Source organism: Astyanax mexicanus, chromosome 13 (assembly GCF_023375975.1).
Source record: "Astyanax mexicanus isolate ESR-SI-001 chromosome 13, AstMex3_surface, whole genome shotgun sequence".
NCBI lineage: Eukaryota > Metazoa > Chordata > Actinopteri > Characiformes > Acestrorhamphidae > Astyanax > Astyanax mexicanus.
The window spans coordinates 46,074,264-46,207,643 of NC_064420.1; the positions used below are offsets into that span (position 1 = coordinate 46,074,264).

The 133,380-nt window shown below is 38.0% G+C and overlaps 1 protein-coding gene across 2 annotated transcripts; it reads right to left on the reverse strand.

The window, feature by feature from the left end:
* Window positions 1-4,608: 4,608 nt before the first annotated feature.
* LOC103035372 (protein kinase C and casein kinase substrate in neurons protein 1) lies at window positions 4,609-119,282 on the reverse strand. Of its 2 annotated transcripts, XM_022676806.2 has the most exons (11): window positions 119,180-119,282; window positions 97,755-97,858; window positions 37,989-38,115; window positions 31,054-31,210; window positions 29,476-29,711; window positions 28,516-28,671; window positions 21,625-21,800; window positions 19,748-19,868; window positions 18,574-18,689; window positions 16,719-16,912; window positions 4,609-13,077 (listed from the first exon to the last, which is right to left on the reverse strand). In XM_022676806.2, the coding sequence occupies exons 3-11, from the start codon at window positions 38,046-38,048 to the stop codon at window positions 12,968-12,970; spliced, it is 1,326 nt and encodes a 441-aa protein (XP_022532527.1). In that variant the 5' UTR covers window positions 38,049-38,115; window positions 97,755-97,858; window positions 119,180-119,282; the 3' UTR covers window positions 4,609-12,967. The 2 variants fall into 2 exon arrangements, with proteins under 2 accessions (XP_022532527.1, XP_022532528.1); XM_022676807.2 differs by lacking the exons at window positions 97,755-97,858; window positions 119,180-119,282 and adding an exon at window positions 60,198-60,574.
* Between the last annotated feature and the right edge of the window lie 14,098 nt (window positions 119,283-133,380).

Consider the following 133,380-nt stretch of genomic DNA (forward strand, 5'->3'; position numbering starts at 1 on the left):
TTTTTTCCACCTCTGCTTCAAACCTGAACCAAAGAGAGCCAAACTCTGACCAATTTTTGATGACACTTTTTTTAAACATAAGTAAATATTGTGAAATAACTATAACAGTAAGAAAACCAGTTGTTGCACTTGAATTTATCTCCTTCAATACAGTGTGTTGCAAAGCTATTCATACCCCCTGAACTTCTTTTGTATGTTTGCTCACATTACGAACACAAACTTAAATATATTTCATTGGAATTTAATGTGAAAGACCAACACGGAGTGGTACACGATTGTGAAGTGGAAAGAAAATTATGCATGATTCAAAACATTTTTTTACATATTAAAAAACTAAAAACTCAAAAACGTGGTGTGCAAAAGTATTCAACCCCCCTGAGTCAGTACTTTGTGAAACCAACTTTTGACCTTTTGCTGCGATTACAGCTGCAAGTCTGTCAGCTAACGCTCAGTCAGATTGACTGGGTTGACTGGGCCATTCTAACACATGATTATATATTTTTTATCTCTAGCCCTGGCTTTATGTTAAGGAGGGTCATTGTCCTGCTGGAAGGTGAACCTATGTCTCAGTCTTAAGTCTTTTGCAGACACACACAGTTTTTTTTTTTCCCCCAAGATTGTTCTGTATTCAGTGTAGCTCCATCCATCCTCCCATCGACTCCCATGACCAATTTCCCAACTCTGTCCCTGATGATGAAAAGCATCTCCACAGCATGATGCTGCCACCACCATGTTTCACAGTAGGGATGGTGTGCTCAGAGTGATGAGCTGTGTTCATTCTCGGGACGTTTTATGTTTTTCTTTTAACAATGACTTTCTTCTTTCCATTCTTCCATAAAGACCACATTTGTACAGTGCACAGCTTATAGTTGTCCTGTGGACAGATTCCCCCATCTGAGCTGTGGATCTCTGCATTTCGTCCAGAGTGACCATGGGCCTCACCATTGGCTGCATCTCTGATCAGTGCTCTCCTTGTTTAGCCTGTAAATTTAGATGGATGGCCTTGTCTTGGTAGGTTTATAGTTGTGCCATACTCTTTCCATTTCCGGAAAATGGATTGAACAGTGCTCAGTGAGATATTTTATACCCTAACCCTGCTTTAAACGTCTCCCCAACTTTATTCCTGACCTGTCCGGTGTGTTCTCTTTGGACTTAATGATGCTGTTTACTCTCCAATATTCTCTTAACCAACCTCTGAGGCTGAGATTAGATTACACACAGGTGGACTCATTTAGCAGTCATCAGGCAACTTCTGAATGTAATTGGTTGCACTCAGAGAAAAGGGGGCTAAATACTTTTGCACACCGTGCTTTGCAGTTTTTTATTAGTAAAAAATGTTTTGAAACATGCCTATTTTTTTTTCCACTTCACAATTGTGTACCACTTTGTGTTGGTCTTTCAAAATTAAATTCTAATAAAATATATTAGTTTGTGGTTGCAATGTGACAAAATACGGAAAAGTTCAAGGGGTATGAATACTTTTGCAAGCCTCTGTATTTAAAGTGGAACAGAAAAATCCAATTAGGAGCTAGCAAACACTAATTACATTGTAAATTCAGCTTTTAAGGTGGAATAGAAAAAAAAAATAAGCCAGCGTAGCTTGTTTTATTCTCCAGTGTTCTGTTCATCCTGTAGTAGAAATTTTAAATTTGAGAGACTGGATCACCATTGGCTAGATTTAAAATGATATAAGAGAACATGCCAATATAAACACATTTAACCATGCATATATAGAATTTAAAGAGGAAAAACTATAATGGTAAGAAACCAAGTTGGAGCACTTGAATTAATCTATTTCACAATTTAAGGTGGAACAGAAAAATCAAATAAGCAGCTAGCAAACATTAATTATATTGTAAATGCAGCTTTTAAGGTGGAATAGAAGAAAAAGAAGGCAGCATATTTGTTTATTCTCCAGCGTTCAGTCCCATGTGTGGTATCAATTCATTTTAGAGACTGGATAACCTGGATGACAGAATCAGACTTTTGGACTTGGTCTATTTTGAGCCCAAAAAAGATCTGAAATACTGATTCGTCTAACTACACTGATAAAGTTGACCGATAAAACATTAAATATATTGAATTTATTCTGTCTGCAATTAAACAAAAGTCTTTTGTTTTTTTTTGAGGAGGCATCCTGACCTCAATAATGCTTTTGTCTCTGTGTGCAATCACATCTTTCCACAAGAGGGCGCTCAAAGCATGATTCGTGTAAAAGTGAATTACACTCTTCAACTGTAGAGGGAGCCCAAGAGCAGTGCTTCTTCTGAGATCAGAGGAGTAACTGTCTCTACTGTCTAGGAAATATATTTTATTTATATTTTGGAGAATTGCTGTGGGCATTTGATTGTATTCAGTAACTAGAGCTAGAGTTAGTGAGGTCAGGATGGTGGATGACGATCAGCTCCCCACTCTACCTCATCCCCAACTTCCCACTTCATTCACAATTCCCTTACTTATCCCCAACTTATCCCCAACTTATCCTTAACTCCCCAACTCATCCCTAACTCCCTAACTTATTCCATCTCACCCCCAACTCCCTAATTTATTCCCAACTCCCTAACTTATTCCAACTCACTCCCAAATCCCTAATTTATCCCCAACTCCCCAATTCATTCTCAACACCCTTACTTCCTAACTCATCCCCAACTCCCCACTTCATTCACAATTCCCTAACTTATCCCCAACTTATCCTTAACTCCCCAACTCATCCCTAACTCCCTAACTTATTCCAACTCACTCCCAAATCCCTAATTTATCCCCAACTCCCCAATTCATTCTCAACACCCTTACTTCCTAACTCATCCCCAACTCCCCACTTCATTCACAATTCCCTAACTTATCCCCAACTTATCCTTAACTCCCCAACTCATCCCTAACTCCCTAACTTATTCCATCTCACCCCCAACTCCCTAATTTATTCCCAACTCCCTAACTTATTCCAACTCACTCCCAAATCCCTAATTTATCCCCAACTCCCCAATTCATTCTCAACACCCTTACTTCCTAACTCATCCCCAACTCCCCACTTCATTCACAATTCCCTAACTTATCCCCAACTTATCCTTAACTCCCCAACTCATCCCTAACTCCCTAACTTATTCCATCTCACCCCCAACTCCCTAATTTATTCCCAACTCCCTAACTTATTCCAACTCACTCCCAAATCCCTAATTTATCCCCAACTCCCCAATTCATTCTCAACACCCTTACTTCCTAACTCATCCCCAACTCCCCACTTCATTCACAATTCCCTAACTTATCCCCAACTTATCCTTAACTCCCCAACTCATCCCTAACTCCCTAACTTATTCCATCTCACCCCCAACTCCCTAATTTATTCCCAACTCCCCAATTCATTCTCAACACCCTTACTTCCTAACTCATCCCCAACTCATCCCTAACTCTCTAACTCATCCCCAATTTTTTTACTTATACCAACTCACCCCCAAATCCCTAATTTACCCCCAACTCATCCGCAACCCCCTAATTTATCCCCAACTCATCCCCAACTCCCTAATTTGATTGCATTCAATCAAACAAGAGCTAGAATTGGTAAGGTCAGGATGTTGGATGATAATGATCAGCTCGCCATCACATCCCATCACTAGTGATGCCTCAACACAAAGAGTGTGAAGACTAGCACAAGCCTCCTCCAATACATGTGAAGTCAGACTCCGCCCCTTTTTGAACTGTTGCTGATGCAGCATTGTAGCCGAGTAGCATCACAGCGCTAACGCTCGGAGGAAAGCGCAGCGACTCGGTTCTGATGCATCAGCTCACAGATGCAGCCTTGTGCTGATCGATCAACATCACCCTAGGAGTGATGAGGGGAAAGAGCGCCATCTTCTGTACCCACCCAGAGAGAGAGCAAGGACTATAGTTCTATCTCGGCGCTCTGGCAACTGATGGCAAGCTGCATCAGTGATTTCCTGGGATAATATACCGTCCACGAATAAATCTTATTGTAACTGGTAGGGGTGCGCCATATCGTGTTGTATTGAATATTGTGAATGATATTAGCCTATACCCTGATATATTGTGCCATATCACCCACCACTAATTACCACATCAAGGTACTACTTTTTAAATTTTTTGCGTTTTTAGCAAAAGAAAAATTCACATTGTTCTCATTTCCCATTATATATCTACTAGAGACAGATTATATCTGTCCAGTATAATTTATTTGACTTTATTCCTGGATATATGGAGATATTATTATATTTGGAGTTCATAGTTAGTATTATTAGTATCATGACATTCTGGATCATATCGTATGCAATACAATACACATTTAATTTTCATTTTGTTCCAGTAGAGTTTTCTTGATTTTTTTTAATTCAGTGTTTTGTCATAATATATTGACAAGACCACCAAATATCGTGATATTATTTTATGGCCATATCGCCCACCCCTAGTGACTGGACTACTTGTGGGTAAACCTGATGAAGTTTTTGGTCAAATTTGTTCAGAAATCTATAAAACTCAAAATATCATCACTGTAAACTCTGGAATCATCACAACCCTATGAATGAATAAATGCATATTTTATTAACCAGTGCAGAAATGACACATTGTGACCGCAACTTAAGAAGGGAAACACTGAAATGTCGGTTCTGCTCGGAGCAAATAAATTTTTTATTCAGATTCTGAGCCCTGATACTAACCAGCACATTTCTCATTGACCGCCCAAAAAAAGGACAGTAGGGCATTCATCTCTATTCACACTGCATCGCCAGTTAAAACGTCTCCGTTACTGACACATTAATCACAGTTAAGAACGTAACCTCCATCTCCATTAATGAACCAGAGCTCTTTATCTTTCTTTTTTCTCTCCACAAGCTTGTTTTCTTCTTCCCAACTAATAGACCACTGAAGTCACGTCGTCATTTTGTAGTCGGCACCATGCTGTTTTTTATATGCCCATATTTGGGTTTCCGTGTCTAAGCGGTTTAAGTGAATGGGGAATTTGAATGGGCTTTTCTAAAATTGCCTCGATCACATTCTGTGTTAAATAAATACGTTCAGAACCATGTACGCTTTATTCTGTGTACATTTACCTCCTAAATATCACTGAATCCTCTGAATTTCAAGATCGTTTAAGGGATCGTTTATTTAGAAAAATGCTAACTTTAAGCTAATGCTTAACTGACGTCATAGCACAGCAGCAGAGAATGACACCAGACTCGATTCTGCAGTACACCAGCGAACTCCGGTCAGATCGAGTTTTGCATTATTCTTCTTTTTCTTCTTCTTCACAGAGGATCATTATAGCATTTAAACAGGTGAAAACTCTTATCAGTCTGGTTATGTTGAGTGTTCAGTGTAGCCTCAGATAATAACAGAAAGTGAGCTTTAGCTGCTTATTTAGTTACAGTCATTAGTTTATACTAATTACAACACAGCTGATCCAAATAAACAACTAACCAATCAACTATGTCAACTACTAACTGTGATACATCAGGAAAACTAGCAGGACAGAGTTAACGTTACTCCAGAACCACAGAGCTAACCCAGCTGACTTAAGAGCCATAGAGTCTTAAACACTTAATAAAAAAGGATTAATATAGGTTTTTTCCCCACTGAAACATTTTACAACGAAAAACCTTAACGTAGCTTAACGTACTAAAACAACGAGCCAGAAACACCAAACATCTCTGATTTATTTCACTGCATAATAAAGACAGTAAATGGACAGTAAAATGTGTTCTGGGCTAACTCTGTGCTGCTTTAACAATCAGTTAATTCATTAGTTGCATCAGTTGTGTGTAATATGTTGCTGTAAGCTTACGGCCGGGATTTGCTGGTGTTGCGCCGAAAAGAGTCCCCTGCCGATCTCTGCAGCTGCGCTGGGAGTTCACTGAGTTCACTCCGCTGTAGCATTAGCTTAAAGCTAGCATTTTTCTCGTTACGACTCTTAAACGATCTCATAATTTAGAGGATCCAGTGATGTTTAGGAGGTAAATGTGTACAGAATAAAACGTACTGATAGAATTTTCATAGAATTTTCCAGGTAGAGTTTGCTGGTGTTGCGCAGAATCCAGTCCGGGGTCATTTCCAGCCGCTGTGCTGTAACGTCAGTTAAGCATTAGCTTAAAGCTAGCATTTTTCTCATTACGACTCTTAAACTGTATCGAAATTCAGAGGATCCAGTGGTATAACATAAGAATAAAACGTACAGGGGTCTAAACATATATTTATTTACCACTCAAATTTCCTTTTCCTTATAGGAAAAAAAAACGCTTAGACACAGAAGCCGTACTAGGACTACAAAATGACGCATCAGCGGTCTATATTTTGCAATATATAGACTTCAGCGGTCTATATTTTGCAATATATAGACTTCAGCGGTCTATATTTTGCAATATATAGACTTCAGCGGTCTGTTTTTTGCAATATATAGACTTCAGCGGTCTATATTTTGCAATATATAGACTTCAGCGGTCTATATTTTGCAATATATAGACTTCAGCGGTCTATATTTAGCAATATATAGACTTCAGCGGTCTGTTTTTTGCAATATATAGACTTCAGCGGTCTATGTTTTGCAAATTCTTTCAATCGTTCTCAGCACTATAAGCGCCCTCCCCCTGGTCCAGTCACAGAAGCCATACTAGGATTACAAAATGACGCATCAGCGGTCTATATTTTGCAATATATAGACTTCAGAGGTCTATATTTTGCAATATATAGACGTCAGCGGTCTATATTTTGCAATATATAGACTTAAGCGGTCTATATTTTGCAATTCCGTCAATCGTTCTCAGCACTATAAGCGCCCTCCCCCTGGTCCAGTCACAGAAGCCGTACTAGGACTACAAAATGACGCATCAGCGGTCTATATTTTGCAATATATAGACTTCAGCGGTCTATATTTTGCAATATATAGACTTCAGCGGTCTGTTTTTTGCAATATATAGACTTCAGCTGTCTATATTTTGCAATATATAGACTTCAGCTGTCTATATTTTGCAATATATAGACTTCAGCGGTCTATATTTTGCAATTCCGTCAATCGTTCTCAGCACTACAAGCGCCCTCCCCCTGGTCCGGTCCATCCTCGGCTTCTCGTCTTTATGCATATTTAAATGAACGTCGTGTTTATATTAAGATGAACAGGCACTACAACCAGTAAGGAGATCAAATTACATCACTAATTATTAACATACATACATCCTCTAGACTGCTAAAGTAGTTTTTTTTTTTTTTTCACAACAGAAGCCATCGTATCCCCTTGGTCATATGCATAAAGAGCAGGTCGACATTTAAAAAAAAAAAAAAAAAAGCATTTACATGTAGAACATGGTGTTCCGTCACTGTCTCAACTTTTTAGTTAGGTTTCGTCTCTACTCAACATAGTTGTACAGTTACAATAGAATATAATCTTCTTTTTTTTTTCTTTTTTAATTACATCATCATATACAAATAGGACGGCGTGGACCACACGCGTTTATACAGGTATGGTACATACACAGTTCCATTGCAATCCAAATGAAATCAAACAACGATATGGATTCCTATAGAGCGTAACATTTTTCAACGTCTAGGAAGTTTTTCTTAACGTTTCCTTGTTTTTGTCGCTTTTTTAACATTTTTAACAAGTATGACACTACGTATTTTGTCTTGGTGTTCGAAACACTTGCATTTTTCACTTTTTTTTTCGTAATTTTTTTTTTTCTCTATACATCAACACAACTCATACACACACTGGATATAATAAAGATGTCTGATATTATTCACCCGACACATCAATTTATTGATTAGCCCCCAGTATAACATGGTGCGCCTTTTTTTTTGTGTGTGTGTGTGTTCTTGTGTTCTAGTGACCGATTCTGGACTATTTCCACAGCGAGAGCCGTAGTAAAGCCTTATAATCATAAAGTCGTTGAGTGGTTGAGTGGTTAAGTCGTTTTTGCTAGGCTGGACAGCTTATATATCCATACAAATCATCATGTAAAAGCTGGTGGTGGGATTTCGCATTTCGCCTCCCGATCTATCCGGACTATATATATATATACTATATATATATATGTATATATACTGTACATATACTCCGGCTACGTGTCTTCACTAGTCTGTTAATGTTAGGCTAAATGCAGTGAACGCAACGTCTACGAACCTCCGTTTCTAAACTCTTGTGTAGCTTCCTCTGATAAATATAGACATGATCACCAACTGGACTCCCAAAAAACTGGATTTTCCCATAATAATGCAGTAGCTACTGTACTACTCTGAAATGAGATAAATGTGAACGTCTGATGATATAAGAAGTAAGTCTCCATTAAGATGATATATCAGAACTGATTTTGGCTTCAGGACTGGGTTTGATGGTGTGATGAAAGTTCTGGTATTATTAGATGACAGCACCATACACTGTTAGAATGGAAAGACAATGTTTAGAACCTTAAGGAACTTTTGGAGGTTCTTCGCTTTTGGAAACTGTGGAGGAAACTCTTTAAAATGCACTTTTATTAGCAAGTGAAATCCTCTTAAATGTAGTCTATATATCTATATCTACATATATATAATATTTTTCATTTTATGATTATTAAAGTAGTTTTATTAGAATAAAATTCTATTAAATACATTCTAAATTCTAAAATGCTAATTTTTGAACAAGCAGGTCATTTTTCTATGCTGATAAACGTTGGACATGTTCAAGTAGCTGCACTGTTAAAATAGCAATCCGCCAAAGTCACAAGAGCGCACCTGGCTCTAAAAGGGAATTAACTAAAAGTGACACACTAATTGGGTTATTTCAAGTTACACAAGGTGTACTTTTCCCGTCGTTACGCTAGCAAAGATACACTGACGCTAGCATTTAAAGACTCATTTTTATTCTCTTGTATGAATAAACATGGTTATTATGTGGACAGTTTTGTACATTGATTCGTCTGTGCTTTTATTATTTCTTCTATTTTTTATATATTTTAATTTTGTATTTTTTGTCTGAAAAGCACTTTTAAGTTAAGATAAGATAAAAAAAAACTTAAGTTAAGTTAAGATAAAGCTTGATAGGGCATTTAATCCACGTAAAGTGTCATATGTTGGTGTTAAGTGTCAAACCTGCTATATTTAAAAACATTTTAGTTTTTTTTAAGAAATAAGAATAGAATTAAAACCAGCAAAGTATCGAGCTACCAAAGTAATAAGACACTTCCAGTAGATAAAATTACCTTAAAATAAGGGAATTTCTGTTAGAAATTAGCTAATTATTTATAGAAAATTCTCACAACAATGCAAAAATTAGATGTCAGCTATTTAAACTAGATTTAAGAGGATTTAACTTGCTAAGATTTTAAAGAAAAGGTTCTTAGAGGAACCCAATCTTGATAGGATAAATAGGAAATAAGTCATGTTTCCATCCATTTAGATGATGTATGCCAGGGGTGACCAATCCTGCTCCTGGGGAGGAACTACCTTTCAGCAGACTTTAGCCCCACCCCCTAATCAATCCCCCAAAAAACTGATCCATCTACCTACTGCCTCCAGCAGTGATTGAGTGCTCAATCATTGTTAGATTTGAGATTGTGATAGTGATGGGGATGTAACCTGAAGGACAGTAGCTCTCCCGAAGCAGGGTTGGTGACCTTTGATCTAGGCTACCATGATTGGGCCTGGGAAGTGTTGGGCCTGTGGTTTACAGTGCAGGAACCAGGTTTTATACCAAAGAATCCCAAAAGTTCTTACATGATCCTCGGAGGGCATTTGTGAACGTTTTTTTTTTATGAAGTTCTTGGAGGAGCCTGTAGGTCCTCAAGAGTAACCTAGAGGTTCTTAATAAAGAGACTCTTCCACATTTATTTTATACAGTGTAGGGGTGGACAATATTCAACAACCTGGATGTTAAAGAGCCACTAAAGCATAAACTATATATTTTTCCATGAATAGCTGAAATGTGTTAATTTGCTAACCTTTATAAACTGCTTTTATTATGGTAATATTTGCCTCTGCAGCACCCTCTCAGGTTCAACTGTGCTATAGGCATGAATATGAGTCTCACTACCGCTATCAGAGGCACACTGCTGCTGCTGCAGCTCAGCCAATCAATAAGCTCTCCCTCCTGCCCCGCCACTAAACCCATACATCACCCAGTGCTCCTCCCAAACTACCCCTCAGATTTCTTGCTATTTTTCAACTTTGAGCAAAAATCAGTGGTTTTATTCCCCCTTTAAATCAGAATCTTGTTTTTTTTTTCTCTAGAATGAAGCATTTTACATCAAATCAATTTCACATTAATGCATGACTTGTTTTACTTTGTTTAAACTGATTAATTATGCCAGTTTTGTTCTCAAATTGGGTGGAGTTTCCCTTTAAAGAAGACTAATTAGTTGCTTGATTCAGCATAATACGTTAAATAATATTATTTTTCTGGATTATTTAGTGCACTGATGGTTTTGTGCCATTTTTGAAAGGTTTTTAGGGTCTGATTCTGAATCTGGTTCAGTTTTACCCTTGATGTGATTTGTTTGAGCAGGTGTGAACACAGTAAATGCACTCAGACGGGGCCAAAACTACCTTAACATATTCTGACATATTTTGGTGTATTATTTTGCTATTTTTTTTAACTGTGGCACACTTTGTTGCACTTTTGGATTCTTTTTTTTTTTTTTTACATATTTTACGTAAAAATATGTAAGTTTACAGAATCATTAACTGATTTAAGACCAGAGCAAACCATACTACATACAATAGGTGTGAAAAGACCCTTCGATTGTAGCTTTGATTCTACTTTATCTGCTCTAAATCTCCAAATACTGTGATTTGGAGATACTCTGCCTCAGTCCTGCAATATATTTGCTATATATTGGCCACACCCACACTGCCGCCAGCTCTTTCTGAAACCAGGTGACCATTAGACCATTAGACCAATAGGTGCTTCCTCTATAGACGGACGCCAAGCCACTGACCTCAACAGAAACCTCAGCAGGAACCTCAGCAGAAGGCTATCGATGCGTCTAACGAGTCTAAGCACTAAGCAGCAGGGCAATATCAGTACATATATATATATATATATATATATATATATACAGGGACGAAGCTGATATTTTAGCTAATTTTATACGTAATTTTATATCGTATTGCCAGGCGAATAGCTCTTTTAGGCGCACAGGAGACCAGAAACGAGGTAAAAGCCCACCCCCCCCCCCAAACCCTTAAACAAAACAGATATTAAACAAACAATCAAACAAACAAATCAACAGACAAGCAAACAAATAAAAGAAAGAACGAAAAAAAAAAAAACGAAAATTAACAGTGACTACATTCATGTCAACATTTTTTTTTTTTCTTTTTTTTTTTTTTTTCAATCAAGTCTGGACAAGTGAGCATGAATGACAGTCGGTCACGTACTGCAAAAGCTACCCAGGGTCCATTCGTTACTCTAGGTGCTGGGATACGAATGATCATAATGATGATCATGATGATGATGATGATGATGATACAGAGATGCAACAGTATCATAGAGCCTTCATCTGAGGTTCTGTGCATTCGTGGAATCATGCTATGGCTGCGAAAACAGTCTCTGAGCATGTTCACAGCGAGAAAATGCAGTAAATTAGTCAATGCAATGGACTAATCGAGAGTATCCGTGATAATGATGATGATAATGGTGATGAAGATGACACATGATGACACAACGACGCAACGGTTCAAAGCAAAGCAGAGATATCTTCCTCTAAAAGATATATAGTCCGATTTTTCTGGTTTCAACACGTCTCGGGTTCGAGGAAGATAAAGGAAGGTGTGCTCGAGGGGCTGAGATGTAGCGCCTGCACGCTAGCGCCCCCGGTGGCCACTGTGAGCATTGCATCCAGTTAATAAAAGATGAAAAGATGGCCTGAGGAAATCCTGGGACGGAGGGTTACATGCATAGCACACATGCTGCTATACATAAAAAACACACACACACCTCGACATCAAGAGGACAGCGAGAGAAGAACGATAGCTAACGTGTACAGCACACACACATACATATATATTCACACATATATACACACACATACATACATACTGGGTTAACGGAAGAAGAGGAAAAAGAGGAAGAAGAAGTAGGGAAGATGATGGAGGAGAGTAATGATGGTGTGTTGTTGTTGTTGTTGTCATTATATATATTTTATATGTATATTTTATATATATGTTTTCTCAGCAATTACCGTTGACTGTTGGACCAAGACAGTAAGACAGTAAGACGGTGAGACGGTGGACTGGACGCATATGCAGCAATGCACACACTGACTCTGCTACATAAAGACTATATGTATATATATATATATTTATATATATTTTTATATATTTTTTCGTACCTCAAATAAATGCAAACCAACGATGCATCTGAACGGCCTCGTCCTCAGGCCACATGCCTGTATACATATATAAATATATAGTAGTAGATGTATCAAGATGCACAGAATTCATATCCAGCACACCTCCACAACAACAGCAACGAGACGGCGACGACGACAACTAAAAAAAAAAGGAAAAAAATATAAATAAAAATAAAAACAATAATAAAAAGTCATGTCGAAATGTATCCCTGCACTTGCATATGGTTGGGTCGTTCATAGACATTAGTTCATATAGACACGAGTCTATATGTGTTTTTGTATGAACAAACGTGTATACTGTATATATTACAATAAATGTTTTTTTTCTCAATATATATATTATATATATATATATATATATATATATATATATATATATATATATATATATATATATATATATATCGTGTACGGTCTCCCCACCCTCAGACCCTCAGAGGCCTTAATATATATACTGTGTAAATATATTGTCGTTTAGATTACTAAGACGTTTATATTTTTTATTCTGGTTTTAGACGGCTTTTAGCGCATTGGTTTGGGCAAAGTAAATGTTGCTCTTAAAGTCTCTGGCTTCACGCCGGGCTATTTAGATCAGACAATCGGAGCTGCCTCCAATGGTGTGTCCTCCTCAGGTGATTGGATTAGATCTCCTCCACGTAATTGGCCGGGTACAAGCCCGTCCGGCCGCTGTCCAGCCGCCCCCTGCACCAGCCCTGGTCGTCCTCCTCCTCGATCTTCATCAGCTCGTCTCCTGTGGACAGAATTAACAAAGATACAAGGTTTTGTTCAGGACATTGACATTGTAGATACTAGTGCATCTCAAAAAATGTGAATATCATTAAAAAGTTAAATTAGAAAAAATTGAAACTCATATATTATATAGATGTATTAAACACAGAGTTATCTATTTTAAGCGTTTATTTATTTTACAGTTGCAAAAAAAAGTATGTGAACCCTTTAAAATTACTTGGATTTCTGCATAAATCAATCATTAAATGTGTTCTGATCTTCATCTAAGTCACAACAATAGAAAAACACAGTCTGCTTAAACTAATACCACACAAACAATTATATATGTTTGCATAGTTTAACCCTTGTGTGGTGTTCATATTTTTGTTACTCGTTTACTTTGTTACTTGTATTTAATTCAGCAAAATTAAGCAATTCTACATTAAAATGCTTTACACATGCTCGCTTCACCTAAATTGCAAGCAATATAAACAGCTTACATGGTTAATATTTGCCCTTTACCTTTCTTATGTTAAATTTCTTTTAAAAAGTGCTACTCTTTTTTTATTAGTTTTTTTAATAAAATGTAAAAGAAAATGAATTAAACTCAAGATATGAGTAGAAAATTTGTTTAGTTTCAAATTTACAAATGAAGCAATGTTTATTAGCCCTTGGCCAAACATACTGTATGTAATATAAATGTGGGTGGGGGTGGGGGGTGTACAGTATGTGTTTATCGAAAATGTGTTTTGATATATGTTTTTCACAAAAAATGAGCCAATGCCAATGAGTTTGAGTTAGAAAAAATATTTTTTTTAGTATCATTTGATGAAAAATGAAAACGGGTCCCACAGACCCGAACACCACACAAGGGTTAATTGAACACAGCATGTTAACATTCACAGTGAGGGCGGAAATAATATGTGAACCCCTAGGCTAATGACTTTTCTAAGAGCTAATTGGAGGCAGGATGTGATGAGATTGGACTTGTTGGTTAAAGCTGGCCTGCCCTATAAAACAACACACACATCAATTTTGAGTTTGCTGTTCTTAAGAAGCATTGCTTGAGTTGAGCTCTCAGAAGTCCTACAAGTTCAAGAATTGTTGACTTGCATGAAGCTGGAAAGTGTTACAAAAGTATCTCTAAAAGTCTTGATGTTCATGTGTCCATGGTAAGACAGACACATTAAGACAAATGGAGAAAGTTCAGCACTGTTGCTACTACTCTCTCTAGGCGTGGTAAAGTCCTGTAAAGATGACTGCAAGAGCACAGCGCAGAATGATCAATGAGGTGATTGGTTTGGGGCTGCTTTACCAAGACATTTTGCAGGAAAACTTAAGACCATCTGTTCACCAACTGAAGCTCAACAGAGGATGGATGATGCAACAGGACAATGACCCAAAACATAAAAGTAAATCAACGACCGAATGAACGGCTTTAACAGAAGAAAATAAACACAGTGCCTTCTGGAGTGTCCTGACCTCCTGAACCCAATTGAGATGTTGTGGCATCATGACTTCAAGAGAGCGATTTTACACAAGATATCCCATAATATTATAGCTGAACTGAAACAGTTTAGTGAAGAGGAATGATCCAAAATTCCTCCTGACCGTTGTGCAGGTCTGATCTGCAGCTACAGGAAATGTTTGGTTGAGGTTTTTGAGGTTTTTGCTGCCAAAAGAGGATCAACCAGTTATTAAATCCAAAACCACACAAAATACACATACTTTTCCACCCCTCACTGTGAATGTTAACATGTTAAAACCATGCAAACATAAAGTTATTTGTGTGGTATTAGTTTAAACAGACTGTGTTTGTCTATTGTTGTTATTTAAAAACATTAAATGACCAATTTATGCAGAAATCCAAGTAATCCCAAAGGGTTCACATACTTTTTCTTGAGGCTGTACCTATATAATATATGAGTTTCACATTTTAAACTGAATTACTGACATAAAGTAACTTTTCAATGATATTCTATTATATATTTTTTAAGATGCACTAGTATATTTACCATTTAAACAGGCTACAAATAAATAAAAATGGAGATATACTGTTAATAGACTATACAGGTGTTAGGGAATACTACTAATAATGACTGAAACTAACTGCTTCTCACTATCCTTCACTACCCTTCACTATCCTCACTAACTGCTGACCACATCTGTATCTGTGGCTGAAGTTCCCCGTTGGCAGCAGGTGTCCAGAGACCAATTACACCATCTGCTCCTTAACGTCCAACCATAACAATCTCAGCTTCCTGTGGTCGAGCTGCTCTTTGTTTTGGAGCACACCCTGTTATCACTGCAGCTAAATCCTCACAGAAACTGCTTATTACGCTGTACTCCGGCCAGAGTGTTGAGTCAGAAGGCCGTACAGCTGTTCCAGCTTCCAGAGGTTTGGGTAGATTAATAGTGGCTTCTTATATTTCACTATAAAATAAACATGTAAGTTTTTTAACCTAAAACATAAAGCACCATGAACTGTAGCCAGGGGTGATTTTAGGATATGAGATAAAGAAACTAAAAAAACAGGTTTTAGAGCACAATAATTGATTGTGGTGACGGACAGTTCTGGTGGAAACAGGAGAGTTGAGGTGTACATTGAATTCTGCCGTGATTTGATCAGCCGTGGTTTTATGTTTTTTTGGATACAATCCGGGTTAGCACCCGAACATCCCTTTCAGACAGCTTCCTCTTACAGCGTCCACAGTTAATCCTGTTGGATGTGGTTGGTCCTTCTTGATGGTGTCTCGCTGACATTACCATGGATACCGTGGCTCTTGATGCATCACAAAGACTTGCTGTCTTGGTCACAGATGCGCCAGCAAGACGTGCACCAACAATTTGTCCTCTTTTGAACTCTGGTATGACCCCCATAATGTTGAGTGCATTGCAATATTTAGAGCAGAACTGTGCTCTTACCCTGCTAATTGAACCTTCACACTCTTACAGCTCTTACTGGTGCAATAATGTGCAATTAATGAAGATTGACCACCAGGCTGCTCCAATTTAGCCATGAAACCTCCCACACTAAAATGACAGGTGTTTCAGTTTCATTGTCCAACCCCTGTATATAGAGGACAGGTGTGTTACTCCCACAGCTGCATTCTCCATTATCTGGTCTAATTTAAATAGCTAAAAGTGGAAAGTTACTCAAAACTCAGTATAGTATATAGTTTTTTTAGGGCATCTTCTCACCCTAATCTGGGCATTGCAATCACATACATTTCAGTGCATCTCATAAAATTAGAATATCATTGGAAAGTTACTTTATTTTAAATAAATGTGAAACATGTATATTATATAGATGTTTTACAAACTGATTGATTATGAGATGGAATGACAATATCCAAAAGTATTGGATGGAGCTCCATCATTCCGGAAAACACAGTTCTTCCGCTGTTTAACAGCTCAATACTGGGGGGATTTATACCCCTCTATAGCCTATATTCAATTTATGCACCTGGCTTTAGGAAATAGGTTCATGACTTTTCTATGACAAGACAATTATAAGATTTAAACAGGTATATTAATGCATTTAAATATGTGTCACCAATTGGTGTACCATTAAATAAGGTACTACATTAATCAGGAGGGGTGTCCACAAACATTTGGACATGTACTATAAACCATGGTGTAGCGTTAGCATGTGCGCTGTACCTGCTTTGAAGCTTAGCTCGTCCTGTTCCTGCCCGTCATAGTCATACAGCGCCCGCACTCGCACCCCACCACTCGGCTTGTCCTCCTCGAACGAGTTTCCACCGCCGTTGGTTTCGTTGCCCGAGTATCCGGCGGGCTGTTCATCATCTGACCATTCTGCAGAGTAGGCCTGGTTCTTATCGTAGCTGCTCACGCTGCGGGAAGGAGGAAGAAGAATGTGTAAAATTGGTTAATGGGTGATAAAATCATTGGGATCATTGGTAACCATTGGTAAAACCATATGTGTATAGTGACAAACTTGAAAACCCATTATCTTGCCCTGGCATTTCTATCCTTTTAGAGATTTATGAATGTATTTTTCTTTCTTGTCATATTTTTATAGTGTGCAGGCACGTGCAGATGCAGATAAAAATATACTTTAACTATAAAAGTATTAAGCAAAGGGATGATCAAACAGAAAAGGGTCAACAATGTCAAACAGCACTAACAAGGAGATATCAAACCAGAGAAGGCAAACAGTCCAGAGGTCATACACAGCGAGGCAAATTTATTCAAAATATATCAGAGGGCAGGCAAAAATCGAGGTCGGCAAATAAAACAAGGCCAAAAACGAGAGATAATCACAGGCAATAGGATAACGCGTTGACTGTACGAGGATAGAACCATCAATACTCAGCAATGACTAAGAGCAAATGAGACCCTTATATAGGGTTGAACCATGTGGCTAATACTCAGGTGATCTGCTTTCTGTAAGAGTTTTATGTGCTGTGTCATGTGATCAGGATTGTGTGTAATGTCAGTGTGTGTGGTGCATCCTGGGCAATGCAGTCCAGAGGCTGTGTTTTTTTGTTTGATTTTTGCTCTATTAGTCATATTTTCTTACCTATTTCTGAGATTATAAACATTGATTTTACACCCCGCCTACAGTATATTTTCACATCTTCCACTTGCGCTGTTTAAATATCACCAGTGCTATAAATACATCTACTGGAAATGAGGTGTGTTCAGGCCAATTTCTGGCGTATTGCTTAATACTCTTGGCAACGGAAAGTGAATTGTCAACCAAATGGAGGTAGCTGCGCCGTTAAAATAGCAATCCGCCAAAGTCGAATATATGGATGAGAATTAGTTCATGCCTTTTTAATTTGTTTTCCCGCTGTAACAATAGCAAAGACACACTGACGTGGATTCATCCATTGATATCCAATTACAAATGACAACAGCACAGCTTAAATTTAGTGTAGAGCAGGAGTGTCCAAACTACGGCCCGCGGGCCATTTGCGGCCTGTTTCCTTTTTTGGAGCGGCCCGTGAGGTATTTTAGAAATAGAATGAAAGTTGGCCCGCTGTTAAGCAGGTTTTTATAACGCTAGGTGTCAGAAACGGGCCAAAGAGTCTAAAAGCGGAGAGGGTGCGCATTTCTAGCGCAGAAAAACGGGCCAAAGAGTCTAAAAGCGGAAAGAGTGCGCATTTCTAGCGCAGAAAAACAGAGCAAAAGAGTCTAAAAGCGGAGAGGGTGCGCATTTCTAGAGAGTCTAAAAGTTGCCAGAATTAAGGAGTTTAATATTAAGAGACATCATGAAATTAAACATCAATCTGAAAAATATTAGTTTAGACAACACTGTCAAAGATAAAGATAGTAAGTAAATAAAGTAAGTCAAGTAAAATGGTGTGTAAATGAAGTAATCAGGAAAAAAGTATTATTTAAAGTGGTATATTTCATTATTTGTTTTATTACAGAGTCTGTGGCCCGTGACTTCAAATATATTTCTCCTTCTGGCTCCCAACAAAAAAAGTTTGGACACCCCTGATGTAGAGAAATATAAACTGTGATAAAAACAGCGCTTCAGTCTCACCTGCCGCGATCCCCAGGCTGTCCTCCATGTTCTGTACTGGGTGTAGCAGGAGCCACTCCATCCGGCTTCTTCTTCTCTCTCTTCGCCACAGCGTTAGTGGCATCAGGATTATACTCCTTTACAGATAAAAACACACACGATACAAACACATCACACACTCTGACATCATGCAGCATCACAGCTTGGGGAAATAAAAAGGCATAAGGCCCTATCGTACACTTTGAGCAAGGTGCGTTGTGATGCTTATTGCTGTCTTACACCCTGAAAACTGTGCTGTTAAAATAGCGTCAGAGTTTAGGGATAAATCTTCACTGATGGTTTGGTGTGGTGGTCTGGAAGTGAGGTGTTGTTCAGGTAAATTTCTGGCATGTTCCTATATATTTTGGTGGTGGAAAACACAGGGGCTCCACTGACTGATTAAAACCCTGACAACAGTCAACAGTCAGAGTCCATTCCTATAGGTCAGGGGTCGGCAATAGGCAGCATCTCGCCTGTGAGGTTGTTTGAACTATAATGATCGATAATAAAAAATATACAATAAAATGCAAAGCTTCTCTGGTGAGCTTCTGTTTATATCCCTCCCCTGTCTCTCTCTCTGTTGCGCTCGGTGTGACTTTAGTTTCTGCCCGTTCTCATTTTTCCACCCGTTCTTGGGTTCCCTATCTTCTTGTAGGGGCGTTTTTTTTTTACAGTCGTGTCCCAATTCACTAGCTGGGACAGGGATAGTGTAGTGTACCGCGGCTCTGAAGACACAAGTTCGATCCCACGTGATGAGCGGTGTCTTTATTTGTTTATTTATTTTTTTTCTTTCTTCTTGGGTTTACCTGCTTTGAGATTAACTGTTCTGCAATTGGGTTCAACAACCCTCTGGGCTGGAGAGCTACTAGTCTGTAGCACTCCATCCTATTACACTTCATTTTCCAAAACTTTTTTTTTTTTTTTTTGAGGCCCGCCACGTAATGGCTTGGAAAATATCCCTGATATAGGTGCTCCGAGCAGAGCACAAAACCCGACTTTTAACTCAACAATAAATAAAATAAAGAATAAAATTACATCTAAAAGGAACATCTGAACACAATTTGGTGAGACTTCATAGCTTAACTTTACTAAACGAGAAGTGGTGTGTAAACTACAATCCCATAGAGATATTTAGGATGTTATATAAACTGTGTACCTCGAATTGGGGCCAGTTCATATGCATGCCAGGGCCGTGGTTGTTGCTGAACCATTTCAGATCTTCCTGCGTGTTCGCAGCCAGAATAGTGCGTTCAAGCTCACGATACACTGAAGCATAGCTATAAATACACACAAAAACATGAAAAATGTGATAAGCAGATGAAGTTTATACACACAGGTCAGGAATAGAAGTTTAATCCAACATTAGACTGTATAATAGAGGCTTTTATTCAGTTACGAATGTATATTTACACAATATTTACACTTCTACTCCTTACATTTTCACACAAGTATCTGAACTTTCTATTCCTAACATTTTAATAAAAATAGCCTCGTTCCTCATTTCATTTCAGCTCGTTTTCATTCCGGCCTCTCATCGTTCAATAAAACCCCCATCCAGATAAATCTCTCCATCCAGATAGAGTGAATCTGGGTGTGATTGGATGTAGAGAAGTATAAACATATACCATTCCGAATCCCTATTGGTTTATACTGTGATCCATCACACCTTCACCATCACCCCCCCCCCCACCCCCCCTCCACACTCCAGCATTTAAGAACATAGCAGACGTATGTGGTCTAGTATGAAGATGATCCGTGCAGAGACTCAAGAGAACTCCAGACAAACTCCAGTCCAACTAAACTATAACTTTAATATATTTACATTCTACTAAATAAAATACATTCATTTACAAAACACTAGGGAACAGCCTAGTGCATCCCAAATTTATATTATCAACATTAACATTTTAATATTTTAACATTATAGTCATTATGGCTTTTAGAAAAATAATGGTGTTTTACATTACTTTTACTTTTATACTTTAAGTAGTTTTGAAACCAGTACTTTATTAAACCAGTACACTTTTTTACTTAAAGAGGTAAAAGCTTGAGTTGTGTGTCATGTTCTCATCCTGTTCTGGTTCTCTCCTGCCTGTGGCTGTGTTTTTGTGGCTCTCCTGTGTGTTCCTCCCTTGTCTCCGCCTTAATGTTTGTTCGTAGCTCCGCCCCCTTGTTACCTGTCCCAGGTGTTTTCTGTCCACTTCCGTCTATTTGTATTTCCGTGAATCTATGCCCGTTTCCTGAGCTGTTTTTTCAACTTTCCTGTCTGCTAAAGAGTTAGAGTGGCCAAGCCTTCTGACTCTCTTTCTCTAGTTCGTTGTCGAGCTTCCTCTTTTTCTTTTCTTTGTCTGAGAGTTTGAGTGGTGTTCCCTCTCTCTCTCACTACTCTTAGAAGCTTCCCAATTCCATGTTCGGAAGGGGATCACTCCCTAAGTTTCTTAAAAGCACCTGTAAACTTCATAGTTAGTTTGGGAAGGTTTTATTTACGTTTACGCCAGTTTATAAGGGGCAGCCAGTTCTCCCCTGGCGTTCTTTTGTTTATTATCCAATGTGCTTTCCCCACGCTCGGCGTGGTTTTTTTTTTGTTTGTCAACCCATTCTTAAAATCAACTCCTTTTGAGTTGCTTTTCTCAGCCACTTCCCTATTTGTGTTCAATTGTGTTTTATTCTTGAGTTTACCTGCTTTGAGGTCTCTTGTCCTGCACTTGGGTCTGTTTACTACCTGGTTCAGAGCCCTACAGATCTGCTTGTATTCTGTCCTAGTTTATTTCTTGTTTAATTTATGTTTATTTTGTCAGTTTTTATTTTTGTTTCTTGTTCATCAATAAAACTTGAACTTTCATGCCGTCCTCGCCTCCCAGCTGCAACCCTCACAAGTTGATACTTTTACAGAATCTTCTACAGAAGTATTTCAAACCCTAGTATCTATATTATAAGTTATTAAATGATAAGAATATAGATTAAAGTGAATAAATAATGGATAATAAGTAAAGTATCTGTGTGAGATTTTGCAGAGAGCAGCATCAGGCTGACCTTTGGTTCTCGGTCAGGTTGAGGTGGCGTTTGATGTCCAGCAGAACCTCTTTGAGGAAGGTCAGTCTCTTCACCTCGTGCTGTTGGCACTGGTCAAACACCTGCTCCATGCTCTCCATGTACTGCGGCTGGCACTTGCTTAACTCTTCTAGAGACTTCTCATACTTCTCCTTAGCCTGGGACACACACACACACACACACACACACACACACACACACAAAACAAAACAAATAAAAAAAAAAACAAGGTTTAACCCTCCTATTACCTTTGGGGTCAATCTGACTCCATTTAATGTTTAAATCCTCTGAAAAACGGGTTATTTGATGAAGACAGTAAGTAAAACATGAGATGTTTCAAATATATCCACTTCAATGTCTGTTTTATTAGGCTGTTTTATTGGCGTAAAACATAAGAAATCTCTATATTTTACACATATTTGTGTGGTAATAATGTTGAGCTCATTTTTACATTCAGTTTTTCTATCTTTCTCTAAACTTTCCTTCAGTTTAGGCCATGACTTAACAACACAATCCTTATAATACTTATAGAATAGTAATAAACCACTTATTATAACACAAGATCCACTAATCATGTGTCAAATAAACATAAAAAAAAATGGTAAGTAAACTTTGCTAACATGTTATCTAATTATCTGAAATTATAATCATTTATTGGAGGTTTAAATTGCTGAGATCATATTGACTCAGAGGATAAAGGGTGTTATTAAATTGGAGGATAGGAGGAGGGTTAAAGTGAATGCAACATGGTGAAAAAATCCAACTCAACACCGATACAGCACTTTTAGCTTTTAGTATTAGTTCTAGCAGTACTTCTAGAAGTACTATGGTGTAGGGGTGTGACGAGACACTAATATCACGAGACGAGACGAGACACGATATTGGGTTCACGAGAACGAGACGAGACGAGATTTAAAAATAAAATTTTAAAGAAAACGTCAAAAATGAAAAATGGCTTAAAACCTAATGTTTTTTTTTGACAAAATCATATAACGCAAACTTAACAGACTGGTTTCTCTCACACATTGATTCTATAAGAAATAGAAATAAGAATAAAAAATAAAAATAAAACTTTTCTAGGTCTTATATAGAGCAAACAATAAGTGCAAACTACAACCAGTCATATTAAGACTATGGTTTGTGTTTTTTTCTCTCCTAAATCTCTTGTAATTTAACTCTGCAGAACCATAACCAGTCATATTAAGACTATACTTGAAGTGCAAACAGAGACAGAACAAGTTTTTTAATACAGTACAGAGTTAAGGGATTAGTACCCCTGCCTATGAAACAGTCACGTGTAGGATTTACTTACAGTATTTATATATGGTTTGTGTCTTGTTGGTCACTCTGTTACCGTTTATTGTTTCCACTGGAGCCAAAATGCAGCCAGACATACAACTTAAAAGTAGCAGAAGCATCTTCTATACAAATACCTGAATTTTCCTCTTCTGCTGAGAGCTGCTCTCACTGCTCAGTCATCATACTCTATCGCTATCGCTACTAGGTTGCCAGATCCCTCTTAAAAAGTCCACGCTTAACTGTTTTTTTTGCCCCGCGAGACAGGTTTAAGCCTGACGAGAAAAATTGTCTGTTTTGATCTCGCGAGATCTCGTGCCACGAGATCTTGTCACACCCCTACTATGATGGTCTTAGAATGTTCAATAGACATCACATTAGAACCTTCATGAGGTAAAGTAAAGGATGGAGTGCTGTAAGGAACTTTACACAGGCTTTAACATGTATGTTACACATACAGCACTGTAGACATGGATTAATGTTCTTTTTTAACCCAAAGTTAAAAATATACAGCAAATATAATATACAGCTCTGGAAAAAAAAAATAAGATTCCACTTAAAAATGATGAGTTTCTTTGATTTTACCTAATTAAAAAACCTCTGAATGTAATCAAGAGGAAGATGGATGATCACAAGACATCAAGCCAACCTGAACTGCTTAAATTTTTGCACCAGGAGTAAAGCAGCATAAAGTTATCCAAAAGCAGTGTGTAAGACTGGTGGAGGAGAACATGATGCCAAGATGAATTAAAAAAAACTGTAATTAAAAATCAGGGTTATTCCACCAAATATTGATTTCTGAACTCTTAAAACACTTTATGAATATGAACTTGTTTTTTTTTTCTTTGTATTATTTAAGGTCTGAAATCTGCATCTTTTTTTTGTTACTTCAGCCATTTCTCTCTCATTTTCTGCAAATAAATGCTCTTAACGAGAATATTTTTATTTAGAATAAGGAAGAAATCTTGTCTGTAGTTTATAGAATAAAACAAAAATGTTCTTTTTACTCAAATATATACCTATAAATAGCAAAACTCAATGAAACTCCTTCCCATTTCTAGTCTCTCTGTACCTGCTGACTCTCTGTGTGATGTATCTCTCAGGCTCTGATCGATGCTTATTTAAAGAGCAGAAGGTCTGTGTGCTTATCCTCGCGCAGGATGTAATAGCCTTTTAATAATTCAGCAGAAAGTGTCCAATCTTTTCATCTCCAGTTTAAACATATTAACACTTTACATCATACAATTTCCTCGCCATCAGAATGATTCACGATCACCAGAGATACAAAGAAAGCACGGGAATCTGTGGGGGACTGTTTCAATAAGGGGACATATGGAGTGAATTTTGTGCCAAAAGTTTTACGTAAAAAAATAAAATCCACAATCAAAATTTTAAGAATCAAAAGTAAAACATGTATGTTGCAAATTCAAAAGAGAAAAAATATATATCAAATATATATATTTAAATATACTTGGTTATTTTATTATTCTTTGCACTTATTTGAAAATTATTTTAGTTTGGATTTTGCCAGTCTTTGCTTTCATTTTTGGATTTTTTTGGATTTTCTGTGGATTTTTGTGGATTTTGCTGCTAAAGACTTTTGCTTCTGGAATCTCTCCTTTGCTTCTGCTTCATTTTTTTGGTTCTGATTTTTGGCACACTTTTCACGGGTGGGCGGGGCTTAGAAGAAGGCGTTCCCCTTTAATCTCTATTGGTCACCTACCCTGAACCCTCGTCTGAGACAGACCACGCCCACCCCGCCAGCTTCAAGCGCTCTTCCAAACATGGCGGAGCGAACGGGGTTCAGCTCACAGCAGCACCAGCAGGTACTTTTCCAATTAAATTTCATACAGACGTTATGTTTAATGTTATATTTCTTTTTTAAGTAAGTGTTTAACTCTATTAAGATGCTCATGTTAGCGGGGTGTGCTAAATATCCATGCTTAAATTATACTAGTTAGTTAGTGAACACTAACCTACCTAGTCAGTGAGTTAGCTAGTTTACCTAGGTCATCTGGTCAGTGAGTTAGTGGGTTAGCTAAGCTAGTTAGGTTACCTAGTCAGTGAGTTAGCTAGTTAACCTAGGTTATCTGGTCAGCGAGTTAGCTAGCTACTTAACCTAGGTCATCTGGTCAGTGAGTTAGCTAGCTACTTAACCTAGGTCATCTGGTCAGTGAGTTAGTGGGTTAGCTAAGCTAGTTAGGTTACCTAGTCAGTGAGCTAGTGGGTTAGCTAAGCTAGTTATTATGCCCCAGGGTAAAGCCAAGTAAGTGCTGATTACGGTTAACTAGCTAACTCACTGACTAGGTAACCTAACTAGCTTAGCTAACCCACTAACTCACTGACCAGATGACCTAGGTTAAGTAGCTAGGTAACTCGCTGACCAGATAACCTAGGTTAACTAGCTAACTCACTGACTAGTTAACCTAACTAGCTTAGCTAACCCACTAACTCACTGACCAGATGACCTAGGTAAACTAGCTAACTCACTGACTAGGTAGGTTAGTGTTCACTAACTAACTAGTATAATTTAAGCATGGATATTTAGCACACCCCGCTAACATGAGCATCTTAATAGAGTTAAACACTTACTTAAAAAAGAAATATAACATTAAACATAACGTCTGTATGAAATTTAATTGGAAAAGTACCTGCTGGTGCTGCTGTGAGCTGAACCCCGTTCGCTCCGCCATGTTTGGAAGAGCGCTTGAAGCTGGCGGGGTGGGCGTGTTCTGTCTCAGACGAGGGTTCAGGGTAGGTGACCAATAGAGATTAAAGGGGAACGCCTTCTTCTAAGCCCCGCCCACCCGTGAAAAGTGTGCCAAAAATCAGAACCAAAAAAATGAAGCAGAAGCAAAGGAGAGATTCCAGAAGCAAAAGTCTTTAGCAGCAAAATCCACAAAAATCCACAGAAAATCCAAAAAAATCCAAAAATGAAAGCAAAGACTGGCAAAATCCAAACTAAAATAATTTTCAAATAAGTGCAAAGAATAATAAAATAACCAAATATATTTAAATATATATATTTGATATATATATTTTCTCTTTTGAATTTGCAACATACATGTTTTACTTTTGATTCTTAAAATTTTGATTGTGGATTTTATTTTTTTACGTAAAACTTTTGGCACAAAATTCACTCCATAGGGACAGAGAAGTGTTTGATGATTTTAATATATTATACAGATAGAAAAGTATATGATATTATATGTATATCCTCCTGAGACCCAGCTTTAGCTTGCATATAGTTACAAGAAATTAAGGGTGCCGGAACAGCACTTTATCTGAGGAGCTCCTGCTGCTGTTCCGCACTGTATGACCGTTTTTATCCAAGTAAAATAGAAAAACAACAGCAAACAGGTGGGAAGGGATGGATGTGGGTAAGGTGAACTGGAAGTGGTGGGTGGGATTTAAAAGAGGTAGGACCATGTTTGTAATGCACTATATTGTTACATCTATAAGCTATAAAACTTTCAATAAAAAACTTGGTGACAGATGACAGCAATTATTATTCACTCAGAAAAAAAAACGAGAAGAATGGAATTGCTCAATCGATCCACAGGGAAAAGTTCTGAGTACTGAATCATTTCATTCATTTATTCATAAAAATTTTACTTTGTCTTTGTACAGGAAGTCGTTTCTGCAAAAACGTCCTCAATACGTCCTCAAATGGGGACATATATTTTTATTTAGTTTATTTAAATTTTTTAAATTGAGTGTAATGTTGTCAATTGACCACTAGATGGTACGGGAAGTGTCTTCACATAAGGCCAAAGGGTCAGTGTTTTAAATGATTAAATAATGAAGCAGTAATGTCCCCGTATGAGGACGCAGGGTCTCAAGAGGATATATATATATATATATAGTTTTTCACATTTTATGTCCACATTTCAGGACCAAAAGAAATGCTCTTATATGGAAAATTAAAAATGAACGTTAAAAAGAGTCTGTATATATATATATTTTGGTACAAACAACAAAAAATGTCTGTATTTAAGTATGTATATACTTCACAGGTCCAAAGTTTAAGAACATCTAAGTACTATTGTGTAGTAGTGCAGTAGCAGTGCTGTATGGAGCAATCTGTGCTTTTTTTCTTTTTTCTTTTTATCAATTTTATGACTTTATTACTGCAGTTTTTCACCTGTCAGACTAACTCTAATTCTTCTCCTCACTGCTGAAACTGAGACGTAGTCCAATCATGTTAATCTGAGCTAAAGGTTTAAGCTGTTGTTTCCATGTGTGTCAGCCAGACATCTTCCTGTAGCAGTTTTCTCCAGTTTAAAGTACTTTTAAAGTTTAAAGTATTTTTAAAGCTGTAGGAAAAAACAGTACTCACCACTCTCTGGTTTTATCTAAAGCTAATAATCAATAATAATAATAAAAGAAAAGACTTCTACTTTTAACAGTTACAGAGTGTCTGTGTCTTTTTTGCAATACTACAATTTTGTACACTGGATTTTGCATCATTACTAGTTATTGACTGGACCTGAAGCAAAATTTTAGGAAAAATGGGGGTGTTCTAAAACTTTTGACCAGTAGTGTATGTAATGTATGTTTAAGTGAATTTGTAATGTTAAAGTATCAGTATTTAAGTATCAGTACACCAAAAAAAAAAACACTATGTGTAATGCTGTATATATTTCAATACTAAACTTTACATGATACGGGGAAGAAATTCCTATTGAAGCATTTATATGTTTATATACAATATTTTTATTGGTTCGACTTAATTGGAAAATTGGTAAAAATGTTTTTTTTTTTAGAAAACTTTTAAGGTATATATATATGTGTATATATACGTATATATATATATATATATATATATATTTACGTATATGTATATATATATATATATATATATATATATATATATATTTACGTATATGTATATATATATATATATATATATATATATATATATATATATATATATATATAAAGTCATATATTATTATATATAATGTATAATGAGTCTAACTGTAAAGTGTAGCCTCTTTGCTGCAGACGAACAGTAATCTGTTCCTCATCTGTCGTCTCTCCACAAATAGAGAAGACTCCCAATCCACCCAATGAGATTAACCACTCAACCACTCATAATCTGTCACCCAGACTGGTTTTAAATAGTAGTGAGTTCATTCTGTCTATTCCCACTCTGTTAGATTCGGAGGAAAGGGCAGTGACTCGGTTCATATACATCAGCTCACAGATGCAGCCTTGAGCTGATTAATCAACATCACCCTAGGAGTGATGAGGAGAAAGAGCGCCATCTACTGTACCCACTCAGAGAGAGAGCAAGGTCAATTGTGCTCTCTCAGGGCTCAGGGCAGCTGATGGCAAGCTGCATGAACGGGATTCGAACCAGCAACATCTTGGAGCCCTGTGAAAATACACTCTTGACTATTGTAGCTCTGGATCAAGCTAAATAATTAGTATGACCAAGCAGTTTAACCAGCAGGACTGACCACAGTTCACCAGCAAACCCTGCCAGCTGTCAGTGCAGACACTGCTGGTGTTAATGTAATGGTTAAATCTGTCACTCATTTCCTCCCTCTCTCTCTCTGAGCTTCCTCTCACCTTCTGGACGTCCTGTTTACACTTCTCCGTTTTCTCGTGGAGCTTCTTCTGCTGGTCAGGGGTGACGGACGCCTCGGCTTTGCTGTTAGCCTCTCGCGAAGCCGCCAGCTTCTCCTCCTTACAGGCCATGTGGTACGTCTTCTTCGCCGTCTCCATCTGGACACACCAACACAGACCATAATAATTCACATTCACATTCTTCTGTTTGCCCTGCTTTAATATACTTATTTTAAACCATTAATGACTTAGGAGCATCACATGTTCTGGGAGCAGCGAAAGCTCTGAAATGCACTGAACAGTGGACTCCAAGACAAGGACTGAAGATAAATGAAAGTTCTGTAATGTAATATCTGGTCTAAATATCATACACAGCTCTGGAAAAAAAACAAGTTCTTATTCATAAAGTTTTAAGAGTTCAGAAATCAATATTTGGTGGAATAACCCTGGTGGTTTTTAATCACAGTTTTCATGCATCTTGGCATCATGTTCTCCTCCACCAGTCTTACACACTGCTTTTGGATAACTTTATGCTGCTTTACTCCTGGTGCAAAAATTCAAGCAGTTCATTTTGGTGGTTTGATGGCTTGTGATCATCCATCTTCCTCTTGATTATATTCCAGAGGTTTTCAATTTGGTAAAATCAAAGAAACTCATCATTTTTAAGTGCTCTCTTATTTTTTCCAGAGCTATATTTAACTAAAAACAGTTATTTATAAAGGAAAATCATGGAAATCATCAGGGGTGCACAAATTTGTCATATCACTTTAAGAACTACAAAGTGTTCCTATATGATCAATGGAACTAAAAAGAAGGAAAAAGTATGAAAAACAAGGAAGTGTTTGTATTATTCTGACTGAACTTTACAAAACTCTGATTTTTTCTGATTTTCTGCTTTTATTCCATGTCTGTCAGTATTAGACATATCTTCTCATCCCCTGAAGAAACAAAGCCACAACATACCTCCTTTTGTTTCTTGGCCCAGGGCTTCTGAGCCTTCTTAAATCCTTCCTCTGCCTCTTTGGCCTCCTTGAAGCCGCCAATCATCTGTTTGTGGTAGGAGTCTTTCTGCCAGTTCTTCACCTTCTCCACGTCCTCGTTCAGCAGCCCGTTCTTCACCTCCTGATGCAGCTCGCTCACTTTATCTGCCTCCGTCATCACCGCCAGCCAGGCCCGCTCCACAGAACCGTACTGAGGGCCTGCATAAAAGGAATAAAATGATGTGTTTTTCAAAAACTATTACACCCAGAAGCAAAAAGAAATGATTAAAAACTCTTGGTCATGTTTTTTGAGCTACGCATACAGCACAGAAGTAAAATGTAAAGCATGTTTAACGCTGCATCATGCCAGACGTCTCAGCATGTGGAGAGTTGTAGAGGTTCCTAATGGAGTTCTGTGATACTCCATCAGATCCATGCAGCTCCAACATTCTCACACAGTTCCTGCAGATTTTGTGTTGGGATGTTGAGTGCTTTTAATTATTTACTGCATTTTTCGCACTATAAGGCGCATCAGATTATAAGGGGCACTTAAATCAATAAACGTCTATTTTCATACATAAGGCGCACTGGATTATAAGGCGCATTTTAAGAGATACTATAAGGCACTTCTAATTCAGCAGGTCTCACTGCTGGTTGGTGGTGGATGGGGGTTAGCTAACTAAGTTAAGTAAAGCTAAGCTAAGTAAACAAAACTTTTCATTTGGGGGAGTAAAGTGCTTCCCTTTATTTACAGTAAGCTTAGATTCCCGAATTTCTCCAGCACTAAGGCTGGAGCATTAGCATTAGCAGCTAATTGCTAGCGGTTTGTCCCATGTAGCTTGTTTTAACGCGGCAAACACGCAGACTACAATCCAGTATACTCACCTCTGAACAGCGAAAGAGCTGGTACTGCTAATGCTGCACCAGCAGTGCTAGCCAGAGTTAGCAGGAGGCTAGTTAGTTAGAGGTTTTAGGAGAATAAGTGCTCTTTGAAGAGCTCTGTATTCAGGAGTTTATTAAAGATAGTGAGAGATTCTCCTGATCTGGTAGTAGAAGGTAGTTTAGTTAGAGGTGTTAGGAGAGTAAGTGCTCGTTGAAGAGCTCTGTCTTCAGGAGTTTATTAAAGATAGTGAGAGACTCTCCTGATCTGGTAGTAGAAGGTAGTTAGTTAGAGGTGTTAGGAGAGTAAGTGCTCCTTGAAGAGCTCTGTCTTCAGGAGTTTATTAAAGATAGCGAGAGATTCTCCTGATCTGGTAGTAGAAGGTAGTTAGTGTGTTAGAGGTGTTAGGAGAGTAAGTGCTCCTTGAAGAGCTCTGTCTTCAGGAGTTTATTAAAGATAGTGAGAGATTCTCCTGATCTGGTAGTAGAAGGTAGTTTATTCCATCATTGGGGAATTCTGTATGAGAACAGTCTGGATGGCTTTGTGTGAATGTTTGTCAAAGCCAAGCAACGTTCACTAGATGAAATCAGATTATCCAGAAAATTCTGCCCAAGTTGAGCTGAAAACCAGACCTGAAGCTTCACACTAAGCTATTAATCTAGAGCCGTAAGAAGAACTGACCTTTCTCGATGAGGAGCCTCCATCTCTTGGACCACTCGTTGAGCTGCTGACTGTACGCCTTCTCGATCTTGGAACGCTCCGTAAGGCAGTTCATGAGATCATTGCAGAGTCGATGGCCGTCGTCAATTCTCTTGACGGCTCGCTTGTAATTCCCCACCTGCGGGAAATGGAAGAGATGCGCATCCTGACATCGCAGTAATGTGCCTTATTGATCAACAGGACTGTAGAGCCATCGCTCTTTTTTAGTAGTCATCATTCATAATAACTCACGCTCAGATCAATTTGGGTCAGTGTGGGGCTAGAGGGAGGTCAGAGAGGCCAGGAGGACTCAATTATACAATTATATAGGACTTACTGCAGAAGATACAGTGAAAATACTGTGGGAATTGGAAATATACAGTGTTTAATACGCATTGACCCGATAATTTCCACAACACTATGAACCAACTATATGTCTAAAGAAAGAACAAGAGTTTCCTTTGTTGCACAGCATAAGAATAGCAGAATAAATGAAGGAGTAATATATATAGATAGACTCCGCAAAGCCTTGTAGCAGGCTATGTGGAGTCTATGTATATATTTATGTCTGTCATTATCAGTACAGTAATGGCGACGCTCAGAGCTGAAGCTAGAGTTATAGGATGTAAACAGTGGTTTTTAATAATCTACTTCAGTACTTTTTAAGTTATTAATGCCTCGTTTTAAATGTCAGGGCTCTCCAGATTCTAGCAAGGAGGTGTGGAGCTACTTTGAGCTGGATAACGTTGGAAAAGGCAATTTATCAGGGTAAATTATGCCCAGTGTCACCCAGTCTGAAGGGTGTTTGAACAAACTGTTAAAATTTCTGGATCCCGGAACACTGTGTGAGAACAGAGGTGTGCTTTTTTATCAAAGGTACGTATTTTTATCATGTTTTACTACAACAAAAGTCCATTTTACACCAGAGTTCTCCGTTAAATAAATAAAATTGGATTTTTCAAACATTACTCATCTATGGTTTTACACTCAAACAGAAATCTTTAAGGCTGGTTATTCTGCTACTCTCATCCTGTGCAACAGAGAAAACTCTTTTTTTTTTCTTGGGGCAATCCTGATTAGAGCTAGTTTCATCATAATGTTTATTGATGGTCTTTGTGGATACTTTCATATTTTTAAGTTCTTGAAATGTTTCGGACTGACTGACCTTCATTTTTTCTTATTTTTTTTTTTTCTTTTCTTAGTTGAGTAGTTCGTGCTTCTCATAATCTGGATTAGAACATTACTCAAATATTCACTATTATTCACTGTATACCTGTAACTCTACCTCTTCACTACTTTACTTTAACTGATGCTCTCAAACACTTTATTAAGAGACAAGAAATTCAAGTAATTAACACTTGATGAGTTCAGCACAGCTGTTAACTGAAAGCCTGAATTCCAGGTGACGCTAACTCATAAAACTGAGGTTGTGATGTGCAAAACTGTCTAATCTAATCTAAAATATAAAACATACTCTTTTTTTTTAGCACTTTTTTCTTTACTTAATAATTCTGTATGTTTTTCTTCAAAGTTTGGGGGATAAGTTTAGTATTATTAAAATAATGAAACAAAAAACATTTTTGAATTTAAGGTGTGTCTAAACTTTTGACTGTTACTCTATAAGGTATTTCAGGGTCATTGTGAATGCTGTACGTAGGTGAGTACTGCAGTTTATATCACTGTCTGTAGGGGGCGACAGCAGGGGTTGCAGAGTGGGCGGAGAGACAGTGGAAGGGGGGGGTTTGGCTCGTGCCCGTGCATGTGGAGTTATGCAATGGCCGCTGCGGGTTTATATATATGTGTGTGTGTGTGTGTGTGTGTGTGTGTATCAGCTCTGGTTGCTTTAATCCTCTGCTTCACTGCACTCACGGTGACGCCATTACTCTCCACACACACACACACACACACACACAGAAAGAGAGAGGCAAATTCACAAGGCAGCTACATGCAGATTCACTGACAGTCTGCGGTGTAAACAGACAGGTCTAAGGAGATAACACACACAACCGCACACACACACACACACACACACACACACACTGGACAGATCAGGCAGACAATTAGATATTTGACCGATATTTTATGTACTGTTTATTTCCAAATTTTTTTACTTACATTAAAAATGTATATCTTTTTTATATATTCTGTTCCTATCTTGCTGTGTAGGCATCTTCTGGCACCTTCTCTGCTAATGCCAAACAGCTTATTCTGTTTTTGCTACTAACACCTGCTTTCCTGTCTAGACCTGTCGTGATAATTACGTTAGCGAATTATCATACGATAATTTTTTTAACTGCGATAATTTTTGCCGACGTCGATAACAGCTATTGGGTTTCCGTGTGAGTTTGTTTACATAAGAATGAACCGCAGCTAGATTTCAGCAACACAACGGAGACTGAGTTTGTGAGCTTGTGAACGTATTTAGATAGATAGATAGATAGATAGATAGATAGATAGATAGATAGATAGATAGATAGATAGATAGATAGATAGATAGATTTATAGGTTTATCCCGAAGGAAATTTAGGTATTTGAGGCTAATAGGACTTTCTCAAAACTAAATAGCTTTAGAGAAGGTTTAGAAGGTTTAGAGTAGTCCAGTCCGGATGGACGTTGTTTTAAAACTGCAATTCATGGCTCTGGTGTGGGAGTATTTTTTGGAGTATTTTTGGCTTTAAACCAAATGAGCGAGAAGAACCATTAACAGGAATGAGCTGGTATGTCGACTTTGTTTCAAAACCGTGGCAACAGAGCTGAGACCTCATTTAAAGCTCAATCATCCAGCCCAATTTTCCAAACTGAATATTGAATATGAATATTGTTACCCAAACTAGTTGCTCACTCTCTACTAATGATTGCATCCAAATTATCCAATTAGTTTGTGTAACAACAATTAGTTTATTAATGGTTACTAATTAAGTAAATGCCTTAAAAATCATCAATAATTAGTTATAACACATACGTAGAAAGGGCAACAATGACCTGTTGTTTGCCAAATAGTGAACCCACAGCCGTCTATATTGTTGCCCTTTCTACGTATGTGTTATAACTGATTATAAATGATTTTTAAGGCATTTACAACCTAATTAGTAACCATTAATAAACTAATTGTAAACCATTTATAAACCCTTTATAAAGGTAGTCTTATTTTAAAGTGGTACCATCTACTTTGCTATTGACAATAGAAATAACTAAAATAAAATGAAAGCATTACAGCAATAATTACAATAACAGTATAAACCAAAAAAATTATATGATATAACAACAAATATAGATATAGCAAGGACAATTTTGTTTGGTAGATTTAGTATTTCGTGGTCAGTCTTATATCACTGAAAAGCCTGTTTTTGTAATAGAGCCACACTTGTAAGGAATGGTAAATGGTTTAAATGGTAAACTCTTTATAAAGGTAGTCTTATTTTAAAGTGGTACCAAATAGACAAATAAAGAGAATAAAGAGAAAAAATTTTAGTATAAAAATAAGCTAATTTAACCCTTGTGTGGTGTTCGGGTCTGTGGGACCCGTTTTCATTTTTCATCAAATGATACAAAAAAAATGTTTTTTCTATCTATAACTCATTGGCATTGGCTCATTTTTTGTGAAAAACACATATCAAAACACATTTTCGATAAACACACACTGTACACCCCCCCCCCACACACACACACATTTATATTACATACAGTATGTTTGGCCAGGGGCTAATAAACATTGCTTCATTTGTAAATTTGAAACTAAACTAATTTTCTACTCATATCTTGAGTTTAATTCATTTTCTTTTACATTTTATTAAAAAAACTAATAAAAAAAGACTAGCACTTTTTAAAAGAAATGTAACATAAGAAAGGTAAAGGGCAAATATTAACCATGTAAGCTGTTTATATTGCTTGCAATTTAGGTGAAGCAAGCATGTGTAAAGCATTTTAATGTAGAATTGCTTAATTTTGCTGAATTAAATACAAGTAACAAAGTAAACGAGTAACAAAAATATGAACACCACAAAAGGGTTAAGTGATATATTTGATCATATATTACATTTTAGTGTGAAAACAGAACTGAAATTTGCATTTGTGGTCATAACTGAGGCTGTGGTCTGTACTATAATCATCAAATAAATCACTCAAGTCAAAAAAATGAAGAACCCAGTGAGCTACAGCTGCAGCATCCTGTGCACTGCATGCAGCAGCTCAGTGAGTGACAGTGAAATGTCCTAGATAACACAGAACCTTCACACAGCTGCTGGTGTTCCCCGTCATCTGACTCATATTCCACATCACTGCACATCACTCTCATATCTAAACACTGAAAAAACTGCAGCAGCTGAGACAAACCGAGCTTTCACTTTCATACATAACACACTCTCTCTCTCACACACACATACACTACACATAACACACACACACACACACTATAATCCAGCCCTTTATTGATGTTTTTTACTAAGATAAGAAATTAATTCAGGCTGCTACACTATAAACCCACAATTTGTTAGAACGCAAATAAATTAAATCTGTTTTAAATAAAATTGGATATTTCCAACATTAGATAGTGATAATAATAAACCGAGTTTAGTCAGTTGTTGTTACTCGCTTCTCTTCTATTGGTTTCTGGCCTCAACTAGAGCTGCACGATATTGGAAAAAAAATTACATTGCAAATGTTCTTTTTTCGCTGATATATATATAAATATGTATATATATACATATATCGCAATATTAAACAATGCAGGGGCCATGACATCACCAGCCCCGCCCCCACCCACGCGTTGTCTCGCGTCAGGACCAATCAAGAGCTGAGTCAGCGCTGAGCTCAACTCTAAACTCGAGAAAACAGCAAAACAACAGTAATCAGCCCTTTAATCAGACATTTAAATGACTTTTTAAAAGGTAAATAAGAGCGTAGTTTTCTGGGATTAAAAGCGTGAATTCAGCTGTAACTGGAAATATCTGCGCTGCAAAACTGTGCTGGACTCTGAGGTGCACAGCTTTCCACACGTGCTCACGTTTACAAGCACGTTCCCAACCATGTGGATGGAGTTGTGCTTCTCAGGCAGCAGCAGCCTGTCACTCACACAGACACAGAGACAGCGCTGTGTATCTACTTTTTCTTGTGTCAAAAATCAAAACATTGCAACATGACATGTTTGATTAAATTGCCTTAAGTGACCTCGCACGTCCTGCGCTGTGACTACTGTGCATGCGCACATCGCAATGACGATGCTTAAATGATATATCGTGCATCAACTATTTGCCAAACAGGCATGTCCCCCAGTTTCTGACTAACACTCACCATCAGTGTGTAGTCATTCCCCCAAGGCTACCTTAGGGGAACTTGTAAATCATATATTACGATTTACTGCTTGGCCTCTAGTGTGTTGTAGGCTGTAAGAGCAAGTTATCATTTTCTGGGCTGCTATAGTAACTCTGTGTTGGCTGTGTACGCTCTATACTGTTCACTCTATAGCATTGTCTTTCTCCATCTAATTCGCTATGAAATCTATAGTTTAGGTACATTAAAATAAGTCTAAAATAGAGTCTAAACAGTCTAAAGTGGAATTATTGTGCAGAGCAATTGATATAACAAAATTCAACATGTCACAGTGTGATGAAACATACAGCTCTGGAAAAAAATAAGAGACCACTTAAAAATGATGAGTTACGTGTATAAATCTATATATGACACATATTAATTTTATTTATGTATTCCCTAATGATCCCCCTTTTTTTACATGCTTATATTTGATATTTGTGTAAAGGGATTTTATTTACTTAGTTACTTGTTTTTTTTTTGTATGCAGGTCTGAAGGGAGGAGTGCTGTGGGGAGGGAGGGGGTAAAAACGGTACGGGAATGTTTGTGTCCTGTATGTGCCAAAATTCTTTAATATAACAGACTTTTAACAGTTACTTTTTTATTTTACCAAATTGAAAACCTCTGGAATATAATCAAGAGGAAGATGAATGATGATTACAAGCCATCAAACCAAACTGAACTGCTTGATTTTTTTTGTACCAGCAGTAAAGGCATAAAGTTATCCAAAAGCAGTGTGTAAGACTGGTGGAGGAGAACATGATGCCAAGATGCATGCAAACTGAAAACTGTCATTAAAAACCAGGGTTATTCCACCAAATATTGATTTTTGAACTCCTAAAAAGCTCTGCATCTTTTGTTAATTTGACCTTTTCTTAATTTCTTTAAATAAATGCTCTAAATGACAATATTATTATTTGGAATTTGGGAGAAATGTTGTCTGTAGTTTATAGAATAAAACAACAATGTTGATTTTACTCAAACATAAACCTATAAATATCAAAATCAGAGAAACTGATTCAGAAGAAACTCAAATAGTCTCTTATTTTTTTCCACAGAGCTGTATATATAACAGTATAGATGACCCTGCAGGTGTGAGACACAGCAGGTGCATGGATCCAAACTTAGCTCTTCAGCCTAAATGTATCCTAATGTTCCTACATCTTGAAGGCCGCAACTTTTAATGAAGCCTGGTTGGAGATACACAGACACAAAAGCCCAGTATCTCCAAACAAGCCTTTCATTAGCATGAATCCTCTTCTGTAGCGCGAGAGAAACTTTATTCAGCTTAAAATACGAGATCTGACACGACACCAGCGCAGATCCATCACTGGACCGCCTCCAGACTCTCCACAGAGAGAGGTTCTTGAAGGCGCTCAGCAGGTGGCAGAGTCCTATCAGAAGCCAGCCCAGTCTAAATAGGGTCTATTGTGGAAGTTCTGGCAGATTCTGGTATTAAGCACACACCACGGGTCTGTGCTGTAACTCTAATCAGATTCTCCACTGGCAGAAGCACAACAGCACTATTGAGGGGCAGTGAATGAAGCAGTGGTCTGGCCATTAGAGGAGAGCTGTTTGCTTTTAGCGTGTGGCGTTTCTGCTTTTGTACCTCCCAAAAACTGTCCATGGCCTCGTCAGCAGCGGCGGATTCATCGTAGGAGCCGGACATTGTTGTGGTCGGAGCGAAGCTGGCCAAAGGGCGAAAGCGGCGGCAGCAGAGTGGACTTCTTCAAGCACTGAGAGAGAGAGAGAGAGAGAGAGAGAGAGAGAGAGAGAGAGAGAGAGAAAAAGTTTATATCCAAGACATCAACTCAATTTCAATTTCTGTGCGACATTGACGGGAATTCAAATCAGCACATCATTTAACTACATAGATACAGTGGCATAAAAACAATAAAAGTGTATTTGCTCCCTTACTGATTTCTTTCTTTTTTTTTTTTTTTGTCATACTTAATTTTTTTCAGATTATCAAACTTATTATGTAACTTTACACTTTTTCCACATTGTATACACACAAAATGTGGAACTATGCACACAAATCCAAAAACATGAAGCTCATGCACTCTAAAAAATAGAGGTACGATATGAGTACTTTTTTGTACTCAAAGGTACAATATTGGTCTTTATGGGGTCAGATTTGTTCAAAGTACAAAGTAATTTCTAACAGCAATAAGTACAAATTTGTACCATTTAACCTGCAGACAAAGGGTACATTCAGTATTCTGTATCACTGTACTAATAAACAATATTTATATTTTAATTGCACATTTTTTTATTTAAAAGCCAGACAATTTTAGATCATCAAGTTCTTGACACATATTTAGTTGATGATAATGTTTATAATCTTTATAATCTTTACTGGCACAAAAATATGGGTACAAAAAAGGACTTTCACTGAAAGGTACTTTTTTGTACCTCAATATAAGGTACAGCCCCAGCGACAAGCTTTATATTCTTTTAAGTACAAATCTGTACTTACATTTCTTAGTGTGTGTGTCAACATTGTGACTCCAAACTGCTAAACTCTAAGCACAATTCCACATGTTCTCACTCAGATATCATTCTAAATCACAGCTTTACAAATCGCTAAACACAAACTGCATCATTTAGTACACCTTGGTCACCTAAGAATCACTGACCTTCAGATACCGTACATTACAGTTTTTTACTTTTTCAACAAACTACATACAGTAAAAACAGCTTACACTTGTCTCGCATATACATGTAGTACTGTAATGCTATATGGGGGAGGGGTCCTACACCAAATGAATACAAAGAACAGAAAGCCAACATATTTCCATGGACTTGTATGCATTTGAAAAATAAGTAAAAGAAGAGAAAAGTCCACAAAAAAGAAAAGTTTTTAAAAGAAGAAAAAGGCTCACAAGAAAAAGCAAAGAGATCTGAAAAGAAAGCCAAAAAAAAGATATACAGTTTTTTTTTACATTGTTTACAGTTTTTTTTTTTTACATTGTTTACACACAAAATATGGAATTATGCACACAAATCCAAAAAACATGAAGCTCATGTGTCACGGAATGACCCAGGCAGGGTGACGAGGAAAGCGGACACAAGTGCAGGTAAGGGCGATATAAATAAATAATTTATTAAATAAATAACAAAGAAACAAGGAAACGAGGAACAAGTAAACATGTAACAAAGAAACACAAATAACCAATAACAAACGAGCGATGATAATAATAAACAAATAAGGAATATATATACAAGGGAAATAAACTAGAAAATAAACAAGGCAATAAACTATAAACGTGAAAACAAGAAATAAACGAGAAACAAATGACTAAGGTTAAATACAGGGAACATAGAGCTAAACAAGAAACTAAACTAGACAAGGGGAACTAAACTAAGCAGGGCAAAGGAGAAAACAATGGAAATAAACAGGAAACCAGAAATATACACGAGATAAACAGAGGTAAACACAGAGCAAGGACTAGGGCTATGAAACGCGGTGAAACAACAGAGAGACAAAACAACAGGGGAAGGTGCAAAGACCGACGGAGGACAAGGTGGCAGAGGAGGGCTATTTATAGTAACATAAAACACACTAGAATTGGAAACACCTGGGGAAGGGGCGGAGCTACAAATGAGAAACACATGGTGGAAATCTACTGACAGGAGACACAGAGAGGCACAGGTCACGTGGGGAAGACACACAGAGACATGAGACAGGGCTAAGACGTGACATCATGTGTCAACATTGTATCTCCAAACTGCAGAACTCTGAACTCAATTCCACATGTTCTCACTTAAATATCATTCTAAATCACAGCTTTACAAATCACTAAACACAAATTGCATTATTTAGTTTACTTTGGTCACCTAAGAATCACTGACCTTCAAAATCTATAAATAATAATTACATTTTTGTTTCCTTTTTGCATGTGAACTGATTTTCCTCGTCATGTTTCTCATTGTTCTTACATATGTTAAAAAAATACAGTTTTGCAACCTTACAACATACAGAAAAAATGACTCACATTTGTGAGGCATATGCATATAGTACTGTAATGCTATATGATGGGGGGGGGGGGTCCTACACCACACCAAATATTTATAAAGAACAGAAAGCAAACATATTTCCATGGACTTGCATTGTATGCATTTGAATTTGTACAGCGGCCTCATGAAGTTAAAAACATAAACAAATACTTGTGATAAAAGTGCTCTGAATTGATCTTGTCAGTGTTTATTTGATGCTCTGTAGGAGATGAGCATATAAATAGCTGTGTGTGTTATTCTGGTGGAAGGAATCAGTTTTGATAGAGATTTGTGGAGTTTCAGAAAAAGCTGTTGATCATTTTGAGTTTGTGTTTAGAGTTCTGAGAAACTGAGCCTAGTTTCTAGAAATGCGTTTAAACATTTGGGAAAAACTGTAATATTCGACAAAGTTAACCTGAGTAAATATAAAAAGCACTTTTTAAATGATCCAAATCAATTTAGCCCTTAACCCTCCCGTTATTTCATTTGTCAGGAACAGCAATAGTGTTCCCGGGTCAGTTTGACCCAGTGCATGTTTGAATATCCAAAAGAACAACCAACAAAAACCTAAGAAGAGAAGAGAAGAGAAGAGAAGATAAAAGAAAGGAAAAGAAAGCCACAAAAAATAAAAGATCTCAAAAGAAGCAAAAGGCTCACAAGAAGAAGCAAAGAGATCTGAAAAGAAAGCCATAAAAATATATATAAAAGATCTCAAAAGAAGGCAAAAAGTAGAGGACTAAGCTGTGCTCAGTCTGTTTTGAGTTTAATTGTGTTTTAGTTTGATTTATTTAAAGCTAGAAGATGTCTTTTGTTTGTACATGCCGTTCTGTGGCATTTCCTTTGTTCATTTTCCCGCCTGTTTTTTGTGCACCTTTACAGGGTTTTGTTTCCCACCCATTTTCCAGTCTCCTTTGTGGAAAACCAAACTAAGTTCCACAAGCACACCCTTTTTAATACAAACACTACTAATTGTTAATTTATGTATAAATAACTCAAATAAACAAATGATTATGAACCCTTTAACCCCTTAACAGACCTTGGCATCTACAGAGATTGGACAATGAAACTGAAACACCTGGTTTTAGAGCACAATAATTTATTGTGGTGACGGACAGTTCTGGTGGAAACAGGAGAACATTGAATTCTGCGTGATTTGAGCAGCCGTGGTTTCATGTTTTTTAGATACAATCAGGGTTAGCACCCGAACATCCCTTTCAGACAGCTTCCTCTTACAGCATCCACAGTTAATCCTGTTGGATGTGGTTGGCCCTTCTTGGTGGTATCTCGCTGACATTACCCTGGATACTGTGGCTCTTGATGCATCACAAAGTCTTGCTGTCTTGGTCACAGATGCTCCAGCAAGACGTGCACCAACAATTTGTCCTCTTTTGAACTCTGGTATGTCACCCATAATGTTGTGTGCATTGCAATATTTTGAGCAGAACTGTGCTCTTACTCTGCTAATTGAACCTTCACACTCTGCTCTTACTGGTGCAATGTGCAATTAATGAAGATTGGCCACCAGGCTGCTCCAATTTAGCCATGAAACCTCCCACACTAAAATGACAGGTGCTGCAGCAACTTTACCCTAATGCTCCATTACTCTGGAACAGCATAAAGTGTTTAAAGCCTATAGCTTGAGCATTGCATTACATGTTGGACACTGTAAAGCACACGTTTTCTGTTAAAAAATAATGGTGAATGCTCAGAAACTCTAAAAAATGAAACTATCACACACAGAACTACAGACAGGAAGCTCGAATTGATTCCTCTCTATTTATATACATGTTCTTTCAGCATCTCAGAAACACCCTCAGCTCACAGAACCCTGTCCCTGACCCATATACTCAGATCAACAGCATTTCAACACAGCAGCTGCTTTACACTGTGTGCATATTCAGTTATGGATAGACCATTTTAACAATGCTTTTTCCGTTTATGTACAGTATCAGTCAAAAGTTTGGACACACCTTCTCATTCAGTGTTTTTGTGCCTTATTTCTATATTTAATGTCTGTTCTACATCGTAGATTAAAATGAACCCTTAGAACCCTACGTTCGGATTTTGCGTCCAAAATCGCACCTTGTGTTCTCAGCTTAATTACTCAGGAATCCCTTCACACATAAACATAATCCATATATGGTTAAAAAGGGCGGAACTTACTCTTTCTATAAATAGTGACAACATCCCAGTGCTGTAAAGCTAAATCTACAAGAAACCCATTGAGAGAAAAACACCTAAAAAAGTGAAATCTCCTTCCCCAACCAATATTATTCACCTTTAGTGCTTCAAACTTATTTATATGATGTTTCAAACCAAATAATATCAGTAAATAAAGACTCAAAAGTGTATCACTGAGATGAACAGAAGATACTACAGTCCAGTTGAACCAATGAGCTGCTACCAAATAGTCAACACACGCACCACTGACCATTAAAAGTAGATACAATATTGTTTTAAATGCTATTTGGAGTTGATCCAGGCCAGCACATAAATAGGTTGAGAATGCACTATAAAGAACTCGGTACAGAGTGTTGCATCTGTTAATATGACCAGCAGCAGCGCATTAACAGCACATGATCAATAATAGTATTATTGATTAATTAGCTCTAGATGCCTGACAACTCGATTACAACTCATCTATCTATCTATCTATCTATCTATCTATCTATCTATCTATCTATCTATCTATCTATCTATCTATCTATCTATCTATGTATATATATATAAAATCCAGACAGTCTGTTCCAGCCAAAACTTTCAATCACTTAATTTATAGCTCTGCCTTCTTGCACAGGGAAAACTAACTGCTAAAGAGATTTTTAAAAATGAGCGGGGCCAATTTGTTATTAATTCATATGGGCATGGGAGCTACATACATACTGCAACCAGTCAGCAAAGATGTCTAAAGTATTCCCATTCATTACATTAGTTAAATATATAGATACTATAAAAGTATAGGGGGCGCTCGCGCTGTGGTCCTCCAGCCACTAGAGGGAGACCACCTGCTGCCACTTGCAATAATCAGGCTGATTGATCACACCTGATTAGTGCCTTTATACAGACAGTGCAGAGTCTTCATTCTGTTCAGATCACACTAGTAGCTGAGAACCTCCTTAGTTTGCTACAAGAAAGAAAGAAAAAAGAAAGATATGAAAAGAAGGAAAGAAAGAGATACAGAAAGAATAAAAGAAAGAAAGAAAGAAAGAAAGAGGAAAATAAACAAAGAGATACGGAAAGAAGTAAAGACAGAAAGAGATACGGAAAGAAGGAAAGAAAGCAAGAAATTAAAAAAGAAAGAAAGGAAAGACAAAAATAAAGAGAGATACAAAAATAAGTAAAGAAACAAAGAGATATGGAAAGAAGGAAAGAAAGCAGGAAATTAGGAAAGAAAGAAGGAAAGTAGGAAGGAAAGGAAAGAAAGAAAGAAAGATGGACAGAAGTACAGAAAGAAAGAGATAAAGAAAGAAAGATATAAAAAGAAGCAAAGAAAGAAAGAGAGAAGGAAAGAAAGCAGGAAATTAAGAAAGAAAAAAAGGAAAGACAAAAATAAAGAGAGATACGAAAAGAAGTAAAGAAAGAAAGAGATATGGAAAAAAGGAAAGAAAGCAGAAAATTAAGAAAGAAAGAAGGAAAGAAGGAAGGAAGGAAGGAAGGAAGGAAGGAAAGACAAGAAAGAAAGGAAAGAAAGTAAAAAGCAAGGAAAGAAGAAAATAAAGAAAGCGATACTGAAAGAAGGAAAGAAAGCAGGAATGATGGAAAGAAAGAAGGATGGATCACAGTATAAACCAATATGGAGTCGGAATCACAACCCAATCACATCCAATCACAATCAGATTCACTCTATCTGGATGGAGAGATTTATCTGGATCGGGGTTTTATTGAACGATGAGAAGCCGGAATAAAAACAAGCTGAAATGAAATAGGAGTAACGAGGCTATTTTTAAAATGTGAGGAGTAGAAAGTTCAGATAATGGTCTGAAACTGTTTGGAGTACAGTCACTGGTTGATGGTTCATTTTGTTTCTTCATTTTTTTTCTTCTCTTTATAAACTCTTGCTCTCAACTAGATCCAGTGCAAACAGACACCGTACCCAAGAGTCTGGATTATAGTGTAGCAGGAAGCATCGCTGCTGCTCAGCCAGTCAACTGATTCAGCTAAAATCCAATTTGCTGAGTTCATTCAATTGGAAAATAACTGTCCAGATACACAAGCTGTTTTTACTTTATTAAATTGTGCAAACTGTACTAATACATGCAAACCACAGATGTATTTGAGTTAGGCCACTCTAGGAACCGTGGTTTACAGATGTTCACATTTAAAAAAAAATTGCACAGCTGTAAACACAGTAGAAATGTTAACAAATGTGAACATATTTTATAAATTATACAGAGCTTGATGACAAAATCACCTTAGTATTAAACACTGGAACTTTAAATGATGTGGTTTTATTCCTGACAAAATCTTAAGCACGTTTTGCTGTGTTTAACTGGTGGATCTTATATTTGTCACATGCTCTAATTGGTGGATTTGTCTATGTTTTCTGTGATACTAACCAATGGACACGGTCAACCATGCACTGTACGGCTTCATTTAGGGCGTGTCATTGTATCTTTCCTAAAAAAAAAAAGTACACCTTGCTCAGCTCGAAATGCGCAAAGGGCATGTTCTAATTCTCTTTAATTAATCGTGGGTGTGTTTTGGGCGTAATGTGAAATAAACCAATCAGCATGTCACTTGACATTCCCTTAAAGAGGCAGTCCCTTAAAGACTTTGGCAGATTGCTATTTTAAGGGTGCAGCTACCTGGACGTGTCTACAGGTCAGTGTGTCATTTTACAGTTGACAGCGTGTCTTATAATCCGGTGCACCTTATGTATGAATTCCACCAGTAAGGTATTAAGGAGCAGAAAAAACGCTCCACTAAAGTACAGCATTATAATGGTGAGTTTTTAATAAAGTTTCTCCAGCACTAAGGCTGGGTGCAGCAGCATTAGCATTAGCCGTTAACCGTAGTGCTAGCTATTTTGCCGTTCTGTAGTGTGCATGTTTGCTGTGTTAAAACAAGCTAAGTGGGAGGAACCGCTAGCTACAGTATCCCCCTGGCTTACCGAAACACTCAAGATATGAAAAGAAAAAAAGAGATACAGAAAGAAGAAAAGAAAGCTGTGGAAAGAAAGAAAGAAAGAAAGAAAGAAAGAAAGAAAGAAAGAAAGAAAGAAAGAAAGAAAGAAAGAAAGAGATATGGAAAGAAGTAAAGAAAGAAAGAAAGAAAGCAGGAAATTAAAAAAGAAAGGAAAGATAAAAATAAAAAGAAATACAGAAATAAGTGAAGAAACAAAGAGATATGGAAAGAAAGAAAGAAAGAAAGAAAGAAAGAAAGAAAGAAAGAAAGAAAGAAAGCAGGAAATTAAAAAAGAAAGAAAGGAAAGACAAAAATAAAGAGAGATACAGAAATAAGTAAAGAAACAAAGAGATATGGAAAGAAGGAAAGAAAGCAGGAAATTAGGAAAGAAAGAAAGAAGGAAAGTAGGAAGGAAGGAAAGAAAAGAAAGAAAGAAAGAAAGAAAGAAAGATGGACAGAAGTACAGAAAGAAAGAGATAAAGAAAGAAAGATATGAAAAGAAGCAAAGAAAGAAAGAGAGAAGGAAAGAAAGCAGGAAATTAAGAAAGAAAAAAAGGAAAGACGAAAAGAAGTAAAGAAAGAAAGAGATTTGTTTACTTAGGCTCTTCCCTCAGCTTCCATATGAAAAGGGAAACATGATGAAATTGCAGCCCCAGTAAATGCATGCATGCTGTCCGTCTCATTATTCCACAACTCCCTATGATGGCCCAACATTACAGATAAGGATTTGGGGATGATTCTAATAAAATAAACAATAAAGAACCATCCCCCCATTCCCCTCTTCATCAGTCTCTGTCATACACTGCAGCATCGCACCTCTCGGCATGGCACTGTGCCCACAGCAGTAAAAAAAACACCACCACCACAGTGCCCTCAGTACAGCAGCACCAGCTCATCCTCCCACAAAACACACTGCATATGTTCCTGTGTGTTTCCTATGACAATGATATGACACCTGACCACAGAGAACAGACAATGTCTAAACACACACACACACACACACACACATGTGCAGCGTCAGGATAACTCACTACACCAGAATCTCCTGAGATGACGCCTCGGCCACCGCGTGTCTGAAAATGTCATCGCGTGTCAACACTTCCTCAATGTGCCTCGACAGACTGCCACAGTTTATGCACAGAGATTTTACAATACTTTCCAATGTTCCATGTAAAGACATAGGAAAAAAGTGCGTCGCAAGGCTCATTGCTATCTTACACCCCACCAGCAGTCTATTTGCACACGTTTTCACCTGCATAGCTTAAATAGCAACAATGCTTCTAAAAAAATATCCATGTAGATGGGCGTGGTGGTCTGAAAGTGAGGTGTGTTCAGATACATTTCTTGAGTATCGCTATCTTGGTAAATAAATACACAGGTGCACCACTGGATAAAAACCATGTAGAACAGGGGTGTCCAAACTACGGGGTATTTTAGAAATAGAATGAAAGTTGGCCCGCTGTTAAGCAGGTTTTTATAATGTGAGATTCAAAGTTTGAACGCTAGGTGTCAGAAACGGGCCAAAGAGTCTAAAAGCGGAGAGGGTGCGCATTTCTAGCGCAGAAAAACGGACCAAAGAGTCTAAAAGCGGAGAGAGTGCGCATTTCTAGCACAGAAAAACGGACCAAAGAGTCTAAAAGCGGAGAGAGTGCGCATTTCTAGCACAGAAAAACGGACCAAAGAGTCTAAAAGCGGAGAGAGTGCGCATTTCTAGCGCAGAAAAATGGACCAAAGAGTCTAAAAGCGGGGAGAGTGCGCATTTCTAGCACAGAAAAACGGACCAAAGAGTCTAAAAGCGGAGAGGGTGCGCATTTCTAGCGCAGAAAAACGGACCAAAGAGTCTAAAAGCGGAGAGAGTGCACAGTTCTAGTGCAGAAAAACGGGCCGAAGAGTCTAAGAGCGGAGAGAGTGCGCATTTCTAGCGCAGAAAAACGGACCAAAGAGTCTAAAAGTTGCCGTAATTAAGGAGCTTAATATTAAGAGACATCATGAAATGAAACATCAATTTGAAAAATCTTAGTTTACACAACACTGTCAAAGACAGATATAGATAGTAAGTCAAGTAAAATGGTGTGTAAATGAAAGTAATCAGGAAAAAATATTATTTAAAGTGGTATATTTCGTTATTTCTTTTATTATAGAGTCTGTGGCCCGTGACTTCAAATATATTTCTCCTTCTGGCCCCCAACAAAAAAAGTTTGGACACCCCTGATGTAGAAAGACGCCAACAGTCACTAGACATTCATTGCTATCTTGGCAACACTGGCAAGGACAAGCAGTAGTGCACAAACCCAACTTTTTCATCAGCAATAAACAGAATACAGACTAAAATAACATTGGTGTCAATGTAAATGACCAGATCAGTTTCCTCTGATGAGAAGAGTTGAACACGTCCATGTAGCTGCACTGTTAAAATAGCAATCCACCAAAGTCAAAAGTTAAAGGGAATGGCAAATGACACACTGATTTATTTTTGGTTTATTTTTACATTAAACCCAAAAAACACATCCATCGTTAATTAAGAAAGCACATTTAGAGCCATGCAAGGTGTACTTTTCCTGTCGTTATGATAGCAAAGACGCCAAGAGAACTCGACAGATTAATCGTTCTAAGAACAAACTAATTTTGAACTGTACCATTCAGAAGACGTTTTTCTAACGTTAAAGGGAATGGCAAGTGACACGCTGATTGATTTATTTCATGTTATGCCCAAAATTATTAAAATTAGTAAAATAAGTACATGCCTTTTGCACATTTAGAGCCATGCATGGTGTACTTTTCCCGTTGTTATGATAGCAAAGACACCCAGAGAACTTGCCAGATTGAGCGTTCTAAGAATGTTAATTGTACCATTCTGAAAACGTTCTACTAACCAGAATTTTTTAGATTGCACACTTTTTACTGTAGGTGTTAACAGTAAAAGTCCCTCTCTGGACAGTAGAGACAGTTACTCCAACCTCCAAAAGCAGAAAATACCTTTTTTTATACTCTGATTGGTGGAAACTTCACACTAGACCTCGAGCAGTTTGGACTGTGTGTCTCTCCACTCTTCCTCCAGACTCTGCTCCCTTGATTTACAAATGAAATGTAAAATTTACTGATGATCAGTGATGGTTTGGAGAGACATGTCATCTGCTGGTGTTGATCCACTGTGTTTTATTATCAAGTCTAAAGTCAGTGCAGTTTTGTTTTCCCACAAAATCTTACAGCACTTCATGCTTCTTCCCTCTGCTCACAACATTTATGGAGATGCAGATTTCATTTTCCAGCAGGATTTGGCACACTGCCCACACTGCGTACCAAAAGTACCTATTGGTCTTAGTTATATAATATTCAAATTTTCAGATACAGATTTTTGGGTTTTTATTATTGGCTGTAAGCCATAATCATCAACAATAAAAGAACTAAAAATAAAAGCTTAAAATAGATCTCTCTCTGTGTTTAATACATCTATATAATATATGAGTTGTGAAATGTCAAATTAGCCAATTACTTCACTCATCACTCGGACATTCCCACAACAACTACATACACTACAGCGTCTGGCGCAAAGCCAGGATTTGAATAAGACAGTGTGCATCTTCCCCCTGATAGCCGGTCGATATTTTAACCGTTAAGCACACTGCGACGCTGGGAGGCCAGCTCTTCATCTGAATCGAGCTTTAAAATGAAATCTAATTTGTTTCACTGTTATGATTGATGCGCTTCCCCCCGAGGCCTTCATTAGCACTGCGCTCTGCCAGAGGAGATATCGACGTGCTTTCAGTGCTAAAACAACAGCGCTTCAGTGAACGAGCACCAACACTTCACTCTGCTCCTCTTTAAAACAATCATTCACACTGACTGCTGTCATTAATTTAAAGGAGACATATTACATCTTATTTTACACAAGATAAAATAGGTCTATAGGCTATACAAAACATGATTTTATGATGTTCTTTGGACAAAATTACTCTCACATAAAGAGTTTCAATCCCTTTTGGAATGAGCCATTTGAGGCCTCTGTCACTTTTATGCAAATGAGCTGTTGCTAACATCAACGTGTTTACCATACATTAGTGTTAGCTTGTGCTAAATGGTAAAAACATAAACATAAAAGCTAGATGGAAGCACAAAACTCATTATTTGAAAGTTTTTTCCATCTTCCTCATCTGCTGACTTGCAACAAACAGTAGGTACAGATCCCTCCCTCAGACAAAGTCTGCTTACTACTCCTGCTGTGTACTGTCTGAGGTTCTTAACCACAATGACTAAAAAGGCTTTAGTCTTTCAATTAAAAGATCTAGTTTGTGGGGCTCTGGTGTGGGTTGAGGGTAAGGGGTGGAGCCAGGGTGGTTTAATGACATCACAATTAAGGAGGAGCATCCAAACGGCACATAGAAGCTCATATGATTCCTGACACCAAACTGTTTCAGCTGATTCACACGTAAAGCGGACGGATGGATTTTTTTTGGTGTTTGGGGTGTTTATTATAGGGGCATGCAAAAAGTGAGTTTTTGCAAAAAAAGATCTTTCCCACATAAAGAGTTTCAATCCCTTTTGGAATGAGCCATCTAAGGGCTCTGTCACTTTTATGCAAATAAGCTGTTTCTGGCCACACAAGTGTTTACTACATTGTATGTATTGTGCTAAATGGCAAAACACAAACAAGCTAGTTCATGCTTATCAGCGATGGAAACACAAAATGTATTATTAGATAAGTTCTTTCATCTCCCTCATCTGCTAACTTGCCACAAACAGTAGGTATAGATCCGTCCCTCAGACGAAGTCTGCTGGCAAACCCTGCTGTGTAATGTCTGCGGTTCTTAACCACAATGACTAAAAAGGCTTTAGTCTTTCAATTAAAAGATCTAGTTTGTGGGGCTCTGGTGTGGGTTGAGGGTACGGGGTGGAGCCAGGGTGGTTTAATGACATCACAATTAAGGAGGAGCATCCAAACGGCACATAGAAGCTCATATGATTCCTGACACCAAACTGTTTCAGCTGATTCACATGAAAATGGATGGATTTTTTTTGGTGTTTGGGGTGTTTATTATAGGGGCATGCAAAAAGTGAGTTTTGCATAATAATATTTCCCTTTTAGACCCCTCCCACAAAATTGCTACAATAAGGGTTGGATATCACTACTGATTTAAAGAATCGATTTAATTCCAATTCCGATTTATATTCACAAGATCCCAATAATAGTTACACTGTTTTATTACATGGACTGTTAACGTGACACTAATTATAAAGTGGGACCAAAAGCATGATACAACTATATTATAATATATACCACTTGAAAATAAAGAGTTTATAAATAGTTAATAAAGGAGTTTATTAATGGTTTGTACATCTGTAAATTTGTTAACTTTAAATTAAATTTTATTATCTATCTATCTATGTCTGCCTGTCTGTCTGTCTGTCTGTTTATTAATCTATTTGTCTGTCTGTCTGCCTATAAAGTACAAATATGACTCCATTATAAAGTGTTGTAATAATACTGTATAAAGGATTTTATTAATGGTTATTAAACATGTTGTTAATACTTTATAACACATTAATAAGCAGTTACAACACATACATAGAAAGGTAACAGTGTTGTTTTGTCAAGTAGTGGTTCCACGTTGATTTATACTTTCTGGATGCTGATCTTTGTCTTTCAGTCAGGATTAACATATCTGTTAATAACTTGAATCATTTGATTATTTAGATTAATTATGTATCCAGCAATCCTAATGTGGTGCATACTAACATGAACTCAATGACTAAATTGACTTTCCATGTTATTATGTTATTAGATATGCTAATGCTGACTGATGGAAAGATCTGAGGTTGAACAGTGTAAATGAATGTGAAATCACAAGTAATGACTGTTCTATTAATGTTTTATAACTGTGTAATAACATGTTTGTAAACCCTTTACATAGGAATCTTCTTTTTAAAGTAATATTATATAATAATATAACTTATTTGTATTGATAAATCTACAAATAAGCATCTATTCTCTATCAGATCTGTCAGTCTGGCTCCTCTGCTGTTTAACTTCATATGAATCAGTGAACCTGGCTGTATTACATCAGCGGGCCCCCGCTACTTCCCACATGGTTCAGTCCAGAAATACAGGCCCTGGTACGTGGCCCTGGTGCTCTATGGGCTGTGCAAAAATCTGCTGAGCCAAACATATAAGCAGCTGAACGACCCACAGATACACTGTGTGCCGACTCTGTACTGATACAATACAGTATACATCAATCAAGCATTAGATTATAACCACCTGTACTTCCTGGTTTGGGTTATTTGCATGGTGGTTCATTTATTCTCAGCACTGCAAGTGATTAGCACTGATTAGCATAGTGGTGGTGTGGAACAGTGAGTGGATCAGATGCAGCAGTGCTCTTGGAGTTTTTAAACACTGTGTCTAATCATCATTCACTGTCCTTCACTCTATCTATGTAGGTCCAATCCCATTTAACCCCTTGCCCTTTATGCTTAGCTCTACCTCTCTGTTTCTAATGTCCACGTCTAGAAGTAGGGTGTCCCAATTATTGTTACATTACATTACATTACATTTGGCAGACGCTTTTGTCCAAAGCGACTTACAAAAGTCAAGTACAAAAGTAATAGGAATTAAGATAAACCATTTTAGATAGGGCTTAAAGGAGGTCAAAGGGAAATAAAGAGATAGAGGAGTGAAGGAGGGGAAGAAGGAAATGAGGTTAGAAGTAGTTATTGTGTTAGAGGTGTTAGGAGAGTTAGTGCTCTTTGAAGAGCTCTGTCTTCAGGAGTTTATTAAAGATAGCGAGAGATTCTCCTGATCTGGTAGTAGAAGGTAGTTAGTTAGAGATGTTAGGAGAGTAAGTGCTCTTTGAAGAGCTCTGTCTTCAGGAGTTTATTAAAGATAGCGAGAGATTCTCCTGATCTGGTAGTGGAAGGTAGTTTGTTCCACCATTGGGGAACTCTGTATGAGAACAGTCTGGATTGCTTTGTGTGAGTGTTTGTTTGGTAAAGCGAGGTGACGTTCATTGGAGGAGTGCAGCGGCCGGGAGGTGGCGTAAGCCTTCAGGAGTGATCAGTGCAGGTAGGAAGGAGCTGTTCTGTCATCACCTTGTAGGCGATTGTAAGAGTTTTGAATTTGATGCGAGCATCAACTGGTAGCCAGTGGAGCTCAATGAGCAGTGGGGTGACATGTGCCCGTTTTGGTTGGTAGAAGACCAGATGTGCTGCTGCATTCTGGATCATTTGGAGTGGTTTTACTACGCAGGCCGGGAGGTCAGTTAGCAGGGCATTGCAGTAGTCGAGGTGTGAGATGACAACTGCTTGTACCAGGAGTTGGGTGGCCTGTTGCGTCAGAAACGGTCTAATTTTTCTGATGTTATACAGCACAAAGTTGCAGGATCGAGCAACTGAGGCCACATGGTGCGTGAAGGAGAGTTGGTCATCAACCAGAACACCCAGGTTCCTAGCAACCTTTGTCGGTGAGAGAGAGAGAGAGAGTCGATGCTTATAGAGAAGTTGTGTTGAAAAGATGGTTTTACTGGTATGACCAGAAGTTCCGTCTTTGGCAAGTCTTTGTTAGGCAAGAGGAAGATTTTTAGAGGTACATGATACAAGATTTTTAGAGGGCTATGAGAATCATAAAAACTACGATAACTGTCACACCTAATACTGAAAGTGCTCCTATCTCTGCAGCCTCCAGACTACATTGCCCAGGATACACAGTACACTGACATCACACTCAATCCTGAGGTCACCTGAAGGTAGCCAGGAAGCAGGTCACCTGAGTACTAGCCTATAAAGGTTTAACCCTATAAAAGGGCCTCATTTGCTTTAAGTCTTAGCTGAGTATTGACGGTTTATCCTCGTACAGTGCTTTTTTTTCATTGCCTGCGTTACTCTCTCATTTTGACCCTGCTTTGTACTACCACACTTGATTTTTATATCTGATATTGCCTTGCTGTGTTTTAACCTCTGGACTGTTTATCGTTCCTGCTATGCTATCTCCTTGTTGCTGCTGTTGATCGATATTGACCTTGCTTTGTCTGACCATCCCTTTATCTTTATCTTACACTTTATTTAATCATTTATATTTTGATTTGTATCTGTGCGTGTCTGAGCTATGCTCTATCATGACAATAACCTACATTTTATCATTGTTTAAGATGCAGTTTCAATGTTTTATGGCCTTTTTTCTTCATAATAAGCTTTAAACAGTTAATAGCTACTGTGTGGTGGCTTCAGTGACTAGATTGCTAGTAAGGTCAAGATGTTGATTGCTCCCCACCCCACCTCATTCATCCATCCTTTACAACTAATAAATAAAAATGAGCTTAAATCTGTGTAAAAACATAGCACAGCCAGTGTTGGCCAATTGTAGTAGCGCAGCCAGCAGCACTTGATCATATTTCAGCATACAATACAATACATCAGCAAATATGGGTTTAAATATTGGACATATCGGCAGATGCTGATGATTCTTAACCCTCTATATCTAGCAGTGGTAATGTATACTTATATACATAGTGTAGTTAATGCTGTGTGCTAGAATCATCACGTCCTTTAGTATGCACTAGTCTGTGCACTATAACACTATAACAGCATGCAGTGTGGAATTAGGCCCCACAGGGAGGAACCTGTCACCCAATGTGACACACCCAATCCTCCTAATCCCCTTTGATAGCGGGACAGCAGGTCATGTTTACAGTCGTCTGGTATAATACAGCTCTATCTGAGCAACATGTAGTACCAGTGTTTTCATTCACTCCTCCATAACTGCATATGAACATGCGACTGATCACACTCCTGCATTACAGGCTTCACACCAGTGTGTACTCACACCAGCCATTACATTAAAATATTTCTTTCCTTTTTGTCATACTCATATTTGTCCAATTAATAAACAAACAGACAAAGATAACCTGAGTAAATATAAAAAGCATTTTTAGTAAAGGAAAAAAAAATATCCAAATCAATCTAGCCCTCTGTGAAAAAGTATTTCAATTAGATTGATAGATTTACAGTATTCGCTTGCTATAGCTATTAACTGATTGAGTGAATCAGTTCAGGAATCAAATGCAAATTCAAATCAATGATTCAAAATTTTGTTTATTAGCCCATGTGTTGATATGAGGCTCTGAGCTGGTGTAAACATGAACACAGTCTTAGGGAAACTCAGAGACGACACAGAGCTCTCATCAGACACTGGATTACACTTCAGAACTGAAAAGTGAGAAATAAAGCAGTAAACCAATCACAGAAACTTACTGTGAAATAAAGGAGAGATTATTGCTGAGTGCTTAATCTATCTATCTATCTATCTATCTATCTATCTATCTGTCTGTCTGTCTGTCTGTCTGTCTGTCTGTCTGTCTGTCTGTCTGTCTGTCTATCTACCAACCAACCTTTTCATCCATCCATCCATGCATTCATCCATCCATCCATCCATCCATCCATCTACCCACCAACCTATCCATTCATCTATCCATATACCCACCAAACTATCCATCCATCCATCCACCTGCTTATCCATCCATCCATCTATCCACCAACATATCCATTTATCCATCGATCCACCTACCTATCCATCCATCCATCCATCCATCCATCTACCCACCAACATATCTATCCATCATCCATCCATCCACCTACCAACCAACTTATCCATCCATCCATCTACCCACCAACCTATCCATTCATCTATCCATATACCCACCAAACTATCCATCCATCCATCCACCTGCTTATCCATCCATCCATCTATCCACCAACATATCCATTTATCCATCCCTCCACCTACCTATCCATCCATCCATCCATCCATCCATCCATCCATCTACCCAGCAACATATCTATTCATCATCCATCCATCCATCCATCTACCCACCAACCTATCCATCCATCATCCATTCATCCATCTACCCACCAACCTATCCATCCATCCATCCATCCATCCATCCATCCGTCCACCTACCGACCCATCCCTTCATCAATCTAATCAACCATCCATCCATCCACCAGCCAATCTATCCATCCGTCCACCTACCAACCCATCCCTTCATCAGTCTAATCATCCATCCACCCATCAATCCATCCATCCATCCATCCATCCACCAGCCAATCTATCCATCCATCCATCTACCCACCAACCTATCCATCCATCCATTCATCCATAGAGCTTTTCTAGAACCCAAAACGCTTACAATCATAGCAGTATAGTACAATTGTAGTAGGTATAAGATTCACACACTAAAGAGATTAACAAGAATTAAAGGTTCGACAGTTCGCAGTAATAATATAATAACTAGACAGCAGAAATGAGTGGGAGAGCTAATTAAACAGAGGGGACAGAGTATTGAGATTAGATTTTCATTTGGTAGATTTTTTTTTTAACCACAATTGGTAGAGAGTTTCATAGTCAAAGAGAGAGTCTGGAAAACGCCTGATCACCAAATCCACAGAGTTTAGAAGATGGGACTTTAAGAAGCCCGGCAGCAGAAGACCAAAGAGATCGAGACGGTTTATAGGATCACTGGATGCTAATAGATGCTAATATGTGGTTAAAAGCTAAGTATACTGTAATTAGCATTGGTATATACAGTTCTGTAGATGCAGAAAACTCTCCTTCTCTGAAATATACTGTACATATATACTGTACGTTACACACAATGCTCTCCAAAAGACCTTATATTTGAGTTGCCATGTGGAATGAAGAAGGATCTCCAGCGCTGGAGGGGATTGTGGGGGATTGAGCACGTGGCTATTTGGGTCAATTCAGGCTAGAAATGCAGGAAGAGAGGAAACAGCACTGAAGGAAAGGCTCAGTAAAGCAGTTACTGAAGAACAAAACCATATGGCAGAGAGAAGCGGGTCAATATTAATATAACACGCCTTTTCTGGCTACAGCATTTCTAAGCAGTTTAAACTTCATCTAAACAGATTTACTTTAAATAAACACATTATTACACATATAGATGAATAATAACCTTCACTTTAAAGAACTTTTTCTACATTTGATACTGTTTTCTGTATAAAATCGTCCACGTGCTGTCTAGCTGATTAAATAAGACAGTTTTGAAATATATTAATATGTTTTCTTAAAGTTCTGAAGAGGATTTAGAAATACATCAGTTACTTCACAACCTTCATATTGTTTTATTTCCAAGGGACTGAAAAGACTTGCTGCTGCATTTTCAGCTATTATTAATATTAAATTCTCATTTAATTAATACTGCATTTATCATATTGTCTTTGAATACTGAGCTTAAAGAGTTAAAGCTTGAGTTGTCCATCCTGTCACAGTAAAATATCATTAATGTCATTTAAAATTATTTTAAAAAATCAAAATGTATCTTTTAAAACAGAGAAAGAACAGTCAAAATGAACTCTTAGCTTTTTTTCTACACTGTAAATTAATACTTTTAGTTTTTCATTTAAATGTATTTATTTATTTATTCTAATGTTTTATATTTTGGTTTCTATGTTCTTCGTTCATTATTATTCATTTGATCATTCTTATCATTTTACTTTACTTTTACTATTATTATCTTTTTCTTTTTATTAGATTTGATAAACTATATATGTTATATGTCAATTTGTGTTTATGGGTTTTTTGAATTTTATATTTTACATGTATATTTTATTCATATATATATTAAATGTTGATTTAAAATTAGTATTTCCTTTATTTATATATTTTTTACAACTTTTTTCTATATTATTTCTAATTTCTAATTAAATGTTTTCAATCCCTTTTATACTGTAAAGGCTCGGCCACACTGTAAATGAGGGTCACCCTGAATGTTTTTTCCATGAGTAAAAATAAATGTTGACTGATTGATTGACTGATTGATTGATTAATTGACATAAGGAATCATGTAGTAACTTACAAGTGTTAAACAAACCAAAATACTAAATGTGAAGCATTATTTAGGTGCTCTTATCTGAGGTTGTTAACTCTTGGTCCTGATGAGTGCCAGTTTCATCATCATATCTGGTTTGATGGTCTCTGTAGTGACTGCATTTGAGGATACGTTCATAGTTCTTGAAATTCTTCTTTTTGCATTGACTGATTTTTTTTTTTGCTTCACATAACCTGGATTCGAACATTCCTCAAATATTCACTATTCACTGTATACCTGTAACTCTACCTCTTCACTACTTTACTTTAACTGATGCTCTCAAACACTTTATTAAGAGACAAGAAATTCAAGTAATTAACTCTTGATGAGTTCACCACAGCTGTTAACTGAAAGCCTGAATTCCAGGAGACGCTACCTCATAAAACTGACTGAGAAAATCCAGCAGAGATGTGCAAAACTAACCAAGTGTGTCTAATCTAAGGAAGAGGAGCTACTTTGAAGAATCTAAAATCTAAATCAAATTCTGGTCTGTTTAACACTTTTTACTTTATGCCAATCCAGCAGGTAATTGTCATTTGCTGCTCTGTCTCGGACACGGTCTATCTAAGAGTGGTCTGTAATCATTGCTGAGTAAGCCGATTTCTTTTGGACGGCCTTTAGAGTTACGACGGTGAGCTTGACTGTGGATTAGCTCTAATTGCCCGGGATCCAAGATGAGAGCACAGACAATTCCCTCACGCATACGTTTATATCTTCAGCTGCACAGAGAGAGAAAATACTATACAGTAATTTTACTTTTTACATCACTATTTGAAGAGTTCTTTGCAAAAATAGATAATGTTATGTTTAAAGAATAGCACCTATCTGTTTTTACCCAAGTATTATTGAAATTAGTTTTTTGTCCAATGAAAAACAAGTACCTCCAAAAATACGACGCTGTCCAATGAAAAACAAGTATCTGCAAAAAAAAAAGGCAACTTTACAGAAGAGAGAAACCTTCTAAACTTTCAATGGAAGTCAATGTAAAAAAAGTTCATTTCAGGTCATTTTGAAGAATGTCTATTGGTCCATTTATAGAGAAATTTTGGCACAGTGTAAGGAACAATTTGTCTGTTCAAATTATGTAGTAAACTAAAAACGGACAAAAATGGAGATACTTGTTTCTTATTGGCCAGCGACATTATACTCGTCTACTATACTAACAACATCTTTTTTACATTTAAGCTTTGATACTTGATTCAGATGTTCGAGACAGCAGGCTTTGTCTCTTTTTTTCTTATGAAAATGATGAAAAAAAATTTAATGTAAAATTAAACTGTTCAAATCTTAGCTAGGCGATTTTAGTCACTACAACACAACCAAAAAGCTAAATTATGTAATTTATTCACTTATACGGTAGGTTATTTATTTTTTATTCTAATTAATTATTTCATTTACTAAATTAAACTGAATAAATTGAAATCGATTATTTTAAGTCTGTTTCAGCTTCATATCTCAACTTTTTTTTATTATTGTCACATGGAAAAGAAATGTCTAATTACAATTCTGTTGTTGTATTTAAAAGGGTACAATTTGTTAATAATTGGTATGCTATTCTGTTTTGCTTATCATTATATCAGTAGTATTTAATTTTGTTAAATAATAAGAAATAATATAATTTATCGCAATCATTTTTGGGATTATAAATCACCCATTAAAAAAAAAAAGAAAAAAAGATCACAACAGGCCTAATAAAGTATTTATAAAATAAAAATTTAAATGTTTTGAACAATTTCAGACATAATTTGTCAGATATAAATAAATGCACACCCACAAAATTGTTAAGTATTTTAAATGGTTATTTTCTGATTGATGCCAAAGCAGGACGACCTTTGTTTGGTTATAACAGAAAGCTACAGTATGTGAGGTAAAGTGTAAATAGCCATATAAAGGTCTAAATAATCATAACACATTTCTATAGCCAAATTGATTCTTTACCAATTTGAAACTACGTGCAAAGCCATTAATGCACCAATAATAGATCAGATGCAGACGAGCCAGCGCATAGAAATAAGCTGAATTCGCTTAAACTAGAGATTCCACAACAAATACAGTAATACAGTCAACCAAAATAAGAGAGCACTTAAAAATGATGAGTTTCTTTGATTTTACCAAATTGAAAATCTCTGGAATATAATCAAGAGGAAGATGGATGATCACAAGCCATCAAACCAGGAGTAAAGCAGCATAAAGTTATCCAAAAGCAGTGTGTAAGACTGGTGGAGGAGGAGAACATGATGCCAAGATGCATGAAAACTGTGATTAAAAACCACCAGGGTTATTCCACCAAATATTGATTTCTGAACTCTTAAAACTTTATGAATATGAACTTGTTTTCTTTACATTATTTGAGGTCTGAAAGCTCTGCATCTTTTTTGTTATTTTTACTGTTCTCATTTTCTGCAAATAAATGCTCTAAATGACAATATTTTTATTTGGAATTTGGGAGAAATGTTGTCCGTAGTTTATATAATAAAGAACAATGTCCATTTTACTCAAATAAACCTATAAATAGCAAAATCTGAGAAACTGATTCAGAAACAGAAGTGCTCTCTTATTTTTTTTTTCCAGAGCTATATATATATAATTATATTATTATAAATATTTTAAGCAAGTCCAACAAATGAAATGTTCTCAGCCAAGCTGAACAAAACTTTTCAGCGGATTCACAATCCTGTTACATAACAGTTGAATTCACTTACAGTAACTACTGAGAATACAACAAAAACAATAGGGACACATTCCTACTCCAACAAGTGGACTAAACAAAGGCATTTCTTATTGTTTTAATAAGAAATACAGAATTTCCACACACTTACCCACAGTGAACCCATCCAAAAGGTTTAATTCGACCTCAATAAAGAAGAAATCTGATTAAATAAAGTTGAGAAAACTCCAGACGAAGTTTTTAAGAAGTTTCCAGTGAAGTTTCTGGTGAAGTCTGATGGTTTCTATACTGTGAGCCGGTCAGTATGGGCGCTGAGCGTCTGAGGCTCTGGCTGATTTAGTTGGAACCTGTGCCCCACAGAACCCCTCTGAATGGAGGAGGGATAATCCGGCAATGTTCTACTTGAATGGCTTATACAAGGCAAGGGGTTGGGGGAGGGAAGTGCAAAGGAGAAAGAGAGAGAGAGAGAGAGAGAGAGAGAGAGAGAGAGATTCAAAAAGTCTGACACAAGCAACCTGCAGTCTGATAAATTAATAAATGGTTGAACTTGCCAAAAAAAAAATAATTCAACTTACTAAAGTTTACTCTACACTGAAAACCAAGAAAGTAGAAAAGTAACTAATTACATTTACTCACATTACTATAATTAAGTAGATTTTATGAGTAATTTGTAATTTTTAAAGTAGTTTTTAAAATAGGTAATTTTACTTTTACTCAAGTTCATTTAGACACAAGTAATTTACATCTTTACATTAGAAAACTCAGAGTTACTGAGTAACAAATAAAATGTTGGGGGAAAAAAAACGAATTGTCTGAATTAAAAAAAAAAATGAGTTTTGTTCTCCATGGCAGCGCAGCTGAACTTCTCCCAGCAGTGTTTATCACAGTTAGCGGGAGAGACCCTGTGTAAATTAGGTGTGTAGCCTGGGGTCTGTGTGTGCGGCTCGGGGGAACCGGTGTTCTGACGAGTTATGCTACCCATCGATATGCGCTTCTTTACCGCACTTCACATGCACTGACCAACAGTTTTTTTGTACGTTTCATGTTTTTCATGATAATTCCATGTTCCAAGTTTTTATTGGGTACATTAAACAATCTGCTTGGATGTTAAAAAAACATGTAAATAGCAGTTAAAGCAGAGCAATGGCAAGTTAAAAATAATAATGAACTGTTAAACTATATAAATACAGTTTATAGTCACCTATATGACCATAACTTTATAACTTTTTAACAGTAGAGAAAAAAAATGGTTCATAGAAATCTATGCCACTTGTTCTTGAAAAATGTTTAATGGGGTGGTCTGAACAAATACTGCCTAAAAGGTTCAAATTATTTGATTTAATAACTATTTAATTTGTGATTTGTACTTTTTTACATCAAATAATTAAAAGTAACTATGTAAGTTTTACTCAAAGTACATTTTAAATCAAATACTTTTTTAATTTTACTCAAGTAGATTTTTAGATGGGTATTTTTACTTTTACTTGAGTAGAATTTTAGCAAAGTAAATGTACTTTTACTTAATTACAATTTTCAGTACTTTTTCCACCTTTGCTCAAAAACACTGTAAAGTATTTGTGATAAACTGTGGTAGAGAGATGCTGATGCTGTCATTCCACCACTTGCTCACAATCACTCAGATTTAAGGATGGTGGAGTGGGTGGATGCCGGTGTTTCAGGGAGCCTCCGTGTCTATGTTACCTTCTGGTTCTCTGCCTTTAGTTAGGCTGTTACAGTCAGATATACTGGAGTCATTAGATAATCACACTCTGATAATCTGATCACATTTTCTTCACTCCTTTCATACATCTGGCGCACCAAATTATAAGGTGCATTTTAAGCAACACTAGTAAGGAACAGGGGTCTCTCTCTCTCTCTCTCTCTCATTTTCTCTTACTCCCTCTGTATCTTTCTCTCTCTCTCTCTCTCTCTCTGCGTGCGGTAGCTGTGGAGTGCCATCGAAAACACACACACACACACACACACACAGTCTCTTCTGGTGTCCTCTCAGTTTCCCTTCTCATTCAGCAGGTCTTGCCACTGGGTGGTGGTGGGGTAACTAAGATAAGTAAAGCTAAAAAAACATTTCAGGAAATGCTAATGCTGCTCCAGCAGTGCTAGCCAGGGCTAGCAGCAGGCTACAGGTTGACAATTCTCACCTCTGAATGGCTCAAGGGCTAGCACTTAGTGCTAGCACTTAGCAGTTAGTGGCTAATGCTAATGCTGCTCCAGTCTTAGTGCTGGAGAACTAAACTGAAACTCCTGTATAACTCTGTACTTCAGTGGAGTGGCTTTACTGCTCCTTAATACCTGACTGGTAAAATTCATACATAGATAAAATGCACTGGATTAATAGGTGCACTGATGATTTTTTAAGTGCGCCTCATAGTGAGGAAAAAATGGTAGCTGCCCATGCACTACTACCAAATATATTTAAGTTTTACATGAACTCAAGAACTCAAGTTTCTGTTCCTATTCTTTTTAATATATGCATTATTTTTTTTATTACCAGTAACCATAATCATTATTTGTATTATTACTACCATACCTATATACCTATTATGATTATATTAGAGCACCTAAACTTATTAGATCAATGGAGATGTTTAGTGATTTCTTTTTATCAATAATTTATACACAGTTTTGACCAGAGGAGGATGGGTCCCGTCTTCTGAGTTTCTTCCAGTTCAAAGGAAGACAAGTAAAGATAAATGGAGAGATGGAAAACAAGAAACAACTGTCAAAATAGAGGAAATAGAGAGAGAAAAAAATTAAGGAAAGAACAATGAAGCATAAAAGATGAGCCATATATACAGAGTTTGAGAGAAAAATGTGTAGAAAGAGAGGAAAGGCAAATAGATAGATAGATAGATAGATAGATAGATAGATAGATAGATAGATAGATAGATAGATAGATAGATAGATAGATAGATCCAACAAAAACAGGAGAAATTGATTCATCTCTCTTTGGAGAGATAAATAGGATGATGGACAGGTAGACAGACAGTTGTTGAAAATTGACAGAGTGTAATAATGATGAGAGAGAAAATAAAAGAATGGAAAGAAAGGGATCAAAAGAGACTGAAAAGAGAGAAACAGTTAAGAGAGAGAGGGAATGATAGAGAAGGGGTCAGTAAGACAGGTAGGTCAAGAGAAAGAGGGAAATGGAGAATAATAGAAAAGATGGGACAGAGACAGATAGCCTGAAAGACAGGACAGAAAAACAGAATGAAAAGGAGAGAGAGAAATGAGACTAAAAGTAAGAAATATAAGGAGAAAGAAAAGAGGATGAAATGAGGGAAATATAAAATGTGTGAGACTGAATAAAAGCGTGGAGAGAGACAGAAAGACAGAATAAAAATGGAGAGAGATAAATAAGAGGGTAAGAAATATAAGGAGAAAGAAAGGAGGATGAAATGAGAGAAATATAAAATGTGTGAGACTGAATAAAAGTGTAGAGAGAGACAGAAAGACAGAATAAAAATGGAGAGACATAAATAAGAGGGTAAGAAATACAAGGAGAAAGAAAGGAGGATGAAATAAGGGACATATAAAATGTGTGAGACTGAATAAAGGCTGGGAGAGAGACAGAAAGACAGAATAAGAGACAAAACTGAGAAACAGAGAGAGACGAATAAGGAAATGTATGCTGAAGCAGAAGAAGACAGAAGATACAGAGAGAGAGAGAGAGAGAGAGAGAGAGAGTGATGTATGTGTGGTGGGAGATAACGCCGCTGTGTTGAGGGCATGTGAGCACAGGCTGATTGGTTGCCAGGGTAAAGGAGAGGCTGTGAATTGTGGTCTTTCACTGAGAGGACACCAGAAGAGACTGTGTGTGTGTGTGTGTGTGTGTGTGTGTGTGTGTGTGTGTGTGTGTGTTTTCGATGGCACTCCACAGCTACCGCACGCAGAGAGAAAGAGAGAGCAAATGACCGAAACAGAGGGAGTAAGAGAAAATGAGAGAGAGAGAGAGAGAGAAAGAAACAGAGGGAGTGAGAGAAAATGAGAGAGAGAGAGAGAGAGAGAGAAAGGAAGAGAGAGAAACAGAGGGAGTGAGAGAAAATGAGACAGAGAGAGAGAGGAAGAGAGAGAGAGTGAGAGAAAATGAGACACAGGGAGGGGGAGAGAGAGAGACAGAAGGTAATAGAGAAAGAGAGAGATGAGAGACAGAGAGAGAGAGGGAGAGAGAGAGAAAGGAAGAGAGAGAGAGAAAAGAAGAGACACAGAGAGACACATGCACACACACTTGATCGCTGTCTTTTTGCAATGTATATATTATTCTAATTCTTCTAATTGTATAATTGTTTATGTTATTTAAAATCATATGCATATTTTAGTAATGAAGATTTTCCCAAATTCCAAATAAAAATATAGTCATTTAAAGCATTTATTTGCAGAAAATGAGAAATGGCTCAAATAACAAAAAAAAAAAAATGCTTTCAGACCTCAAATAATGCAAAGTAAACAAGTTCATAGTTCAAGTTTTAAGAGATCAATATTTGATGCAATAACCCTGATTTTTATCCTCCACCAGTCTTACACACTGCTTTTGGATAACTTTATGCTGCTTTACTCCTGGTGCAAAAATTCAAGATGTTCAGTTTGGTGGTTTGATGGTTTGTGATCATCCATCTTCCTCTTGATTATATTCCAGAGGTTTTTAATTTGGTAAAATCAAAGAAACTCATCATTTTTAATGGTCTCTTATTTAGTGGGCAAGAAAAATTAAGAGGCACACATAAATACATGAATACACACAGACCTCTGACAGCTAACACACTGCTGCTCTTATTAAACCATGCCCTGCACTGTGTGTGTGTGTGTGTGTGTGTGTGTGTGCTCAATCCCTGTTAATTGGATCTCATTGGGCCTTGGTTGACCAATCACAGCGAGGGAAAATGACATCATGTTATACACACAGCCGTCAGCTGGCAACGACAGTCATGTTCATTGGAGGAGCTGATGGCAAACCAGCTCTTTCAGCATGAGGCTGTCCTTCTCTCTCTCTATCCCTCTCTCTCTCTCTCTCTCTCTCTCCCTCTCTCTCCTCTCTCGCTCGTCCCTGCCCTCATTAGCTACTTCTATATTTAAATATGTGTCTGTTCCTCCTGCCCTGAATGAGGTGGCACTCATGGTTCTGACGGCTTCACCCAAAACTGATAACTCACCACAAAACCACAAGTCAGCAACTGCGGTACGCAATAACGCAACAACTGGCAACCGCCCCGAGCTGTGATACACTCAGACGTCTCAGACAGTGGAAAGAGCAGAACTCAAGAAGAGGAGGAGACAGGAGGAGGCAGTTGGGAGCAGCTGGATTTGGGAGTTCTAATCTTACAAACACTCATAAACAATATTTAATAAGATGCATCTATCTATCCATTTATTTATCCATCCATCTCTCCATCCTTTCTGGTCAGGGTCACAATACATCTGTTTTAAGTCAAATCCAGTGCCGATCCTTTGTTTTTACTGCTATGTATTACTCTCAGCCCACATTAGTGAGGAGAGTCTTCAAGAGGGTAACAGAACAGGTAGGAGTCTGCAGTTTGATATATATACAGTATATATATTTTTTTTTTCCCAAATTAGCTAGGTCAATTGCTCTACCAATTAAATCCCCTATCACAAGTGATGCCACAACAAAAGGAGGGTAAAGACTAGCAGATGCTTCCTCCGATACATGTGAATTCAGACTCCACCTCTTTTCAAACTGCTGTTGATGCAGTATTACCGAGTAGCATCACAGCGCTAACACTCGGAGGAAAGCGCAGCAACTCGGTTCTGATACATCAGCTCACAGAAGCCAATTGTGCTCTCTCAGGGCTCCTGCAGCTGATGTCCAGCAGCATAACTTGCATTCGAATCAGCGAGCTCCCTTACCATAGTGGCCTAATATATATTTTTAAGTATATTTTCTAATTGCAAATGATATTCAACCACACACAGATAATAATCTTCACACAGACACACAGATCCACTTCTCATCCACTATCTACTACTAACTACTTCTACATAACAGACATGTCTATTTGAAAAAGCTGTTTAAAAACACTTGCTGAAACTTTCTACCAGAAACATTTTCACAGTTTTTCCGCATTGTTTAAACACAAAATATGGAACTATGCACACAAATCCTAAAACATGAAGCTCATGGGTCGACATTGTGACTCCAAACTACTAAACTCTAAGCACAATTCCACATGTTCTCACTCAGATATCATTCTAAATCACAGCTTTACAAATCACTAAACACAAACTGCATCATTTACAGTTTTTCTTAAATGTTTAAACGCATTTCTAGAAACTTTTTCTAGGCTCAATTTCTCAAAACTCTAAACACAAACACACATTAACTGCTTTGTTAAAACTCCACAAATCTCCAGCAAATCTGATTCCTTCACCAAAACAACAAACACATCTATTTATAATCTTTTTTCCTGCAGAGCATCAAATAAACACTGACAAGATCAATTCAAAGCACTATTATCAGAAGTATTTAGTAATGTTTTTGACTTCATGAGGCCACTGTACAAATTCAAATGCATACCATGGGAAGTCCATGGGAATATGTTGGCTTCCTGTTCTTTATATTTATTTATTTATAAATGTATTTATTGCAAAATGCAAAGAAACAGATCACTGTTCATCAGACCCCTGATCTCGGTCAGGCCAGGAGACCTCATCTACATCAGCTGCAAAATTCTCTCTCGCCAAACAGCGAGGAAAAAAATGCCTTGCATGGCGAATCCATCCTTGGCAATCATCTGTGTGGATGTTATCCACATGCCTACTCCATTGCCTGAAGTATTGCCACACGCTTGTGGTGTCTGCATTTCTGCACTTTCCACCTCCTTGCAGAAAAGAATCACTCTATTGGAACAAGTGTTTTAAGGACCAAGTAGTGCATGGTGATGTAGGACCCCACGGTGACCAATGGCAGCACACATGGTGATGTTTCCACCACGCTGCCCAGGGACATCGACAATGGCACGGTTGCCAATGATGTTCCTCCTTGAAAGATTCCCTCGTATTTGCCTTCCTCTTCCTCTTCCTCGTCCTTTTACTCTGACTCTTCCTGTTGCTCCATCATCTCGCATAACCTGTATCAGTCACGTGAGGCCTCTTTTATACTCTGACAAATGATTAAACTGTTCTTCTGATTAAGTTTACATAGGTGCAACTTGTATGAGACTTCTTGGTAATTAGGGTTTTGTATTAGAAGGGCAGTGATTCTTAGGTGAGCAAGGTGTGCTAAATAATGCAATTTGTGTTTAGCGACTTGTAAAGCTGTGAATTAGAATGATATTTGAGTGAGAACATGTGGAATTGTGTTTAGAGTTTAGAGCAGTGTGGAGTTACAATGTAAAACATGAGCTTCATGTTTTAGGATTTGTGTGCATAGTTCCATATTTTGTGTGCATGCAATGTGGAAAAACTGAAAGTATGCAAAAGCACACCTCAGGCGACTCTGTTTGTGGCGTGCTTGCAGAAATGGCTTCTTTCGCATCACTCTCCCATACAGCTTCTCCTTGTGTAAAGTGCGCTGTATTGTTGACCGATGCACAGTGACACCATCTGCAGCAAGATGATGCTGCAGCTCTTTGGAGGTGGTCTGTGGATTGTCCTTGACTGTTCTCACCATTCTTCTTCTCTGCCTTTCTGATATTTTTCTTGGCCTGCCACTTCTGGGCTTAACAAGAACTGTCCCTGTGGTCTTCCATTTCCTTACTATGTTCCTCACAGTGGAAACTGACAGGTTAAATCTCTGAGACAACTTTTTCTATCCTTCCCCTGAACAACTATGTTGAACAATCTTTGTTTTTAGATCATTTGAGAGTTGTTTTGATGAGCCCATGATGCCACTCTTCAGAGGAGATTTAAATAGGAGAACAACTTGCAATTGGCCACCTTAAATACCTTTTCTCATGATTGGATACACCTGGCTATGAAGTTCAAAGCTCAATGAGGTTACCAAACCAATTCTGTGCTTCAGTAAGTCAGTAAAAAGTAGTTTTAAGGAGTAAGGAGTAAGGAGTATTCAAATCAACAAAATGATAAGGGAGCCCATACTTTTGCACCGGTCAAATTGTGGTTTAATGCATATTGCACATTTTCTGTTAGTACAATAAACCTCATTTCAATCCTGAAATATTACTGTGTCCATCAGTTATTAGATATATCAAACTGAAATGGCTGTTGCAAACACTCAAATATTTAGAACTAAAAATGAGTAAGATTAATAGGGGTGCCCAAACTTTTTCATATGACTGTAACTGAAACTGAGAAAGTTTCTTGAAATGTGTTTAAACACTTGGGAAAAACTGTAAACCAGCACTGACTGGAGCCTTTAAAATAAATATGAGCAGAATGTCTCATTATTTTAGTTTAAATAAATAAAGTAATTTTACTGAACACTTTGGCAAAGATCCAGTTTTGTACTGGACAACATTCAGGATGGAGGGCAAATAATCTCTATATCAGGACATCTCTATATCTCAACTTTCCTGTCTGCTCTGCTGCAGTCGCTGAAGTGTATTACAGGTGTAAGTCTGGAGGAGTGTGACAGCAGCAGATAAGCACACGTCACTTCTGGACAGAAAGAAGAATCGTACAAAGAAGAACAGATAATATAGAGAATTCTGAACTGGACTATTTCACATTATTGTACCTTTTGTGCTCTACAAAATGTTTCTCACAGTTTTAAATAAGGAAAACTGACATTAATTAAGGAAATAGGGATATAAATCCTGTAGTTTTTCCATTGTAGTCTTTCCAGCAGCTTCCCAGCTCTCTAATGAGCATCACAGCAGATAGCACCAGCAGGAAAACCAGTGTTTACCAGTCTCACACCAGTCTGCACCAGTGTAGAACACTGACACAAAGCTTACATGGTAGTAAAACAAGTGCAAAACAAGAGAAAACTGACAGGAACCAGAATTTGGACTTTACTGGACAATAACTGCTGTTATATACAGTAGGTATAAACAGTAGTCCTGTTATCAAGGTTGGAGCCTGAGTCTCTTCCAAGTATTCCTTCTTACAATACAATAGCTGTTTTTACTGGACGATATATTGTCCCAAGAATTATTGCGATGAACGATTTAATTTTTTTTAGTAATTTTAGTCATTTTTAAAATAATGAATCTCTATAAGAGAGAGAGTGGTTTAGACTTGAGTCAGAACCGAACTTACACATGCCCGTGTATCTCAGTTGATTAAACAGTGTGAAAGACCAAAGCAGCAGTATAACTGCACTTTTTTTTATTTTAAAGGTTCTCGTTAACTTGAGAAATACGAGAAATACAATTTCTTAAGTTACATATTATTTCGAGTTATGTACATAATAAAAAAATATATATATATATTATTATAAATGTAATTTTTATATTTTGTAATTCTAATCATATTATAACAATTAAATTATTACACATTATAACTATTATTATATGTGCCCTGATTACGTAAGAAGTACGTATTTAAAATAAAAGCTTTTCAAAAAAAACTAAAACGAAACATTAAGATCATTAAATAGAGTAAAAGACTAAAGCAGCAGTAAAACTATGATAAATATAATACATTTCTGGAAGAGTTTCATATTATTTTTAATTATTTACATTTTTGGCATGTAATAGAGTGGAGGACAGTAAGTGATGATTAAACACAGTGTTTAAAAACTCCAGCAGCACTGCTGCATCTGATCCACTCACTGTACCACCAGCTCAACACTCACTAACACCTCATACACCACCACCATGCTAATCACTGCTGTATCTGATCCACTCACTGTACCACCAGCTCAACACACACTAACACCTCATACACCACCACCATGCTAATCACTGCTAATCACTGCTGTATCTGATCCACTCACTGTACCACCAGCTCAACACACACTAACACCTCATACACCACCACCATGCTAATCACTGCTAATCACTGCTGTATCTGATCCACTCACTGTACCACCAGCTCAACACTCACTAACACCTCATACACCACCACCATGCTAATCACTGCTAATCACTGCTGTATCTGATCCACTCACTGTACCACCAGCTCAACACTCACTAACACCTCATACACCACCATGCTAATCACTGCTAATCACTGCAGTAATGTACCATATCTCACATTAATGCTGATGTCCGTTAGTTTTGTAATTAAGGGAATTTGGTGCCCTCTCTGGTAAGAATAGGTAATTGCGCCGAGCATGAGGAAGAATCATTTTAAACTGGGCGGGTGTGATGCGGTCTCCTTTCAGAGCGGATGAATCCGATTCCAGGTTATGTTCAGTCAGAGTGAGAGAGACAGAGAGAGAGAGAGCTCTGTTTTTACTATGAGTGAATGAGTTACTGAGCTCTGAGTTTCTTCTCCTGAAGTCTCCAATGCTCCACCAGCCGCTCGCGTTCAGTAAAACTGAGCCGGATCCTCTTTTAGAGGCTGTACATGTGACGTAAGTACGTAAAGACGGGTGACGTGGCCAGAAGAAGAACTCCCGAAACTCCCGAAAAGTGAATTAACACCCCAGTTTTTATAATGAATATATTAGAATTAGCAGGGATGGTCGTTTCAGCACACTGGTACCATTAAACACAGTATCCCTTCTCCACTCAGAAACTCAGAAACAAAGATACGGACTGCCACTTTAAGTTTGATGCAAGCCTTTGACTTTCTGTGGTTCATGGTCTGTTGATTAGCTAATGAAGACGCACACATACACACACACATACACACACACACACACACACACACAGGTAAACCTATTATAGTAAGCAGATTTCCGAGCTGGTTTCTAAGTTTACCTCACCCAGCCCCCCAAACACTGACAGAGCTTTTAAAGGGTTCCTTCTCAGGTAAATTATTCAGCCAATCAAGAGGCTTTTTTGCAACAATGTCTCAATTTAGCGATTGTATCCAATGCTGTATCCATACACTATCAACAGTTTTTTTCTGCCACACTGTAATTAGTTCCTGATAATTTTTTAATAAAATACATTTTGTGTTTAACTCGTCCTATAAGCTTCTCCTACTCCCCCCCCCCCCCTTTTTTGATACAACATTATATAGCAAAGAATCACAGTTTCACTGCTATACGTTTGCCTTTGTTTTAGGTAGAATTAATAAAGCAATAAAGAACATCATTCCTGCAAAATGTGTAATTATTAAACTTGTTCGTATCAATAAATACAATACAAATAACAATAACTGCACAATAAGACAAAATAGTGCAAAATAAAATCATTTTAAATAAAATGACTCTAAAGTGCTACCTGTGTTTAAAATACTGTACATATTAAAGTAACAACCACATAAGGTATATTAACTGCCAGCCGTATAAAAATATATTCTTGCCTTGTCTCTTCCCGTAGCTCTTCTCCTATTGGTTGTTAACATTGTTCACGTCACTATTTGTGAGCTGAGTCTCAAGGCTTACGATAATATTAAACACGGTTGATTTTATTTGAACGCAAGACGAGGAAAAGACAGATATTAAACCTTCAAACCCTCTAAACTCTTTACTGTCACACCTTAGCCCATGCCTGTCCTGTGTTTTTCCCTCTTTTAGTTTTCTGTGCTCCTGCCCTCGTTTCCTGTCTTGTGTTTCCAGCCATGTGCTTTTTTGAGCACATGGCATTGTTTTGTTATTGCCCTGCCTCCGCCCTAGCCCCGCCCTAGCCCTGCCCTAGCCATCAGTGTTGTCACCTTGTGTCTTGTTTGTAACCCCGCCCCCTCATTACCGGTCCTCACCCTCCTTGTGTATAAGTAGCCCTTTGTATGAGTGTTTCTGGTCGAGTCTTTTGTATCTTTGCTTTCTGTATGTATTTGTACCAGTTTTGTGTTTTGTGTTCCTGAGTATTTGTGTTTCCTCAATCCAGGTCTGTTTTGTGAACTTAGTAAGTGTGCCTCGTTTGTTCATTTTGTATTCTTACCCTGCGTTCACACTGGAAAGCGACAAAGCGACAGGCGACCATTCATTTCCTATGGCAGGACGTGATTTTTCGCTGCGACAAAGCAACAGAGCGACAAGTAGTGATGGCAAACCGAGGCTTTCTGAAGCACTGAAGCCTTTTTCCTAATTGTATCGAAAAAAGGTTCATTACTCGGAGCTTCATAACACAGTGGACATCAGCGGCACCTGGTGGGAAAAACGTGAAAGTGCTTTGTGTATTTAAAGGACGAGGGGCGTTTTTTTTTTGTCTTTTTACAGTTTTTAAACCTGTTCCAGTGCATTTACATGACATTTGAGGTTTAAATAAAAACTGAAAAAAGGAAATGGAAGAATACTTTGATGTCTGGATAATTTAATGCATTATATTAAAAGACATAACTGTAATATATTTTTAATTAATATATAATACACTTAGAATGTACCTTGATAAGGCACACTGGAGAAACTACACTTGTAATTCTAATTGCATTCACATTGTTGCTTTTTTCCCTTCACCATGTTATTAATCTGTTAATATACCAAATTTTAAAATTATATTATTCACTATTATTCACATCTTTCCAAGCAGGGTTTGTAACATGTATCACTAGTCCATTGCCTATTTTTCCATAGGCAAGGCTCATGTAGATATGCTGCATGGGGCATATGGAAGAATTTGATGAAAGAAATGTATGCTCATAAAGGTGAAGGTGCTTGTGTAAGGGGCAGGGGGCACATATTTAATGGACGTGGTTATGTACATGTGTAATTTAGTTTTTATTTAGGAATAAAAAATTTTCCACAGTGCTGGGGTTCAGTTGGTTATTTCAAAATATGTTGCCATAAGGCAACACTTTTACTGGATGTATGCCATGACAGTACACACATTGAACTATGAGGATATATATATATATATATATATATATATATATATATATAATTATTGTACACTCTTACAGAACTAATAAAATGCCATATGTCTAAAAGGCATAGTTTTCTTTCAAAGTTTATATTTTCTAAATAATAATTTTCTACCTTATTTGATGGCAAAAGTTCAAAGTGTTCCCAAACTTCAGAACGGCCTCTTTTTCTTACTGGTTCCATTCTAATATTTTATTATCTACTATCTATATCTTATCTATCTATCTATATATGATCTATCTATATCTTATCCTATCTATCTATCTATCTATCTATCTATCTATCTATCTATCTATCTATCTATCTATCTATCTATCTATCTATCTCTCTCTCTCTCTCTCTCTCTCTCTCTCTCTCTCTCTCTCTCTCTCTCTCTCTCTCTCTCTCGCTCTCTGTATCTGTATCTCCGCTAACAACCCTCGAACTGCGCGCCAGGATTTGCCGCTTTTGAATCTTTCCCTGAAGCAGTCACGTGGTTGTGTGCCGAAATGAAGCTTCGGACGTCATTGGTCACGTGATCTTTGTAGAACGAATCAAGCATCGGCTCAGTGATTCGAACCAATGCGTGTCGTTTTTTCAACACACGCCTCGAAGCTTCAGGTTCAAGGGTAGCATCACTAGCGACAAGCGACACAGAGCTGAATTTTTCTCAACTTTATGCAAATGAATTATGACGCGGTGAAGCGACATTCTAACCTGATTGGCTTCTAACTTTTCTTTGGACCAATCACAAACAAGGCGATCCGACGTCCTCAAGCTCCTGCTCTCTGAATTTCTAGTTTCTTTCCCTGTTCATTCTGTTGAACGGGGTGGACCCATGCTGATCTGCAGGAACGGCTGCGTTTCCAGAGCAGTTAAATCACAGAAACGCCCAAGAGTCCAGCAAGTTTTGGAGTTATTGCTGTAGAATAAAGTGGCCAAGCGAATCCTTTTTTGTGCCTTTTTTTTTTTTTTGTCGGAGGCTGGACCATGATAAACACGCGCGTTGAGCTTGACACGCCCACAAGCGACAAACGCTGGGCGACACAAGCAACTCGTCGCGTTCCAGTGTGAACGCAGGGTTAGTGTTTTTCTAGTTTTTCAGTTTCTTGTTTTTGTTAAGCATAGTTTTGTTCTTGTGTTTGTTTATCGCTCTAGTTTTGTGTACTTAGTTTTTGCGATACCCGTGTTTGTTTTCATTTTTATTTTTATTTATCTTATTTATTAAAAGCATTTATATCTGCAATTACGTCCTCCCTCCTCATTCATGACATAAGACTTGACCAGAAACACTCATACAAAGGGCTATTTATACACAAGGAGGGTGAGGCCTGGTAATGAGGGGGCGGGGTTACAAACAAGACACAAGGTGACAACACTGATGGCTAGGGCAGGGCTAGGGCAGGGCTAGGGCGGGGCTAGGGCGGAGACAGGACAATAACAAAACAATGCCATGTGCTCAAAAAAGCACATGGCTGGGAACACAAGACAGGAAACGAGGGCAGGAGCACAGAAAACTAAAAGAGGGAAAAACACAGGACAGGCATGGGCTAAGGTGTGACACTTACACTGAATGATCGAGATGACGCGACCACAACTCGACTCAACAACAAGACTCTTGTGATTTTATCCCAACTATGGAAATTTGTCTGCGACAATAAAATTGACATTCTCCCTTACAACCTTACAGAGCACAACTCCAGGCATAAACAGCCCATTTCTCTTTAGGAATTGCATTAAAAAACTCAAACTCAAGGCCTCGACTGAATTCACACAGCACTCTTCACTCAGAGCACAGAGAACAGAGTTCAGTCAGAGAAATGAACGAGTTCGAGGCAGAAAGTGAGCAAAAACAGCCGTGAATATAGAGAGTATATCTGAGAGCAGGCTGTGTGATCGTGAAAGTGGAGGTGTAGCAGGTGCTCTCACTGTAGGAGACTGAGGAGAGAGAGAGAGAGAGAGAGAAGGGGGCGGATGAGTGGTTCAGTGTTTGACCACTGAAGGACCACAGCAGGGCGTGTGATCACATCAGCTGATAAACAAAACTCACAGCATTTCTAAAGGAAACAAATAAACACTAAACTGAAGATACACTGAATTTATACTCCACAATAAACACAGAACACTACAGTAAATATTAATTCAATGTTCAAATTCCCCCTTTAATAAAACCGAGTATTGTGCCTACTTTGGAATTAATGTACTGTACGCAATGCAATATAATAATTATAGTTTTTGGAGTGAGAACAGAGTGCAGAGTGTGAACAGAGTGAATGCAGTGTGTGAGAGTGAACAGACTGTGTAAGAGTGAACAGAGTTTACAAAGCTAACAGAGTTTACAGAGTTTTTCAGAGTGAACAGAGTTAACAGAATGCAGTGTGTGAGAAAGAGCAGAGTGAGCATAGTGAACGCAGTGTGTGAGAGTTAACAGACTGTATAACAGTGAGCAAAGTGAACACAGTGTGTAAAAGTGAACAGTGTGAACAGAGTATGTCAGTGTGAACAGAGTGTGTGAGAGTGAATAGAGTGAGCAGAGAGAAAGCAGTGTGTGAGAGTGAACAGAGTGAGCAGAGTGAACGCAGTGTGTGAGAGTTAACAGAGTGAGCAGAGTGAACGCAGTGAATGAGAGTGAACAGAGTGAGCAGAGTGAACAGAGTGAGCAGAGTGAACGCAGTGAATGAGAGTGAACAGAGTGAGCAGAGTGAACAGAGTGAGCAGAGTGAACAGAGTGAGCAGAGTGAACGCAGTGTGTGAGAGTTAACAGACTGTATAACAGTTAACACAGTGAACAGTGAGCAAAGTGAACACAGTGTGTAAAAGTGAACAGTGTGAACAGAGTATGTCAGTGTGAACAGAGTGTGTGAGAGTGAATAGAGTGAGCAGAGAGAAAGCAGTGTGTGAGAGTGAACAGAGTGAGCAGAGTGAACGCAGTGTGTGAGAGTTAACAGAGTGAGCAGAGTGAATGCAGTGAATGAGAGTGAACAGAGTGAGCAGAGTGAACAGAGTGAACAGTGTGTGAGAGTGAACAGAGTGAGCAGAGTGAATGCAGTGTGTGAGAGTGAACAGAGTGAACAGAGTGTGTGAGGGTGAACAGTGTGAACACAGTGTGTGAGAGTGAACAGAGTGAGCAGAGTAAACGCAGTGTGTGAGAGTGAACAGAGTGAGCAGAGTAAACGCAGTGTGTGAGAGTGAACAGAGTGAGCAGTGTGAATGCAGTGTGTGATAGTGAACAGAGTGAACGCAGTGTGAGCAGAGTGAACAGTGTGAACACAGTGTGTGAGAGTGAACAGAGTGAGCAGAGTAAACGCAGTGTGTGAGAGTGAACAGAGTGAGCAGAGTAAACGCAGTGTGTGAGAGTGAACAGAGTGAGCAGTGTGAATGCAGTGTGTGATAGTGAACAGAGTGAACGCAGTGTGAGCAGAGTGAACAGTGTGAACACAGTGTGTGAGAGTAAACAGAGTAAGCAGAGTGAATGCAGTGTGTGAAAGTGAGCAGAGTGAACAGTGTGAACGCAGTGTGTGAGAGTGAACAGAGTGAGCAGAGTAAACGCAGTGTGTGAGAGTGAACAGAGTGAGCAGTGTGAATGCAGTGTGTGATAGTGAACAGAGTGAACAGTGTGAACGCTTTGTATCAGAGTAAGCAGAGTGAACAGTGTGAATGCAGTGTGTGAGAGTGAACAGTGTGAACGCTTTGTATCAGAGTGAGCAGAGTGAACAGTGTGAATGCAGTGTGTGAGAGTGAGCAGAGTGAACAGTGTAAAAACAGTGTGAGAGTGAGCCGAGTGAATGCAGTGTGAGAGTGAGCCGAGTGAATGCAGTGTGAGAGTGAACAGAGTAAACAGAGCTAACAGAGTGTGTCAGAGTGAAGAGTAAACAGAGTGTGTGATAGTGAACAGAGTAAACGCAGTGTGTGAGAGTGAACAGAGTGAACAGAGTAAACGCAGTGTGAAAGAGTGAACAGAGTGAGCAGAGTAAACGCAGTGTGTGAGAGTGAACAGAGTGAGCAGAGTAAACGCAGTGTGTGAGAGTGAACAGAGTGAGCAGTGTGAATGCAGTGTGTGATAGTGAACAGAGTGAACGCAGTGTGAGCAGAGTGAACAGTGTGAATGCAGTGTGTGAGAGTGAAGTGTGAACGCTTTGTATCAGAGTAAGCAGAGTGAACAGTGTGAATGCAGTGTGTGAGAGTGAACAGTGTGAACGCTTTGTATCAGAGTAAGCAGAGTAAACAGTGTGAATGCAGTGTGTGAGAGTGAGCAGAGTGAACAGTGTAAAAACAGTGTGAGAGTGAGCCGAGTGAATGCAGTGTGAGAGTGAGCCGAGTGAATGCAGTGTGAGAGTGAACAGAGTAAACAGAGCTAACAGAGTGTGTCAGAGTGAAGAGTAAACAGAGTGTGATAGTGAACAGAGTGAGCAGTGTGAATGCAGTGTGTGAGAGTGAACAGAGTGAACAGAGTGTGTGATAGTGAACAGAGTGAACGCAGTGTGAGCAGAGTGAACTGCTGAGTATTATTAGTAAGATGGCGCTAGAGCAGATCGGAGGCGGCTGATAGGATGCGCTGTGGCTGAAGCAGTCATGTGACTGCAGGTTATGGAGGTCAGATGTGATGAGATGCTGAGGGAAGCTGCTGCCCATTAAAGAGGATTAATCAACGTGGAGAGAGAGAGAGAGATATCTATACTGCACTGAGATCATACACTGCAGGACACTGAACCGTCCTGCTGATTTACTCAGGATTTTTATCATTATCACAGTGTAAATATTCCTGACGTAAAAAGCTGTGTAATTAATGTACTGTATGTAATGCAATATAATAATGAACATTTTCAGAGTGTGAACAGAGTGAACAGAGCTAACAAAGTGTGTGAGAATGAACAGTGAAAAGAGTGAACGCAGTGTGTAAGAGTGAATAGTGAAAAGAGTGAACGCAGTGTGTAAGAGTGAACAGAGTGAGCAGAGTAAAAACAGTGAAAACAGTGAGTCAAAGTAAACAAAGTGTCAGAGTGAACAGTGTGTGTCAGAGTGAACATACGTAGTGTGTCAGAGTGAACAGTGTTAGAGTGAACAGTGAAAAGAGTAAACACAGTGTGTAAGAGTGAACAGAGTGAGCAGAGTGTTAGAGTGAACAGTAAAAAGAGTGGACACAGTGTGTAAGAGTGAACAGAGTGACCAGAGTAAAAAGAGTGAACAGAGTGTGTCAGAGTGAACAAAGTGTCAGAGTGAACAGATTGTGTATAAGTGAACAGTGGAAAGAGTGAACGCAGTGTGTAAGAGTGAACAGACAGAGCAGTGTAAAAAATATATGAAGTGTGAGAGCATAGTGAAAAGAGTAAACACAGTGTGTAAGTGTGAACAGAGTGATCACAGTATGTGAGAATATGAACAGAGTAAAAAAGTGAATACAGATTAGATCACCACAACTATAGGCCTGGATTCTGTGGTTCCAATCCCTCCCAATTGTCTACTAATTTGATAGACCCACCCATGACTTTCTCATAGAGCAAGTGTCTCAGACTGCCTTCATTGAGTTCTTCAGTGACGCCAATGGTTCACATGGGCTCACTTACATGTAAAGACCTACACTCTATGGACAGAAGTACTGGGACACCCGTTTAATTATTGTACTGAAATCAAGGGTAGAAAAAAAAGATAAGCCTGCTTTTGATGGAGTAACTGTCTCTACTATGCTGATTTAACTAAGCAATAAAAAAAAATACAGTATAATACAGTATGTTAATAAATTAAGGTCAGTCAATACGGAACGTTTCAAAAACTTTGAAAGTGTCCTCAACTGCAGCTGCAAAAAAAAAATGGGCGTTAAAAATATTGATGATGATGGAACTGGCACTCATCAGGACTGCCCCAGGATAGGAAGAGCAAGAGCAGCCTCAGAAACCACAAGTTTACAGCTGCTCAGATAAGAGTATCTAAAAGTATTTTGGTTTGTTTAACACTTTTAAGTTACTAAAAGTTATGATTCCTTATGTGTTTCTTTATAGTCTAAATCACTTTACTATTCATTCATTATAATGTAAGAAAAAATATATAATTAAAAACACTGAATAAAAATTGTGTCCAAACCAGGGGTGTGTCATATCGTATCGTTTGCAATAATATTGACATTTTTTATGTTGCAAACTATATTAAACCCTGACATATCGTGCCATATCCCAAACCTCTAATTATCACATCAGGGTACTACTTTCTTCTGTTTTTAGCATAAGCAAAATTCCCATTGTTCTCATTTCTCATTATATACAGTATCTACTAGAGACTATATTATATCTGTCCAGTACCATTTATTTTACTTTAATCCTGGATATATGGAGATATTTGGAGTGCATTATTAATAGTATAAGTATCATGACATTCTGGATCATTGACATCTGTTACAAATCTGATAAAATTCTTGAATTTCTCAGTTAGGGGTGTGCCATATCATATCGTATGCAATACAATACAAATTTATTTTTTTGCAGAGTATTCTTGAAATATATATATATATATATATATATATATATAATTTTTTATTCAGTGTTTTGTCATATTGATATCATGAAATATTGTGATATTATTTTAGGACCGTATCGCCCACCCCTACACAACACAACAACCATATTTTTTTGCCATATCATTCTTCCAAAATCAGGAATAAACTGGAAAGTATTGATAGCAGCTGGTAGATGAAATCTTATAATAATTCTATATCTGATAGCTGGATGATGAATGCGGGAGCAGCAGCAGGGTGGAGAGTGTGGTGCTGGTGGAGATTAAGATGGCTGCTCTGTGTTTGTGAACAGGGCGCGGGATGCCCTGGGCTTTTTCTTCTCCGCTCGCTGACGTGGAAACTGAAACAAATCCAACCTGACGTGCCTGAGCCCAGAGACGGGGGTTCGGCGGCCCTGCTTCAGAGAAAAATAAACTCTCCCCGTCTCCTCCTCCTCTTCTTCTCCTTCTTCTTCACCTTCTTCTTTTTCTTCAGCTTCTTCTTCTTCTGCTGATGTGATCTCGTCAATAAAATAACCCATCTTTAACCCACATTTCTCTACAACCTTCACAAACCCATCTAAACCTAAAACAATACCAGACATGTGCTCACACAATAATGTATTGTGGTGACGGACAGTTCTGGTGGAAACAGGAGAGTTGAGGTGCACATTGAATTCTGCCGTGATTTGATCAGCCGTGGTTTTATGTTTTTTGGATACAATCCGGGTTAGCACCCGAACATCCCTTTCAGACAGCTTCCTCTTACAGCGTCCACAGTTAATCCTGTTGGATGTGGTTGGTTCTTCTTGGTCGAATGCTGACATTACCCTGGATACCGTGGTTCTTGATGCATCACAAAGACTTGCTGTCTTGGTCACAGATGCTCCAGCAAGACGTGCACCAACAATTTGTCCTCTTTTGAACTCTGGTATGTCACCCATAATGTTGTGTGCATTGCAGTATTTTGAGCAGAATAGTGCTCTTACCCTGCTAATTGAACCTTCACACTCTGCTCTTACTGGTGCAATAATGTGCAATTAATGAAGATTGGCCACCAGGCTGCTCCAATTTAGCCATGAAACCTCCCACACTAAAATGACAGGTGTTTCAGTTTCATTGTCCAATCCCTGTATGTCGCGATATTAAACAATGCAAGGTCCATAAAGTCATCAGCCCCGCCCCCATCCGTGCGATGTCTAATGTGCATCTCAAGTTAACTAGGCACGTGTATGCTGCCATGCCTTAATTCCATGCTTCATTTGATGTTTGTACAGCTGTTTTGTAAGAGTATTCATCTAAGTACAGGTGCATCTCAAAAAAATATCATTAAAATATCATTGAAAAGCTACTTTCAGTTTAAAATGTGAAATTCTGATATTATATAGATGTATTACACACAGAGTGATCTATTTTAATTCGCTTGTTGTTGATGATTATGGATTACAGCCAATAAAACACAAAAATCAGTGTCTCAAAAAAATAAAATATTATATAAGACCAATTGGAACTTCTGTCAGTGTGGGCAGTGTGCCAAGTCCTGCTGGAAAATGAAAAATCCGCATCTCCATAAAAGTTGTCAGTAGCAGAGGGAAGCATGAAGTGCTGTAAGATTTTGTGGGAAAACAAAACTGCACTGACTTTACACTTGATAGTAAAACACAGTGGATCAACACCAGCAGATGACCTGTCTCTCTAAACCATCACTGATTGGTGGAAACTTCACACTAGACCTCGAGCAGTTTGGACTGTGTGTCTCTCCACTCTTCCTCCAGACTCTGCTCCCTTGATTTACAAATGAAATGTAAAATTTAGAGTGTCTTACAACTGTAAAGTACAGCTGCAAAGTAAAGAAGTATTCACATCCAAAAACAATGCAGCAACTGTTAAGCATGGTGGTGGTTGCATCACACAGTAAGTGATAAACATGGAATTACAAAACTAAATCACTAAAACAGTATTAGCAGCATGCCACTAAATTAGTGATGTAACACAGCATCGCTTACTGTCAGGTTCACAAGGTACTGTAGAATACTTCTTATGTGTTATGTATTAGGTTTAGCACACACACATGCATGCATGCACACACACACAACTGCTGCCCATGTTGTTGAGTGTGGAATATGGAGCTACACTTGTGTTGTTTGAGCTTAATTATGTTAAACTGCCCTGACATTTTCTTATTATTCTTATTTTTTTTTATATTCTTATTATTTAATAGCCTGTATTAAACTGTATCACACAGGCAAGACCTTGATATTTTCATTCTGCTGTAAATTTACCCCTCTTTATAAAGTGATAAGAAAGCGTAAAGCACAGAAAATAACAAAGCAACCTTTAATTTCCAGCACTTTCTGAACCTCCATCCCCTTCGTTTCTCAGACCGGCCGGCCCGTGAGCCGGAAAAGCTGACGTCTCGTATCAAATATCCCTCCTCAGATTTGTTTTGCTTCAGTGGAAGTGCACTGTGCTTTGTCATCGTAGTGAATGTGACCTGACGTGTTCATCGATAAGAAAACCCGGCCTTTTTGTCCAACAGACAGGAACACCAGTGAGTCATGGGCTGAAACCTGGGCCTTCCCCACCAACAGATCCCCATCTGTACCCCAAACAGTGGTGGAGGACGCCCCCTTCAGAGGGGCAGATGCAGTGACAGCACAAATGAAGGGCATGGTGGTGAGTGGTGGGTGAAGAATGGCTTTTATTGGTCCTGTTGGTGCTGCACAATCAAGTTTGCATGGTTTCTAATTAGAGGTGGAAAGTAATGAATTACATTTACTCACATTACTGTAATTGAGTAGATTTTATGAGTAATTAGTCATTTTTAAAGTAGTTTTTAAAATAGGTCATTTTACTTTTACTCAAGTACATTTTGAGACAAGTAATTTACTTCGCTACATTGGAAAACTCCCAATTACTGAGTAAATAATAAAATGCTGGGGAAAAAAAACACAATTGTCTGAATTAAAAAAATAAAACCTGAGAAAGCTTGTGGTGGTAAGTTTTTTATCACTAAACAATCTGCTTAAAAAAAATGTAAATAGCAGTTAAAGCATAAATAATAAATACTGCCTGAAAGGTCCAAATTATTATGTGGAATAACAGTTCATTAAAAACGATTTAATTTATTATTTGTTTTTACTTTTTTACATGAAATAATTAGTAATAAAAAGTAACTATGTAACTTTTATTCAAAGTACATTTTAAATTGAGTACTTTTACTTGAGTAGATTTTTAGCAAAGTAAAGGTACTTTTACTTAATTACAATTTTTCAGTACTTTTTCCACCTCTGTTTCTAATACATGCATGGTGTCTAAAATACTCCTCTTGTTAGCTACAAGCAGTCGAAGCTAATTACTGACAGTTAGCATTGAGCTAAATCATCTCAGAAAAAACTGCTCATGTGGTTTTTGATGATGGCTAACATCTGATAAGCTATAAATATTGACAAAAGTATTGGGACACCCCGCTGATTCCATATTTTATGTTTCTTCCTTAATTAAGGGGTGAAATAAATGTTAAAATAATGTTAAAATTACTGAAAGGCTTAAAAACAATGAAACAAGGACCAAAGACTAAAAGGGATTTGTGTATTTCTTCCTCTACATCCCATAATATCGTTACACCATTCAAGGAATCAGTAGCCACTGTGGTACCATGATAGGATGCAGCACCTGTGCAACAAGTTCAGTCGTGAAATTTCACTACTCACTACTAAATATTCCACAGTGGAAAAAGAGGCAGTCCGAGGGGTAGTCAGAATGAGCAGGTCAATACCAGTAAACAGCAGCAAGAGAGAGAAAACACACCATAAACCAGAGACTGTAAAAAAGGATGGACGCCGTGTCGCTGTTCCCATTCATTCAAAGAAAATAAAGCCTCCACAGAGCTCACACAGTCTGTGGTCCCGCCCATACTGTCACTGGTCCCACCCCGGCTAGAGGTGTAACCCAGCCCTTTTACACACCAATAACCACGCCTTTTTAAATAGAGCTGAATAATGCTTTAAAAAACGAATTCTGTGGGGATATAAAAATGTAACAATATAAGCAGAGGTTACACTAGCTGCTGCATTTAAATAATGGAGGTAGAATTACAGTATGTTGGGAAAAAAACGTTTGAAATTGAAAGTTGTCTGTTTTGCCGTTGAAACCTATGGGGATGGGTGGGGTTACACAGCTTTCTGCAACCGATCAGCAGGGGGCGCCCGACCTGTGGTGGCTTCATTTTTGAGAGACGATGCTCTGTCCAGCTATACACAGTCTAAAGTGTTGTGCCAGTTCACAGCTTTTCTGAACTAGTTCAAGTTCAGTTCATACGTGCTCAAAGTGAACAGTTCACGTTCAAAGTTCACAATTTTAATTCTGAACTAGTTCAAAGTTCAGTTCATTTTACTTTTTTCGTGAGATATTCAAATAAATTCTTTTTTTCACACTACAAGCTAGAAATCACTAAATGTTCTTTGAAGCTGCTCATTGTAGACATTTGCTCATGACACTGCAATAGTGGGTTTCTTACCAGGTGATGAAAATGTTCATAAGGAGAATCGGTGTCTGTCTCCGTGCATCACTTACACAAGCCATTTTTTTTAAATTGCAATTCTCTGTATCTCTCTCTCTCTTTCTCTCTCTCTCTCTCTCTCTCGCCCTCGCGCTCCGCGCTCTCCGTGTCGTTGCTCCGCGCTCTCCGTGTCGTTGCTCCGCGCTCTCCGCGTCTTTGCTCCGCGCTCTCCGCGTCTTTGCTCCGCGCTCTCCGCGTCTTTGCTCCGCGCTCTCCGCGTCTTTGCTCCGCGCTCTCCGCATGGTTGCCAGTATGTTATTAACTAGCCAACGTTCATTTACAGGGATGTCTGCCGTTCATGACACATACTGTGAACTAATTCACGTTCAAGTTCTTTATTAAAAAATGTGTTCACGTCCAACACTGACAGTCTATGCCATAAACAAATAACAGTCCAGGGGTCATACACAGGCAAGGCAACATCAGAGAGAAATCCAAAATCAAGGTCTGTCGGCAACGAAAGAGAAAACACAGGCAAAGAGGGTTTATATAGGCCAGTGATCAGGTGTTAGTAAATTGGGGATTGACTTCCTAGAGATGTCTTGCACAGTGTCATGTGATCGTGAGTGTGGTGCATCCTGGGTATCGTAGTCCAGAGACTAGAGATTGCAGGTAGAGCTGAGTGTGGGATAGACAGAAGCACTTTCAGCACCAGGCGCATTATATAACATTATTTGGAACATGTTTTAGGGCTGAAATGCAGGAATTAATGTACAGTATATTCATAAATACAATAATAATACAAAAGTTGAGCAGATTAAACATGAGCACAGCCTCCCTTCTGGTGTTCCCCACTTTCCACTACTCCTTTTCCATTTCTTCGTCTCTGACCTTCAGCGTAGGACACAGACTGTCCATTTATTTGATAACGTGGCACCTCAGAGGCCTCCCACCAATCTCTAGATTTCAATTTCCCAAAATAGCAAAGCATATGAACATAGATTTACTAGAAGGGCATGATCACGATTGCCTGAGTCTGGTGAAGAATTCTGATCAGCCTTTTATTCTTTCTTCCTTTTCTTGTACGTTGGATATCTACTGTTTTTTAGACTGCTTTACTACACCTCATTTATGACCACATTTGTTTTAGATCTTTCAGTCATATTGTCCCTGCTTTGCAAAAACCCTGTATCTTATGGTATACAAGACTGTGATACAGCATTAATGCAGAAAAGCACATTATAATCTCAGAGAAATATACAGCTCTGGAATAATATAAGAGACCACTTAAAAAAAAAATATATATATATATATATCATAGAGTATCTAGTTAGCAATAGACAACAAAATCCACAGCATTTTAATAGCTAGCTAGTAGTAATAGCCAAATAACTGAAATAGCTCTTGCCTGTCCAGCAAGAGAAAGCCAACTCAGCATCACTTATAAACCCTTTCATGTCACAGAGCTCTTTCCACCGCTCAAACGCCAGTCCAATATAAGTGCAGACTTCATCATGTTCCTTTTTGGCTTTGGAGCTTGCTTCACTTGTTTGTTTGTTTTTACTATGAGTGAATGAGTTACTGAGCTCTGAATTTCCTCTTCTGAAGTCTCCATTGCTCCACCAGCCGCTTGCGTTCAGGAAAACTGAGCCGGATCCTCTTTTAGAGGCTGTACATACGTACCTAGGTACGTAAAGATGTGTAACATGGCCAGAAGAAGACCTCACACGAAAAGTGACCCGACTCCCCAGTTTTTAGAATGAGTATATTATTCAGCTTAGCAGGGATGGTCGTTCCAGCACACTGATACCATTAAACACTATATTTTATCCATATTCTTCTCGTTTCAGAAATGCTTCTGCTTTCAGTTTAAAAAACAAAATAATATGGACTGCCACTTTAATGATTTCTGAAACATTTTTAAATGAAATTAATCACACTATCTATCTATGTTTTAAAAACTTTTTAAAAAAGCTGACGGGACATTGTCAAAAGTCACTGGACAGCAATGTGTACATCAATTCTGAAGTGGATACAAATGAGTACAATAAGGCTCCTTCATAAATAGTTCATAAAGGAGTTTTTTTAATGGTTATTAATAAGGATATAAATACTTTATAAAGCATTAATTAATAAGCAGTTCAGCCTTCAGTTTACCGAATAGTGATTTTACATTCATTTATAGTGTTAAAGCTCAGATCTTTCCGGATGCTGTCTTTCCATCAGTCAGGCTGGAGGAGGAGTCACATGATTCAGACACTTTTAACCCTACTGGTGTCTAAAGATAGCAATGTGCCCAAAGCTGCAAACAGGGGAAACACAGAGAACACACACACACACACACACACACACACATTTATATACATTCTATGAACACACACTCTCACATTCCGGTCACATCCCTCTCTCCTATCTACTCACACCACCGAAACCCATTCACGGAGTCGCCATAGCAACAGGGAATACCTCCCTAGTAACATAAAGACTATATACACACGTGTGTGTGTGCGTGTGTGTGTGTGTTTATGTGTGTGAGAGAGTGTATTTGTACTGAAATGTAACACAGCCGCCTCAGTGCTGAGCAAAGCCTGTGTGTGTGTGTGTGTGTGTGTGTGTGTGTGTGTGTTTGATCGCACATTCATGCCTCACTTGCTTTCACTCGACCACACAACACAACACACACACACACACACACACACACCACTGCCAGAGAGAAACAGCAAGAAATAAAATAGAAAAAGAGAGAGAAAGGGACAGAGCGTGATCGTTAGAGACAAAGAGAGAGAGAGAAAGAGAGAGAGAGAGAGTATTCTAATGCTTAATTGGTCAATAGTGTTAAATTGGAATGCTATTCAGAATAAGATAAATATGACCAGGAACAATAAATGCAGTAAATTAATAAGCCAGATGTCTCAGCATGTATGGAGTTGTAGAGGTTCCTAAGGGAGTTCTATGATAATCCATCCCATAATAGCTCCAATATTCCTGCAGATTTTGCGTTAGGGGTGTAGGGAGTATTGAGCCAAGTGTCGTCCAATAGAATCACATCCCACACATTTCCAATCAGAGATAGGTCTGGTGATGCATCTAGCCATGGGCACTCTTTCTAATAAGATGCATCTGTTGGGTTGCATGATATTGGAACAAAAAAATTACATTGCAAATGTTATTTTCTGACATTATATATCGCGATATTAAACAATACAGGGCCCATGAGGTCAACAGCCCTGTGCATCCGGATCAATCAAGAGCTGAGTCAGCACCGAGCTCTCAAAACCTGAGAAAAACAGCAAAACAACAGTAATTGGCCCTTTAATCAGGCATTTAAATGGCTTTTTAAACGGTAAATAAGAGTGTTTGTCTGGGATTAAAAGCGTGAATTTAGCTGTAACTGGAAATATCTGCGGTGCACAGCTTTCAACACGTGCGTTTACAAAAAAGCACGTGCCCAACCATGTGGATGGAGGCCATACGGTGAGCAAGTGTTTACTCCTGCCCCCACTTCTCAGGCAGCAGCAGCCTGTCACTCACACAGACACAGAGACAGCGCTTTGTATCTACTTCTTGTGTCAAGAATCAAAACATTGCAACATGACATGTTTGATTTAATTGCCTTAAGTGACATCACACGTCCTGCGATGTGACTATTGGGCATGCGCACATCGCGATGACGATCCTTAAACAATATATCGTGCAGCCCTAATCCGTTGCTGACACATATGTGCAAATGCACCCACACAGCTTTTCCAGTCTCTGTAAAGAAGTACTGCCAATAGAATAGGAATAGCAGACTGCACACTAACCACCTATCAGCTTGAAATCCAGCAGTTTGAAATGATATATAATTCAATAATCACTATGACAGCTTATCATTAAAAATTGTTACTATCCACAGTGTAAATCAGACGCGTGCAGACAGTGGGAGGTGGACGCGTGTGAACATCTGTACACTCAGCCAGCCGACCGACACGAGCGCGGAGTAACACTGCCATCAGGCCAGAGCAGCGCTTACATAACCTCATATCCCTCCCAGTGACAGAGAGAGAGAGAGAGAGAGAGAAGGAAAAAGAGGAAGAGAGAGAAAGATACAGAGAGGGGAAAGAGTGATGGAGAGAAAGGATATCAGACAGCAGAAGAAAGAGGCAGAAGTAAAGGATGTACAGGATGAAAGAGAGAGCTATAGAGAGATGGAGTGAGAGAGTGAAATAAGAACAGAGAAAGAGAGAAGAAGAAAGCAAGAGACATGGAAAGAGAACAAGAGAGAGAGAGAAAGAGAGAGAGGGAGAGAGAAAATAGAGACTTATAGCTACAGAAAGAGAGTGAGGGTGAGCAGAATAGATAGACAATAAATATCAGAGCAAGGGGCATACAGGATGAAAGCGAGAGCTATATAGAGATGGAGTGAGAGAGTGAAATAAGGACAGAGAAATAGAGAGAAGGAGAAGGGGAGAGAGATGAAAAGAGATAGAGATACAGTGAGAGGGAGAACAAGAGAGACATAAAGCTATGTACAAAGGGAGAGAGAGAAAGAGCGAAGGAGAGGGAGAGAGGAGGAGGTAGGAAAGAGTGATGGAGAGAAGGAAAAATAGAGATTTATAGCTAGAGAAAGAGAGAAAGAGAGAGAGCAGAAGAAAGAGACAAACAATGTCAGAGCAAGGGATGTACAGGATGAAAGCGAAAACTATAGAAAGATGGAGTGAGAGAGAAAGAGAAAGAAGGAGAAAGCAAAAGAGAGATGGAAAAATGGGAGAGGTGGACAGAATGTTACACCGAGATAGAGAGTGAGAGAGTGAAATAAGGACAGAGAAAGCTAGAGAGAGAGAAAAGGAGAGAGAGAGAAAAAAGAGAGAGATGTATATTATAATGAATATTATACCACACTTAGTTCGGACCCTGCAATGTCATTGGCTGCGAGACATTCTCTGAGTCCATTATCAGCCACAGTAACCAAAGCTCTCCATGTACAGTATTACTCTGCCACATACAGGTAACCTAGCAACAATGCAGCGCTTACAAACCAAACAATGCAGCTACAAACAGTAAAGGTTCATGCTATAGCACTTCCTTTCATGTATTATTGCTTAAATAATCACATATTACACTATTATAATATAAATTGTTATTTAATTGAAACTGAGAAGCTTTCTTTTAGTTTTTGGATAATTCTGGTTAAAAAATGCAAACTACAATTTCATGACAAAAGTCACGGGACAGCAGCATATATAAAGTGATCATGTAGTGCTATCTCACGGGGACAGCTTGAAAAAGCCCAAACCTGTGTAATTATGTGAGTTGGAGTGAGGTGAGGTGATATAATGGGTGCAGTCTGGGTAGAATTGTACATGAGGAAAGCTTTCTTCAGCCTTGGACAAGGGACATGCCAAAAGTCATGGGACACCATACTAGTTTTTTTAACATAAGGCATGTGAATGTTTATGTCCAAGGGAGTGACTACTTTTATAGGCACTTTAAAGAAAGAGAGAGAGATAAAGAGAAAGAGAGACAGAGAGAGCGAGACAGAGAAATAGAGAAAGAGAGAGAGAGAGAGACAGAATGCAATAGAGAGAGAGAGAGAAAGATAATCTGCTTGCACTCTCTGTTCAAGCTCACACGTAACGGCAAATGCTCAGTTCATTTATTCCTACACCCAACACAGTATTGTGGTTCCCATCTACAATGCTGCCTTTCTCATTTTCCATCTTTCTCCCTCACCCCTCGCTCCCTCCATCTGCCTGCCTCTCTCTCGCTCTCTTTTCCTCTTTCTCTCCTGCTCATTCTGTCCCTCAGCACTCCTAATCACAGAGTACAAAAACGGAGGGAGAAGAGGGGGGGGCGTTTGGTTGGTGTGATAATAAATCCACAAGCCTACCATCATCTTTCTCTCTCCCTCTCTCTCTCTCTCTCTTTTACTCCCTCTCTTCTCCATTTAGCCAAGTTTCGCTGCAGAATACAAATGGAGGCTCTTCTTCAAAGGCAAGGAGTACATGTTATTTTTGGCTGACTGCTCTAATATATAATCTATAATCTATAATCTAATGTTGCTCTATTGATTTATTAATTGTATGTAATATTCAAAATATGCACCCTGAAATGCAGTTATGTCAGATGTACAGATATGTCAATGATTACAGGGATAAAATATTGTGTTTAATGGTAACAGTGTGCTGAAACGACCATCCCTGCTAAGCCTAATAATATATTCATTATAAAAACTGGAGTTTTCAGGTCGTCACTCGTACAGCCTCTAAAAAAGATGATCCGGCTCAGTTTTACTGAACGCGTGCGGCTGGTGGAGCATTGGGGACTTCAGAAGGGGAAACTCAGAGCTCAGTAGCTCATTTTCTCGGGTCACTTTTCGCTAGAGTTCTTCTTCTAGCCACGTCACGCGTCTTTACATACTTACGTCACACGTACAGCCTCTAAAAAAGAGGATCCAGCTCAGTTTTACTGAACGTATACAACTGGTGGAGCATTGGGGACTTCAGAAGGGGAAACTCAGAGCTCAGTACCTCATTTTCTCGGGTCACTTTTCGCTAGAGTTCTTCTACTGGCCACGTCACGCGTCTTTACATACTTACGCCACGCGTACAGCCTCTAAAAAAGAGGATCCGGCTCAGTTTTACTGAATTTGAGCGGCTGGTGGAGCATTGGGGACTTCAGAAGGGGAAACTCAGAGCTCAGTAGCGTAACTCATTCATTCATAGTAAAACCAAAGTGTATAGCGCTCTCTCTCTCTCTGTCTCTCTCTCTCACTCTTTCTCTCTCTCTCTCTGACTGAACATAACCTGGAATCGGATTCATCCGCTCTGAAAGGAGGAGACCGCATCACACTTGCCCAGTTTAAAATGATTCTTCCACATGCTCGGTGCAATTACCCATTCTCACCAGAGAGGGCACTAAATCCCCTAAAACTTAAAACTTACAGACATCAGCTTTAAATATTGCAATCACTCTAATATATCATCATTACATGCAATATATTATACATACAGTACAAAGCTTCATTCCATTCCCTCTATCAACTTCTTGCTGTGTTATTTTTGTGTGCATTTGAATATAGTATATTCAACCTTGTTTCCTGTCAGGGATAGAGATATTCAGCAAAGAGAGAGGGAGAGAGAGAGACAGATGACCGTGAGTAATGTGTGTGTGTGTGTGTGTGTGTGTGTGTAGTGTAGGCCAAGGCTCAGTGCTGCCTGTCTCTGAAGTGCAAATCTCACTTATGACTCAGACACCAAAATATTACAGAAACATCCCCCCCCCCACCTCCACCACCTTAACCCACCCAAACCAGCTCCCTCTCTCCACACAGAGCCGGTGTTCTGTCGAGTTATGCTACTCATCGATTTGTGCTACTTAGCGGCTCTAAGCATGCGTTAATTCTCTCTCTCTTTTTTCCTGATAATTTTGTTTTTCTTGGGTACACATCTATCTATCTGACAAAAAAATAAAATAAAAATAATACAAATATAACAAAAAAATAACACCTATATTGCCTTAATTTTACCCTGATTTAGGATATTCAAATATCATGTCGACACTTTTACAGCGAGCATACATACAATTTTTTTTGTTTGTTTTTTTACCTTTAAATACACTAGGGTAGCACAGTTTGACAAGGTAGCACAATTCGACAGAACACCAGCACTTACTTACTTACTTACACCGCTTACTTAACGTTTTAGAGCCCAACATTTACAAAATCTACGAACAAGTAGCATGATCTTGATTGGTTGCTTATCAATGTGGCTTTATATGAGGCTTCATGGCTACAATGTGAAGTGTATATGCAAAGGTATTGGGATACCTTCTCACTCAATAGGCCCTATTTTTAGGGATCTTTAGCATAAGCTTTCAGACCTTAAATAATGCAATTTAAACAAGTTCATATTCATAAAGTTTTAAGAGTTCAGAAATCAATATTTGGTTGAATAACCCTGGTAGTTTTTAATCACAGTTTTTTTTCATGCATCTTGGCATCATGTTCTCTTTCTCCACCAGTCTTACACACTGCTTTTAGATAACTTTATGCTGCTTTACTCCTGGTGCAAAAAAAAACTTCAAATAGTTCAGTTTGGTTTGATGGTTTGTGATCATCCATCTTCCTCTTGATTATATTCCAGAGGTTTTCAATTTGGTAAAATCAAAGAAACTCATCAATTTTTAAGTGGTCACTAATTTTTTTCCAGAGCTGTAGGGCAATAATAATGCAGCTTTTTAGGCTGGACAGTGTGTATCCACTCCTGCCTACCTCCTGTCTCAGCCGAGGACACGTTAGCGGTGGAGCCGAGAGAAGGTTAATATAACTTATAACAAATCAATCAGATTATAATTAATGTACCGTAATAACACAACGACAGTGCTGATTATTAAGAATACTGTCTAATGTGTGGTTAGTTTATAAAAACAGACAATTCCGGGCTTATTACAGGCTTTATGTAAGTGAACACAGCACTGAGGAGTTTATAAACTAATACACGTCACCGGCTCCGTCAGACGAACTGGCAACATCTCTACTGTTCAGAAGCTAAGATGTACAACATAATCCAAATGTTTATGTCTTTTTTATTGATTGATTCCCTATAGCTTATAAATTATTATTATTCCTTTATTTATTTCTATTTGTGTTTTCAGTTTGGAAATGTATGTTATGAATTCAAAAATATAACTTATCTAAAAAAGGAAGTCAATTGGTCATTCATTATTAAGTGAAATGTCTTGTTTTCTCTTGTGTATTTTTAAGTACTCTTTAAGCAAACAAATGTGCTTTATCCAATTTACTTGATTAGTCGAATCGAATCAATTAATCGATAGCTGCAGCCCTAGTGAATATCCTTTAAGAATAAACCTAATTCTAAAATAAATATATAAACTTGAGTATTTTAGTCCAGGTCTGACTTCATTCACTAAAATCATCTTATTATACAGCTCAGATCATCCTCTCCGAATTCAGGCCGATGCTCACGCCAGTGTTTTACACTGATCTTCACGCTCCGACGCCTCCCTGAAACTCAGCCATGTGTGTGTTAATCTTTTAGAAAGAGCACGGCTGAAGATTCACACTGGATCACAGGCTGAACTGAAATGATCACTCCTTTAATAAGGTTCTAGCTTCAGTAGGCTAATTAGCCTGTGTGTGATTGGTCAGAGAGTAAGGTCAGACTCATTATGAAGACTGCAGATTTTTTGCTCATAGAAAACAATCAGAAAAATGTTCATTTGTTAGTCAGTCTCTAAGGTGTTGCTATGGTATATACAGTTGTTGTTTTTTAACCTTTACAGACCCTGCGTCCATTGAAATGTGTTTCAATCATGCGTTTCCTTATTCAAACAGCATATTAGCCATGCCCACAGATTTTATAAATTTTACTCTGCACACTGAAAGCAAAAAATGGCAGCATCCCAGCTAACAAGGCAAAAATATATATATTTTTCTATCATTTATATATTTTTACTCCATAGAGATGATTTGTGACATAAAATAAGTTAAATAAAAGTAAAACAGGATATAAATAACAATGTTAAACAAATTATTTTAATTAATTATATGTTATTTGTTGGATGCTGAGGTCTTGCACTGTGTTTGCTAAGGTGTTGCTATGGTGTTGCTGTTGGTGAATGTTTTCTATGGTGGATTCTATGTTTTTTTTTATAGGTGGTTACAGTTAGTTGTTGCTAGGTGGTTGCTATGGGATTGCTATTTTCTTATTGCTATCTTAACTATTGAAAGGATGTTGCTATGGTGGTCGCTATGGTATTGCTTTGTAGTTTGTAACAGTATTGGGCTGCTAAGGTGCTGCTAGATGGTTAGTAGGGTATAGCTAAGTGGCTGCTAGCTTGTTGCTACAGTGATTGCTTTAGTGACTAAATGTCAGTCATTTAATTGTGACTAATGCATTGTTAAGTATAGTAATTGCTAAAGTGTTGCTAGGCTAGGTGGTTGTTAAGGTGTTGCTTTATTGCTTTATTTTAGCAGGTGGTTTCTATGGTGTTGCTAGGGGTTGCGATGACAGTGGATGCTAAGGTGTTGCAGTGGTGGTTGCTAAAGTGTTACTATATACACAGCTCTGGAAAAAAAATTAAGAGACCACCAATATTTGGTGGAATAACCCTGTTTTTTAATCATGCATCATGGCATCATGTTCTCCTCCACCAGTCTTACACACTGCTTTTGGATAAACGTATGCTGCTTTACTCCTGCTGCAAAAAATCAAGCAGATTATCCATCTTCCTCTGGATTATATTCCAGAGGTTTTCAATTTGGTAAAATCAAAGAAACTTATAATTTTTAAGTGGTCTAAATCATGAAATGCAAATGTATTTGGCTAATAATAACGTCTTAAGTAAGACCATGCTTACAGCAATCACACTAATATTTTACTGCCTATTATAAACCCATGTTAGAGATTGTGAAAACCACTCCAGAATCTTCCAGGACTTCTTCTGAAACCGAGCTCTCGGTTGTAGACTTTGAGGTCTGCTTAGGGTCATTGTCCTGTTGCAAGGTCCAATGATGGCCATGCTTCCTCAAAGAAAAAGCAGCCCCAGAGCAGCACTGAACCCCATATGTCACACATTATAGTAAAAATCATCCACAAAATCACAAAATTCGCTAAATATGAAGGTTGAGCCTTTCAAACACACACACACAGTTTGCTGGATTGGCTTTGGGGAAGGCTCTTACAGAACCAGGACTGTTATAGTTATAGTGCATTCTGGGATTTCCCTGTACAAACACTCGTCTCTGGAACTGAAACAGAGCTTCCTCAGTACTCTGGAGATCCAGACCACTGTCAAAACATGCAGTTATTAAACTAAATTAAGTGAATCCTGTGAAATCACTATGTCACGTTTGTTCTGCAGTGATGGTAGGGGAGTGTGGAGAAAGATTGAAAATGGAGAAAAACGTAAAATTTAACACAACTTTTTCCATAGTAAGCCCTTTCTGCAATTTATTAATATTAAGGGTGGGAATCACACGATACGATATTATCACGATACGTTGCTCAAAATAACGATAATATCACAATATTGTGACTCTGCAATTCTCAGAGATATATCACAAGACAATTCTCTACAATATTTCACAGCATCTGTGTTATAGAAGAGGATAAAACTCTTAAATATGCAAATTACACTATTCATTTAATTATAGCGCCACCATGTGAAGTAATGGTGTAACTTTGCGTGAAACTTTAAGTCAAATACTGAATATTTTCATAAAAATATCCATATTTGATGCTATGTATCGATACAGTATGAACAAAACAATAAATGTTATGGTTACCACTTTAAAATAAGACTACCTTTATAAAGGGTTTATAAATGGTTTACAATTAGTTTATTAATGGTTACTAATTAGGTTTTAAATGCCTTAAAAATCATTAATAATCAGTTATAACACATACGTACAGTGGAAAGGGCAACAATGACCTGTTGTTTGCCAAATCGTAAACTATATTAAACAGCCATCTATATTGTTGCCCTCCAGCGGAGGAGGGGCAGCGCCGCAGCGGTGTCTCTGAAACAAATCGCCCGCCTTAATGACTCACCTTAAAAATACGGGACAAATCGCGTCCCGGATCAATTCAATACATAACGCGTATTTTACTGCCCAAATATGGGACGATTACAGATTTTAAGGGACGGTTGGTAACCCTACTCCTAGGTAACATTAGTATTTTAGCTAGCTTGTCGTTAAGGATAGCTAGCTTGTCCCTAGCTGTAGTACTCTCCTAGGTAACATTTGCATTTTATCTAGCTTGTCGATACAGTTAGCTAGCTTGTCATTAAGGACGGCTAGCTCGTCAAACGCTGTAGTACTCTCCTAGATAACATTAGTATTTTAGCTAGCTTGTCGTTAAGGATAGCTAGCCCTTCACTAGCTGTAGTACTCTTCTAGGTAACATTAGTATTTAAGCTAAATTGTCGCTAGCTTTAGTTATCTTCCTGGTAACATTATTGTGTTAACTAGCTCATCGCTAAGGTCAGTGCTCTCCCCGATAACATTGAACTGTGTGAGGAAGCCTGTGGGAGTCCCTGAAGAAAACCAATGGGGACACATGGAGAATGTGGAAACTACACCCAACCAGGACTTGAACCCAGTGTTACAGCACTAATAGGCAAACATGCTTGCCATATGCACATGGCAAAGGCCACATAAATTATGTTACAGTTACAGTTACAGGTCTGATAGTGGGTGTAGACAGATGAGTGGCTAGAATTGTCCAAGCAAACAAACTAATTTGCTTCAAATAATGTTGACATATATATTATATATCAAATTAACCATGTTTTCATTGAATTGCGATGTTAACTCCAATAAAAGTTTATAGATGTATAATAGCAGTGAAAGATCGAGTGGTTGATAATGGGAATGACCTTGTTGCATTTTGCACATCCTGCCGTTCTGCCTCTTTAATAACAGATACAGTAATTATAAACGTATACCTGAACAAACGATCTCACTACGTTATGTAATAACCTGTAATGACTGTCTGTGAATGTAATTTGAGTCTAATGGAATTGTTCTTTTCCATTTAATTAGGAACAAAGCAATTATACACTTTAAATGAATGGATTATTAGAAACCATTAAAGCATTAAGTCAGACTGAAGCTTGTTATATAGCCTCGAACAACAGCTGGAGAGACAAAATTTTATTATTCCATGCACTGAATTACAGCAACCGTCTTTCTCTGTTTGCACTGAAATCTTAATTTCTCTCTATTGTAATTTTCTCACTTTATTTTTTACGTTTATCTCTTTTATTTTTTATTTGTTTTTTTATTGCAACTTCTGTGTGCAGTGTTGATCTGCTACAGGATGCTTCAATTTCCTTCTAGGATCAATAAAGTATCTATCTATCCATCCATCCATTCATCATTCTATCCATCCATCCATCATCCATCCATTTGTCATTCCATCCATCATTCCATCCATCCATCCATCCATCATTCCATCAATCATTCCATCCATCATTCCATCCATCATTCCATTTATCATTCCATTCATTTAACCATCCACCCATTCCATCCATACATCTATTTATCCATCATCCATCCATCCATCCATCCATCATTCCATCCATCCATCATCCCATCCATCCATCCAATCATCATTCTATCTATTCATTATTCCATCTATTAATTTATAATTTTAATTCATTTAACCGTCCATCATTTCTCCATCCATTAATTTATTCATCATTCCATTCATCCATCTAGCCATCCATTTATCCCATCTATCCATTTATCATTCCATTCATCTATCCATCATTCCATCTATCCATTAATCCATCCATCCATCCAGTCATCATTTTATCCATCCATCCATCATTCCATTCATCCATCATTCCATCCACACATTCCATCCATCAATTTATCATTACATCCATCCATCCATCCATCCACCATTGCATCCACCTATCTATCCATCCATTCATCATTTTATTCATCCATCCATCATTCCATTCATTCATTGTTCTATCCACCTATTCCATCCATCATTTTATCATTCCATCCATCCATCCAGCCATCAATCCAGCTTGCCTGGTTGAAAAAAAACAGATATACTGTATATTTAAGTGCTGTTGATTAAAAAAATGCAATAAAGTAATAAAACTGGATTTTTGTCAGTCAGATCAGTCTAAAGTCCCACATGACTTTGACTCAAGCTTGAGGAACACCAGCTCCATTATTACCCAGAACACAACAGGCTATTTCTTAGCAGAGCAGGACCTTCATTAAAGATTTACTCCACAGTCTGAGAGTGAGCTCCACCTCTCCTCTCAGTGAACAGAACATCCCTCAGATGCTTTAAGAGCTCCCTGAAGCTTTCAGAGATAACGCCAGATAATAAAGGTTGATGTAAAAAAAGAGCAGACTGTCCTACCTTCTCCACCTGAGGACAAACCAGCTTTCCATACACCCAGCAGAGCTACGGAGAGAGAGAGAGAGAGAGCTGCCCTTCCGTCAGACGACTCTACAGGAGATTACCTGAGACAAACAAGGGAAAAAACAGGAAATGCTACAAATTTGTACTTATTGCTGTTAGAAATTACTTTGTACTTCAGAGGGAACAAATCTGACCCTATAAAGACCAATATTGTACCTTTGAGGGTACAATTATGAAGAGTGTACCTTTGAGTACAAAAAAGTACTCATATCATACCTCTGTTTTTTAGAGTGTAGGTGGATTACAAAACGCAAGTAAACAGAGCAGACCTGGGCAGATCCAGAGTCATGAACCAAGTGAACGAGTTGGGGATTTAGCGGTCACTTTTGTTGTCACTGAATGCTATCAAATTCTCACAGCAATGTTACAAAACCTAGTAGAAAGTCTTCCCTAGACAGTAGACACAGTTACTCTAACAAAAGTAAGTAAGTAATCATTGTATATATAGCGCTTTCCAGAACAACTCACAAAGTGCTTTACAGACCAAAAAAATAAAAATACTAATAAATATATAAAAATAAATAAAATGCTCAAAACACAAACAAATTAATTTTAATTTAACAGACTGTCAACAATATCACAATGTTCATACATTACAAAAAGCAAGAGTGTAAGAGTGTTTTCACAACTGTAGTTTGTTTCTCTGTTCTGAATCAGTTGATGAGTTTGTCTATTTGGAACATTTTCTTCCTTTGTTTGGTTTGTTTTCACACAGGCATAAACCTAAAAGCACCAAAATGTGCACCAATAAACCACGAGAGCAGGCTGTGTATGGCATCATTTTACTGCCAATATTCGAGAGCAAATATATAAAAAAATTATGCAGAGCCTATATTTTCACTGCAACAAAGTTGCCAAAAGTCTTCAGCCAATCAGACGTGGCAACAGGATTTGACCAATTAAATTCCTGCCAGTGTTCCGAAATTCATTCCAGATCTATTGACACTGGCCATCTAGCTCTGAGCTGATAATGCAATAGTAAAAACAATACAAAAAATATTTTTTTAATCTAATTTGGAGTTTACTAAAAAAAAAATAAACAAGTATATTATATTTTATTATTTCAGAGCAACATATTTCTGCTATTAATGTAAAAATGTCTTGCAGGTAATATTTAAGTTTCATCGCGCTTTTATTTCAGCCAATGAGAACGCAGAGCAAGCGGCATTATGAATTTAATTGGTCAAATCCTGTTGCCACGTCTGATTGGCTGAAGACTTTTGGCAGCTTTCTTGCAGTGAAAAGCTCTGCACTCTCAAAACATTAAGAACATTGGGCGTGCATGAACACAACGTTTATTCATCACTGTGGTAATTAGTGTTATTAGGCTAATATATCAGTTTAAACTGCACCTTATCAGCAGTTTAGCTCAAATAAATGCAATATATTTAATAGCTGGGTCGGATCGAGACCAGATCACGTTCTCACCACAAGTAAAAATTCAGTTTGCCTTCAACACAACATGATCAAGAACCCAACTGAACCCTTTTGGACACATCCTCCGGACCCACAATAAAAGCAGGATAAACTATTTTTAATACCAGACAAACCAAGTCTCCCTGAAGCTGCGGGAGTCTCCCGCATTTGGGTAGTGGCTCCCTGATGCCCACCAGTCACATATAATCTCCCGGAATTCAGAACGAGTGCCCCAAACGCGCACACAGGCCACAGACTTTTATTCTCTAATCGCGTGTGGGAAGGAGAGAGAGAAAACAGAGAGGGTTCTGATTGGCCTGTTCTCTGCAAAGAGTCTGTGAGACAGCCAATCAGTTTTTAGTGTGGGCGGGCAGTGTTTTTCCCCCTCCCGGACGGGATTTGTTCAGTGAGTGAGAGAAAGCAGATCATGGTGGAGGCAATATTAATAATTATTGTAATATGATATGAAATGTTTTTGATGTTGTGCAATTTTTTGTGATATTGTAACTGTCAATTTTTGTCAAATAAAGGCTTTTTTTCACCCCCAAAAAAAGGAAAGCAGAGGCAGGGCCTTCTAAAAAGAAAAAAGATAAAACTCATTTCACCTCTGAATACTCAAAATGTAATTAAATTAATTAATATAAAAGTAAAGTTTTGTTATCCATTGGTGTGTGTGCAAGTTTTTTTTTTTTTTCACAGGGGAGGGTGGGTTGGGGTTGGGGGTTTTGGATGGGGTAAATCAACTTTTGCAACTTGGGATGTCTGTAATACTCTTGATTTAAGATGAAACAGTGGATAATCGTGTGCCCCAATACTTTAGAAATATAGTACAATATATAGTCATTCTTTAACATTTTGTTTCCAGGTTTGTGTGCAGGTCAGTCTTCTTTATCCTAATGAGATCTGTTCTCTGTGTCCTGTCTGAGCAGCCAGAGGACACACGGCAGTCTGAGACAACCTGCTGTCCACTCTGTCCACTCACCTCTAACACACACACACACACACAGAGAGAGAGAGAGACACACACTGCTGTGTCTGAGAAGAGACAGAGGCTGAGTAGGACGAGGGAAATCGTATCAAGCACCTCAATCTCAATCTCTGTAAGATTCACAAAATCCACTTTTAGACCAAAAAAACTCGAGCTACTCAGAAAGAGAATGTCGAAGGACATCCTCTTCAGACATACAGTACCAGCCAAAAGTTTGGACAGACCTAAAATTCAGCGTTTTTTCATTATTTAAAAAAAAAATCTGCATTGTATATTAATACTAAGCTCATCCAAACTATGAAGAAAAAACATATGGTATTATTTATTAATTTAAACAAACCAGAATATATTTTATATTTTAGATTCTTCAAAGATTTGCACATCTCTGCTGGATTTTCTCAGTCAGCTTTATGAGGTAGAGTCACCTGGAATTCAGGCTTTCAGTTAACAGCTGTGCTGAACTCATCAAGAGTTAATTAAACTTGAATTTCTTGCTTCTTAATAAAGTGTTTGAGAGCATCAGTTAAAGTAAAGTAGTGAAGAGGTAGAGTTACAGGTATACAGTGAATAGTGAATATTTGAGTAATGCTCTAATCCAGAGTATGAGAAGCAAGAACTACTCAACTTACTGACTTTAAGAAATGTCAGTCAATCCAAAAAGAAGAATTTCAAGAGCTTTGAAAGTATCCTCGAGTGCAGTAATTAAACTGGCAGGAGCGCCCCATATAAGGAAGAGCAAGAGTTCTCTCTGTTATACAGGATAAGTTCATCAGAGTTACCAGCCTCAGAAATTCTCTGATTTTGGGAAGTATTTTGGTTTGTTTAACACTTTTAAGTTACTGCATGATTCCATATGTATTCCTTCCTTATGAGGGTGTGTGTGTCCAAATGTTTGACTTGTATTGTAAATGTAAATGTGTATATATACAGAAACCTCTTAAAAAGTTTCTTTGATTTTACCAAATTGAAAACCTCTGGAATATAATCAAGAGGAAGATGGATGATCACAAGCCATCAAACCACCAAACTGAACTACTTGAATTTTTGCACCAGGAGTAAAGCAGCATAAAGTTATCCAAAAGCAGTGTGTAAGACTGGTGGAGAAAGAGAACATGATGCCAAGATGCATGAAAACTGTGATTAAAAACCACCAGGGTTATTCCACCAAATATTGATTTCTGAACTCTTAAAACTTTATGAATATGAACTTGTTTTCTTTGCATAATTTAAGATCTGAAAGCTCTGCATCTTTTTTGTTATTTCAGCCATTTCTCATTTTCTGAAAATAAATGCTCTAAATGACAGTTTTTTTATTTGGAATTTGGGAGAAATGTTGTCTGTAGTTTATAGAATAAAACAACCCTGTTCATTTTACTCAAACATATACCTATAAATAGCAAAATCAGAGAAACTGATTCAGAAACTGGAGTGGTCTCTTATTTTTTCCCAGAGCTGTATGTGTATATGCTTCAGACATTATGGGGCAAGGTATCCTGGAAATGTAAGAAAACAAGCACACCTTGTTAAAAATGTACCTCATTTTAAACACAACACATGAAGCAGTAAATACGGCTATTTTTCATATTTTTCATCTCCTCCTCCTCACCTCCGCACAGCGTAGAACAAACACACCTACACACGAGCGCATAATCACCCAGCTCCATCATCACCCAACATCATAAACAACTTTCACACACACACACACACACACACACTTATCTGCAGCTAGAGATGTATTAATGCACTTGCCCTGATTGAATTCTCAGATCTGGACAATGAACACTCAAACATCTGAAAAATCAATATAATGTTTCTACAGAGTGTATCAGTCTAGCAGACGTCTCCCCTCAGGACTTCACTCAGAGGAATTATGACTGTGATTATAGTGAGAGAAATATACTAACTTAAAACACTCTTAATAATCTTTATGATATGTGGGTTTTATTCATTCCATGTAAAGAACCATTTTCGTGGATTTTATCTGGAATGTGTTGCTGTAGCGTTAAGAGCCAGGTGAGCTCTGACTTTGGCGTGTCCGTATCTTAACAGAGCAGCATTTTGCACATCTCAGAAGGGGAAACCGACCTGAGTGTTCATATGGTGAAGATGCACCAGCAGCTCATTTAAGGGAACAGCAATGTAATTTTATTCTTTATTCTGTTTATTGTTGCTGTGAAAGCTGGTCAGTGGCACACGTGTGTTTTCTGCTGCCAAGATACAAACATGCTGCTACTACTACTTATATATTACTATACTATATATTACTATTACTACTACTACTTACATAAGATCTGTCTACTACTATTACTACTAGATTATATTCACTACTATAATTAGGCCACTACTACTTCTATTGCTACTATGAGACTACTACTACTACTACTACAGCTCTGTAGTATTAAAAATAAGAGACCACTTAAAATGATGAGTTTCTATGATTTTACCAAATTGAAAACCTCTGGAATATAATCAAGAGGAAGATGGATGATCACAAGCCATCAAACCACCAAACTGAACTGCTTGAATTTTTGCACCAGGAGTAAAGCAGCATAAAGTTATCCAAAAGCAGTGTGTAAGACTGGTGGAGGAGAACATGATGCCAAGATGCATGAAAAAAAACTGTGATTAAAAACCAACCAGGGTTATTCCACCAAATATTGATTTCTGAACGTTCCTTTGCATTATTTGAGGTCTGAAAGCTCTGCATCTTTCTTGTTATTTCAGCCATTTTTCATTTTCTGCAAATAAATGCTTTAAATGACAATATTTTTATTCAGAATTTGGGAGAAATGTTGTCCGTAGTTTATAGAATAAAACAACAATGTTCATTTTACTCAAACATAAACCTATAATAAATAGCAAAATCAGAGAAACTGATTCAGAAACAGAAGTGGTCTCTTTATTTTTTTCCAGAGCTGTACTTCTAGAACTAGTATTAGGCTACTTATACTACTAGTACTGCTAATAGTCTACCTATGTGATTGCTTGGCTACTATAAGACTACTATGAATACTTTTTTAACAACATCTGCGATAATTAAGTGGTATTTCTACAAGGCTACTACTGTTACAATATACTATTACTACTAATAATAATACTGTTATTAGGCAACTACTACTAATATTATCCTTCTACGATTACTGCTAGTATTACTTGGTGATGTTAAACACATGTTTATGCTGCATTATTTCATGTTTTCTACTCAACCCTGGTTTTATTAGCTGGGATTTGTTGCAGTAGTGTAAATGCCTGCAGCATGTTATGAGATTAGCTCAGAGTTTGATGGGTTTGTGACCCTGAAAACCACAAAGTGCTGGGTGATTCTTAATTGTATGTACACTGGTTTTCTATAAACACCACTGGGGGTTTGGAGCTCCCACCAGTGATCTTTTTTTTTCTGTAGTGTTCTGTGGTCGACCTACTCTTACTAGTCTTATTCACTTCATCTGGTGGTCTATACAGCAATTAATGGAATTTATGTTAAAGAGTTTGTGGACACTCGTGCTAATGAATGCATTCATATTCAGTATCTATTTTATTTTGCACTCATAACCCGTAACAGTTTCCCCGATCTGCTTCACCTGAATACTGATTACATGCATGTGTCTGACAAATTAGTTTGAAAATAATCCGTGTCTGTGTCTGTGCTTCTTTGCGAATTATTGGCAACTGGATTGGGACAAAATATTAATATTGAGATATATCATATTGTTTTCATTTGCTGTATATAATCAATACATGGCGTCAAATATTCATATTTATATTGAACCATAGACACTCTAAACTCCTTAAGACTCACCCACCAATTAGGCGTTTTAATTAAATTAACAGGGTAAACCTGCGGTGAAGAATACTGGTTGTAAAATTCTGTGAAACTGACACCAATAAATCCATATCTGGGTATACAATCACACACCAGGGTAATGATCAAAACTTTCTGGGTGATTTAGAATATCCAATTTTACCTGATTTTTTGGAAACCCAGATAGAGACTTGAACCCAAGAACCCAGCACTGGGAGAGAAACGTGCTAACCTGACATATTGTGATTATTATTTTATATTTTATATCACCTAGCTCTAATAAATGCAATGAAATTCTAACAGAAATGCTCCCAAATTTGGTAGGAAGCTGTCCTTTTGTTTTTACTCCAACAAAAGCTGGATAAATAATTCCTTTTTAATATCTCGATTTCAGAAGGAACAATGAATAAACATTCTCTTTTTCTAATGCATTTTCGTTATTTTTAAAAACTTAAAATCCTTTAATTTCCCCAAAAATCATCAAAATGTCATTAGTGCGTCTAATAATCCGGTGTGCACCTTATGTATGAATTCTACCAGTCAGGTTGTAAGAAGCAATAAAGCCACTCTGCTCAAGTACAGCATTATACAGGAGTTTCAGTTTAGTTCTCCAGCAGTATTAGCATTAGCTGCTATTAGCATTAGCTGCTAAGCGCTAGCTCCTTCGATGTTCAGAGGTAAGTATTATCAGTCTGTAGCCTGCAGCTAACCCCTAGTTCTTAGCACTGCTGGAGTAGCATTAGCATTACCAGCTAACCACCATGCCAAACACTAGCTCTTTCAGCTTTCAGAGGTGAGTATTATCAGCCTGTAACCTGTAGCTAAACACTGACTAGTAGCACTGCTGGGGCAGCATTAGCAATAGAGGCTAACCGTACTATACGCTAGCTCTTTTGACATTTAGAAGTGAGTATTATCAGCCTGTAGCCTGCTGCTAAAGCCCTGGCTAGTAGCACTGCTTGAGCTGCAATAGCATTACCTGCTAACCACAGCACTAAGCGGTAGCTCTTTTGCCGTTCAGAGGTGAGTATTTTCAGCCTGTAGCCTGCTGCTAACCCCTGGCTAGTAGCACTACTGGAGCACCATTAGCATTACCTTCTAACCACAGTGCTAAGCGCTAGCTCTTTCGTCGCTCGGAGGTGAGTATTATTGGCCAGTAACCTGCTGCTAACCCCTGGAAAGTAGCAATTCTGGAGCAGCATTGGCATTACCTGCTAACCACAGTGCTAAGCGCTAGCTTTTTCATTGTTCAGAGGTAAGAACTATCCTCCTGTAGCCTGCTGCTAACCCTGGAAAGTAGCACTGCTGGAGCAGCATTAGCATTACCTGCTAACCACAGTGCTAAGCTCTAGCTTTTTCATTGTTCAGAGGTAAGAACTATCCTCCTGTAGCCTGCTGCTAACCCTGGAAAGTAGCACTGCTGGAGCAGCATTAGCATTACCTGCTAACCACAGTGCTAAGCTCTAGCTTTTTCATTGTTCAGAGGTAAGAACTATCCTCCTGTAGCCTGCTGCTAACCCTGGAAAGTAGCACTGCTGGAGCAGCATTAGCATTACCTGCTAACCACAGTGCTAAGAGCTCGCTCTTTTGCCGTTTAGAGGTGAGTATTAATGGCCAGTAGCCTGCTGCTAACCCCTGTTTAGTAGCACTGCTGCAGCAGCATTAGCATTACCCGCTCACCACAGCGCTAAGCGCTAGCTCTTTCGTTGTTCAGAGGTGAGTACATTGGACTGTAGTCTGTGTGTTTACTGTGTTTAAACAAGCTACATTGGACAAACCGCAAGCTAATATCGCTCTGGCTTACCAGAACACTCAGAGTTTCTCAGTGTAGTGCTGTTAGGTGGCATTAGCTGCTAACTGCGGCTAGCCTTAATGGAAATCTGCAAATCTAAGCTTACTTGACTTTACAGTCTTGTTTACTTAACTTAGCTAAGCTTTACAGAATTAGAAGGGAAACATGGCGACACCCGTGTTCCTTACTAGTGCCACATAATAAAAATGTGTGCCTTGTGTACGAAAATAGATCAGAAAATAGATTTTATAATAGTTTATTAATTGGAAATTTACTGCAAGTACTGCAGTATCCAGTATAATCTGTAACATGTTATTGTGTCCGTATGACGCAGGCAGCACTGTTAAGTGTGTTTATGAGCTGCAGGGTGTATCTGGTCTGAGACCAGCAGGCAGCAGTGTGTGTGTGTGTGTGTGTGTGTGTGTGTGTGTGTGAGAGGTGTATGGGTGGATCTCTCACAGGGCCGTATAGGTGTGTGGCAGGCTGTGAAAATGGAGGGAGGGTGAGGATGACACATCCAGAGGGCGCAGTCAGTGTCTCCTCGCTCGGGCAAACCTGTAAACGCTGCTAAAGACGAAGAGCACAGAGCAGCAGAGAGAAGAGCACAGTGGGAAAACTGGAAATGTAGGTTAACACAGCACAACACAGTGGGGTAGACCAGCTGAGAGACAGGTAGAGACACAGCTGCAGAATATCTGAAAAGTGCATGTTGTTGCAGTGAACCTTTCCAGTCTATGATTATAGTGATGGAAATGATCACATGTTTGTTTTACAGTTGCAAAAAAAATGGTACCACTTTAAAATAAGACTACCTATATAACGGGTTTAGAAATGGTTTACAATTAGTTTATTAATGGTTACTAATTAGGTTGTAAATGCCTTAAAAATCATTAATTATCAGTTATAACACATACATAGAAAGGGCAACAATGACCTGTTATTTGCCAAATAGTGAACCCACAGCCGTCTATATTGTTGCCCTTTCTAATGATGTGTTATAACTGATTATTAATGATTTTTAAAGCATTTACAACCTAATTAATAACATTAATAAACTAACTGTAAACCATTTTTAAATCCTTTATAAAGGTAGTCTTATTTTAAAGTGGTACCAAAAAAAGTATGTGAATCCTTTGGGATTACTTGGATTTCAATATTTATCTAAGTCACAACAATAGACAAACACAGTCTGCTTAAACAAATACCACACAAAAATTATATATGTTTATACAGTACACACCAACAGTTTGGAAACACTTTCTTTTTTTCTTTATTTTCATGACTATTTACATTGTAGATTCTCACTGAAGCATCAAAACTATGACTGAACACATGTGGAGTTTTATGTACTTAACAAAAAAAGGTGAAATAACTGAAAACACATTTTATACTCTAGTTTCTTCAAAATAGCCACCTTTTGATCTGATTACTGCTTTGCACACTCTTGGCATCATTCTCTCAATGAGCTTCTCTAAAAGAGGTGGCCACCTGAAATTAAATGGTTTTCCAACAGTCTTGAAGGAAGGAGTTCCCAGAGGTGTTTATTAGCACTTGTTGCTCCTTTGCCTTCTTCACTCTGTGCTCCAGCTCACCCCAAACCATCTGGATTGGGTTCAGGTCCGGTGACTGTGGAGGTTCAGCTCATTTTTTGTTAAGTACATAAAACTCCACATGTGTTCATTCATAGTTTTGATGCTTCAGTGAGAATCTACTGTGTGAATAGTCATGAAAATAAAGAAAACGCATTGAAAAAGAGAAGGTGTGTCCAAACTTTTGGCCTGTACTGTATGGTTTTATTGAACACAACATGTTAACATTAATAGTGAGGGTGGGAAAAGTATGTGAACCTCTCGGCGAATGACGTTTCTAAGAGTTAATTGGAGTCAGGATGTGATGAGATTGAAGGTGTTGGTTAAAGCTGCCCTGCACTATAAAAAAAAACACATACACCAGTTTTGGTTTTGAGTTTGCTATACTAAAGAAGCATTGCTTAATGTGAATCATGCCTATGTTCAAGAATTGTTGACTTGCATGAAGCTGGAAAGTGTTACAAAAGTATCTCTAAAAGCTACTTAATGTTCATGTGTCCACGGTAAGACAGACGCTCTACAAATGGAGAAAGTTCAGCACTGTTGCTGCTACTCTCCCTAGCCGTGGTAAAGTCTTGTAAAGATGACTGCAAGAGCACAGCACAGAATGATCAATGAGGTGAGGAAGAATCCTAGAGAGTCAGCTGAAGACTTACAGAAATCTCTGGCACACGCTAACATTTTTGTTGACAAATCTACAATAAGGAAAAAAAAAACATTAAACAAGAATAGAGTTCATGGGGGGACACCACAGAGGAAGCCACTGCTGTCCAAAAAAAAAACATTGCTGCGCGTTTAAAGTTTGCAAAAGAGCACCTGGATGTTCCTCAGCAGTACTGGCTTAATATACTGTGGATGGATGAAACCAAAATTGAGTTGTTTGGAAGGAAAACACAACGCACAGCACACCATCATCAAAACCTCATCCCAACTGTGAAACATGGTGTAGGCGGCATCATAGCATTATGGTTTGGGGCTGTTTTGCTGCCTCAGGGCCTGGACGGATTGCCGTCATCAACAGAAAAATGTATTCCCAAGTTTACCAAGACATTTTGCAGGAAAACTTAAAACCATCTGTCCATTAACTTAAGCTCAACAGAGGATGGATGATGCAACAGGACAATGACCCAAAACATAGAAGTAAATCAACAACCGAACGGCTTCAACAGAAGAAAGTACTGGGCCTTCTGGAGAGTCCTGACCTCCTGAACCCAACTGAGATGCTGTGGCATCATGACCTCAAGAGTAAGGCCTTTGGTATTAGTGATTACATTAGTGATTATTAGGTTTTGAGTGGTGTGTTCTGAATTAAACAGCTAATCCTGAGCTTTACAATATTCAGAGAATAATCAATGACCTTTTTCAGTGTGTGTGTTTGTGTGTGTGTGTGTGTTTAAGGTGGTTACAATAAAGAGGCAAACCTCAAAGGGCATGCAGATAACAGTAAATCTAACAGGTCTCATGTCACACCCAAACAACCCGAGACATTGGAGACGTATCCCAATAAACGTCGGTCTGAAACCGTCTGCCTGCACTAGACCACTCGCTCTGGAGGAGTCACCTTGCTGTTAACGTGGACAAATCAAGGACAAGCACGTACGTACACCCACGCATGAATTATAAACAGGAAATAAAGCATGCCAACTGGTCCACAGTGCAGTATCCAGCATAACCTGAAGAGTACAATACAACCAGTATCCTGTCCCATGACCTTTGCCATGTCCTATGGTCCCTAAAGAGTGCTGCACTGACCTGTGGGATATGTGGGCGGAGTCTCTTGCATTGAATGTGGATGTGACAGATTTCTACCACAGTCGCTTGTGTAACTGTTTGCATGGACAGTTCTAGCCAGAAGCAGCCGCTCACCATCATTACCACCCAATCCATCTGCACCCAGTATCAGGCTTTACTCAACTCCCATAATTCACGCCCTCTTGCCATGAATACACTAACCAGTGTTGTTCAGCCTCACTCACAAGATAACACCTCACAGCATATACAGGTGTATAATGGTATGTGTGTTCTTTGCGAACTGTCACGGTATGGGGTCACGGTTCGGTTAGCGTAAACGCACTCAGAATATACGGTACAGTCTATTGGAGTCACTTTCTCACACATGCTCTCTCTCTCTCTCTCTCTCTCTCACCCTCTCTCTCTTTCTCACTCTCTCTCTTTCTCACCTTCTCTCTCTCTCTCTCTCTCTCTCTCTCTCACCCTCTCTCTCTTTCTCACCCTCTCTCTCTTTCTCACCCTCTATCTCTCTCAAACCTTCTCTCTCTCTCTCTCTTACCCTCCCTCTCTTGCTCCCTCTCTCTCTCGCCCTCTCTCTCTCTTGCATGCCCTCTCTCTCGCTCCCTCTTTCTCTCGCCCTCACTCTCTCTTTCTCTCGCCCTCTTTCTCTCGCCCTCTCTCTCTCTTGCATGCCCTCTCTCTCTCGCTCCCTCTTTCTCTCGCCCTCACTCTCTCTTTCTCTCGCCCTCTTTCTCTCGCCCTCTCTCTTACCCTCCCTCTCTTGCTCCCTCTCTCTCTCGCCCTCTCTCTCTCTTGCATGCCCTCTCTCTCGCTCCCTCTTTCTCTCGCCCTCACTCTCTCTTTCTCTCGCCCTCTCTCTCTCTTGCGTGCCCTCTCTCTCTCGCTCCCTCTTTCTCTCGCCCTCACTCTCTCTTTCTCTCGCCCTCACTCTCTCTTTCTCTCGCCCTCTCTCTCTCTTGCGTGCCCTCTCTCTCACTCCCTCTTTCTCTCGCCCTCACTCTCTCTTTCTCTCGCCCTCTCTCTCTCGCCCTCTCTCTCTCTTGCGTGCCTTCTCTCTCTCGCTCCCTCTTTCTCTCGCCCTCACTCTCTCTTTCTCTCGCCCTCTCTCTCTCTTGCGTGCCCTCTCTCTCTCGCTCCCTCTTTCTCTCGCCCTCACTCTCTCTTTCTCTCGCCCTCACTCTCTCTTTCTCTCGCCCTCTCTCTCTCTTGCGTGCCCTCTCTCTCGCTCCCTCTTTCTCTCGCCCTCACTCTCTCTTTCTCTCGCCCTCTCTCTCTCGCCCTCTCTCTCTCTTGCGTGCCCTCTCTCTCTCGCTCCCTCTTTCTCTCGCCCTCACTCTCTCTTTCTCTCGCCCTCTCTCTCTCGCCCTCTCTCTCTCTTGCGTGCCCTCTCTCTCGCTTCCTCTCTCTCTCGCCCTCTCTCTCTCTTGCGTGCCCTCTCTCTCTCGCTCCCTCTTTCTCTCGCCCACACTCTCTCTTTCTCTCGCCCTCACTCTCTCTTTCTCTCGCCCTCTCTCTCTCGCCCTCTCTCTCTCTTGCGTGCCCTCTCTCTCGCTCCCTCTTTCTCTCGCCCTCACTCTCTCTTTCTCTCACCCTCTCTCTCTCTCTCTTGCTCTCTCTCTCTCTCTCTCTCTCTATCTCTCACGCGTGCCCACTCTCTCTTGTGCCCTCTCTCTTTCCCTCTGTCTCTCTCGAACCCTCTCTTTCTCTCACCCTCTCTCACTCTCTCTCTTGCGCATGTCTCTTGCACCCTCTCTCTCTTTCTCTCTCTCTCGCCCTCTCTCCATCTTGCGCGTGCACCCTCTCGCCCTCTCTCTCTCTCTTGCACGTGCGCCCTCTCTCACCCTTTCTCTCTCTCTTTCGCCCTCTCTCTCTCTCTCTCTCTCTATCTTGCACGTACACCCTTTCTCTTGCGCTCTCTCTTTCTTGCACCCTCTTTCTTTCTCTTTTTGCACTCCCTCTCTCTTTCACTATCTGTCAATATTTGTAGGAAAAATGTATATAGTTTAATCAATTACAATAATGCTGTTGTGTTTGTTCAGGCTCAGTGTTTATTTGTTCCAACAAGATCTAAAAGATGGATCCTCTCATGATGACATTTCATTCAATGAAAAAAGAGCTTGAGCTCAGTTACAACATTCCATCCTAAATAACAAAACATGATTATAATGAATATTTATTGTTATTATGAAGTTAATAAAGGTGAGGTTATACAGAACGCCCAGCCTCTTTACTTTTACCACCAACCGTACTGAAAACGAACTGAAAACGCACCAAAAACATTTATACCGAGGTGTGAACCAAACCATGCATTTTTTTGTACCGTTAAACTCCTACAACATATACAGATGTAGAAGTTCCCAAACCATTTCCTGAAACAACATCACTTCTTTCACTGTGAGAATAGAAATAAAAGAAAAAAAACATTTACATTTTTACACATTAATTCTTCAGATATCTGGATACTACATTTACTTCTGAGCGCAAATGAAAGAAATGCCTTCAGCGAAACTCATTTTCGAGGCATCTCTGATTCGATTGCTCATATTTGGCTGCTTAAGTGCAGGAATACATCAGATGTTTGTAGGCTGGCTCAGGAAATGAATCAGACTTAATTAAGCAGCAAGGAAGGAACCTCTTGGATTTAAATGATGACAAATGAATAGTTCCAGTAATTATTCACTTTATTTCACAGTCGGTATTCTTCTTTTTTAGCCAGAACAGAGAGGGTCTAAACACCTGAAGCCTTTTCTGATGTTTTTCCTGTTTGTTTTTTTTTTGCGTTTTGGTGAAAAATCCATTTTACATGCTTTTTTAAAACCTTTTGAATAATGGCTCATTCAAAAAAGCATTCCTATAAATAGATGTAGAGGAGTGTTAAAGGTTTATTTGTAAGGAGACACAAGGAAACAAAAATGCATTATTATAACTAAAGATGCATTATTGTGGGTGCTCTTTACTACATGGTTTTGTTTCTGTCTTGTCTCCGCCCTCTCTAGCCCCGCCCAGTCATTAGTGTTCCCATGTGTGTCTCATTTGTAACCGAGCCTCCTCGTTATCCTCTCCAGGTGCTCCTTGTCTGTCCCAGTGTATATAAAGCCCCTTTGTTTCAGTGTTTCTTTGTCTGGTCTTGAGGATGTTCCACGTTTGATAATGGTTCAGTCTGTTTGTTTCATGAAAATTATTTATGAAAATGACTTGTTTTCGTGTCTGCTCCCTCACCCTTACTGCAACCGTGATACCAAAATTCCACATGTATATTTCTGCTAAATCTGATATACACTTATATCACTTCCAGGGGGACTAGACTATAACTTTAAAAATAAAAAAATATATAAAAAGGGGCTTAAATCTTTGAAATTTAAACTAGAGCAGTGTTTGCCAATTGTAGTTATGTTGCTTGGTTCTTTTTAGCATACAATAAATACTTCAGCAAGTATCAGTTTAAAACAAAGCCCATATAATTTTTGCCTTTTTGAAAAAGACCGTTAATACAGGTTAAGAGATCAGTGATAAGTGGGTATGCATAAGGATATTGGAATTATATTGCTTATATTGACTGATGCCAATGATAATTTAAAGAAAAAAAAAACAATTATTGCCCAAAATCAATAAACACTAACACTGCAATAGTGATGCTAGTACTATGGTAGCAATGCTAAGTGTGGCTGCTAACCAGTACAGTAGCAATATTCATGGAGCAGCAGTGATGCTAAAGGCTTGGCAGTGATGCTAAAGGCATAGTAGTGATGCTAAAGGCATAGTAGTGATGCTAAAGGCATAGTAGTGATGCTAAAGGCATAGTAGTGATGCTTAAGGAATAGTAGTGATGCTTAAGGAATCATTGTGATGCTAAAGGCATAGTAGCAATGCTAAAAGGATGGTAGCGATGCTAAGAGCATGATAGTGATGCTAAAGGTATGGTGGTGATGCTAAAGGTATTGTAGTTATGCTAAAGGCATGGTAGTGATGCTAAAGACATGACAGGGATGCTAAAAGCATTTTTTGTGATTCCAAATGCATGGTAGTGATGCTAAAGGCATGATTGTGATGCCAGAGGCATGATAGTGATTCTAAATGCATGGGAGTGATGCTAAAGGCATTGTAGGGATGCTAAAAGTGATGATAGCGATGCTAAAGACATGGAAATGAGGCTGATAACTAGTATGGTAGCAATGTTTATGAATCAGGAGTGATGCTAATGGCATAATAGTGATGCTAAAGGCTTGATTGTGATGCTAAAACAATGATAGTATTGCTAAAGGCATAGTAGTGCTGATAAAGACATTATAGTGATTCTGAAGGCATAATAGTGATGCTAAAGGCATGCTATTAATGATAAAGACATTATAGTGATGCTGAAGGCATTATAGTGATGCTAAAGGCATGATATTAATGATAAAGACATTATAGTGATGCTGAAGGCATGCTATTAATGATAAAGACATTATAGTGATGCTAAAGGCATGCTATTAATGATAAAGACATTATAGTGATGCTAAAGGCATGATATTAATGATAAAGACATTATAGTGATGATAAAGACATTATAGTGATGCTAAAGGCATGATATTAATGATAAAGACATTATAGTGATGCTGAAGGCATTATAGTGATGCTAAAGGCATGATATTAATGATAAAGACATTATAGTGATGCTAAAGGCATGATATTAATGATAAAGACATTATAGTGATGCTAAAGGCATGATATTAATGATAAAGACATTATAGTGATGCTAAAGGCATGCTATTAATGATAAAGACATTATAGTGATGCTAAAGGCATGATATTAATGATAAAGACATTATAGTGATGCTAAAGGCATTATAGTGATGCTAAAGACATTATAGTGATGCTAAAGGCATGATATTAATGATAAAGACATTATAGTGATGCTAAAGGCATGCTATTAATGATAAAGACATTATAGTGATGCTAAAGGCATGATATTAATGATAAAGACATTATAGTGATGCTAAAGGCATTATAGTGATGCTAAAGACATTATAGTGATGCTAAAGGCATTATAGTGATGCTAAAGACATTATAGTGATGCTAAAGGCATGATATTAATGATAAAGACATTATAGTGATGCTGAAGGCATTATAGTGATGCTAAAGGCATGGTACTGATGCTAACAGTGTGGTAGCAATGCTGGGAAAGTCGTGCCACTAATGGGGGTTAAAGATTTGCACATATACAGCAGATAAATAAGCTACTTAAAGATGGATCTTCGGTTTATATGAATCAATAGCGATTAATAGATTCAAACATTGATTCGAAAGACATTTTTAACCCACAACTTTTAACCCCACAGTAGATTTATTATAATATAAAGTATCAGTGTCAAAACTGAATGTCTACAAGCTTCACTGTCAGTTGGACTGTGCAGCTAACATGCAGCCGGGAGCGACGTCTTCACCTATCCAAATAAAATAGAGCTTTCCACATTATTCCTCTTTACATGACTGCTGCCTTCAGCTCCCGTCACCTGCCTCAGTCCTCCTGCCACCCTGCCTTTCTCCAGCCCATTACAGAACCCCCGCTGACAGCCACTCCGTCCAGCTCCTGCTGAGAGTTCAATACTGACTTCAGCACCCCGGACAGCTCTCGCACAACTCCAACAACTCTACACACACTACACTATACACAATTACAGATCAACAACTCACTGCAAAAACACACGTTCTATTTTTCTACTGTTCTACTGACAACTACAGCTGCAATATTATATTAAACATCATACTTCATAGAGCTCTGAGTGGTCATGCAGCATGCCTTCAGCTGCCAGAGCCCTGAGAGAGCACAGTTGGTCTTGCTCTGTCTGGGTGGGTACAGTAGATGGCGCTCTTTTTTTTCCTCATCACTCCAAAGGGGGATGTTGAACGATCAGCACAAGGCTGCATCTGTGAGCTGATGTATCAGAACCGAGTCGCTGCGCTTTCCTCCGAGAGTTAGCGCTGTGATGCTACTCGGTGATGCTGCATCTGTAGCAGCTCAAAAAGAGGCGAAATCTGACTTCAGATGTATCGCAGGAGGCATGTGCTAATCTTCACCCTCCTGGTGTTGGGGAATTGGTAGTTATAGGCGGAGTCCTAATTAGTTTGCTGGGTAATTGGCCTTGTAAATTGTGAAGAAAATGGGCTAAAATAAGAAATAAGATCATACTTCATTATTTTTATTTGTATTTTTAAAAACAACCCACTATCTGTTCTCCATTTCCATGACATCTCTGCCAATACATTGAATATCTGGCAACCCAAAATAAGTATCAATTACTTATTATGAGGGTGATATGCCCCTAAAAGTTTATCACCATATTTGCGTGGTTTTTTTTTTTGGAATAACAATATTTTTGGCAATATGATAAAACATATATTTTTGAAGAAATTCATTTCAGGAATATACTACTTCAGCAAAATAAATATTAATGGTTTATTTAGTAACAATGTGTTTTTATACATTTAGAAAAAAAAACAACGAAAATTTTGAAACTAGAAACATACCAAGACTTATGATATTTTGAATGAAATAATAATAGTGAATAGAAAATAAAAACAACAAATATCTACCACTAAAATAAAGTGTGTATAAAGCTTTTATATGTATTAAATGCATGCATATAAAATGCAAACAAACAATAAAAAAGGGAATTCAGTAAATAGCAGAATAAATACAAAATAGAAATAGCTTTCAAGAAAATTGTGATATCAAAATATGTTTTTTTCTTTTCTTTTATTTTATCGTGACAGAATTTTTTGGCCTTTTTACTAATAATATAAATATTTAAAAAGCAAAGGTCCTGAAATTGAACCTTGAGGTATGCCCTCTGCTGTGGTTAAGGAGGAGGAGCTCAAAGTCTTTATACAATATAAATAATTTCTAAACAACAATATTTTAGACAATCTAATATTCTGGATCTAATAAGTCTATATTTCATTATTGCATAATCCACGGTGTCAAACGCTTTTAATGCATCAATAAAAAATGACTGTAATGTTTCTGTTCACTCGCATCTGTTCTAATATGTACAAAATATATAGAATTTTTTTCAGTAAAACTCTCTTATTGTCTGTATAAATGCGTTGTAATGCATATAATGTGTTTAGCCGCCTAAAAGCTCTGCACAGCTCCATATAATCAGTATCATTATATTAAAATAGGAGGATCTGCAGGAAATAGCCAGACGAGCAGCGTCTCCTGTGGCGCGTGCAGGAGGATAAAGATATCTGAGGCTCTTTGATGCGTCGACTGCCATGTGTATTATGACAAAGTGTTACATAACCGAGTCAGGATGTCCTCAGCGGTGCTCAGCTCGACGTAGAAACAGAGAAAAAATGACCAGAGCAAGCAAATACACATTGCTAAATACACACACACACACACCTCTCTATCTCTCCATCTTTATCTCTCTTTATCATCTCTCTCTCAGTTCAGTCTGTTTACCTATTCTAATGTACCAGGAGGTAGAACACCCTCATGAGGAATCACATGACCTGCCACCCACCACTCTGTTCATACTAAACAAGCCAAGCCAGTATATATATATATATATATTGGCTAGGCCTGTCACTGTAACTGTTTTCCAGTTTACAATATATTGTACCACAATTTATCTCCATAATCGATATTATTGTAATTTCAAGACTATTTAATCATTTTATTTTAAATAAAATAAAACCGCTGTGTTTTTAAAACAAAGCTGATTTTCTGTATTTTTCCAGATTTTTCATTTATGTAATTATCATGAAAGGCAATCCTTAATCTAAAAAAAAAATCAAATATAATAAATATTTAATAGTTTAAGACTAAGTCGACATACAGCTTCACATTAATGGACTCAGTAAACATTAATTTTTATTTTTATTTAATTGTACGATAATGATATAAGTTGATAATGTAATTATTGTGACAAGCCTTATTTTTGACAGTTTGTTGCCAATTTATGCAAATTTTTGTCAATTTATTGGTGGCATGGTGACTTAGTGGTTAGCACGTTCACTTCCCAGCTCTGGGGTCCTGGGTTCAAGTCCCTGTCTGGGTGGAGATTCCATATTCTTCACTTGTCTGTTGGTGTTTCCTCCCATGAAGATCTGGTAATTTGGATATTCAAAATTTGCTACCAAATTTGAGGTTGTTTGAACTAAATTAGCCAAAAATGAAAAAAAAAAAAAGCTTCTCTGGTGAGCTTTTGTTTACAGCCCTCTCCTGTCTCTCTCTCTCTCTGTTGCGCTCGGTGTGACTTTAGTTTCTGCCCCTTTTTGTTTTTCCGCACGTTCTCGGGCTCCCTACCTCCTTATAAGGACGTTTTTCCTGGTTGTCTCCCAAGTCACAAGCCGGAGCAGCGGTAGTGTATTGGAGCGCGACCCTGACGACAAGGGTTTGACCCCACATGAGGAGTGGTGTGTTTATTTATTTATTTTTTTACTTTCTTCTTGGATTGCTCTGTTCTGCAATTGGGTTCAAAAACCCTCTAGGTTCTTTAAGTTTTTTTAACCACCTAAAGAATAAACCAATCAAAAACCAACAAAACCATACTTCTCAACCAGAAATTACTAGCATAACTAGAATTGCAATGGATGACCAAAATGGCATACCAGCTTTTTAACCACCTAAACAAATCAACCAATCAAAGACCAACAAAACCACACTTGTCAACCAATTGCAATTGCTAACAAGACTAGCATGGCAATGTATGACCAAAATGACCAACAGCTAAATATATTGTGCTAGTCATTAGCTGATTAACCAGCTTGTTTACCAGCACAGAATATGTTTTTGCCAAGATTATCAGCTTTTCATGCACCTAAACCAATCAAAGAGCAACAAAACCATACAGTTTAATTAGCAATAACTAGCATAACTAGCATGAACAAGTATGACTAACAGCAACATTTAGTATGCTAGTCATTAGCTGGTTAATCAGCTTGTTTACCAGTATTGACCCAGCTGACAGTTTTTGGTTAGTAGAACATCTTTTGAATGCTACAGTTCAGAATGTTCAAGTATTCTAGATGTTCTTAGAACATTTTCAATTTCTTTAACATTTTTAAATGTTGTGGTAACATCTCTGCAAAGTCACTTGTGTCAAACTTTAATTTTTTTTAAGTTTTGGGAATGCTACTTTAAAATTCACTTTTAACGTTTCCACAATGTTAGTACTGAATCTTGTTGGGAATGTCGTTTGTAAGAAACGTTCTAGTATGTTATAACGTTGTGATGCAAACCATTATTATGCCACACGTTTTTTTTTTAGGATGTTCTTGGGACATTATATTTCTGTAACTCTACAGTCTAACCTTCCTGAAACCTTTTTTCTCTAAAACGTTGCTTAAACGTTCTTATATCGTCTTATGCCAAGATGACCTGTACTGTACTGTTTTCAACCACCTTCATCAAAAGCAGCATGCACTGTGCTTGTATAGAGCTGGTTAACCAGCCTGTTTACCAGCAGCACAGAATATGTTGTTGACTCGGTTTGCCTGGATTTGCTTTTTGACCACCTAAAGCAATCAGTCAACCAATCAGGTTTAGACCAGTTTATTGCATCTAAAAACAGTTAGCAGTAAATTAAAACAAGGGTTTATTTTATTTATTTTTTTGCAGGGATTTGTTATTGATGCAGCATCTCTCTCTTTCTATCTCTCATACACTCTCAATCTCATCACACAGTCGCTAACTCGCCATTCCACCTTAAATGGTGCCGCAGCAAACGAGATTACTGCACCATTTAAGGTGGAATTGCGAGTTAGAAATAAAACCACTGTTTTTTTGGGGTTTTTTTCCAGAGATTTGATGGAAACACACACGCACACACACGCACCTTCACTCACACACACACACACACACACACACACACACACACACACTCATACACACCAGCCTGCCACGACAGAGCCAACGACAGATATGGACCAAACGACATGAAGGAGAAAGAATAAAGCAATAGCGAGGCAACAACGTCACAGATCTCCTATCTCCTCGGTTTTAAGGATGATATAAAGAAGAGGAGCATCTCCTACCCTGCTGTCTCCTCCTGCTGCAGCACAAACGGATAGAAGAAGGTGACCCCTGCGCGCGTGCAGCTCCTTCTGCATCCGAGAGATCACGATGCAACGGCGGAGGGGGGCGGCGGTGATGCTGAGGGTGGAGGGGGGCGGTGCTGATGCTGAGGCTCAGGCTGGAAGGGGGTGGGGAGGTGTGTGTACGCGCGTGTGTGTGTGTGTATATGTGTGTGTGATGGAGAGGTGGGCGGAGTCTCAGTGGAACACCACCGTGTGCATGTGCTGCAGGCTTTGTTTACGTCGACGTGCAACCTACTGTTTTATCAGAAGCAGCAACGAGCACGAGCTCGTGTGTCTGTATGTTATAATGGTTTTTATTGCTGTTGTTTTGGGTTTATTGAATGTTTATTAAATTGAATTCCTTAATGAATGGGTGTTGGCACATGTTCATGACCGTTACTGTCATTATCTCTATTATCTATTTGAACGCATCTGTTAGGGGCAGCAGTGTGCTCGTGCTCCTTTGTTTACCTATCAATAATGCATCATATCTATTATGCAGCTGATAATGGAGTGCCTTGTTTACCTGTGAATAATGTATAAAAATGCCTCGTGCTCTTTAGTATAAACTATAATGCATAAACTAATGCACTGACGCAGTTGCCTTAGTGTACAATTTCGGTCAAAAGTTTGTGACACACCCCTTCTCATTCAATATCTTTTATTTCTTTTTTATGAAATAATTAATTAATGAATTTATTTCTTTGTATTTTTATTGTTCTGTGCAAAAGTTAGTTTTAGTTTAATTTGAACTTTTTCTGTATTAATTTGATCATCTTTTAATCTAATTTCTTAATTAAACCAAGTTATATATTATTTATATTATTTTTTATTCTTATTCTTTTTTTTTATTTAAAACATTCCAATTTCTGAGATAAATGGATTAGCTGTCATTTGCTTAGGTGCCTAAAACTTTTGCACAGTAATGTATACAGTAACAATAATAATATAACAGAACTGATCTAGTATTAGCACTATTTGCTTTGCTTGTGAGATGCTTTTAAAGCATCAGTCTGTAAGTTTTGGGGATTTGGAGACCTCTCTGGTGAGAATGTGTAATTGCATAGAGCATGTGATAGAGTACTTTTAATGAATAAAAAAGTCTTACTTAAATTGTGCTAAGTGTACTTAACTGTACTAAAATGGAACTATTTTAAATATACTTAGGTAACATTTAAACATATTATTTAATGTATGTATGTATGTATGTAACCCCATATTTTAAATATACTTACAGTAAAATTATAATACATTTAATGAAAATGTATTACAACTGCATCACTATTTATTATACACCAGGTATATTAGAAATATACTAAGCTTTGATGTTAAGTATATGTGATCTATTTACATTAAAGTACAAATATGCTTCTAGTTCCTGTCTTTTGTATGTACCACACTTCTAGTATACTTTGTTGGGTATAAAAGTATATTTTGATATACTGTACTACAATTTCAGTGTGTTACAAATGTACTTATTTATTTAATAAGTAGTAGTAATTTAATTTACTTTCTTAAAAGTTACATGATACATTGTACTTTAAGTGAACTACTGTAACAGTTGTTTTTAACACACTTCGCTAAAAATAATATATTAGAAGTACTGAGTGTTGAATTACATGAAACTAAAATTGAACTTCATAGTATTTTTTTAAATACACTATATTGTACTTTATAACTTTTTACTTTTAATTATTTTCACCAGGGTCTTCTATAGTCTTACACTCTGAATCACCTTTATTTTTATGAATGAATCCAAAAACTCCATTTCTCTCTCTCTTTGATTCACTCTTTGATTGTCTCAACCAGAGACACACAAACACACACACACACACACACACACATAAGGAGGAGGCAATTTCATGTTGCAGGGAGAAGGACAAATAGTTCATCAGCTCAACGCTGGGGGGACAGATTTGTCTTCTGCTGGCCTGTGAGTGTCCTCTCAGTCAGCATCATTTTTCTTCCTTATATAGAAATGAAGATGTAACAGGTGGAGAAGAGAAGAGAGCAAAAACACTGATGTTGCAACATAATAACATACATCCAATATCTGTCTTGCTAAACTCTAAAATGACCTGTTATATTACAATTCTTTTCATTTTTCCTGATATTTGTGATATTACACCATGAGAATTGGTGTCTGTTAAGGAATCATACACCCTACGCAAGGCATGTTGGGATGCTCGTTGCTATCTTACACCCAGTCAACAGTCTATTTTCACGCCTTGCACCCACGCTGTTAAATTGCTTTGACTAGGAATAAAACTACACTGATGGGTGTGGTGGTCTGGAAGTGAGGTGTGTTAAAGTAATTGCTGGTGTGTTTCTATATATATTTTGGCTGTGGAAAATACAGGTGCTCCACTGACTGATTAAAACCCTGACGACAGTGGCGCCAAAATCAGAGCTCATCTGCCTCTTAAAGTGAATGACAACTGGAACCCAAAATTAACCACACCCATGATTAATTAAGATAATTAGTTCATACCTTTTGCTCATTTCGAGATTCACCTGAACACAACAGCGAGTGGAAATGGAGGAGCTACTGAACGTGACGTTATGTGAACGAGAAAGGCAAAAAAACTCACTTGTCCTGTTGTCATATTCATCACAGACGTCCCCCTGGGAAACTAATCCTGTCCGGATAGGGCTTTAGAGGAAACAATGACCCAAAATGGACATTGAAAGAATGTTATTTAGACTAAATGATCCTGATATAAGACGGGCATCAGAAAAAAAGAATACATGTTTACTGAAAGGCAATTGAGAGACCATGGTACAAACGAGTCGTTGGAAGAGACATACTCAAGAAGGGCCATTAAAAGAACATTATCAAGAACAGGGGTGTCCAAACTATGGCCCGCTGGCCATTTGCGGCCCGTTTCCTTTTTTGGAGCGGCCCGCGAGGTATTTTAGAAATAGAATGAAAGTTGGCCCGCAGGTAAGCAGGTTTTTATAATGTGAGATTCAAAGTTTGAACGATAGGTGTCAGAAACGGGCCGAAGAGTCTAAAAGCGGAGAGGGTGCGCATTTCTAGTGTAGAAAAACGGGGTAAAAGAGTCTAAAAGCGGAGAGCGTGCACATTTCTAGTGTAGAAAAACGGGGTAAAAGAGTCTAAAAGTGGAGAGAGTGCGCATTTCTAGCGCAGAAAAACGGGCCAAAGAGTCTAAAAGCGGAGAGAGTGCGCATTTCTAGCGCAGAAAAACGGGCCAAAGAGTCTAAAAGCGAAGAGGGTGCGCATTTCTTGTGCAGAAAAACGGGCCAAAGAGTCTAAAAGCGGAGAGAGTGCGCATTTCTAGCGCAGAAAAGCAGACCAAAGAGTCTAAAAGTGGAGAGGGTGCGCATTTCTAGCGCAGAAAAACGGGCCAAAGAGTCTAAAAGCGGAGAGAGTGCTCATTTCTAGCGCAGAAAAGCAGACCAAAGAGTCTAAAAGTGGAGAGGGTGCGCATTTCTTGTGCAGAAAAACGGGCCAAAGAGTCTAAAAGCGGAGAGAGTGCGCATTTCTAGGGCAGAAAAACGGGCCAAAGAGTCTAAAAGCGGAGAGAGTGCGCATTTCTAGCGCAGAAAAATGAGCCAAAGAGTCTAAAAGTTGCCGTAATTAAGGAGTTTTATATTAAGAGGCACCATGAAATGAAACATCAATTTGAAAAATCTTAGTTTACACAACACTGTCAAAGATAAAGATAGTAAGTAAAGTAAAATGATGTGTAAATGAAAGTAATCAGGAAAAAGTATTATTTAAAGTGGTATATTTCATTATTTGTTTTATACAGAGTCTGTGGCCCGTGACTTCAAATATATTTCTCCTTCTGGCCCCCAACAAAAATAGGTTTATGTTTGAGTAAAATGAACATTGTTGTTTTATTCTATAAACTACAGACAACATTTCTCCCAAATTACAAATAAAAATATTATAATTTAGAGCATTTATTTGCAGAAAATAAGAAATGCCTGAAATAACAAAAACAAGTTTAAAAACAAGTTTATGTTTAATAAAGTTTTAAGAGTTCAGAAATCAATATTTGGTGGAATAACCCTGGTTTTTAATCACAGTTTTCATGCATCTTGGCATCATGTTCTCCTCCACCAGTCTTACACACTGCTTTTGGATAACTTTATGCCTGCACTCCTGGTGCAAAAATTCATGTTCTGGAAGGGTGATTGATAAGCCATTGTCAAAAGATTCAATGAAAGACCATTATTAAGAGTTAGTGAGAAACAATATACGGTGAATGAATACTTTTGGCAATATAGTTGATTTGGTTTATATGTTAAAAGACAATGCCATTATCTAGAACATTCCAAACAAGTACAGCAGCATCAAAATATCAGTTCTAAAAATAAAAGAAATACCAGTAACATCATTAATTTTCTGTTGCATTTTCATATTTATTAAAAAAGCACCATCATGATGATTTTATTCTAAGTTTGGTATTTTCAAGGCCTTTTAAAGGCACAGTGGCGCCACTTACTGGCAGCAGTAGGAAAAAATAAATAAAATAAGGTCTAATATGAAATCCATTTTGTCAATGTTATGGAAAACCCAAGCCCAAAACCATTTCCACACTTTTTTTTTTATTTTTTTTTATTTCAGTAAAGTAGCTTAAAGCAGTAAGCAAGCATTTTTATGCTCATATGGTAAAGGATTTTATAATCTTTAAAAAGACATGCATTTACAATTGTTGAATTTAAATGTGTAAGTTTAATTATATTGTTATATATTGCTTAAAACACACTGCCTTGTGTTAAATTGCTATAAACTTGTGTTTTTCTACATGTTTTTGGTAGTTTTTTACCAATATTCTTCCCAGTGTTTTGTAATATTTAATTCCCTCCCAGTAATTGGGATTCTACGGTGGCCGAGAAAGCCCAGCGCAGTGCAAATTGAAAAGCGCTGCAAAAGCACAAAACACATCCATCAAAATTACAACACAGGCGCAGCAAATAGAAAAACGCGCTGCAAATAGAAAAACGCGCTGCAACTAGAAAAACGCGCTGCAAATAGAACCACAACACAACGGAAGTGAGTCACAACACAACGGAATTTTCCCGGGGGACCTTAAAAGATACTGTACCAGCTAAGCTGCGTCTTCAGTAACGTCTCGGACTTCACTATGTGTACAAAGGACAATAAGTGGCAAACAAGGCGTTTTGTGAAGCAGAACTTTTAATAATATGCACACAACCGTGGTAATCACAGGTAATAAACATAACTTACTTTTCAGAAGCTTGTTTGCCACTTATTGTCCTTTGTATACAGCTGGTACAGCATCTTTTAAGGTCCCCCGGGAAAATTCCGTTGTGTTGTGACTCACTTCCGTTGTGTTGTGGTTCTATTTGCAGCGCGTTTTTCTATTTGCTGCTCGTTTTTCTATTTGCAGCGCGTTTTTCTATTTGCAGCGCGTTTTTCTATTTGCAGCGCGTTTTTCTATTTGCTGCTCGTTTTTCTATTTGCAGCGCGTTTTTCTTTTTGCAGCGCATTTTTCTATTTGCTGCGCCTGTGTTGTAATTTTGATGGATGTGTTTTGTGCTTTTGCAGCGCTTTTCAATTTGCACTGCGCTGGGCTTTCTCGGCCACCGTAGGATTCCCTCTACACACATAGGACTACTTTTATAAAGGGTTTATGAATGGTTCATTAGTGGTTATTAATTGTGTTGCAAATACTTTAATAAATATATAACAACACATACATAGAAATCTTCCTAAATACCGATCTTTCTTTGTATTTTCCATAAATCTATCATATTGCTATATTTGTAAGTATTTGGATGTTTAACTTTTTACTATAAATTAAATGACTAAGTTTAATTAAGTTACTAAGCAAACCACAGATCACTGTTGCCTTTTCAATTGATGTGTTGTAACTGCTTATCAATGGTTTTTAAAGCATTTACAACCTAATCAATAATAATTAATAATCTAATTTATAAACCATTTATAAAGCCTTTATAAAGGTAGTCTTATTTTAAAGTGGTACTGTTTTTTTCTATATTTTTCCCTACGCTGTCAATGAATAATGAAGTGATCCAGAATATAAAAGAACACATAAGGAATCATGTAGTAACTTAAAAATACCAAAATACTCTGTGAAGAAATATTTAGTTGCTCTTATCTGGGGAGCTGTTAACTTGTGGTTTCTGAGGCTATTCTGTACAACAGAGGAAACTCTTGCTCTTTTTCTTTCCTGGGGTGGTCCTGATGAGAGCCAGTTTCATCATCATAAAGTTTTTGATGGTCTTTTCGACTGAACTTCTTAGTTCTTAAAATGTTTCGGATTTACTCACCTTTATTTCTTAAAGATTCTGAGTAAAAGAGGGCGAGGATATATAATATAATCTGTTTGGTTATAAACACTCACTGAGTTAAAATTGTTCTATTGCTGCTCTGTTTGGTTTGTAAGCGCTGCATCGTTGCTAGGTTACCTGTAAAGTAACCTGCATATGTCTGTATGAGTAAAACATGGAGAACTTCGAATACAGTGCATTACCGGCTGATAACGGCAGTCAGAAAACGCCTCTCAGCCAATCACATTGCAGAGTCGGAACTAACTGTGGTATAATCTGGATTAGAACATTACTCAAATATTCACTATTCACTGTATACCTGTAACTCTACCTCTTCACTACTTTACTTTAAATGATGCTCTCAAACACTTTATTAAGAGACAAGAAATTCAAGTAATTAACACTTGATGAGTTCAGCACAGCTGTTAACTGAAAGCCTGAATTCCAGGAGACTCTACCTCATGAATCTACAATGCAGAACATTTAAAAATAATGGAAAAACACTGAATTTAAGGTGTGTTCAAACTTGTAATCTTGATAGTTAAGCTTAGATTTGTTGACTTCATTCTAACCAACCAGAAATATTAACATGTATCAGAACACAGAGTCAGAAATCACAGTTTTTAATGTGCTTTTATTGTTTCATATTGTTTAAATTCATACATCTGTTTAATTCCATTTGTTTAAGAGGACATTAGGTACTTACTGTTCACATACTAGATTTCGAAGAAGACCCGCGGGCCGACTACTCATCAGTCATATTACATTAGATCAGTCAAATAACAGACAGATAAAGAGAGAGAGAGAGAGAGAGAGAGAGAGAGAGAGAGAGAGTGTAGGAGGTTGTGTCACGGTGGATTTTCTGCTTGTCCTACTAAACCAAAAAACGTGGCACAAAAAAAATGAGATACAAAATAAACTCTGCAATATTTTTCTTTTTAAATTCAAATTAAATAAATAGAAATCAATGGGTTATTGAGAATTAATGCAATGACGGTAAACTAAATTACAAATGCAGCTTTTTTATGAGAAACATTAAAAAAGCGAATAAAACAAGAAACAAAAAGACAAAAAGAGCTTTAGTTTCCAGTCGTGTTGAGTTCATCTCCAGGCACATCATAGTCTTCATATATACGGAGCACACACTGACAGAGCCATCCGTTCAACACAGGTAAACACAGACCAAACTAAGACCTTTACAAAGTGCAACAAACAGGCTTGCCTTTTTTAGAGAGAGTGTGTAAGATTGTGTATGTGCGTTAAAAGTGTGTATTTGTATATATAAGTAAGTATGGGTGTAAAAAGGCTTGTGAAGTGTATGATGCTCATGTTATTATAGTAATGATCCAGTTTTAAGGCAAGATAAAAGGGAATCCCACTACATTTGTACAATTTCTTTTTAAAATACAAATTCCTAGACTTTCTTAAACTGTAAAATAACACAAAAAAAACAAAAAAATCATAGCAAATTCAACAACATTTACACTAGAATAATAGATTAGGGATGGAGAAAGCTAGACAAGATGCTAACTTTTTTTTTTTTTTCTGAGCTGAATTACTCACTGATAGTTCATGACAGGATGATAACAGGACACCAGCAGGATAAATAGAGAGATTTAAGATGCATCTATCATGTCTGCACAACACTCTGAAAGTAGTTTTTGCTACCCAAAAAAAGGTGCTGTCATTTTATTAGCTTTTAATTTTTTTTATATATTAAAAACATTTTTTTTTTGGTAAAAATTATTCTGTCGCTTTTTCTTAATTTTGGTTGCTAAGTATTTGGTGCATCGCTATTATATTATGTCAATAAAATCTGACACTTAAAAAAAAAAGTCATGAAAAAGCAGGACAGCTAGTGGAGTGGTGCAGTGGATAACAGCACCACCTGCCAGTGGGGTTCAGTTCCCAGTCTGGGTGACTGAATGCTGCTCTACACCAATAAAAGTCCTTGGGCAAGACTCCCAACACTATATTGGTCCAAATCTATAATAGGAATAATCTTGTAAGTCACTCATCAAATGGATAAGAGCGTCAGATAAATTCTGTAGTATTTTAAAATATAAAAATTGTTGTAAATAATACATTTTAACTAGTATCATCTAATAATTAGTTAAACCATTATGTTGAATTATATTAAGTACCGTATTTTTCGGACTATAAGGCGCACTTAAAAACTTTTAATTTTCACAAAAATTGACAGTGCGTCTTATAATACGGTGCGCCTTTTGTATGGATTTTACTCGTCAGGTTGTAAGGAGCAGTAAACACACACTCCGTGCAGCGTTATAGAGAGTTTCAGTGCTATACAGAGTCCAGAGCCGTGCAGCTCCGAGGCTGGAGCAGCAAATAGCATTAGCTAGATGCTAACCGCTAAGCTAGCTAGCTTATTCACTGTTCAGAGATCAGTATTATCTAAATTTTACCCGTCAGGTGTAAGGAGCAGTAAACACACACTCTGTGCAGAGCCGTGCCGCTCCGAGGCTGGAGCAGCAATAGCATTAGCTAGATGCTAACCGCTTAGCTAGCTAGCTTTTTCACTGTTCAGAGATCAGTATTTTCTAAATTTAGCACTTTTAATACTGCTGGAGCAGTATTATTAGAGTTAGATGCTAATCGCTAAGCGTTCACCGTTCAGAGGTGAGTTATCGGCCTGTAAGTCTGTGCTGCTTTGCCTGGCTAGCATTAGCTAGATGCTAAGCGCTAACTCTCTCAGAGGTGAGTTTTATCAGCCTGTAATCTGCTTGTTTACCGTGTTAAAACAAGCTACGGGGGACGAATCGCTAGCTAATATCTCACTGTCTTACCAGAACACGCAGGATTACTCAGTGTAACGCTGTCGTTTAAGTTTGGGTTAACTTTACTAGTTTAGGTGACTAGCTAGCGTGCTAGCGGATAGCTATGCTAACGCTGGTGCAGCAAGCCTTAGTGGACATCTGGAAATCTAAGCTTACTGTAAATAAACTGAAGCACTTTACTCACCCAAATAAACAGTTTTCAGGAGAGGAATCTGTGTAGATTAATATCCAGCACTCGTTTGACTTTGAAAGAGCTAGATTTGTATACTGAGACGCTCCACCGGCAAGAGACTACCCCCGGTGGGGGAAGGGAAACATGGCGCCACCCCTGTTCACTTTGATATAGGCACCCTTTCTAGTGTCACTTAACGCGCCTTATAATGCGATGCGCCCTATGTATGGAAAAATAGCAGAAAATAGGCGTTCTTTGATAGTGCGTCTTATAATACGGTGCGCCTTATAGTCCGAAAAATACGGTACTGTTAATTAATGTACCCTTATTGTAAAGTGTCACCAAAAGGTTATATAATCACAGAATTTGTTTATAATAGCTATACAAAAATCACATAATGGTGTTTTCAGTGGAATTCCCCTTTAAAAACAGGTTGTGACAAATAACAGAACCTTCAGGTGCATCGATTGGCGTATGAGGAATGTTCGATACGATTAAATGTGTAACTATTCATATTTGTGCAATATAGACTAGTTACGAATGATCAATAACGTTTATCTCAGTTATCTTGCCTTACATCTTACAAGTAGGGGTTGGTGAGGCGCAGTGGATAACACCACTACCTGCCAGCGAGCTACCACATCCCATTAGGTGGAAAACTGCACTTCAATTCCCAATCTGGGTGACTAAAAGCTGGGCTACACCAATAAAAGTCCTTAGGCTAGAATCCTAACTGTACATTCGCTGAGTAAAATTTACTTAGAAAATGTTTCGCAACTTTCTGCATTTGCTTTTTTTAAGTAAATTTAATTTTAAATAAATTTAAGTAACTTCAACTCAGTTTCAAGACTTAAATTTGCAATACAATATTACCTAATTACAATTACTTAATTTATACAATATTATTATAAATATTTTTAGTTACAACACATATATTACACTGTCTCAACACATGGATGGCATATAATACATTCTTTTGAGTATACTAAACTATACTATACTATACCTTAGTATACTAAAAAAAGAGTGTATTACATGTCATCCATGTGTTGAGACAGTGTAATATATGTGTTGTAACTAAAAATATTTACATTTCAGGAATTATAATTGTAATATATAATATGTATCATAAATTATTTGAGTAATATTGTATAAATTTAGTAATCATAATTAGGTAATATTGTATGCAGAAATTAAGTGAAGTTTACTAAAAGAAAGGATTGACTGAAGTTCATTCACTTGTTTACTCTATGTAATGTTTAAGTCTTGAAACCACTTTGAAGTTACTTGAATTTACATAAAATTACATTTATTAAAAAAAAAAGCAAATGCAGGAAGTTGCGAAAACTTTTTTTTAAAGTAAATTTTACTCATCATTTTTTTCAGTGTGTATATAAAATTACAAAATAAAAGTAAACGTACAACCGCTCTAATAACGTAAACTCAAGCGACATTAATAAGCAACACGTAGTTTATGAAGAATAAAGAACGATGGGATGGAAAGCAGAGTGACTGTGGAAAAAGTGTCAGGATGAAAATAGAGACTATAGAGAGCTTTATTCCCTAAGGTTGGTCTGGAACACTGTGGCAGTGTTGTTTAACAGGCACGCAAATCTCCCAGCGTTACAGACTGAGATTTTAATCAGATTTTTAACGGCTGATCTGAGGGTTATTAGCGTTAAATCAGGCCGGAACAGCACTTCCACAGCAGCTTCAGTATTGCACGGGTACCATCTGTAGTTCATCTTATAGTTTAAGTTTAAGTTTCCAGAGCTGCACTGAGAAAAAGTGATGCATGATGAATTTACTCAGTTAAATTACGTATATTACATGCTTTAATAAAAAAATTAAAGAGACATATTAGACTAACAATCTAATACCCAACTGACAAGCTAATACCTGCTAATAGTTTCATAATTCAACTTTTGCAATATTTTTCTGCCTATTTTTCTGCTATAATCAGTATTTTCAGTCATTTTGATCGGCTTGCTGTTGAATGTAATGTTCAATATAATATCATATCTATCTATTGTATTCTTTACAGTGTAATCACGCTGCAAGACTACACTTCCCAGGATGCACCTGTGCCTACCCTCCCAGACATGCCGGATCATGTGGCACTTTGGTGTTCTGGCTCACCTAGTTTCTAGGATTACACACACCTGTTTCCCCTAGTATAAATACCCCCTGTTTTCCTCTTTTCCGGTGTCCGGTACTGAATCTAGTTACCTAGCTCTTCTGCACAGCATTTTCTTTGTATCTGTCTTTTTGTTTTTGATCCATTTTTTGTATCTTTGACCACTCTTAGGCAGGCTACTGCTTGTCCTGCCCAACTTTTCAAAAATGTGTAAAATGTGTAAAATGTGTAAAAAATGCTGTTAATTCTTATTAATTTGCTCCTTTGGTTCCAAATTTCGAACAACTCCACACTCATCTACAGGGCTTATTTCAGGACTTGTTTCACATAGCAATGGTAAAACATTTGAACAGACGTTTGAGTGTGTGTGTTATTAGTGTGTATATGTATATATAAGTAAATATACTTATAGTAAAGGTGTAACAGTCCAGTTTTAAGGCAAGATAAAGGAGAATCCCTCCAGATTTGTACAATTTTCTTTCTAAAATCCAAATTCTCAGACTTTCCCAACTGTAAAATAGCACTAAAAACCAGAATACATAGCAAATTCAAAAACATTACATGACTAAATGCACAATACACACTAGAATAAAACAGCAGGGTTGGAGAAAGCTAGACAAGATGCTAACTATTTGGCTGAGCTGGATTATTCACTGATAGTTCATGACAGGCTGATGACAAGGCACCAGCTGGTTAAATAGAGAAATCCCAGGTGTATGCTGGAGGTTGTTGAGGCGACTCTGAGATTTCTCATTTTTTCATTAGACAGGCTACTGCTTGTCCTGCCTGGCTTTTCAACAACAAAAAAAAATGTGAATAACACAACCTTAAAAACACTGCAAATAAATGTAACAAAGCTGTTAATTCTCTTAATTCTGCTTTTTTGGACCTAAAAAAAGTTCAAAAATCTTAATGCTCATCTACAGTACTTACTTCAGAACTTGTTTCACATTTGAAACATTGGAAACTTGGCTTAATATGTCTAATATTTCTTTTTATTTTCTTCATTTAATTTATGTTATGTATTCATTTAGAACTGATCTGTATTTTCCAACTAGAGTAAATTAAAGGCACCATTTTTCTCAGTGTGTGATTACATTTGGTTAACTGGATCTTCCAGCCAACGTCAGGGGCTCAGCCCACGTGTCTCTATTAGTAAAGGAAGATGGAGGGGTGTGTAGTGTGGGATTCTGGGATTGGACACTAAAAAGTGTCTTCTAATTAGTGGGTACTGTAATTGTAAACCCTCATAGTTCACAGTTTAAGTTCCGTTACGGGGCTGACACTGGGAGACTGATAGAGTACAAGCAAATCAGCACAACATCCTTAACAAATGACCTAAAAACCATTGAGGGGCATATTTTAGCGATGCTGGTTGATTTAGGGCATGTCGGTGTGTTTTTTGCCTTTTTGGTATCATGAGGGCACAAAATAAAATAAAAATACACCTTGCGCTGCTTAAAATGCGCAAAAGGGATGTACTAATTTCCTTAATTAATCTTGTATGTGTTTAATTCTGGGCGTATCGTGAAATAAACCAATCAGTGTGTCATTCCCTTTAAGAGCCGGGTGAGTTCTGACTTTGGCGTGTTCGTATTTTAACTGCGCGGCACTTTTGCGCGTCTCAGCAGAGATAGATACTGACCTGCGTCTTCACACTGTGAAGATACATCAGCAGCTCATTTAAGGATTTAAGGAATAGTATTGTTATTTTATCCTTTATTCTGCTGATTGTTGAGTTAAAAGTCAGGTTGCACACCTATAGAAATGAACTCTGATGATTGACTGTTGTCAGGGTTTTAATCAGTCAGTGTGCAACTGTGTTTTCCACCAGCAAAATATATAGAAACACACCAGACTTTTCGTGAACACACTTCACTTCCAGACCACCACACCCATCAGTGTATCAGATTTATTCCTAAACTCTAATGCTATTTAAACAGCGCAGTTTTTAGCACAAGGCGTGAAAATTAAGACTGTTAATGGGGTGTAAGATAGCAAAGAGCATCCCAACTCGCCTTACGCAGGGTGTATGATAAGAAATATTGAAATGGCTCCGTCCCATTTCCACGTCTTCACATTTCACTTTCCTCCTACATATTTTTTTCACTTACATTTCCACTTCTCCAAACTTCTCAACGTCCTTCTATCGACACACTTCCTGCTGGTTTCCCCTTTTTAAACACTTTAAAACAGGGCTAATATCACTTAACCTTCACTGTAACCATAATGCAGATCTCTCAAAACATCTCATCATTTCAACATCACCACGCTTCAAGTTCCTATTCATCACTAGAGAGCTGCTGGCCCCTACACCAATGACCAATGACTTCCCTCCATTACAGAGATATACAGCATAAGCACAGAGAGAGGGCTGTGCATGGAGGAAATGTGTGAAATCGTAAACGCCTGACTTTCTAGGACACAAGGCCAGAACTCTTCCAGGAAAAGCCAACATCCTACAGTGAGAAGCTACTGAACATTAAAACCACCAGTTATGCATGAAGTTTCTTTTCGTGTAATCTTTCTTTTTCTTGCTTTATTACATTTCTAAGCATTAAAACATATAAATTAATGGCCATAGTTTAGCAATCTATAGCGAATCGGTCAATTGTGCACTGTGCACTTGGATTTAGGATGTGTTGTATCTTTGGTATTGTGAGGGCTCAAAACATGAACTAATTCTCTTAATTAATCATGGTTGTGGTTCATTTTGGGTGTAACGTGAAACAAACCAATCAGTGTGCATTTAAGGGAACAGTAA

What these genes read in the sequence shown, in the direction of transcription:
- LOC103035372 (XM_022676806.2), bottom strand. Translation starts at nt 38,048, where the DNA reads ATGTCCGGCTCCTACGATGAATCCGCCGCTGCTGACGAGGCCATGGAC. An exon ending in CCATGGACAGTTTTTGGGAG is followed by an intron (nt 31,211 to 37,988) that starts GTACAAAAGCAG and finishes CATTTCCCGCAG; the next exon opens with GTGGGGAATTACAAGCGAGC. An exon ending in TGAACTGGCCCCAATTCGAG is followed by an intron (nt 18,690 to 19,747) that starts GTACACAGTTTA and finishes TTATCTGTAAAG; the next exon opens with GAGTATAATCCTGATGCCAC.